Source organism: Jaculus jaculus, chromosome 4 (assembly GCF_020740685.1).
Source record: "Jaculus jaculus isolate mJacJac1 chromosome 4, mJacJac1.mat.Y.cur, whole genome shotgun sequence".
Classification (NCBI taxonomy): domain Eukaryota; kingdom Metazoa; phylum Chordata; class Mammalia; order Rodentia; family Dipodidae; genus Jaculus; species Jaculus jaculus.
In genome coordinates, this window is record NC_059105.1 from 72,841,577 (window position 1) to 72,963,472 (window position 121,896).

At 35.7% G+C, this 121,896-nt stretch overlaps 1 protein-coding gene and 1 pseudogene across 1 annotated transcript; both read left to right on the forward strand.

The window, feature by feature from the left end:
• Positions 1–28,605: 28,605 nt before the first annotated feature.
• Positions 28,606–112,554, forward strand: Scn7a (sodium voltage-gated channel alpha subunit 7). The gene is made up of 25 exons (XM_004651922.2): positions 28,606–28,898; positions 50,371–50,618; positions 54,395–54,513; positions 55,331–55,420; positions 56,784–56,912; positions 58,352–58,443; positions 64,327–64,533; positions 65,932–66,001; positions 69,611–69,752; positions 75,458–75,664; positions 81,453–81,549; positions 82,452–82,690; positions 83,778–83,951; positions 85,494–85,850; positions 92,392–92,817; positions 95,140–95,245; positions 96,619–96,773; positions 100,359–100,532; positions 101,898–102,005; positions 105,696–105,974; positions 106,703–106,756; positions 107,169–107,306; positions 108,697–108,801; positions 109,296–109,566; positions 110,416–112,554. The coding sequence occupies exons 2-25, from the start codon at positions 50,385–50,387 to the stop codon at positions 111,480–111,482; spliced, it is 5,040 nt and encodes a 1,679-aa protein (XP_004651979.2). The 5' UTR covers positions 28,606–28,898; positions 50,371–50,384; the 3' UTR covers positions 111,483–112,554.
• Positions 91,059–91,180, forward strand: LOC123460330 (annotated as a pseudogene).
• Positions 112,555–121,896: the final 9,342 nt, after the last annotated feature.

Below are 121,896 nucleotides of genomic sequence, written 5' to 3' on the forward strand. Positions count from 1 at the left end.
GTAAGTGAATGTGATGAGGAGAAAAGTCTAATATTATGGAATATCTTCTCCCTCCTTTAGATCCTAGGTTCTAGATATTTTTCTTAAACCAGAATTTCATGACCCTCCAGAAGCCTATGGTTTACACAATCAAAATACAGAATCAATTTGTTTGCCACCATCAGATGAGATTGCAGCCTGTCCATTTTCACTCTGCAGCTGCTGGGAAAGCCAAAGCCAGGCCATGAGAATACTCCACTGCAAGTGTCACAGCTGTAAGAGGGACGTCTGAAGTTGACAGTTCCTTCTTACAGTATTTTGAGGAATAAAATTTGTTAATCCCACAACATTATAAGTATAGTGAGAATATGCTTTTGAATTTTTACCAGTTTGTGGACATGGTATCATCAGTAAAAATCATGGATAAAAAATATAGCTTTTGCAACTGGTTCTACTTAGGTATAGGATTATGCCAAAGTTATATCATGTTTATTTAAATACATCTTAAATCATATTTGGAAAGAGCATGGCCAGTGGATAAGTAGATTATATGTGTAATGTATAACAAATTAGCATAGAGGCAGCAAATAAACAATTTGTAGTAGAAATGTTAGTTTAGGACAAAGATTAAAGGGAATAGTGAACATAGAGGAAAATGTAAATCTTGCTTTTTATTAAATCGCGTGTGTGTGTGTGTGTGTGTGTGTGTGTGTGTGTGTGTAAGCATATATATGTGTATGTCTGTAGTTATGCAGGTGCAATACACATTTGGTCAGAGGACAACTTCAAGATGTCCATCCTGTTATCCTACCTTCTTGTGAGATGAGTTTGGGGCAGACAAGCCGGCCCACAATCTTCTCGATTCTCTGAGTTTATCCTCCCAATGCTGTAGGAATCTTAGATGCACAGAACACATTATTTCAGTCCTATGGAGGATTGAACCAGGCTTGCAAACAGACGCTTTTAATGACTGAACTATATTTCCAAGCTTTATTTTGTTATTTTTAGGACAGGGCTTAACTCTTTAGCTCAAGATTGCCTGAAACTGTTGGTTTTCTTGCTATAGCCTCCCACATGCTAGAATTACCATGTCCAGCTAACCTTGCTCCTAATTTTCTAGACAATCAGCTTGAATGATATGACTCTAGAATATCTTTTGTGCAGTAAGGTTTACATACCAACACTACATAGGTATACATGTTTTGTTTATTTTCTGCACCTATCCTCTTTCTTTGGACAGTCTTACACAATAGAATGAATAAGTGGGTAATTTATAAAGTGACACTTCACACATAAAGTGAATATCTAAATCAACAAGTCTAGATATAATTACATCTATTTTCCCCCTTCTCCCACTTCTAGTCAGAGAAAAAAGCAAAGCAAAACTGGATTTCTTTCACTTTACCATCTTCCAAAAGTGCTTTAATTATTTCTTGCTTCAGCAACTGCAAAATAATTGACTTTTTTAAAGAGCAGTCAATACTACTTCTTTGTTTCTTTGCAATTTCCAAGATTAAAAAAAAAAAAAAAAAAACATTTATGGCCCTGCAATAGAGGCATGAGTCTCCTATTGTTACTAGGGCTTTATGCCAGAACTGTCCACACCACAGCATCTGTTCTAAGTCTCTAGGGAAGAACCAGTTTCATTGATTTTTCCAGCTCATAGTGATCCATTACCTTCCTGGCTCATGTCCCTCCCTTTATTGCCATACAACAGGATAACATGTCCTAGACACACACACACACACACACACACACACACACACACACACACGAGCTCTTTCTCTCTCTGATGGACAGCCTTAATTTTCTATTATGACGCCTCCTTCTTATTATGTTTGGCCCATCTCGAGTCTTTATATAATCACATCTGCAAAGCTCATTCTGTTGGATGAAGTGGAAAAGAAGATTTGAGTACTGTGGGGTTTCGAATGTGAAATGTCCCCCTATAGCCATGTGTTTAGACTACTTGGTCCCCTGCTGGTGGCAACTAGGGAAGTTTTGGAGCCTCTGGAAGGTGGAGACTTTTTGGAGGAACTGTGTTGCTGGGGTTAAGCTTTGGAGAACTGTAACCTAGCTCTAAGTCCAACACTAAGATTATTTTCTTCTTATGACCACGTGATGATGTAAGCCAGCTTCCAGGCCATACTTTCCCTCACAATGATGAAACTTCTTCTTCAAACTATAAGCCAAAATAAATCATTTCCTGCCATTGTCTGTTTCTGATCAAGTGTTTTGTCCAGGCAATGAGAGGGTAACTATTATAAGGGTTTATAAGTAAATATTTAAAGAGTGTTGGGGGCTAGGGAGGACATGATTCTGTCTACATAGTAGTACTTAGAAAGTTGAGTCAAATTCAATATGCTGTAAGGGAGAGAAAGACAGGCAGATTATAAAAGGAGAAAGATCAGTTTAAATTCCTTTCCTATCACCAAAATGTAAATGGAAGAGTTTATTTTAATTACTGAAATGCTAAGTGAGGGAAAAGTTCTGTTAAGACAGAAGCCAGTCCTTTTTCGAGACAGTAATGTCTTAATTTGGACTATGAAATACTTAAACAAGTTACAGATTAAAAATTACATTCCAATTACCACTATCTGCCTTATCTGTCCTCTCACAGATAAGAAAATTAGAACCTGAAGGGGAAAAGACAGTAAAGAAAATCACATTTACTAAGTTCTGTGAAAAGCATCTAATTACTTTTACAATTATGTTCAAGTTACCACCAACCAGCTTCCATGCAAATGTTTGAAGTGCCCTGTTTTTATCAAGACTTTTCCTATAATCTTTCCTACAAATTATTCTTTCTAACCCTTGCCACTTATCAGTTGCCTTTGTTGATGCCATGTATATACCATTTGCCTGGATAATTCATTGACTAATCTGTGTTTTCATTCATCACTTCATTCTGTTGATATTTTATTGACAAAGCTTGAAAGGATTGTACTACTCATTGGTCAAGAAGCAAATTTGATTTGTGTTGAATTAAAATATATTTCCATCAAATAAGACAATAAAGTAGTATACAAAATGAAATTGATGCATTAAATGCTTCAGCTTTGAATTGAATGGAATAGAAAATTGAATACAAACTTTATTTAGTGGCAACTAAATATCATCCACACTACTTTCTTTGCATAAACAATATATTCATACATGTATGTTTATTATTTCTTTAATGTGTTTCATTATAGAACAAAGTGAAAATATGTCTCAATTTTTCTATTATTTTTTCATACTACATGACATAAAAATTATGCCCTTCTCTATAGATGTGCTAAAATCTTGCTTAAAAACTGGGCCTGCATTCATTAACTGTCATAAATTTATTTCTTTTCAGATGGCTTCTCTAATGACTCAGCAGTTTAGGTACTTGCCTACAAAGCCTAACTACCCCAGTTCAATTCCCAAGGGGCTTTGGCATATCCATACTCTCTCTGTCTTTCAATCTCTCTGTCTCTCCATCTCTCTGCTTGAATATTATACACACACACACACACACACACACACACATAATTTAGGGCTGGACAGATAGCTTAGCAGTAAAGGTGTTTGCCTGCAAAGCCAAAGGACCCAGGTTTGGTTCCTCAGGACCCACAGAAGCACAAGGTGGTGCATACAACTGGAGAATGTTTACAGTGGTCAGTGGCTGGAGGCCCTGGTGTGCCCATTCTCTCTCTCTCTCTTTCTCTCTCTCTCTCTCCCTGTCTCCTTCTCTCTCAGATAAATAAATAGAAATAAAATATTATTTAAAAAATTTAAATACCTTCTCTGTTTATATTTTATCCTTCTGTTTAATTTACTTATAGCTATAAATATATCATTCTGGACTTCACAATGTTACTGTTTTTCCAAGCCCCTGTACATGAAGCCCACTGGATTTTACATATTTTGAAACTTAAAGTGTCATTCAACCTTATTTTAACTTCATTCTTCATTTTCTCTTTTACATTTTGGTCTTGTCAATTTTAATTGGTTTTCATTTATTTTTGTTAATTAAGGCAAGATTATCTTTTAATTTTGGCCTCAATTTTACTAGTTTTTACATTTCTTTTTCTTAAAGACATGATTCTTCATATACAATTGTTTTTCGGTCAAATTTGAATATTTTAATTTAAAATTAATAAATCACAATTTTGTATTAAGGTTATTTTGTTTAAAATTTACATATTGCAAAAATTAACCAAACAATTTTTCCATTTCAGATTATTTTATCCAGGTAAGTAAAAAAAAAAAAAAAAAAAAACAGTGCAGCTGCCTTAACCTAGGACTAAGGTTGGAAAGACAGTCTGTTGCCAGGAATGGACAGGCAAGTAGCCATCAAAAAAGTTGTAAATACAAATCCAAAACTGCATGTATCAATGGAAAAATGCTTTGCTGAGCCATAGCACAGAGTAGGGTGGAGTGTGGGCACGTGTCCCGTGGGTGTGCTCTCTAGGACTGAGGATGGAAGTACTTTCCTGAACTGTTGTACTCTATCCAGACACGGCTACAGTGTGCGAATCTCGGACTTCAGAGGCACTGCAGCCCCCTGTCAGAAACAAGCCAGTTCGTTCTGTAATCTATTGATGCTTGTAGAAGGCCAAATATAGTCCAGAGAAAATGAAATCAGACACTGCATTAAAAATGGGGATCATTAAGTGCGCTAGGTGTGTTTCATTATTTTATTCATTTTCTGAAAATATTTCTGTGCTATAAAAAAAAAAACAAAGCAACAACAACAAAAAACAGCCAAGCATAGCCATTTCTTTTAATACGTTTGTCTTAACAGATATAATTGGAACAATTGGAAATCAAACCCCATCAGTTTTCCCAATATATTAAAAACAGCAAACATCCTTATTCATGATTTGTGCTACCATAGAATGGCAAGGATGTACAAAGCTCATTGAAGGGAATAGTGGAAACAAAACCTGAGAACTAAAGAAATATTTTTTTCTCTATCATATGATTGCAGGCATGCCAAATGAACAGTGACTCTTCCACAAGCCAAGCAGCAAAGTAACACGTAGAAGCATAGAAGGCAGGAGGGGAAAAAAGAAGTCACTAATGATGCTACATACAGGTCACAGACCTTTTATTAAATATTGAAAATTAAAAAAGTATCTAACAAGCACATTTCACTTTTCCTTCTTCCTTCAGGTTTTAAATGAATATTCTCTACTCATTTAAAAACAGAAACTCAGCATCTCAAATGATTCATGAATCTATGAACAAATGCTTTGTGATTTAAGCTCTCACAGACAGTAAAACATTGAAAATGGGTTGGGAGCCCTGTAAGTTATAACTGATCTTCAGTTTGATGCTGGTCATAAGCTGCATCTATAATATTGATATTTCTATCTCATCATTATGTTTTAGAAGTCACCAAGGTTCAAGTCTCTCTGTCTTTTCATTAGACCTAAATATTTTTCTTTTTAAATAGAAAAATGAATTGCTTAACATTAAAATTTTGAGAATTCAATGGTTAATACATTTTCTGTTCCAGAGGGTGGAGAGGTATAAGTAAAGTGAGAGAGATTATTAAAACCTACATCTAAAATTGCAACATATGTGAAAATTCACTCCCAATGACAAGGGAAGGGAAGGCAGGAGCGCCACTAAAACCCAAGCTGGAACAAGAGCAATTCATCCTGGTTCCAAGAGCAGACCTGAGGAGAAACAGGTAGGAAGGAAGACAGAGTTCTAAGAAGATATAATTAGTAGTATTGTTTTTTCTGTATTAATGATTTACATATATATGTGTATATATACACATATATATGTACACACATATACACTAATATAAAATATTAGTCCACTTTCTATAAAGGTAACAAATTTCAAACTCACTACCATGAAATTTCTAAAATGGACTCTGTTTTTTTAAAAAAAGAAAAGACAAAATCCACATACTTTTCTTTCTCTTTCTTCAATCCAAGTTCCAAACTGATAAGTCACATGTAACAATAACCTCTTCTAAGTTCTATAAAAAGTCAAACCATGCCAAGTTCCTTTGCCCATGTAAAGACTACCCAATTTCTATTGTATCTGCAGCTAATTCAAATGGAACAGCAAGTCGAGGAAAAGGAAAGCAGTGAAGAAAAGAATAGATAAAAACTCTGAAAATCTCTAATATGACATTTAAGTATTAAAAAATACCCCCCAAAGAGACAAGTCATCAAAACAAAATACAAATATCATCATTGTAAGTGGCCATGGTAGGCTATCTGCTGGAAGATGTAAAACTGCTTGCAATTCTTTTTGGACTCTAAAGCAGGGGTCCATCTGAAACTCTCAATTCTTTTATTGTTCCAGAGGGGGACAAAAAGCCCAGAAATAAAATTGTTTCCATATTCTCAACCTCAGAGAAATGAAGTAAAAACAAAGAAAAAGACCAGCCCGAGATTTCTCTCCCCACCTCGTTTTGAATACAGCTGACAACAAAACTTTGTCTCCAGTGCTAGAAATGGTACTGCTCATTCACATGGGAGGTGCTGAGGCTTGTCTTGTGGTTCTCTGTTATCAAACATGGTTCCGAATTATGAAATGGCCCAAGATGGAAAGATCCACTATCTGGAGAGGCACGCTGGAGCGCCTGGTCAGCACGTGGTGCTATGGAGAGGAGGGGGAAGTTTTTATTCCTCTTCATAGCAGTCTCAACACTATGTAACTGAAGTTGTGTTTGACTTAATATTTTCTGGAGTTGAACTTCTTTGAGCCAGTTAATACCATTAAGTTGGTAATATCCTTCTAGTTCTCATGTTTTTACTGAATAAAATGTTTTGGAATGCGTAACATTGGTACATCTAAATATGTTTTGTAAATGTGTTAGTAAATCTTAAATGCTGATTATCAAAACAATAACAATATTTTGTGAAACTCAAATAGATGATAAATGTTCAAAAGAGAATATATTAAACAGAAATAAATTGTTATATGATATATGTACTATCCAAAAAGATTAAAGCACTGATTTAAGAGATAATCAGTCAAGGATTCATGTTGTAATCTTAGGAAAGTTATTTTTCTACCCTGATCATCACATAATATATAGCACTGTGGTAGTTTGAATGTAAATGGTCCCATAGACTTTTGTTGTTGTTGTTGTTATTGTTGTTGTTGTTGTTTTTCAAGGTAGGGTCTCACTCTGCCTCTGGCTGACCTGGAATTCACTATGTAGTCTCAGGGTGGCCTCGAGCTCTCAGTGATCCTCCTGCCTCTGCCTCCTGAGTGCCAGGATTAAAGGCATGAGCCACCACGCCCAGGTTAGACTGTTATTTTTGATTAAACTTCCTACTTAGTCTCTATCAGGTGAAGCCCTGCTGGAGGTGTGGCCCTGGGTGCTAGTCTTGATTCTAGTTCTACTAGATATATCCCCAGTCAGCTCATGCTGGATGGTGCTGGCTATTCCCTGCTCTCTCTCACTCTCTGCCTTGGATGTATGAAGTGAGCCTGGTTCTTCCACCATAATGAAGCTTCTCTTGGAATCTGTAAGCTGAAATAAATCCTTTCCTCTTATAAGCTTCTGGCTGGGTGTTTGTCCCAGCAATGAGAAGGTAACTCCAACAAGTACCCAAGGTAATTGAACAGAAATGGAAATTATTAAACTTGTCTTTGGTTAATTCATAAATCAAGAAGTATAGTATAAAGAATATAGGAACTAAAGGGGAAGATAGAAAAGTAAGCAAGCTAATCTAGGCCAAAATACACTAGTGATAATTTTTAGTCTGGATGAAAATAAATCTACTTTCTCATTACATCAAACATACCCTGCATATTATAAAAATGAGAGTAAAGAAATACAGAACAATTTCCCCTGTATCATCAACAAATAAAGGAATCTATAATTATATCAAAAGATTAAAGCAAGATGCATCGCTGATGTAGTAGTAAATTTAAACATAATAAGATGTAGCAGTATATTTCCTTTCATATATCTACAGTATATTTCAACATGCAGAATACAAATATTGACAAAAATTTAAATTAGAAATCCACAATCACCTAGGATGTATTTCAACATATCTTCCACTAATTCACTCTCATAAGGTGACCAGAAATCAGGAATCATATAGGATATTTGAGTGATGCCATTATGCAAAGTGACCTACTTGAGATAAAGGACAAAATACCCAACATCAATAGAATACATTTTCCTCTGAGGTTAAAAGGAGCATTTAATAAAATGGACATCCTTGAGCCATAAAACCAAAGGCTTGAAGATCATTCAGAATATTTTAATGAATACAATGGAATTAAGTTGCTAGTAAATAACAATAGAAAAGAAAAAAATATATAAATATTAGGCATTGAACAACAGACTACTAACTAGCCCACTGGATAAACAAATTATCAGAGAAGCAAGATGCTATTTTGAGCTAAATGAAAATGGAAACAGAACAGACAGGAATGGGTAGAGCACAGCCAGAGTACTAAGTGAGATTTATGAGCTACAATGCACACTGTGTTATGGAAGAAAGGCTGAACATTCATAATTAAAGAGCCTATCTTGAGAAGACAGGAAAATATCAGCAACCCAAAAACAAATAAAAAGGAACCAAGTAAGTAATAAGGGCAAGATGCAAAAACAATGGAATGGAAATACATGAACAGCAGAGGACTCAGCAAAGCAAATTTCGTTCTTAAAAGAAATTGAAAACAGAAAACTATCAACTGATCAAGAAAAGTGAGAGATTTTGCTAAATTAAGAATTTTAATGGTGAATCACTTGTACTATGCAAGAGTAAGATGATAGAATAACATTGTTTTAACAAATCAGACATTTAGATAAAAATTACCAAGTTTTTGAAAATACAGTTTTCTATATTTGTCATGGGAACAAATCTCCATTTGCATATCCACATGAGTATTTCTGCACCTATTTTAATAATCTAAGGACTATTGAGTAACTACTTCTAGAGAAAATATCAAGTACAGATGTTTTCATACATGAAGTTTTCAGATTGTATTTTAGATAGGTAGATATAAAATATATATGTTTTATATACAAAGCACATTATTTCCTGAAATAGAATAGTGGGGATGAGTGCGGGGGGAGTGCATGTTTGTAATTCAAGCATCTCAGTGGCAGAAGGACTGCCACCAGTTTGATGCCAGATTGGTCTAATTCGTGAATTCCAGGCCAGTCTAAGCTACAGTGAGACCCTACCTTGATTTTTTAGTTAAAGCCAAAAAAATAAAAATAAAACACATTTTTATAAGATTATCATAGCCATGAATCTAATTAATATCTGAAAGGACACATTTTTATTTATTAATTTATTTTTTGGTTTCTCGAGGCAGGGTCTCACTCTAACTCAGGCTGACTTGGAATTCACCTTGTATTCTCAGGATGGTCTTGAACTCACAGGGATCCTCCTACCTCTGCCTCTCAGTGCTAGGATTAAAGGTGTGTGCCACCACACCTGACATTGAAAGGATACTTTTATAAAAATATAAATTCCATACTAAGTGCCTCATGATTACAGATGCAAAAGCTTTCAGCAAATGTTAGGAAATCAAATCCAGTGTGCAAAAGGGAAAGCACACCATTATTCAATGGGTATACTTAACAATCCCAAAATGGTGTATCTTCAGTATTGCATTTTGTGTTACACTCTATTCTGTTTACACACACCAATCACTTGAATTATGAAACATAGACAAATTTTTATTCCTTATTTTTCTAACTTTATTTTGTGTATTATCATAATTTTCTTTCCCTTGACCTACAAGACATCCTAACCACACCCTAGGTGATTTTGTTAAGCACAAGTCCAGATTTCCCTGTAGGAGCACCTAGGTGCCTCGAGGGGCTGTGATGGACACGCCATCCTCCCTAATGTATCAGCTTCTGACTTCTCCAGACTCTTTATGAAGTTCACTTTCATATTACTTTAATGGTATTTTCTAATAGAACCGAGTAAGCTCCTACACCCATTGAAATTTACATTAGGACTGAAATATGACATTAAATATTAAACATGACCAAGCTAGACGCATTGACTTAAGCAAGAATACATAGAAAATAGAACCTGAAATTCAAGCTTAATGTGCCTTATTTTTTACTGGTGATTGCAAGCTCACAGAAGCAAGTCTGGGGGATTAAAATCACCAGGAAAACACAAGAAATCAGCCTTTAGGTTCTGATGCATGTAAAAGATAAGGGAATAAGCCAGGCGTGGTGGCACATGCCTTTAAATCCAGCACTCGGGAGGCAGAGGTACGAGGATAGCCATGAGTTTGAGGCGAGCCTTAGACATAGTGAATTTCAGGTCAGCCTGGGCCAGAGCGAGACCCTACCTCAAAAAAAAAAAAAAAAAAAAAAAAAAGAGTGAAAGAAAATAAAACGATAAGGGAACAAACACACCAGATGACAAAACTAAGGTGGCCACAGCTGTGTTGGAAGAGTGATTTGTTTTGTGTCTGAGTGTTCTCACAGAAGCTCTACGGCGTTACTGCTTTACAAATAGTCCAAACTGGGAGGACACAGGGTGAATTTTCCTCAGCTACCTGTGGATGCCGCAGGAGTCACTTCCTGTTTTCTCACAGAATCGACAGTCCTGCATCAGCGGGCGATTAGTCTGCTTCAGCTCTAACCCGTGAAGCCGCATGCTGCCAACTGCTGATGGAACTTTCTCTGGGGCTCAATGGTGGACATAACACACACAGACTGGGCTGCAGGCAGAGGAGGAAAAGGCTCGAGAGAGTTAGTGGATGGACTGAAGCTGGGGCCAAATAATTGGTCTAGAAAATACAAGTGAGATAGAGAATACCCAAGGTGATAGTCACTGGAGCTAAGTAGAGCTTGGTGCCACACATCTGTAATCCCAGTACTCAGGAGGTTGCGGCAGAAGGCTCTCAAGTTCAAGGCCGGCCTGAACTACATAGTGAGTTCCTGCCTAGTAAAACTCTAAAAATAAATAAATAAAATCAGGGACTGGAGAGATGGCTTAGCCTTTAAGCGCTTGCCTGTGAAGCCTAAGGACCCCGGTTTGAGGCTTAATTTCCCCAGGACCCATGAAAGCCAGATGCACAAGGGATGCACGTGTCTGGAGTTCGTTCCCAGTGGCTGGAAGCCCTGGTGCTCCCATTCTTTCTCTCTCTCTTTCTCTGCCCCTTTCTCTCTCTGTCACTCTCAAATAAATAAATAAAAATAAACAATTTTTTTTTAAAATCATAAATTAAAGTGCAAGATATATTAATATAGCCAGTCTGCCTCTAAAATTCTGGAAATATATTTGGTATTTCTAGTCTCGTTATCAATGAAGAAAACATGAAGTTATTTTCAGATTTTGAATTCAATAGGTAAGAACAGTTAGAATGGCACATTGCCTTTTAAATACATATCCCACAGTACTACCCTTTTAACGTTTGGTGTACACCTTCACCATCCTGGGATGGCACACCCAATCAACATAGTAATTATTTTTTAAAGAAGATAGAAATTCTGAATTTGTTAGCTAGGATCATGTTTATGCCAGCCTTTATCAAAACCAGCAGTTTTATAATACGTGTATACATTCATTGATTTTTGAGTGTACTTTGCACTTTTCAAACATTATAAAATTTCATTCAGGTATTGATACTGGCTTCCTTTTACATGCTTACAAAAGTATTCTCTGAAAAATCAATTCAGAAATCAAACAAGTAAACAGTGAGTGGGTAAGCAACAAAATGATCAACACACCAGTTGGTTTTATAAGTTGTTTCAACACTTGTCTTTTATATCTAAGTTTTATATCTATGTTATTGGCATAAGGGATGTCTTTTTCCTTTTGGTGCCTCATTTAATCATATTTAGAAAATGGACTCAATTTGAGTTGCTACTGGTGGCTCTCAAGAAGCCAGGGAAGGAGTTCTTTTCAGTGCTCTCCACTCTGCAGCCCCAGGGGCATGTGAAGAGTGATGTCTTCTGATTCTTGGCAGAAGATTCCAAGATATCAATGCTTGGACAAAGCAGCTACATTAGGAAAAGTGATTATTTGGAAGAGTCCCTCAGAGGTTCTTGGTTTGGCTGGTGCTGGACAGTGGTGCCGGATGCAGGATTTGGCTTGTAGGGGGATGGAGAATAAAGAACTAAAAAGCTACTTCCTCCAACTGCTAGCAAATAGCTCAAGCTCACATGCATGAAATAACTCTGTTAGTTTACTCATTCTGTGTTGATCATCATTGCACTGCCTTAGTGTGTTTAAGATTCTGACTTCTATTGTAATAATGCATAAATCACTGGTCCCTTACTGCATAAGTACCATAGAGTTTTGATTAGTTCTTCGGGCTGTTGAAATGAAAACTGAAGCCAAATGATGGCCTTTAGCTTACAATGTAAAGGTCGGTGAGCTACCTTGTTAGCTCATGTTAGAAGCATGGGTCTCTAGTCTGTTTGACGCATGTTACCACCTATGATGGGATAAGAGTGCCTTTTCCTCAGGAGATTTTACTTTAGCAGGTAACATGTGCTTCCCAGTGGTCACTAACAACTATCAAGTGAAATTCCAGACCTTCAATATTTTTATTTCTTATGAGAGGCCTTTGAACATATGCATTTTTTGTTCTAACAAGGCTCCCCTGAGTGACTATGCTAACTGGATTTCAAAATTGTGGAATCGGAAAGGCATTGTTGGAAAAAAATTAAGTAATTATTCATCTTCCTGAGGCCAGAGGCCTAGATTTTATGGCCTAAGATGCTTTCCAGCAAATGGGAAAGGTTGAATTCCTTCTAGTTCAGCAGTGCTAAATGTCTGCCAAGCCCAAGCTGAATTGTTCATCAGTAAATAAGTCTCGTATCATTGTCAGAGTCTGTGAAAGTTAAACCAAGCGAAGACTATTTAGATCTAAGATGAAAAAGTAATGAAGGAACTAGTGAGGACTGAGGAGAGATAACAAGAATCTAGGCTAGCAAATATAAGCCAACAGTCTTTGAGAGAACGACTCACTATATTATTCCCATACTCCGTTATACCTTTGGCTTAATAACTCTCCAAAGCATGAACATCTACCATAGATTTTAGCTTAAGTTTGAATATGCATTGCATGTAATGTTAATGATGAAACATCTAAACTCTAAGTGAGATTTTTAAACCCTTCATTTTAGACAAAATGGTGCCATTGTGACCCAGATACAACAGACAGTAACACTCTTCTGTTTCAAGGTCCCCAAGACTTAGAAACTCCTAGAGCAGTAATATATTTTTTACATTGTCTTCATCCTCTAAATGCATTTTTCAGTTTTTATTCCTTGCTTGGGGATTATTGGAAATCATTATCATTGCAGCAAGACTAATTTTTGTACCATTACAAACACTGACATTCATTGTTAATGACTCAGTGTGGAAGCCAAAATGCAATTATCATCGATTATATGTAGAAAGTTTTTTTGGTTACAATTAGAGCGTTTGTAGAAGTTTTAAAATTTGCAATTGTAGTGGTCTAAAAGATAAATTCTCAGTTATTAGTGAAATACAAAATATGATTTTTCTAATGTGAGCTTTAAAAAAAAAAAAGATTTGGAACTGTGTCTAATTCTGTCTCACAATATGTTGTGCTCTCTACTCCGCCCTGTCTAAACTTCATATCAAAGCATTTTTGCATAGTCTTTCCCAGAGTTTAGCAAAGATTTTCTTGCATTTTGAATTCTCAAAAAATTATCTTATTGAAACAAAGTTTGAGCATTGATTTAATATAATTTAATTTTAGTCTGCCTGGAATTTCAAAATGTGTTTCTTTCCCTGAAGCACTTTAGTGCTATTATATCTTATTGAAGTGAGTTTTAAACAGTCTAATATCCATGCTGTTATTTTTTTTACTGAAGTGGCTTTAAACAATCTAATGTCCTCCCTATCAACTTACATCTCTTTCCTTACCTTTCCCCATGACTACATTAGGCAAAGTTTAAGTATTTGATTAGGAAGATAATCAGTCTTTTTTTTTTTTAATTTTTTTTGTTCATTTTTTATTTATTTATTTGAGAGCAACAGACATAGAGAGAAAGACAGATAGAGGGAGAGAGAGAGAATGGGCGCGCCAGGGCTTCCAGCCTCTGCAAACGAACTCCAGACGCGTGCGCCCCCTTGTGCATCTGGCTAACGTGGGACCTGGCGAACCGAGCCTCGAACCGGGGTCCTTAGGCTTCACAGGCAAGCGCTTAACCGCTAAGCCATCTCTCCAGCCCGATAATCAGTCTTAATAGTCTTTCCTTGTGTGTTTGGTTTTTTTCATTTTCTTTACAAATATGGCCTCTAGAAATGTCACTCCCTTCTTCTGTGTCTGATAAAGTTTCTTGAGGGTTTTTTTTAAATTTTTTTTTTTGGTTTATTTTTACTTGTTTATTTGAAAGCAACAGACAGAGAAAGAGGTAGAGAGAGAAAGAATGGGCGCGCCAGGGCTTCCAGCCACTGCAGACGAATTCCAGATGCATGTGCTGACGTGGGTCCTGGGGAATCGAGCATCTGGCTAACATGGGTCCTGGGGAATCGAGCCTCGAACCGGGGTCCTTAGGCTTCACAGGCAAGTGCTTAACCGCTAAGCCATATCTCCAGCCCTCTTGAGGGTTTTTGGCTGAGTTCTGAGTCATAACTTTTGGAGTCAGTCTGAATCCTCCATCATGTCTCATGTCTGTTATAGTAATGCAAGATCCCACATCACTGCAAAGTCATCTTTACCTGCATCTCCTCTTAGACTAGCACAGGTGTTTGCCTTGTGCCTAGAACAATAGAAGATAAAAAGTAGGTACGTAACTAATACGTGCATGTAGAAGTAACAGTGAAAACTAGGCCCTGTTTGTCATTGGGGAATTAAAGTAGAAAAGGAATTAAAAGTTAAACCTGGGCTGGAGTGATGGCTAAGTGGTTAAGGTACTTGCCTGCAAAGTCCAACAATCTCAGTTTGACTCCCCAATACCCAAGTAAAGCCAGAGGCAAAAAGTGGTGCATGTGTCTGGAGTTTATGCAGCAGCAAGAGGCCTTGGTATGCACATTCTTTCTGTCTGTCTCTCTTCTCTTAAGCTCTCTTTACTTGAAAATAAATAATATTTTTAAAAGATAAAGCTAAGAATTTTTGTTACATGTAACAGATTTATCATTGGATCTCTGCTAACTAAAATGCCACTTATGAAATACTTCTTCAATTGTGCAATAAGACAAAGTAGATACAGTTCAGAATATCTAATAAAATCTTCGTTTTTGATGCTCCTTCTGCTATAATTTGGAAAAAGAGAAAAGGCAAATCAAATAGATATACAAATTTTCTTAGATACATTTATAAACTGAATATGGCTTTTTATTCTTATATGCCAAGTGGATAGGACTTATGGGGTGCCCAGATATTTGGTTAAGACATTATTCTAGATGTGTCTGTAAGAGTGATTCTGGATGAGATTAACATCTGGATGTGAAGGCTGACAAAGTTGATGGCCCTCCCAGATGAGGGACCCTCCAAATATAGAGAACTGAGCAAGATTTCTTCCTTAGAATAGAACAAAGAGCTGAACACCTTCTGGGACATCGCTTTTCTCCTTTCTTTGGATTGGATTCAGATGGGGAGTACATCATCTACTTGCCCTGGTCTCTGTTTCACCGAGTGATGATAGACTTAGCAGCATCCTTCCTGAGAGAGGAGAAAAGTTGGAAGACGAAGAGAGGAGGGGAGGGAAGGGGGATAAAGTAACAGAAATAAAAGGAAAGGAGAAAAAAAGCCAATACAGACTTTTTCATCTGCTTGCTTGCTTGTTTTTTCCTCTCCTTTTCCTCCTCCTTCTCCTCTTCTTTTATTGAGATAGCAACTTGCTATGTACTTCAGGTTGGCCTTGACCTCAACTTCTTCTGCTTCAACTGCTTCCCTAGGTCTAGAGTTATAAACATGTGATGCCATGCTGTTCTTTATTATTAACTGTTCTTTTTGTTCAGTGTTGGGCATTAAACCCAGAGCCTTGTTCATGCTAGAGAAATGTTCTACCACTGAGCTGTATCTATTGCCCCAGAGTATTAATTTTTTGACGGGGATAATTTCAAATATACTAATTGAATAAGCACAAAAATACTAAATACAGTGATTAACTCTCAAAAATTTACAGCTAGAATTAAAATTTTGGTTCTTATTTCTCAGCCAAAATTCTGCACAACACACTTCTAGCTGTAGGAAAAAAAGCTTGACTAAACTTAGTGTGAGTGTAGAAATGGATGACTGGGTAGCATTCAAAGCTACATTTGAACACCAGGGGGCAGCAGGGTATTTTCTTGTCTAAAATGCAGCATAAATGAATTTTTGCTCAGGAAAAAGAAAACTTAATTTGAAACTTTTAACCAGTTACAATTGTGAATGTATACTATATGCAAATATGTGAAATCTGCATTGAAGATATTCATTCATAAAATCATTTCCCTAGGTTTTAGGCATTTAAACTGTAGTGAGTTCAGTTTCATGTGCTATAAATGCTCAGTATCTACATTTGTTTGTTAATTACTGCATTAATCAGATACGTTTGGAGCATTTCCATAATTACAAAATGTTCTTTTGAAAGCCACAGAATAGATGCTAAAATAAAAACCAATCATCTTCAAAGATGTTCTAGTGAAAGTGTGTTAGCAATCACAAAGAAAAGGATTCAAGGAAGAAAGAATAAATACAACAGAGGCATAGCCTAGCATTGAGGGGAGTTTCTTTTATGCTTTATACAAGTTCTCCTTACTTTTTGAAATTCAACCAGAATATCATGTTTTTTTCAAGGGCAAGGGCAAAGATATTTTTAGAAAATGAAGTATTGGATATTAAAATGTGATAGTGCATACCAATGTATTAGCATAGAGCCATTTCTCAATTTTTAGCCTAAACTGTATAACATTTTTGAGAATAAGAACTAAAGAAAGTCTAACTAATATGGCACTTTTGTGACAGTAACTCTTGCCTGTGTTCCCTGTGAGGAATTCGAGTAGGATGTTCCTATTGATGGCCCTGGTAAGAACATGTCGGGGGAGAGAAAGTCAAAAACCAATACTGTAAGATGAAAGACTCAGTAGGATGAAGTAGACGTCTCACAGAAGACAGTCCCTTTAGAAGGTGGTAGACAAAAGAAAGGGTGAGAGACCATCAGAAGACCAAAAGTTTGTTTCACTACACTGTCTAAGAATAAAACATTAGGCTGGTTAACAAGTTTCTAAGTTTGGGCATTTGTGTCTTTCTATATGTATAGCAATCTTATTCAGCAAAGGGACAGAATGTAGATAGGGGAGAAATTTTAAATGATCACTAAGAAAAACTACAATAATGTTGACTGAGCTCCGTAGTTCATCTGATTTCTCCCAGTTTTTCTACATATTATTGATAAGTGCAATATTTATGTATAAAATTATATCTGTAAACAATATACTGCAATAATAGTATTTTGCCAAATTTAGATCATAGACTACTTTGTTGGCATGTATTAAACAGTACTTTTTTTTTTCATATTCTTACATATGCTTACTCATACAAAGGCCAGAGCTCTTTAGAAATGCATTGTAACTCTAGTGATTGTAAAATATTTAGTACATTTGGGAATCTTACTTTTCTTTGCTACTCATGATGCATAATTTATTTCCCACCTTCCTTCAGGGTATACAAAGTCTTCATTATACTTTATAGTAAGCAATCACAGCCCCTAGGAGCCAGTTTAGCTATAATAATGGCACAATTTCTTTTAACCTGCCCATCTTGATTTTACTTTAAATTAGAGTTTGAAAGTAAATTTGTTATCATGTTATAGTTCTGATTATCTTATAATAAACCCTCATAACAGTAAACTATAACATTTATTAATTACCATATCAAAGACCTGTTACCCCCTTTAGTCTTTCCAGTATCTTTAGAATTAGAGGCATTTTTAGTGGTTTACAAGTACTTAATCTATGCAAAGATTTGTAATTTTCTAAAGTTTCATCATTTTAGCTCTTTTCAGCCCATCAACCAAAGGAAACAAGCACACATGTGCTTCTAAACCACTGAGACATTAAGTCAAGAAAGAGGCATGTCCTGACTCCTTGGGTATTACATTCTAGGAATAATATATACATTAAACAAGTAATCATGCTATTCGGAGTGAGTGTAACTACCATTAGGTTGTATGAAAGCCCCAAACCTAACTGTACAAGTAAGGGGCAGCAAAGAATTTTATGAATTTTTTAAGTGAAAGATAAACAAGTGAAAGAAAAAAATAAAATGAGAGGTAAAACAGCTTGAGATATTACTTAAGAAGTACTTGACTCACAAGTGATTGCTAATTCTTTTATACAATATGCTGAAAAAATCCAATTTACTCTGTGCTCATAAACATGTCAGGATGATGAATCTACATGATTAACAGTTTTTACCCTGGATGAAATTTCCTGTGCAAACTGAGCCACTCGCCTCCTCATGGAACCTTTTAGTCCAAACTCACCATTGATATACTCAAAATTTGTTTCCTTTCTCAGCTGCAAGATAGGAAGTAGAGTCTTTTGTTGAATAATGTTCTATAAAATACATAATTATAAATCCATTCTTATTTGGGTGGACTAAGGAGACAAAGCTACAATAAAGGTAAGAGGTGGAACATTTATATATCTTCATTTTGGTTGATAATCATTGGAAAATTATGCTTTGATTTAAGCATAATTTAAGCCTGCTTTGATAGAAGCATAATTGACCCAGTTGATCTAGTAGGACTTACATCAGAACCTCTCATCTTCTTGAATTCTGTTTATAATAACCAACTTATACTGTTTCATTTGTAATTTTCTACCTGTTTTACAAGTAATATGTTACTACAAATTTCTCAAGACCTATCAATTTTAATTGTTATCTCTGAACATTGTACCTATTTTATTCCTTTTCCATGCAAATATTCTGTCCATATGACTGCAGGAAACTTTAAATTCATAGTTACTATTTCATAATTATGGTTATGCTAAATCAAAGAGATATTCAGAATGATTTCCTTACATATGCCCTTTCAAATATATTTTTATTCATTTTTTTGTAAGCAGAGAGGGATAGAAGAGAGGTCAACAGAGAAAATGGGAGCGTCATGGCCTTTAGCCACTACAAATAAATGTCAGACAAATGTGTCACTTTGTGCATTAGTGAGTCCTGGGGAACTGAACCTGGATTCTTGGGTTTTGTTGGCAAGTGCCTTAACCACTAAGCCATCTCTCCAGCCCCTTACATAAGTATTTGATAAAGTACTTGAAAAGCTTTTAAATGCTTAATGCTTTCAATGTGTGTGTAATATATGATATCAACCTGCTGCCCCAGCTGCACGCTTCCAGGACCTGGTACAGATCTGCCACTTCCATTCCACCCCCAGGAAGCAGTCGTTGTGTCCTAGGTGGGGCCTGCTGATGGAGCGACAGGCCTTTGTTCTTCTGATGCCTGGCATCCAACTCAGCTTTGCACTTCTTTGAAAGGAAGGCACTCTTGCACTGAGCTGAGTCCTCAGTCCCCAGGCATTTCTTTATATCACTTCCTTCTTGGACATATCACATTTCTTAGTAATGTCTTAAGTAAGAATGCACAGGAGATTTTTTAAGTGCATGCCAAATCAATTTTTGAGAACTCCGATGTCTGAAAATGATTTGTTTTCTTATATTGATTGATAGTTTGCATCTGTGCAGAATACTATAGTGAAAACCATTCTTTTCTAGAAATCTGAACATACTTCTCCATTGTCCTGTGGATTCAAATGCTGATATTAGCACATCTGGTCTTATTTATAGCTAAATCTCTTACTGTTGTATTAATCTACAGGTTTTATTAAAATGTTACTGGTTAGCTGGGCATGGTGGAGCATTCCTTTAATGTCAGACTCAGGAGGCAGAGGTAAGAAGGATCACCAAGAGTTCGAGGCCAACTGAGACTACATAGTGAATTCCAGGACAGCCTGAGCCAGAGTGAGACCCTTCCTCAAGCTCCCCCCGCCAAAAAAAACTAATAAAATAAAATAAAATGTCACTGGTTCTCACCAATGTAATTTCTCAAGTACAGGATCCATTATTATTTTTATTTATTTATTTATTTATTTTATTATTTTTTTTGGTTTTTTGAGGTAGGGTCTCACTCTGGCCCAGGCTGACCTGGAATTAACTCTGTCATCTTAGGGTGGCCTTGAACTCATGGCAATCCTCCTACCTCTGCCTCCCGAGTGCTGGGATTAAAGGCATGTGCCACCACACCCGGCTCAGGATCCATTATTTTTAAGCTATTATTTATTTATTTATTTTTGCAAGCAGAAAGAGACAGAGAGGGAGAGGGAGAGAGAGAGAGAGAGAGAGAGATTGAGTGAGAGAGAGAGAATGGGCCTCTAGCCATTACAAACGAAACATATGTGCCGCCTTGTGCATCTATCTGTCTTCATGTGGGTACTTGATGGAACCTGGGTCATTAGGCTTTGAAGGCAAATGCTTGAACTGCTGAGCAAGATCTCCAGCCTCATAGCTCAGGACCTATTCTAAAGCTCCACATTATATCTTGTTTCCTACGTCCCTTCTTCATATGTCATAGTGGTTTCTTGAACTTGGGAACCTCAACACCATGAAGAACACTTATCCATTATTTTGTGTATATTCCTCTATCTGGCCTTGTCTGACATGTTTGATGAGGTTGCATTATACATATTTGGCAAAAGATTCCAGGTGTCCCTTTGATAACCATTAACTGCATCCTGAGGAAGAATGTGGCATACACATGTCTTACTACTGGCTACGTGAGCTTTTATTTAATTATGTTGGAGGGATATATCATTATATGTTGTTATTTTCCCTCTGTAATGAATCCCTATCTTATTGCTAGATTCTTTGAAACCAAACAAATACTGTTTCTCATCATGTTTCCACATACTAGTTTAGCATCCATCTGAGACTTTTCTATACTAACAGCATATTTTTCTTTTAGATAACAGACATTAGTTTTAGATGTTTTATAATTGTAAAGGATTGAGGAGATAACCAAGAGTCACTTTACTTTCCCCTTCTGCTCTAGAACCATATCCTGCTTATCTCATTACATTTCAATGTGATTTCCTAAGGCAGCTTCTTTAGACTTTCTTCTTTTGATCATCATTGATGGAAACATGCTCAGAGGGATTAATGCTTGTTTCCTTAGAAAGCAGCACTCCTATGTATTTAGTCTCTGCTTGCACCTGCTACCAGGTATGTGCAGAGACCAAACACACAGATTGTTGCTTTACAAGTCACTCTCATTAAAAGTAATCCAGTTCTGTGAAATTAAGACTTCTTTACAGAAGCAAGCATTAACCCCTTCTGAGCACGTTTGCATCAATGATGTAGTTACTCACACTAGGCCCCACCTTGATGCTATCCACCACCTCTCAGAACTGCCACACTGGGGACCAAAGTTGCAGCTTATGAATTGTTCAGCCATATTACTTTTAAACTAATATTTTGAAAGCTTTGCTTAACCTTTCCCCAAAGATCATGTTCCTTGTGTGTCAGCTCCTTATAACTACCATCCTTCTCCCTACTTCTCGGAGTCAAAAATTTTAGGCTCCATATAATGATGGAATCATTGGACAAAAGAAACACTCCACATTGTCTCTTTAAAATAGGTATTCTGGGGCTGGAGAGATGGCTTAGTGGTTAAGTGCTTGCCTGTGAAGCCTAAGGACCCCGGTTCGAGGCTCGGTTCCCCAGGTCCCACGTTAGCCAGATGCACAAGGGGGCGCATGCGTCTGAAGTTCGTTTGCAGAGGCTGGAAGCCCTGGCGTGCCCATTCTCTCTCTCTCCCTCTATCTGTCTTTCTCTCTATGTCTGTCGTTCTCAAATAAATAAATAAATAATGAACAAAAAAAATAGGTATTCTGGATTCATTCCATAGATATATTGCCTGCATTCTACATTAATTATAAATTTAAACTTTCTTCTGATTTGTACTGTTTCTACTTTTTCCAACACACTTGCCTCTACTTTGCAAGGCTGATGGCATTCCTCAAACAACCTGTGAGTCTTTGAAAAAATATTTTATTTATATATTTATTTAATTAAGAGAGAGAGAAAAAAAGAGAGAAAGCAAGAGAGAATGGGTATATCAGGGCCTCTGGCCACTGCCAATGAACTCCAGACACATGTGCCGCCTTGTGTATATGGTATACATGGATACTGAGGAATCAAACCTGGGTCCTTAGGCTTTGCAGTCAAGTGTCTTAACTGCTAAGTCATGTCTCCAGCCCACCAACCTATGATTCTTGTTTGATGATCAGTAGGAAACGAATTGAATCTTCTGTGCGTTTAAGCACATGTTAGAGGCTGAGGAAGCAAATCTTGTGAATTAGGAGTCTATGCACTAGGGGATTCTGGTAATCAAACTTTCTTATTTTCAACACCAAAGTGAATATCAGTCTCTACCCTGTGGTATACGTAAGGTACCTTAGAGAAAAACTTTAGGAAAATTCTCCCTTCTGTGCAACAACCAAATTCTCAGGCTGAGTATGAGAAAGAGCTGAGCAAGGGAAGGAGACTTTGCATATATGATAAGTTTTTCTTAATGTTCCAGTTTAGAGTATAACCTTCATCCATCGCTGAGATTAATATTCCAGTTATTAAAGACTTTATAATGTAATTTTCTAAAAATACAGCTTTAATTTTAAGTTGGCTATGAAGAAAGGTGGCAGGGAAGGCTTGAATTGGATTCTGATTTCCTAAAGATTTTCAGAGAAGTTTCTGTTGTCAGCACCCAATCTAATCCAGCTGCTCTGTGGCTAGGTCTTGTCAAAGACCTATTCTCTCTAAAGAGACAGTGAACTCGAATCTTACCAGTGTTCTTTTCTTTCTTTCTTTTGTTTGTTTATTTATTTATTTATTTATTTATTTATTTATTTATTTATTTATTTTGAGAGCAACAGAGAGAGATAGAGGCAGATAGAGAGAGAATGGGTGCACCAGGGCCTTCAGCCACTGCAAAAGAACTCCAGACATGTGGGCCCTCTTGTGCATCTGGTTAAGTGGGTAACCAGATGGTAACGTGGGTCCTGGAGAATGGAGCCTCTAACCGGGTCCTTAGGCTTCCCAGGCAAACGTTTAACCACTCCAGCCCCCAGTATTATTTTCTATAGATAAAAAAATGAACCATTTATTACCTGCCCTACTACTTTTTCACTTCCCACATCATGTTTCTTCTTTCTTTCTTTCTTTCTTTCTTTCTTTCTTTCTTTCTTTCTTTCTTTCTTTCTTTCTTTCTTTCTTTCTTCTTTCTTTCTTTCTTTCTTTCTTTCTTTCTTTCTTTCTTCTTTCTTCTTTTTCTTTCTTTCTTTCTCTCTTTCTTTCTTTCTTTCTTTCTTTCTTTCTTTCTTTCTTTCTTTCTTTCTTTCTTTCTTTCTTTCTTTTTTTTTTTGACAGGGGAGAGTTGAGGTGGAGTCTCACTTCAGCCCAGACTGACCCAGCACTCACTCTGGAATACATCATTCTTTGTTGTTATTGATACTCCATTGTTTCGTTGGAGATGTAGCTGTGTATACTCAAAACTTTGTCCCTGACTCAGCTGCAATGTTAATGGACAGTGTTTTGGAATGATTTTGTCCTGTTTCTGAAAGGGATAAAAGCCTTGAAACTTTTTGTAAAGAAAAATGCTTGAGAAAACTTTTCTTTTCTTATTTTAAAATTTTTTTTGTTTATTTTTATTTATTTATTTGAGAGAGAGAGAGAGAATGGGTGCATCAGGGCCTCCAGCCACTGCAAATGAACTCCAGATGCATAGGACACCTTGTGCCTCTGGTTTACATGGGTCCTGGGGAATGGAGCCTCGAGCCGAGGTCCTTAGGCTTGACAGGCAAGCGCTTAATCACTAAGCCATCTCTCCATCCCCGAGAAAACTTTCTAAGTGTCTATTTTACTATTACACCAAAACCTACGTGGAAGAAATGAAAGAAGGGTAAAAACCTAATGAATTCAAGGTAGATAGTAAAATTTTTTTACTGTTTTCATCTATATGAACATGCTGACAGTTAAAACTTTGGTGAGGAGGAAAGTTTTCTTTTAAATTTGGGTGTTTTTGCTATGTTCATAATCCTTGAAATCACATTTTTTCCCCTTAGCTTGGTTCTTGGCAAGAGAACTCAGTACAAATAGAATACCATCTGAAGATGCAGGAGGCAGGTGGCACCAATCATCTTATAGAATGCATTGTCACCTTTGCCTATACCAAAAAGTACCTCTGTTCTAGGGTCACAAAATAGTCCACAAATAACAAAAAAAGAAAATCCTCATTCTTTAAGATGCTTTGCAGGTAGTTGTTTCTATTATGTTGGATTCCACATGACAAGGTATGAACCTGAGAAAATGTAAAATCTGGATTTGTCTTTGCCCTGTTCCACCATGTAGTATATAAATGTTTTACAATCATCATAAAACATGCACACTAGGATAGATCACTAAAGATAGCAATTCAAGAAGGGCAAAGGAGTCAAATTCCTTGGAATGTTGTTATTGTGGACTCTTAACACCTGAATGATTGAAATAAACTCCTGTTATATTTGGGTCACTGTTGAGGGTTTGATTACAAGAGTCAAATCTGACTTTCATAGATGGCATAAACATTTCATCTATTTTACATAAATGCAAACAAAAATGGGACTTCCACATAGATGACAACAAAATGGAATTTTATAATCATATTTATAGTTATATTTATTTATTTTTGTTTTTTGGTTTTTTGAGGTAGGGTTTCACTCTAGCTCAGTCAGTCCTGGAATTAACTATATAGTCTCAGGGTGGCCTCAAACTCATTGAGATTCTCCTACCTCTGCCTCCTGAGTGCTGGGATTAAAGGTGTGTGCCACCACGCCTGGCTCAGTTTTATTTTTATCACTTGCAAATATTTTGGGATCCAAAGTAATCTCGGGATTACTTGATAGCTTATTTTCTGTTGTGTAAATATTCTTCATTTTCTATATCTATTGGCATGTTCATGGACCTAAGAAATAGCAACCTGTGAATAATGCTAATAAAATATGGGAGTAAATACATCCATTTAATCTACCAGTTTCAATTCCTTTGTATATTTACTCCCAAATGAAAATGTTTATTATTTTAACTTTCAGATCTTCCATACATCTTTCCACAACATTGCCTTAATTTGTATTCACATACATATTGTACAACCTTGCTCCTTTCCCCCCATATGTTTGCCAAGACTTTTATCATGTTTTAATCAAAGAAATATTAAGATGTCATTTTCCACTCATTAGAATGGATTTAGGGGGAAAGTTGCTGTGTGCTTTAATGCTCTGAGCTCCTTTGAAGTCCCTAGAGAAAAGTTTGCCTTTCGTATTTTTGCAATGTATGTCTGGGGAGATTTGTGCTTTGTGTGAAATACTAGCAATGACTGGGAATGTTCGAGCCCATGTATTACATAAGCAATAGAGTGGATAAGTACAGCAGCTGGAGCAGTGTGAAAGCAGATCAGAGGACTATTCTAACACCTTCCATCTCACTTGTGCTCTGTCATCTCTTCCTAGGAATCACCACTTTCCTCCAGCAATCATGCTGGCTGAGTACTTGCTTGGAGTTCATCGTTTACCAAGTTACTAGAGATACTATCATATCACCACCTCTTTGTGAATACTATTCTACAATAGAGAATAATTACATCCATCTGTAATACAGCATGTATAGCTAGTAAACTATGACAGAAAACACACAAATAAGCAATTGATATTTAACTTCACAAATTAAGTGTTAGAAAGAAAACCAAAACAATAGTTATCTACAACAAAATCCTAAGTGTGAGTTTGGGAATTAAAGCTGAGTTGGTGTGGAAACAGGCACAAAATTGACAGCCTATTGGATATTCCTTGCAAATTGCTTTTGGCATCCAAATAGATGACAAGGTTGTCAAGAATGACAGCAAGAGTTTGGATGTAGGGGAAGAATGTCAACCATGATATAAATCCTTCATAAATAAATAACAGCCCATACATTCAGGTGATGATATAAAAAGAGGAATGGATGGCACAACTCCAGGCCATATTTTCAAAGGAAAAGTGGGTTTGTTTGAGTTTGAGATGATCATTTGCTATTTAGTCTAATTTATGTTTTAAGCAGGGTTTTAAAATTCTGGATGTAGTGATATGGATCAAATGTAAAAACATAAATCCGGGCTGGAGAGATGGCTTAGCGGTTAAGCGATTGCCAGTGAAGCCGAAGGATCCCGGTTCGAGGCTCAATTCTCCAGGACCCACATTAGCCAGATGCACAAGGGGGCGCACGCGTCTGGAGTTCGTTTGCAGTGGCTGGAAGCCCTGGCGCGCCCATTCTCTCTCTCTCTCTTTACCTATCTGCCTCTTTCTCTCTGTGTCACTCTCAAATAAATAAATAAAAATGAACAAAAAAAATTTAAAAAAAACCACATAAATCCACCCATATCCCTGATCCTGACCTCTTTGTCATTAGAATAAGCAATGCCTTATTAAGAGGATAGAGAAAAAGTACTACTCCTAGGGACCTTCCTGTTCCAAGGTATTGTGATAGGGCAGATTTCTCTTGTTAAGTAAGAGCTTGTAGGTTCAGAACTTCTATCTTTTGAATATATGCTTAGGTAAAAGCAGTTTAGGAAATTTTAATAACAAGGTTCATATGGAAAAAGAAAATATGCCACCCAACGCACACTTCTTTCTGAGAAAAATTACAAGAAACCCTAGTTCATTCTTAGGAACATAACAATTACACAAAATATTTCAGATATTTACTAAGTGACATTATCTAAACTGTTGGCCAAATATTTGTTCCCGAGCAACAAAAATCACAAAATTTTGAACTTATAATATAGACTCAGTTCCTTTGTTTCCAGTGTATATGACTTTATAATATACACTCAGTTCCCTTTTCCATGCTATATGATGTTATAATATAAAATTAGTTCCCTTTTCCAATCTATGTGACTTTATAAAATACACCAAGTTCCTTTGTTTCCAATCTATATGATGTTATTATATAGAAGTGGTTCATTTGTTTCCATTCTATATAACTTTATAATATAAACTCAGTTCCCTTTTCCATTCTATATGACTTTATAATATTCACCCAGCTTTTTGTTCCAGTGTAGATGACTTTCTAATATAGACTATGTTCCATTCTATATGACTTTATTTTTATTTATTTATTTATTTTTATTTTTATTTATTCAAGAGTGACAGAGAGAGAGAGAGAGAGAGAGAGAGAGAGAGAGAGAGAGAGAGAGAGAGAGAGGTGCCTGGGCCTCCAGCCAGTGCAAACAAACTCCAGACATGTGCATCTGGCTGAGTCCTGGGGAATCGAACCTCGAATGGAGATCCTTAGGCTTCACAGGCAAGCGCTTAACCCCTAAGCCATCTCTCCAGCCCCATTCTATATGGCTTTATACTATAGACTCAGTCCTATGTTCCAGTCTATATGATTTTTCATTGCTTTTGTTATGATCAGGTGCCAATTCAGTACACAGTATAGAAAGCTGCACTTTATTTATTTCAAATATCTTATTTAAGCTCTAAAATACCTGATATTAGCAATTTTGTTCAGATGGACCAGGAGATGCATGGGATTTCACTGTGTTGTCATGCCAGCCTACCCCAAGGACAGGGTGCATATATGAAGAAACGCACTGATTCTACAAGTGTGGTAAGAAACAGCTGAGATTCCAACATTGGCTATCAAAAAGAAATCAAGCCGGTGCAGCCTTTAATCCCAGCACTCGGGAGGCAAAGGTAGGAGGATTGCCTTGAGTCAGAGGCCACCCTGAGACTCCATAGGGAATTCCAGGTCAGCCTGGGCTAGAGTGCAACCCTACCTCGAAAAACAAAAACAAAAACAAAAACAACAACAAAAAGAAATCAAGTGGATGTTGGACTCTTCAAAATTGTTATTTGTTTTATCACTGTGATGTTAATATTGCGTTAAACTCTTTAAAGTTATTACTCAGAGCCATATACTAAAGTATATGGGGGTAAATGCTGTGATATGTGAACCAACTACATCTATAAATGAATATTTTATGTTATAGTGAAATTTTCCAGATGTCATATAGGAACAATTGTGCAACACATCAGCCCTATACACCCACGCTACCCTGCCGACAGCCCAGTTTTCCAGAATATAGACTACCTTTTCCTCTGTACCTCGTGTTCGAATCTCCAGAAAAGAGCAAAACTACAGGGAACTGCACCGATTTCAATCAATCAGTTCTTTCCTAAGCAGCCACCCACCTACACATAACGCCAGTCTGCAGCAAGGACCGCGCTTGGATGCTGCGGGCTGACGATCTGACCTGTGTGTTCTGTGAGACTGCAAAGCCAGGGGACAGGAAAAGTCCTGCACGCGGAAAGCGAGCATCTGAGTTTCCCGCCCTCCTCTCCTCCTCAGACACATGCTCCCCTCCCCTTTCTTTTGGCCTTTTTGCATCCAAACTCCTACTTTTCTCTCGGGCTTTAACCTAGCCCCTGTATTCCTTCATGCTCCAGGGCCTCTCCTCACAAAGCCCCCATCCCTGGTCCTCTGGCTGGCCTCTCTGCCAGGGGAGGGAGGAGGAGAAGCCACAGCTGCCTCTTTTATCGCCTCTGCAGCGGGTTTCTGTCAATATCACCCGCCCACGCCCGATCTGCCTTCTGAAGTCGCCCGCTGGCCTGGGGATGCGCGCGGAGGAGAGAGCCGCGCTGCCAACCCGGGAGGGAGGAGAGCGCGAGGGAGACAAACACAGCCCGCGAGGGCGTGGCTCTGCTGGGCATCTCACAGGAGGGGTCTCTGGGTCAGTGGCTGTGGAGCCGCCCCGCCCCAGCGACTGACCTGAGCGAGGCTAGAGAGGGCAGACACTTCCTAAGCAAGCAGCGGAGCTTGGGAAGGAAATCACAGATCTAAGAAACAGAAGCCTAGGAGAAGCAAAGGACTCCCAGGAGCCTTGCTTTCAGGGCTCCCTCAAGCACTGTTTGAAGACCTGTCACTTGGGAGAAAGTAAGTGCTTTTTTTTTTTCCCCCCTTTCTTCTTCTTCTGCAGTGTCCACTTGCAAGATGGGGACAGCTGGTGGCTGCAGCTAGCTTTTCCCTCCTACCTCCCCTGCCCTACCCCATGCACCCTCTCAGGGTCTCCAGCAGAGAAACATTAAGATTGTGGCAATGACCTAAAAGCATTAAGGTGGGTGTCTGCTTGGCGTGTTGTGTGTGGTTAGCTATCTCATCCCAGGAGGACAGCTTGAACAAGGATGTTCTTTCGTGTAAAATTCCCAGAAACCCTAGGCCTCAGTGTCTTTGATGTAGCATAGTAGTAGAAGAGGTGGGCTGAGGGGTCTGCAAATTGAACTATGCTTCAAAGTGATGGTGCCCATTCAAGACCGGTGCTTTCTCCATATTGTTCTCAGTGCCAAGGTAGAGGAGGAATGCGATCAGAAACGACATAGTTTAGCCAGCAGGGCAGTTGAGGAGTGTTCTGATCAGCAGGGCTTTTTGTGGTATCTGTCTGTGAAGTTGTTTTCTCAAGAAAACACAGCCCTTCTGGAGGATTTCTCTTCTTTCTGAAGTGATTATGCAACTGTGATTACGCCTCTAATATTTAGAAAGTTGTCACGTCAGTATACATGCAGGATCCACGTGGGATTGTTTACTGATGGGTCACTTTCAGAGAGTCCACTCGAGTCCTGGGTAGGAAAACTTCTTTTGCGAGCACTCTCAGGAGAATGGATCCTGGCCCTCGCCTTTAGTATGGTCATCAGCAGCAACATTTGTAAGTAAAGATGATGAGTCCTAAAGGAGTACTTTTCCCATAACATTCTCTTTAGATGCTTATGGTTCCTTTGCTATTATCACACTATAAATAATAATTTGATGAAGATATGTGGCTGGTCCACATATCTTGGGCTGGAAGTCCAATGTTGAACCCACTGACATGTAGAATGACAAAACCTGACTTCCATTTTTGTGTCCCAAATCAAATTAGTTAACATGGTGGAGCTTTGCTTTCCTTCCCTGGAAATGATATATGAAAGGGATTAATTAACAGAGATTATTACCTGCATGATTTTTTTTTAATTTTTATTAACATTTTCCATGATTATAAAATATATCCCATGGTAATTCCCTCCCTCCCCACCCCCACACTTTCCACCTGCATGATTTTTGAAAGTAATTTCTTATATAACTGTTGCATGCACAAAGAATTATTCTGCCTTTTTAAAGAGCTTCACCAAGTTGCTGCCATTCAAAGTCCAATGTTGTATGGAAAGAGTCCTGAGCAGCCTCTCTCGAGTGACCTGAGGAAGTAAAATTCCAGCCCATCTCCTGTCACTGGTCAAGTGAAAGCGTATTCTACCCTGTAAGCCTCCACCCTAGTGAATGCACATGCCACAGATAGCCACTGATAGTTCAACACCACTCAACATTGTTTACATATGCTGTGTATTTTTTTTCTTTTTTTATTTTAATTTATTAGTTTTCTTTTCAGCAGATACAGGCAGTTTGGTACCATTGTTTAGACTCATCTATGATCTACCCCCTCCCATTGGACCCTTCTTGTTGATGTAAATGGGTCGTGCATTGTACTTTCAGACTTAAATTTTATTTTAGGTAGTGATGTCACTTCCTGGGATAGACCAGCAAATCTTGTAGATACTGGCAAATTTATTTTTTCTGCTCATTAATATGGGAGTAATCAAAATTCAGGAATTAGTACCCTTAACTGCAGAGATTTATTACAATTTTTCAGTCTACCAGAAGGTCCTCTTTACCCAACAGCGTGTTCAAAGTGACAGAATAGTTATGTGAAATTGAGCAGAAGGAGCTGGAATAAGGCTCTGATTAATCTCAGATGACATGGCCAGGTTTCAAGATGATTCCTACATGTCAGTGTCACCGTGGGAACTGCAGAATAACCAGAATCTGGTATTGGGCACTCTGTCCCCCAAACCTTATATGCTAAAGGTAACTTACATACTGGAATTGGTTTTGTGTAAGTGTGATGAATATATATCTAAACATATTAGGATTGAAATATACAATTTTGCCCAATACCTTACCAATACCTTAGGTAAGAATTATGCTAGTGCAGCAAGTCCTAGATATTACTGGCTTGAGATCCGCATCGCAAGTGGGGACCCACAGCCCACTGCCTACAGCCTTCAGTCTGAAAGCCTGTCTTCAACATATATGGTATAAATATTCTTGAATTTCTAGAGCCCGTGTCCTCTCTTTCCAATAGTCCCTATCAATACTGGTGAGGTTAACAACACTTGCAGTCCTCACCCACACCTACTGGCTCCCAGCAATGTACTCTCATGTTCTAAGATGGGAAAAAACTTGGAGAAACCGAGCTCATTTTCCCTTTCCTTCATGCCTTCCTCTCTTACTAGTGTGTGTGATACATTACCAGATAAGTGAAATCTCACCTCTGCAACAGCAAAAGATGGAGACTTTGATGTTGAAGAAAATGCTTTCTCTCTTGGGACTCTAGGGACATCTTTACTGATGTATCTATCATGACCCAGCTAAGATTTTGATTTACATATATTGTTCAGTCTGGGCCCAATCATGTTACACTCTTCCCTATTATCCCTAGCATATGGATATACCTGTTGTCTGTGCAGTATTCCTACCTGAACCAACAGCCAAAGCTGGCTAGCAATAAATAGAGGACACTTTACAAGGCTCATCATATCAGCCTCAAAGACCTCGATGGAGAAGTTGAAGCTGGGTTCCCACTGAAAAAAAATGAAATTTTTAAGGTTTATGTGTAGTACATTTGGTTTTAATTTTGAACACCATAAAATGATGACTTGGAAGTTATAGTCACTGAACAAATGCATTGTGTCCAGTGGAACATGCCACCTCTTTTGTTTAAATGCAAGCTGAGGCTTCCAGCTTAGCAGCCGTCTCAGTTAGAAGAGTCCATGTGATCTAAGTACCTGATTATAGGATATAACTTTGGCTCTGGTCCATATATTTTCTCTTCTCTTGGCCCTACAGCCCTATGCTTTTATTTTTGTCCAATTTAAAGCAAGATAAAACCAACTCATGCTCACACCAATATGTTTCAGAGATCCTTTTATAGTTGCTCTTTGCAGACTGAGAAGGGCATGGGCATCTATTACATTTAGTTTCACTTTTGAAATGCTAGAGTAGATTTTGGATGCTCAGGATATCACAGACAAAAAGTTTTTAAAAAGAGAAGTAAACATCCAGTTCTAAGAAACCTTTGGAATTCCAGTAATTGTGCCAATTCTATATTTTAGAGAGAATATTTTGTAGGTCTAGTGGCATCTTAATTATAGAGCACAAAGTCATAGGGTTGCTGGAGAGTACAGAAGTCACATTTGTCAGAAGGTCTCATTGTATTTCTCTAATAGGGGCTAGAATGCATTCCTCCCCTTTGAGCTTGTAAATGGCTTCTGGCCAGATTATTCTGGTCAAGGGTCTGACTGACTAGGCTTGTAAGAATAGTCAGCTCTGAAAGGATTTTGGCTGGTCCTCAGCATACTTGTTTTGGTAGATAAGTGCAGCATGGAAGTTTTCATCATATCCATAAAAACAAAGACCCTTCCAGTGAGCCATGAAGTCATCATAAAGAAACTCAAGTGGACATGCCTAAAAAGAGACAGTTTCCCTAAGGCATTCAAATGTACACTACATTTTCTTGGACTCATTCTTGCAATTGGATTTATTTGAACTTAGCCACTGATTTCACTAAGATCTTTTCCTATATCTACTCTTATAACTAAATTGACTCTGCAATTCTGAATTTGCATGGCATGAACCCTTACTCCCTCAGAACAAGACCCATACCTGCAAAGACCCCAGATCCTGCCAGTTTTAGAAAGTGTATCTTTCATTTGGCATTCAGTTCTCAGAAAAGAATTATTAGGAAGAGAAGGGATTTAAAAAATTTTTATTTATTTATTTGACAGAGAAAGGGGGTGGGAGAGAGGGAGATTGAGAATGAATGGGCACACCAGGGCCTCCAGCCACTGCAAAGGAACTCCAGATACCTGAACACCCTTGTGCATGTGGCTAACATGGGTCCTGGGGAATTGAACCTAGGTCCTTTGTCTTTTCAGGCAAACGCCTTAACTGCTAAGCCATCCCTCTAGCCCAGAGATGGGATTTTTATGTTTGGATTTTTGCTAGCATTCCTTTGTTTATTAGGTCATTTCTCTTCTGAAAAAAATACATAGAGGGATGGAGAGATGGTTTAGAAGTTAGGGTGCTTGCCTGTGAAGCCTAATGACCCATGTTTGACACTCTAGATCTCATGTAAGCCAGACACACAAAATGACACAAAAGTGCAAGGTCACACATGCACACAAGATGGCACATGCATCTAGAGTTTGATTACAGTGGCTAGAGGCCCTGGTGTGCCATTTCTCTCCCTCCCTCTCTCTCACACACACACACATAAAAAAACTTACTGAAAATACACAGAAAATTCTGAAATAAAAATTTTAAGAACTGTAATCAAGACATAATGGCAGCAATACTCCATTGTGTATTTATACTACATTTCCTTTATCCATTCTTCTGTTGATACAATAATGATACTTCTGTATCATTATTGTAATAATGGCACAGTGCACATGAACATACCAATAATGCTTAAGATATTGATTTCAATTTCTTTATGTATATACTATTTTTGATAACATGGATAAATCTGAGTAAATTACATGAAGTAAATTTCTCAAGGAATAGAAATCAAATGTAGTCACCATTAGTATGCATAGAATATTGGTTCTAGGATACCACTGGATACCAATGTCTACAAATATTCAATTCTTTTATATGAAATCATGTAGTATTTGAATGATGTGCATATTCTTATATATATCAAGTCATCTTTAGATTATTTATAACATAGCAGATAATGTCATTGTATTATATACTGCATAATTTATAGACTAATGACAGGAAAATGTTTACATGTTCAGTAAAGGTACAATGTTATGTTATGGACAATTTTGTTCTGTTGTTGGTTAAATCTTGAGGTAGAGAACCCATGAACAAGGAAGACCAACTTGTGTGAAATAATCTATATATAGAATCTCAAAATCATCAAACTCAAAGAAACTGAGAGTAGAATGGTGGTTACTATAAGCTGGAGTGGGGATTTAGACAGGCGAAGGGGTGGTGATGCTGATCCAAGTATATAAAGTTTCAGTTAAACAGCAAGAATTTTCAGAGATTTTTCCAAAGCATAGTAATTATAGTTACAGTATTATAGTACATATTTCAAAAATCACCAAAAACGTACTCACTAACTATTCTTACTACAGGTAAATGGTACATATGAAAGGTGATGAGTGTGGTAATTACCTTGATGCAATCAGTCCACAATATATACCTCAAGGCAAACATCACATTGCATAGGAGTTTACATTCTCCTAGAGAGAGAATCAGTATGCACAGAGTAACATGTCACTCTGTGTGGATAAGCATTCTAACTCAGAAAACACTGTGTATGCAGTACCATGTCATTCTGTAGATAACCTTATTAAATCACTGAAGAGCACAGGGTGATTGGAGGCTGCCATAGTCATGAGTATGGCAACAGGGAGATGTTGGCAAAGACATAATTACAGTTACAAAGGATAAATACTATCTTTACACAGGGTCTCACACTCGAGTACAGATTGACTTCAAACTCACAGTGATCCTCTTGCTTCAGCCTCTCAAGTGCTGTGATTAAATTTGTGAGCCACCACTCCTAGCTAGAGAAATATATTTTAAGAAATATAATGTATAGCAAAGTGAAAATATATGCTTGAAAAACTTAAAATAGAATGCAGTTGCATGATATCACCAGAAAAATAACCACAAGAAGTAATCCATTTGTTAATGAGCTTGATTTTACCATTCTATAATGTCCAATAAACTTTATAATATAATGAACATGATAAAGGTATACATTGTTAACTGTCAAATCAAATGAATATTTTAAAGCTTTATTTAAAAGGTAAATAATGCAAGTTTTTATATTTTTATATATTTCTATATTTCTTATGTTTTACATTTAAGTAATTGATTTGTGAATCTGTGTGTGCACAGATCAGTCCTCTTAATTAATGACTAGTATTCTATGATAGCAATATATGAGAATTCATTGTGTTATCCATTTAGGGGAGATATTTTTCAGTACAAACGTTATTATAAATATATTTGCAAATGTGACATTTTAAACACTATAAGAATTTTTGTAAGTATGCACTTTTATATTATTTACACATTACCCAAAAGAAAAATATTCACAATAATTTAAAGTCTCATCTGAACTGTATGAAAGTACATAGCACATGCCTTCCTATATTCATCTATCAAAGGCCACTTAGTAAGATGAGTTTCCATTATATCTCCAAGAATTTCACTATTAAAAATATTGATTATGCTAATTGTATCCATGCTTTTCAAAATTTTATTAACATCAGTCATCTTTCCTCATAGGCTTCTGCTCCCTAAAGTCAATCATTATACTTTTGTAGACTTCCCTAAAACAAGAAGTAGAAGAATAAGAAGAAAAGAGCAGACATTGAATATTATTTCACTTCTATCACTGGGTGGAGTGTTGTCAGGAGAAAAAAAAACAAAACTCTTAATGATAGAGTTTATCTATGGTCACCATGGAGTAAGGAGATGGAATTGAACCAGGATGTGCATAGTCAGGTCAGGGAGTGAGCTACTACAAAGCTGACTGTCTAACTTGGTCAGCAGGCTGGTTCATATCTGTCAACAATTATGTTCTGCTCAATGATTACATTCCCTCTCTGTCCTTTTACTTAGTAAGTCATACTTTCCAGTCCTAAGCAAACTTATTTTATTGGATTTATTATCATTACTTTTAAACAGCTACTTGGGTGGCATTTGTTCAATAGGTACAATGTGCTGTCCATGTTTGATATTCAATATAATTAATTCAAAATACATTGAAAACTAATAAGTGAGAAATTGTTTCATCCCATTATATTAACATGAAATTGGTATTTGGGATATTTTCTTTACTTGATAAATCTGCTGTCCTAGATTGTTGTTTTCTAATCCTTTATTTTTTCTTCATTTACATTATCTTGATTTATGATCTCCATCCTTACCTGCTCACATTAACTTTTTGGAGATGATTTAGTGGATGTGACCTATCCTGTTGCTCACTTGGGATCTGTGGATTATTTGGCTTTTCAACTTGGCTGCATTACTGGCAGGTTTAGCTGTGGCAACCAAGCTGGATGACTGCGAAGTCAATTGAAGATGGGAGTAAGAAAGACAGCATTGACTTTTGTCACCTTGTTCTTCTTGACTTTCCTTGTCCCAAAGAGGAAGCACTTGTATTTGTTGATAGGGAATGATACATAACATGGTTCAGAGAAGCCTGAAAGGCTCTCTGACTGGTGACTATATTACTCAACACAAGATGACTATAAAAACAAAAGAAAGTGTCTCAACAACACACATACAGGCAATTGCCTCCAGCAACTGAGAACTTTTGGTCATACTGCTTGAAGACTAAATGGAATATCATGGGAGGAAAAGAGAAAAGAATAGGAAAGGATAGAATAGTTATCCTGGAGTTAAGTGGTAGTCATAGGATAAGACAGATATTCTAACATTTCTTTAACTTCAAACTTCATAATCGTGTTGTATCAAGTCTTCCCTTGTTTGAATACCACCATGAAAGTTACTGTCAAAACAGTCACATGGAAAATGAGGAAAAATGGCCAACTCGGGGAAAGTAGGTACCAAAAGTAAGGGATATTGCTAAGCAGCCATTTCTCTTGGCCACTTCAGTGCATGATCTTGCTTCATACTCAGGATGTTTAGTGGGAAAACAATGAAAGAAATGTGATATTTTCTCTGCAGCAGAGATGTGTAAAGATGGTTGAAGTGTGGTCATCAGCCCAAGGGACCTTTCTGTCTGCAGATTGCATCAGATTTATCTCATCAAGCTCCAGCCCAAGATATTACAAAGTTATCTGGATTCTACCACTACTGCATAAGTTTTCACAGATGTCCCCTGAGGAATTCTGATATACAAGGGTTGGTATGATTCTCATCAGTATGCAAAGAGGACTTTGTCTCTCCACAGTTCTCAGTACAAGGTGTATGTCCTCTGAGAGGCACCAGGATTCATGGAGTGACATCTAGTCACCCTTCCAAAGTCTAGAACATTATTGATGGTTTGGTGTCTTTGACAGACTGACAGAACCAGATTAGGGGTTAGAGACTTGGGTTTGGGTATACAGAGCAACTGCTTCAAAACTCTTCTGTCTCATTGATCATTTAAGATAAAGTTTAAGAGCTGGAGCAATGGCTTAGCAGTTAAGGTGTTTGCCTGCAAAGCCAAAGGACCCAGGTTTGATTCCTCAGGACCCATGTAAAGCCAGATGCACAAGGTGGCACATATGTCTGGAGTCCATTTGCAGTGGCTAGAAGCTCTGGCAGACCCATTCTTTCTCTCTCTGTCCATATAAATACATACATACATACACACACACACACACACACACACACACACACACACACACACACGGTCTGCCTCTTTCTTTCACTCTCTTTCACTGCTTCTTTCTTTCTCTCTTTTTCAAATTCTAATAAATAAGAATAAAATATTTTTTAAAAGATAATGTTTCAGAATGTGTAGCTTAATTTTTCTGCCCCACAGCCACAGCTGGGCAACAAGGAGGATCCTAGGGAATCCAATACCACATATATTAAGATGTACAAAGTCGGGCTGGAGGAATGGCTTAGCGGTTAAGGCGTTTGGCTGCAAAGCCAAAGGACCCAGGTTTGATTCCCCAGGACCCACATTAGCTAGTTGCACAAGGGGGTGTACACATATGAAGTTGGTGTGCTGTGGCTGGAGGCCCTGAAGTGCCCATTTTCTCTCTCTCTCCCTCTTTCTCTGTCAAATAAATAAAAATAAAATAAAATAAAATAAGTTAAAATAAAATAAAATAAAATAAAATAAAAGATGCAGAAAGTCAGCCAGTTCTGAGGGAGAGGTTCCCAAGAACTCCAGAGGAATAAGTCAGGTCTTACATCTCAGCATAGTCAGTTGAATCAAAGATTAAAAGAAAAGCAAGTTATATAAATCTAGTGACCTGACAGAGCCTCCTTTGTATTCCAGTGGAAAGTGACAGAGGGTTTTTTTTTTCTATACTTGTTGAACCCTAATGTGACCACTATTCAGGAATTTTTGGCCAAGCATCTAATAGCCTTCCTTGTTGATCCTAGTGTGACCATTGTACAGCGATTTTTGGCCAAGAATCTATTAGACTGGGTCTATCAGACAGGATGCTAGGACAACGCTGGCTCCTTCATTTTAGTGAGGTAACAGGAAATTGCTCAGAAATATCAAGGGATTTTCCAATTTCACAAAAATCTTGAACTTTTAAGATCCTGAGGCACTGAGAACATTAAGTGGTTTAGAATGTACACTTAAACTGCTTTTACAGGGTCACTGGTAAGGAACCAAAGACCTTGTTATCTCAGAAGATTGAAATAGGAACATTTAAGGTAGAACAAGTTTTAAATTGTGTTCTTAGTAAATTCCCATTCTACTGACTATCTTGGCCATTGTGACATTTCTTGGATGAGCATTACAAGGATGTTCTCCTCACAATCATTCCTTCCTGGCATTGATGGCCACTAGATCTTTATACTCCTTGTTCTTATAAGTTTGCAGTCAAATGCAGGCAGGGACATTTAGTTTGGTTACCCAACACTTTTTGTATGCTTTTATACCTATGATGCCCATTGACTATACCATCTTGAAGGTTATCACCTTAGACTGCTTCCTCTCTCAAATAGACAGGCATCAGCATTAGTTATTCTCATAATATTGAATAATTTCATAACTTACAGAGTCCAGATCCATTAGGGTTGGGAATAATTTTAATTTTAGCTTACTGAAGTTTTAATTGTTTTTAGGAAATAGCAAAATAACAGTTGGTTCTAATTTGTTTACAAGTTTGTTTCCTATTTTCCTTAAACTTCCTGACTTAATTTTATTAGTATTTCTTGCACTGTTTTATGATACCATGTGTAGCACCTTGTATATGCCCCGAAAAATCTAACGTACATAAACCAAAACACCACATTCTACCTCATAAATATGTACAAATACTGTGTGTATCAATAATCAAATAAACTTATGTAAAAAGCATAACAGCATGGTTAAAGTTGCACACATGCTTGCCTGCAAAGCCAAAGGACCCAGGTTTTATTCTCCAGGACCCATGTAAAGCCAAATACACAAGATGGCACATGTGTCTGGAGTCCATTTGCAGTGGCTAGAAGCTCTGACACACCCATTCTCTCTCTTTCTCTCTCTCTCTCTCTCATGCACACATTCACACACATATATCAAACAGTATTAAGTCTTTTTAAATGGAATACCACTTTACTGTCCCTGAAAAATTTTTAGAAATCACCATATATAATGATCAAAAACTAGTGGCCAGGCTTGGTGACACACATCTGCATTCCAATACTCTAGTTCCTAAGGCAGATGAACCACAAGTTCAAGGAGAACCTAGGCTATATAGTGAGAACCTACCTCAAAAGAAAACATTTTTTTTTCCTTTAAAGTGAATATATAACTATATTATGGCAAAAGATTATTTTAAGATTTTGGATTTTTTTATTTTGAAATATTTACATATACATAATGTAATAGCTTGATGGTACTCAAGTATGTACTTATAATTCCTTTATGTTTCATAGATGCTTTATACGTGTGACCTGAAGGTAATTTTGTACAGTGATTTTAATGCATGTGATTTTACTCAAATACAAGATGGGATATCCCAATAATGTGTTCCAAAAGGTCAGAAGAAAGAGTCACACACACAAAATAAAAGGAAGGAAGGAAAGATTTGCGCAATCTTCTGGCAGCAAAGCTTGGATCCAGAGCAGGCTCACCCTAGATCTGGCAGTTATAGTGGAAAGGCTTAGACAGTATTTCTTGTACTATAAGGAAAATACAATTTCAAAGAATCCAAAGACAAGAGTCATAAATATAAAATCATTTATATTGGAAAGAAATAATTTTGGGAGCAAGAAAAATGGTTAGAATAGAGAAAGGTATAGCCACACTAAGGAGGTGAAAATACAAGAAGAATCCAAGAATAACAACTATTAACCAGTGAGGTGAGACAATTTCGGGGACTAGAGCTTGTGTCCTCACAGACACACATGAACACTTCCTGTTATATGTTAGATCTGACCAGCTGTCTCTTTTCACTCCACCCACATAGAAATAGTTCTGCTTTTGAGACTTGAAGTTATTAGATAATAATTTTAACAAATTTGGATCACACATAATAAAAGAAATATCATATGCTTCTCCTAATTCTGACTAAGATCTGGTAACCTAGATAGATGCATGCTGTGCCTTATTTACTCAGGAGTCAACCATCATCCATCAATTTTAAACCTTGAAGCTATCCCAGGACATGATGAGAGTAGCACCTTGAGCGCAGGTAGAGGCAGGAGGAAAGATTCTGAACAGCAGACCTTTGATAAGATGACTGATTGTTTTGTTATTGGATTTTAAGGCTGCCTTACACAGCCCATTACCATGTTCAAGTGTAGTAAGCTAGAAACAATTATTAAAAGAGAAAGCAGAAGCAAACAATTTGAAAAGAGTGCAAATAAATTAAGAAAACCTGATTATAAAAGAAATACAAACAAGCTAGAAGAAAATGTAGAAAGAAGAGCTCTTGGAGTTTTGAAAATTGTTCAAGAGCATCACTGCATTGCAGTTGGTAATAATAAATTATTGTCATCATCATCATCAATTGTTTTGGGTTATCAGTTAGAAATAAAAACTGCATTGTGTACATGTTGCTTATAAATAACAGGAAGTAAGACAATTGTCTCAGTTGCAAAATTTACAAGGCATCTGGGGAGATGCCTCAGTGGTTAAGAGTGTTTGGAGCTTAAGTATGAGCACCTGAGAGGGCCAGAGTTAGACCCAGGATCCAGGTAAACAGCTGGGTGTGGCCATGCAGGATAGTAACCCCAGACCAGGGACTAGGCATTGCTGGGACAGAGATTTGAAATCACTGGGGCTCCATGACTGGGGAAAACAAACAAACAAACAAAAACAACCCAAAAGCTTGCAGCTCCAGAGTGAGGGAGAAGGCCTGTCTCAGGTAGTACAGATGAGCAATGAAGAAAAAGAACCAAAAGAGAGAGTTCTCTGGCCTCTGCACGCATGTGGCACACACATGTATCTGTACATACACACATGCAAACACCACACACAATACACCACAAATATACATGCAAAGAAAAAATTTAAAAACTATTAGGTGTAAAAATATTGAGCTTTTGGACTGGAGGGATTGCTTAGTGGTTAAGGCATTTGCCTACAAAGCTTAAGGACCCAGGTTCAGTTTCCCAGGACCTATGTAAGCCAGATGCACAAGGGGGCACATGTATCTGGAGTTTGTTTCAGTGGCTGGAGGTCCTGTTCTCTCTCTCTCTTTCCCTCTTTCTCTGTCAAATAAATAAAAATAAAATATTTAAAATAACACTGAGCTTTAGACTGGGAGAGATGGCTCAGTGGTTAAAGGCACTTTCTTGCGAAACCCTATGGCCTAGGTTCTATTCCCTAGTACCCATGTTAAGCCAGTTACACAAAGTGACACAAGGTCCTGGAGTTTGAATCACAGTGGCTGGAGGCCCTGGTGTGCATGCTTACTCTTGCTCTCTGTGCTGCTTTCGCTCTCCCTCAAATAAGTAATATATTTAACAAACACTATGCTTAATGCATTTAAAATACTAACAAGTAATATTTACTGATACTACTTGGCAGGCATTGTTCCTTATCCTTGTATTTCTAACCTCATTCTATGCTAACATTACTCTAGGATGTAGGTATTCTTAGAATTCCTCCTTTGTCATTGAAGAAAACCAAGCCACCAAGATGTTAACATCCAGAGGTTAAGGTGAACTCTGCCTTACCTAAGGGCATATTTAATTACAATAAACTTCACAAAAAGCATTATAATGTACAATGACTATATGCTAATTAGAAATATTAGTAAAGTTGAGATTTGAAGTAGTACCAAGGCTAAACCTTACCACCAAATATTTGTAATAAATGTACAATCAACACCTGTGTACCTAGTATCTGGACATTTAAATGATTGCTTTGTGTCAAATGTATCCTTCACTACTCCATCTATATATTTTCAGGCAAGCACCTTAATCACTGAACTCTCTGTCCAGTACCCATCCCCCCTTTGTGTGTGTTTTGTCCAAGTAGGGTCTCACTCCAGCCCAGGCTGACCTGGAATTCACTACGTAGTCTCAGTCTGACCTTGAACTCTTGATGATCTTCCTACCTCTGCTTCCCAAATGCTCACTTTTTTCAAATAATGCATCAATTATTATTTTTAGACCTTCCCAAATAATTTTCAGGGATTGTGAGATGGGTCAGTAGTTAAGGTGCTTGCCTACTAAGCCCAACGACCTGGGTTCCATTCCCCAGTGTTCCTATAGAGGCCAGAAGCACAGGGTGACACCTGCATCTGGAGTTTGTTTGCAGTGGCTAGAGGCCCTCACATGCCCATACTTCTGTCTGTCTGTCTGTCTGTCTGTCTCTCTCTCTCTCTCTCTCTCTCTCTCTCTGTGGATTTGTCTCTCTCTTTCTCTCTCTCTGTCTCTGTATTTCTACTTTTAAATAAATAAATAAATTAATTAATTAATTTAAAAAATTGAAAATAGCAGTATATTTGACTCATAAACACTTTCACCTTCATGTAATAATAAAGCAGAATTTGGTGTTTGTTTTAGAATTTCCAAAGCTAGAACAATGTAAAATGGACAAATGTTAGGCAGATTAATCTATTAAGCTTGATCACTCTATATACCTGTGTGTTCCCAATTTCTAATGGATGGTTGGACATTGCCATCAGTGTTGTCTCTCCATGATTAAGGGTCTTTCTCTTAGAGATTTGTGTTCTGTGTTCAATTAAATAGTATGAAATTTTTGAAGTAGAATATTGTTTACTAATGGTGAGTTTCTTTATTTATTTGAGAGAGAGAGAAAGAGAGAGAGAGAGAGAGAGGAAAAAAGGAGAGAGAGAGAAAGAGATGGGTGTACCAGGACCTCCAGTCACCATGTGCATCTGGTTTACGTGGGTATTGGGATATAAACCTGGGTCCTTAGGTTTCACAGGCAATCGCCTTAGTTGCTAAGCCATCTCTCCAGCCCTTATTCATTGTTTTTATTTATTTACTGACAAACTCATTCTGTAGCTTACCTTGGCTTCGAACTCATGGTCATCCCACCTCAGCCTTTGGATTGCTGGAATTTTAAGTATGAGCTACTGTATCAGGCTGTAGTTCATTCGTTTCATTGATAAATTATATACTCTATTGTATATATTTTTAAAGGACGATAGTTATTTATTTTTTCAGTCTATCTCTTGAGGGACTCTTTTCAGTTTTTGGTAAGCAAGTCTCCTCCAATTTTTTACATTTTATCATATATTTACTATCTCTTGTCTTCATCCTATCTTAATTATCTAAATATCTTAAGCATATCAAAGTATCTTCATTTGGCCTGCATTATTGAAGAACTCCTTGGAATTATACAGAATTATAGTTTTATATTTTTTCTCAACCTTAATGATATTGTTATAAAATTTTATAATACTGAATTTGCTATTGATAAACCTCCAATAGTTCTTACTGTTTTCTAGCACATATGGTAGAATTTCATGATTCCATTCAATCTTTTCACTATATTACACATTGCTAATATTTTACTATATGACTTAAAATATGCATTAAGAATAATGCATTAAAACTTTTACTTTTTAGAGTAGTCTTTATGTCTCAATTAGTAAATGATAGATAGACATTTTATAGTGGATTACATTTGAAATAATTTTGTTAAGAATTTCATTTCATTCATTCTGCACATACACATAATCCTCTATTATTACTTGGTTTCAGTGATTGTTCTATATAACGGTAGGTATGTATATACACTTAAATACATAGACAAGGGTATACATAAAACAAGTGTGCACTCATTCATTTTAATTGTTTTCTGCTCAGTATTTACAATTCACTTCTGAATTTCTAACTTAGAATGCTTTAGATGAATCTCAAACTCAAACTATTTTAAAAACATTGTATTCCCTTTTCTAATCTTTGAGCTAGTATTTCTTTCTAATTCCATACATCTTATACACCTCAGAATCCCTGACTGTATATATAGGTAGAAATCAACTAAACATTTAAGATAATATTAGGAAGCATATCACTTCCTATTTCTATTTTCAATAATTCTGTATGCATGTAGTTTTAAAAATAGATATATGTGTGGTTTTACAGGCAAACAAATTTGCAGGATCCCTTTCTAAAGATAAACTAGATTTTGGTGGTTGCAGCTGAGGTGCATAGAGAGTGCTGTTCTCCTTCTCTACTATAATGACTGCTGGGAAAACCCTGTGAGCACACGCTGTGTGACATGTATACTAAAGGGTTATGTGCCTATTTTAATTTCTAGAACTGTTAAATTGGAAGAGTTCATCAGAATGTCTTTCTGTATGTTTGCCAGTGCTAGTGCTTTGCTTTGTTAACTTGTGGCTTCCAATATATATGTTAATAAATAAATACATGTGTTTTATTTGACATTTTAGTAATTAAGCCACTCAAAATGCATTTGGATGCAAAAAGAGAACGAAGCCCAAGTTAATAGGAACTCTTCAGTTCTTTATATGGCCATATATGATCCCCAAACAATAAAATTTTAAAAAGAGAGAGAAAGCAGATAAAACTATGAAGAGTCATCTCTACCAGTATAATAGGCCGAGAATACTCAAATTTCAAAATGTTGTCCAATAAAGTAAAATCATATCTGGTAAGTAAAATGTTTAATGGAAATTGTGACAAAGAAAAGAGGAAAAAATGGCTGGTAGGTTATGCAAACTGGTTAAAATGACTGACAGAAAGACAGTGTTCTTTCTTAACTCTAAAAGTACTGCATGAAAACAATTTTCCATGAGCTTCCTTGTATCACTTATTAAATAGCCTATACATAAGCTGAAACAAGTTGCTCATTTCTTTATGTTGCTTCTCTATCAAACTAATGCTTCTAATTGGGCTTCAAGGCAATAACAAAAGCAACATTGGGAAATATATGTGGTAGATTAAAAATAAGTCTTACCCATGGCCATAGCCAATTATCAAGTGGCAAAATCACCTCCGCCTCAGGCTGCCAAACATGCAGCTTGGACGCTTTCCCTGGCTCCATCCCTGCTGTTGCCACTAAAGTCACTGAGAGACATTGCCTGGAATTCTTCGTATCTTTTAATCCAAATTTGTAATCTTGAACTGCTTCAGTTGATTGGCCAAAGTTATGTAGTCATTGTTAGACCAATGCTGGGTCAGAAAAGTCATTTTCTGAATTGTCTGGCTTTTTCTTTCAATTCTAGTACAGGAAGTCTCCTAGCACAGTTGACAAAGTAACAAATTTCCTAAGTCCAGACAGTGGCTTGCCATGTTACAGTAGTTTGTGTGATTCAAATTAATGACTACTATGCTTTCTTTAATTTTAAAGAGAAATTGAAAGTCTTTCAATTTGGCAGTAATTGAACAAAAAAAATTATAGACATATTCAATGTACACTTACCTGATAATGAGTCAAATGTGTTTCTGAGTTTTGGTCATTTTAAAAGTAGTCATGGGGCTGGGAGATGGATCAGTAGTTAAGGCGCTTGCTTGCAAAGCCTAAGGAACATGTTTGACCCTACAGATCCCATGTTAGCCAAGATGCATAAAGGTGAGGCAAGTGCAAGGTCACACATGCCCGTTGGTGATGCAAGTGTCTTGAATTTGATTTAAGTGGCTAAGGATCTGGCACATTTTCTCTCTATTTCTCTCTAAAAAAAAAAAAAAAAAAAAAAAAAACTAATAAAAGTAGTCATATTGAAGTGTTAATAGTTTACATTAGCCTAAAACATTTCATTTGTAGGCATTAGTTTGTGGTTTCAGTTAAGGACATTCAAATTTAGAATTTTAATAATATTTATTTTTATTTGTGTGTGTGTGTGTGTGTGTGTGCATACACTATACGCAAAGGTCTCTTGACATGGCAAATGAATGCCTGTCTAATTCTTTGTAGATTGCTGGGGATGGGAACCCAGCCTGGCAAGCTTTGTAAGCAGCACTTTAACTGTGGAACCACCTTTTAAAAAAAATTATTCAATTTTTATTTATTCATTTGAGATAGATAGAGAGAGAGAGAAAGAGGCACAAAGAGAGAGAGAGAGAATGGGTGTGCCAGGGCCTCCAGCCACTGCAAACAAACTCCAGAAGCATATGCCCCCTTGTGCATCTGGCTAACGTGGGTCCTGGGGAATTGAGCCTCGAGCCTGGGTCTTTAAGCTTCACAGGCAAGCGCTTAACTGATAAGCCATGTCTCCAGCCCACCACCTTTTTAGCCCCCAAATTTATGTTGAAGCACAGCTGGGTGAGCTTGTTCTCCACTGAACACCCAGCTCTCAACAATGGAGTAGTCAGGGATTACATCAGCAACATCTCCTCATCTGCATATAGGTCATCACAAGGACAATGTGGGAGAAAACACAATTTGAAACAGAAATAGCAGTCCTTCCTTAAGACTGGCCAAGATTACAAATGTCACAACATTCTTATAAATTTTGGTACTTTATTAAATTTTAAATTTAGGGAGAATTTTTTTTTTGTATAATTCACCCCATACTTCTGATGGTTTCAACATTCTGTGAATATCTAAAAGAAAATGATTTTCAATTTAGTCATAGATACAAGATATTGTTATAACTGGCACTTGTTAAGAGTGCAAGTCTGAATTGAATGTCACATAATTACTGCCAAAAGTTTACTTTAGCTTTTCAGTTTTTTTGAAAGGCAGGCTAATGGATGGATTAACTATTAATCTTTGTTTGCCAGGCCTGGTGGCTATATTAAGGTAGCTCATTTGAAAGTATAGTACTTGAACCATATTTTAAAATTTCCCCACAGAAATGCTTTTACTGAATTATGCCTCAGTGATTAATAATTCAGCCTGCACTCACCCATCTAGACATCAGGTACATGCCAGTTCCATTTGATAAATGCTTGAATTGCTGTGTAATGCCAAAGATGGGAAATGCATGCCATCCATTCATTCTTCTAGTCAACAAAACAGTACAGTTTCACTTGCCATCAAAGAAATCACTCCAAGACTTGTCTGGGATAAGTGTCTGGGAGCAAAGAGAAAATGATGTCTGATGCAGTCAATACAGTGGCCCATGGTTTCGACATTGTCTCATTTACCTTCTCACAGCATCACAAAGATATGAAGGATTCCAAACTTTGCAAATGTGGAAACACCTAGAAAGATTTTACTGCGGTCTCATAGCTAGTGGGTAATGAGATGAGTCATGCACTATTTTACTAAGTATTTCTACAGAGAATAGATTATTTTGGGACTGTACAATAAGAAAACAGACTGGGAAACTTAATTTCAGGATTAAATTAAGCATATGTGAGAACAATGTTCTTTTTTTCACATATGCTTGTTTGTTTATTTATTTATTTGAGCATGACAGGCAGACAGAAAAAGAAGGAGAGGGAGAGGGAGAGGGAGAGGGAGAGGGAGAGGGAGAGAGAGAGAGAGAGAGAGAGAGAGAGAGAGGGAGAGAGAATGGGCACGCCAGGGCCTCCAGCCACTGCAAACAAACTCCAGATGTGTATGCCCCTTGTGCATTTGGATTATGTGGGTCCTGGGGAATTAAGTCTTGAACCATGGTCCTTAGGCTTCACAGGCAAGCACTTAACAGCTAAACTATCTCTCCAGCCCCCAGAGAACAATGTTCTTAACATACATAATAATAGTAATGTTGATTATCCTTCATACATTGTTCCAAATATGATGGGTATGGGCTGGAGAGAAGGCTTAGTGGTTAAGCACTTGCCTGTGGAGCCCAAGAAGCCTGGTTCAAGGCTCAATTACCCAGGGCCCATGTAAGGCAGATGCACATGGGGGTGCATGCATCTGGTGTTCGTTTGTAGTAGCTGGAGGCCCTGACACACCCATTCTCTCTCTCTCTCTCTCTCTCTCTCTCTCTCTCTCTCTCTCTCTCTCTCTCTGCCTCTTTCTCTCTGTGTCACTATCAAATAAATAAATAAAAATAAACAAATATAATGGGTATCAGAATTATTTTTATTTGGGGGTTATGGTACACACCTATAACCATTTATTCTCTAAAAATAGGCTGTAGGATTGTGAGTTCAAGCTGGTCTGGGGACAAAATGAGATCATATCTCAGTAAGATATTATTTTCTTTTAAATCCTTTTGTGTGTGCATAGTATGTGTGTTATGAAGTGTGTGTATATGCACATCTGTGTGCAGATGTGGCACCTTGTGCATGCCTGCAGAGGCCAAAGGAAAATGTGCCTGTTTGTCACTCACCCATGTGTGTTTCCTTGAGATGGGGTATCTAAATGATTCTGGAGCATCCTATTTTTCTGGAGTCTTGTGATTCTCAGGTCTCTACAACCCTTAGAACTGGGATTACAAATGAGTAAGTCAGCTGTTTATGTGGGTATTAGGATATTATGGCCTCCTTAGACACGATGCTTGTGCATGAAGCATACTTACTCACTGAGCCATCTGTGCAGACGCTGCAGATACAATTGTGTTGGTTCAAAACTGCACAGGTCTAGCTGATATTGTGGTCCAAACCATTAGATCACATGATACTGTGCAAGAAATTCAATCACAAGATATAAACATTAGATTGTTCCAAAATTTAAAAAGCACTGATAATACTTATCAATATTTGGATCCATTGCAATCATCTCAGCCAATATCAATACTTCCACACTTCCTATAGCAACTTAAAATGAAGGTTTATTGTCCAAATCAATTCATACACTTTTTTGACTAGACAATTATGATCTTGATCCAAGTCTATTTTGATATCAGCTCATTGATTTTAGTTCTTCCTATTTGAACAAGAGGGAAGCTCAGTTTCTCTTCTATGACACAACAATTCAGACATTGAAAACAATGCCCCATGGTGGCTCTCTTCTGTGTCACTATGACACATCCTGTATTCCACGAACTGTTCTCTGTATGGTTTCACTTGTATTCCATTTCACTTGTATTGATTTCATTTTATTTATATTTGGGTCTCATTTGGTGTTCCATGCACATGCTGATATATTAGCTCCAAGTAGAGAAAGACTTCCCCTCCACCTTTGTCAATAAAAACAAAGTTATATTAGTGCTCTGGGCAAACACAAAACAGCGTTTACTTGTATTCTAATTACTTAGTAGATAAAATTCCTTGACAGTTTTCTCTTTTAAAAAGTATATATCTTTCCTATTATACCTGTGAAGATGGGCTACTTTAATTTTCCAAGGCTTATATGCAGTGCTTCCATACATTCTATTAGATTTATTTTTACTATTCTAACAGATCAAACCATATCACAAATAGCATTTATATTTATTTTACACCTGTTATGCGCAAATTACTGTACTGAGCACCCTGCCCACATATATCAACTGATCCTTATCAAGTCCAGGGAAAAATTCAATCTTCTTACTGAAAAAGCAGGTTAAAGAATACTATGGAAAATTATTTCTAGGAAACTATGTCACATAGAGAAAGACTGATGACACAGAGAAAAATGTCACAATTGATTATCAAAGGGATGAATGTGCTTTGTTTTTAAGATGGCTAAGAAGCTAAGGCATGACTGTAGTCATGGAGAAAGTTAATGGGTCTTCATTTTGCTGCCATTAGTAAATTGTCTAGGACAAGAAACTGTTTCCAGAAATAACTTGGTGAATATCCATACTCAGAGGGTAATAAAACTCCTGTGCATTCATAAAATAGAGTAGAAAGGTAGAACTTTAAGGTATTAGAATTAAAATCTGACATACTGCTGGGATTATAGTAGAGTAATTATCAACCATGGTTAAGGCTGTTGGTTTTTTCCCAGTGCCAACAAATGAAAATAATGATAAGACTTCTACTCAGATATTATTACAGAAAGTAATTGGAAATATAAAGAAAGAAGAATTAGGCCCAGGAGCAATGGGAATTATTGATATGGAAAAGACTAGACAATAGTTATATATAGAGCATGTAAAATAATTGCATTTGACCAGAAGGAAGCAAAGATCTCTATCAACCTTAGAGATCCTTTACTGGTGAAATAAAGTTGAAAGGTAAAGTTCAGCAAAATTAAAAGCATTCAAGGGAACACTATATGAAATTACAAAGGAGGTATGATGTTAAGTACAATAAAAATCAAAACATCTTAGATGTCTACAAAATTCATTCATTCAGTTTTCTGAAATCTCTCTTTTTATTAAGTCCTAACATTTTGTCTACTAATTTATTATTATCATATCGAATTTTTTAAATAAAGTTAACAGAACTTAATTTCTTCTAGATACAAATTTGGAAATGTTGGCTTCCCCAGAAACAAAGGGTCTTGTCCCTTTCACAAGAGAGTCTCTTGAGTTAATAAAACAGCACAAGGCTAAAAAGCACAGTGAAGAACACGAAGAGGAAGACTTAAAACCAAGCCCAGATTTGGAAGTTGGAAAAGAACTTCCATTTACTTATGGAAAACTTCCCCGTGGAATGGTGTCTGAACCCTTGGAAGATGTTGACCCATACTACTATGTGAAGAGAAATGTAAGGATTGATTGTAATCATTGCAACTGTGTTATAATTACAGTACTTACAGAATCAACAATAGAGAAGGAGCTAGGGCACAGTTATTTTGTTTGGGAACTGTTTTCAGTAACTGTTAACTTTTCGGCAAACAATCACCTTTAACCAGTGCGCAACATCCCTACCCAACAAATTTTATTTGGGGGCAGACATTTTTAAGATTGTAATCAAGGTAGATATAATATATGATTGTATATTTTGGTTCCTTGTAAAGATATGTATAATATAAATTATGTAAATGATTCATTTTATGCAAGTATGCTGATTGGATTTCTGTGATTATCAATTTTCATGTAACCATCAAATGTCTATGATATGAACAGTAATTTAAAAAGCTTAGTTATCAACTTACTTTGAAGTTAGAAAAGTAAAGCCAACCTGGATTTTACCCTTTACTCATTCAAGCAGTCATATATGCACACTTGTCTCACCTGCCCAAAGACTTGATTGTGTGCACAATCTTATTTCATTAGGAAAGGCAGGTCTCTGTGTGGACTGATGAAGGTAGAGGAGCCTTCATTTAAAAATACATATTTGAATTATAGATTTTAGAAAACGGAAGAACACATAAGGCAGAGAATAGCTAAGGCTGATTTTAGAATGGGGAGAAGAAAGTCTCACCAGTGCTATTACTGGAAACTTAGCTGTGCTGTCATTTGTGGGAAAGAAGATGCAATAATGGAGATGTCAACATGAATTCAATGTGGTGGTCAGAAGATTAATGAGGTGAATAGGGCACTTAAATAAAGCTAATATAGAAGCTTTCTAATTTGAAAATTTTGGATTAGAATGCAGAAGAACAGAAGAGGAAGGAGCAGACAGAGAGAGAGAGAGAGAGAGAGAGAGAGAGAGAGAGAGAGAGAGAGAGAGACTTGGAGTCAAGAAGCCAGGCCGTAGTAGTAACTGTCTCAGGAGAAACAAAGCACAAACCAGAAATATAAAAATAGAAAGCAAGACTTGTGTAATGAGTAGCATAAAGGATTATAGCTTGGTATCATTGACAAAAATGAAATAAAGTAAAGCATATTAAGTTTGTGAAAATGAGGATTAACCTAATGGTAGACAAATATAATTTGTTATTGCCTAGCTACTACTCTGTAATATTTAAAAAATGTATTTCCAATTAGAGAGAGAAGGATGGGGGATGGGAAGGAGAAAGAGAGAGAGAGAAAAGAGAGAAAATGGGTACACCAGGGCCTCTAGGTTTTGTAAACAAACTCCAGATGCATGTACCACTTTGTGTATCTGGCTTTATGTGGGTACTGGATAATTGAACCTTTGTCATACAGCTTTGCAAGCAAGCTCCTTAATCATTGAGCAATCTTTCTAGTCATGTAATGTCTTTTATGATAAAAGAATATGAACTGCACAGTTTTGCAAATATTTCCATTGTAATTTTCTAATTAAGCCTTCATCTGAATTATTCCAACACTCAATTTAAGTAATGAGTTAATTGGGATAGTAACCTTACATCTGTAACACAACAGTAATGTGAGCACTGTATTCTATGACACACATGTTAGACATGGGAGCTTTGCTACTGAAGACAAAGCCACAAGTTCTTTCATAGTTCTTTTATTATTATTACTTCTATTTATTATTATTATCATTACTTTTTCATTCTTGATTGCTTATTTAGGAGAAAAATAACATATATTTCTAGGTATTCATTTTTTCATTACAGTGTCAGGTAAAACTGAAGATTTAAAAAAAACAAAATGAAGCCCAGAGTCACTCATGGTCTGTATGAGTATGAAATACCTGGTGTGAAATGACAGACAGCTTCATGTAAAAAGCATTCTTTTCCATGAAATGCTTTTTAAATAGTTGAGTTGTGTTCAGCTTCTTCTCTTCGAGATAGAATGGAAAGAATTGTAAAATTACTAAAACAATTTTAGCACTTAAAATTGGAAAATCATTGCATTTGAAATTGTTCATTCTTTCACAATGGCACATCTTCCTTGAAGTCTGAAAGTGTTCTGAAAAATACCATGGAAAGCACACCTTAAATAATCATATTTATTTTCCTTGGATCTACTTATTTTATTTTTCTCTTTGCACTTAAAACAGAAAGAAGTAAAATAACTACAATAGCAGACAAAGAATTTTCATATGATGAACATGTTCAACACATTTTGAATGTGGTGTGGTGTGATTTCTAATTATAACATACATACATAACGCATCTAAAAATATACACTTGCATGAAGTAATTTATTCTTCTACATGTATCTACATATATAAAAAACAATAAATAGTTACCTAAGAATCATTATTTATTTATAGCATAATAGACTACTTTAGTATATGTTATTTTGTTAGCCCAGGCCTGTAGCTATTCAGGAGGTGGAGGCAGGAGGATCACAAATACAAGGCCTTCCTGGGAAACTTAATGAGACCCTATGTCAGAAGAGAATATTTGAAACAAATAAGGGTTAGGAATATAGTTTAGTAGAGGTCTTGCTTGCATGTGCAAAGCCCTACATTCAATCCACAATAGAAAGAAAATAGTATACATAAAACATAATTATGGTTTATTATAATGCACTTGTCTCATAATATTATGTACTTTACATTATGTTTTAATACCACTTTATCCCATCATGTGTTTAACACTTACTATTTGTAATAATTTTGACAGTGCTGGGGGGTCAAAGCCAGTGCCAAATGCAGGCTGAGTTGTCTACCACTGAAATGCATTCCCAAACAGTTTACAATATTCTTATTTCCCCTTAGTGAAAACTTTTTCTTAACATAAATAAATAGTAAGTATATATATATAATGAATATATATAGTAAATATATATTATAGTTCATATATATACTTTCAATAAATTATATACACATAAAAATAAAAATATGGGGCTGGAGAGATGGCTTAGTGGTTAAGCGCTTGCCTGTGAAGCCTAAGGACCCCGGTTTGAGGCTCGGTTCCCCAGGTCCCACGTTAGCCAGATGCACAAGGGGGCGCACACATCTGGAGTTCGTTTGCAGAGGCTGGAAGCCCTGGCGCACCCATTCTCTCTCTCTCCCTCTATCTGTCCTTCTCTCTGTGTCTGTCACTCTCAAATAAAGAAATAAATAAAATTTTTTAAAAAAATATGCAAACATATTAATTGCATATACATATACGTAAACACACATACACAGAATTATATATGTAAATATACCCACATAGAAAAATTACTCAATTTTAATTTCAGATACTTCATTATATTTATTAAAATTTAAATCTCTATTATACCAATACATTAATTTTCTCCAAATAGGCTCTTGAGTATACCAAAAGAATAATAATATTCTATGGATAATTGTGAATGATCAATGGGATATTTCAGTATATCTGGTCTTCTTCCTTATTATAATCCCACCTGTGACTTGCTCTGACATAGAACTAATTTGTTACATTCATGAAATTCTGAGATGTAGTTGCTCTGGTTCTGTTAAAGGCAGCACCTTGCATCATCTGAATGTGGTGTTCTTCTTTCTAACTTAGTTCTGTGGGAGACCTGGTGATGACATGCATGGTAAAAGGATTTGTTAGGAATAAGACTGATGAAACACATTCACCTTAAAAACCAGATAAGCCTAAATATGAGTGGAAAATAGTAAAACCAATTTATGTTGACTTAATCTGTAAGTATGTATAAAAAACAAGAAATATAGCAGAATGTAAACTAATGGTCTTTGGTCACATGTTGCATAGTTCTTCAGACTTTGTATTTTCTATCTTGCAGACTTTCATGATATTAAATAAGAACAGAATAATATTCAGATTCAATGCCATCTCCATCCTGTGTACACTGTCTCCTTTCAACCCCATCAGAGGAACAACCATAAAGGTTTTGGTGCATCCATATCCTTTTCTAATGACTACTGTGTTATTTTACATATTTTATTCATTCATTCATTTGAGAGAGAGAGAGAGAGAGAGAGAGAGAGAGAATGGGCATGCTAGGGCCTCTAGCCACTGCAAATGAAATCCAGGCCCATGCGTCACCTTGTGCATCGGGCTTACACTATGTACTAAGGAATGAAATATAGATCCTTAAGCTTTGCAGGAAAGCATCTTAATGGCTAAACTATCCCCTGACTATGTGTGTGTTTTTTGAACTTTTAATTTAATTTAATTTAATTGCTTGAGAGAGAGATAGAGGGCAAGAGAATGGGTATGCCAAGGCCTCTAGCCACTGCAGCCAAGCTCCAGACACATGCACCATCTTGTGTTGTTGGCTTTATGTGAGTACCAGGGAATCAAACTTAAGTCCATGGGAAGCACCTTAACCACTGAGCCATTCTCTAGCATCCCTCTTTTTTTTTTTTTTAAGTGATTCATTTATTTAGTTGAGAGAGAGAGAGAAAGGAAAAGGCAAAAAGAGAGAATATACTGACTATGTTTTAAACTGTGCTAATACAAAAATCTAAGTGTTTTATTATTCAGCTGTTGCTGCAGGACTTTTGTTTGCTCATTGATATGTTATGCCAGGCTATATTTAAACCTGCATTACACTTTATTAATTACTCTGTTTATAAAACAGTTGTGAATATTTTTACAATTATATAGTTTCAACATTTACAAACATAGTTTTCCCCTAGTATCTATAAATGCAATTCCTAGAAATGGATCTCTTTTAATATTATTTATTAACCGTTATTCCTTGACTGGAATCTACCTTTTTCCGGCTGCTAATTTTAACTAGTGTCCTCATTGACTGCATACTTATGTCCATGTTTAATCCACCACAATGGGTACTAGCAATAGAGTAAGTTATGTGATCTTATTAAAATAATATACTCTATGTTATTTTTAATAGTCTGTAATTAATTACATTATTTTCAATTACATAATATTTGATAGATTAAAATTTGTACATTTTAATATTTATATGTGCACCTAATGGTATATTTGTGGTATATGTTTTAGTATTCATATATGTACTATGAGTGAATCTTCCAAAGAAAAACAGATACATGGATCAGGGAAATTTGTGGAAGAGGGTGGCAGAAAGATTGCTATAGCCACATGTTGTAACATTATGCACAGAGACATTGCCTCCTCTCCATAACTGATGACTAACCCCACAATGCATGACCCACATTCCCCAAAGAGGAGGGTCCCTTCAGAGGGGGGAGGACAGGGAGGAGGCTAATGTTGGTACCAATATGGCTGTATACACACTGTGTACATAACTAATAAAAAAAAGGCCAAAAAAGATATGCCATTTCATCAACATTCAAATTTCTTACCCTTCCATTATTTTTAGTTTTCTTTTTTTTTTTAAATTTGAGTTATAGTCTTGCTGTGTTGCATATTTTCCTTGGTCTGAGGATCCTCCTGACTCATCCTCCTGAGAGATTGAACAATTGCTATGCACCACTCCTCATCCTTAATTTAATTGTAAATACCTGTTTCTTAGTAGATAAGTTAACATCATATGAATATTTAGAGTCTTTTGTTATATTTACATTGCACTGTATCATATAAGTCGGATTTTCATTATTAATGGCTAACATAACATTCTAGTGTTCCTGACCTATACTATTACAACCCCACACCAGTCTTATTGTTTTCCATTCATTAAAAAAAAATGTTCCTTTCACATTCTTTCTTTCTGTCTCCTGAGTGATCTATGTAGTATGATTTGTAGTAGATAATATTGATTTAAAGGCTCATTAAATGTTGTAAGGAGTAACATTTTCTTGAAATTATCTTCTGAGCTTTAACTCAATTCTTAAAACTAGTTGACTTTAGATGTTAACTATGATATTGATTTACCGAAATGAAAATCATTATGAATGTGTATGTATGTGTAAGATCAATATATAAATTATTATATTAAATTGGTGTGTGCATTCTTCCTTAATTATCGTGCAGTATTTGATATTTACTTAATTTATCCAAGTAATATAAAAACGCTATAATGTATGAAACAAGCTCGTCCTCAAATTTCTTGGCTAGGGCTAGCAGAGAGGCTTCACGCGCTTCCTCTGGAAAGAACTGGGCTCAGGTGTCACGTGCTGGTCTTACTCTGTTCAACAGATATGTTTTCTAGGCTATGACAAATATATCACCGTAGAAAATTTACTCCCTTTTAATAGCTGTATGATCATTTTGTTTTTCTGCAGAAATACTTTGCTTGGAGTTTATACATTTGAAATTCTTGTAAAAGTCACTGCAAGAGGCATATGGGCAGGATCTTTTTCATTCCTCGGTGATCTATGGAATTGGCTCGATTTCAGTATAACCTTGTTTGAGTGAGTAGATTTTTTTTTTTTAAATTTCAAGTTACAACATCTTAATCTTTGACTAAGATGCATCCATATAAAGTATATACCTAATTTAAAAAAAAATTAAAGTTACCTACAAAGATTTCCACTCACAAACTATTTGTTTAAATAATAACTCATCAGTCATAACCATGGTGAGACCCTGAGGTAGTATTCTCCAGGATAGTCTTCAAAATATGAATTATTAGTGAAAGGAATATGTTGTTTTCTATCTTCAGGAAAGTTAGTCTGGTTTGGAATTGTGCACTGTAAGTCATTTTGTGGTTATTCTAGAGTATAGAACACCTGTGGGACTCAGGTGAAAATTCCAGCATTTTTTTATACTCAGTCCTCAATCAACACTGATTCAGCTACATGGTAAGATCAGTAAATATGCTAAATATGTGAACAAAGTACTTAAACACTGGCACTTTCTGAAGTGCTAAATACAATACTAATTATTTTGTGTCTATCTTCTCAATCCTATTTATTGTATTTTAGTTTATTCATATGGGAGCTATTAATACCACAAATTTTATGTTAAAGTATTTTTAAATATTCTATTTAATGTTTGCCATTTTTCTAAATACTAATTTTGACAAAGAATATAATCAGTATCTGCCATATGATAAGGATAAAAATAATAGCTAATATCACTGTAAATAGTATCACTAATATTATCAGAATGACTGCTATTATTGCTATTGCCCTTGTTGCAACCTGCTAGCCTTTTGCTAAGCCTAGCAAACACTCATGGAGATTTTACACAATGTGTCATATCTACTTCAATGAACTTTGAATATATTATTCCATTTAATTTCCCCCAAGGTTCTCTGAAAAAAGAAATAGCATCCTCACTTTGTAACTGAGCTATTTATGGCAATAAATTTTAAATATGTTCCCCCCTGTGAGGCAGATAGTGATGATGGATATCCCACTTATCAGTGCTCTTCAGCCCCAGAGTAAACCATTTTACCCAGCATGCATCCTGTCTTCTACAGCTATCACTGCTCACCACCATCATCCTCACTAACACCCCCACCTATCATCCTCATCACCTCTGCTACAGAGTATAAACGCTTAAGATGAATTTCCTTTCTGCAAAAAGCTCCAAGCTACTAGCTTATTTTATGTTGTTCCTTTTCACATATCAAAATTTGTATGAACCTAATGTAGAAAATTCCACATGAAATATAGAGTATTGAAAATCACTGTTATAAATTCCTGACTAGAGCATATAGATTAATGTGTACCTGGCTATTTGTCTTGGGAGCAATTTCTCTCTTCCAATCTATAATAAAACTATTTTCACAAGGAGTGATGTGGGAAAGGGACATGCATGGTCATATGAGAACAAAGAAACAAAACAAAGATAAGCAGCTTAGATTCAATATGACTTCTAAATAACTCCAAATTTACTTCTACAGGATTATAACAAGGTATTCACCTCTAAGCTCCATAGTACTGCTTAAAAATGTAAGAACGTTCAGAATTTTGAAAATTATTCCTTTAAACCAAGGTAAGAGACGGCATCGAGTTATGTTCCCCCTGTGCTGTGTGTGCTCATTTGAACTATACTGTTGTGCTCAGAGGTGTTGAACTGAAAGATGTTTCCTCTTTGAAAGCAAGGAGTCATCAAATCAATTTATCAGTCCAATAAAGGCAAAACAATTATACATTTTAACTATTATTTGCATAGTATGGGCTCAATACTTATGGTACAAAATGCAGTTTAAAGTTATGTTTTATTTTTAATGATCATTACATAATATATAAGTAACATAATTTTGTTTAGAGTCCGGAGAGGGGAAAGTAGAGACTGATGTATAGTGTATATTCTTATCTTCATTTGTGTCAGGAAACAAGTTCAGGTTTGGAGAGATGGTTCAATGGATCTGAGTTTAGACCTGCAGCATCTATGTAAAAGCCAGATGTGATGGTGCACTCCTGTAATCCCTGTGCTGGGAGGTGGAGACAGGAGGATCCTTAGGGTTTGCCAACTAGCTATGTACTTAAATCAGTTTCTTTAGGTTCAGGGTAAGATTCTTTCTCAAAAAATAAGGTGGAGAGCAACTGAGAAAGACACCCAACCCTAACCTTTGGTTTCTGCCTGCATGCATACACATGCATACCCAGACATACACTCACAAACACCCTGCCCCACCACATACATACACATGAGAAGAACCCAGTTGTACAAACAAATGTGCAGAAAGTTCAAAGTCCCCCTTGCTCTAAGTTCCTTTATATAATGCAATATGCATGTGCTATAAAGTTCAGAGCATTCTCACAAACTTAATGGATGACCAGATCATGGACTCCTTTCTAGAACATATGAAGGCAAATGCTAACCTAGACTTTGAAATGTGTTGTTCAGGTAGGAATGGCTTCCTTTAGAATTTTTTTTAAGACATTGGAAGTCAGAAGCTATGAAGATATTATATGAAGGACTCAGGGGTAAATGTACTGTTACCAAAAATGAGGTCTATAGGTAAGATTCCTGGCTGGCACACTGAAGATCAGACATAAGCACATTATGAACATGGACTCAAGGCTGAGAAAAGCAGATACAAGGCTGGATACTGAAGTGACAGATTCATGACCAGTGAGATTTGAAAACATTGACTTGCACACATCGAGTTGATGAATTCTAAATGTTATGAATTATAGCTTAATGAACGTGTTTATCAACAATGGCCTTGTCATGACAATTTTATTAAATCCAATGGGGAAAAAGTACAAATAGACCCACTCTGGTAGATATAACCACTGCATATCACTCTTTCTACCCCTTGACAATTATAAGAACATAAAATTACATTACATACATTATAATCAGAGGTAAGGGGGGGGTGAGAGAATTTTGTGAATTATAGTTAATAAAGATGAGCACACAGGCTACTAAAATGTGTGTTTTTCTCCAAGAAGACTCATACATACCATCAATATGGACTCAGGAAATGAGTTCATGATACAGAAAGAGAAGCCTACATGTAAGAGAAAGAAAGTACCACTCTCTTCTAAAAACATGCATGAGGAGGCAACAAGCAAAAGAAACAATTGCTTTTATAGTCTTAATAGAAGTGAGCCTAGATTCTCTCAAATAGAAGATGGAAACAAGAAAAAAGAAGTTGTATACATATAGCTTTAAGATGAAAACCTGATATAAATTATAATATCCTGAGTGAATTTTAAGTGGCAACAGGAACAACAGAATGTATTGTTACCAGTGCATAAAACACTATCAGTGTTTTGCATAAAGGAAAACTAGAAAAGTTCTGTATTCACTGAAAATGAGGTAGATTAATAAGAGACAGAAAATTTAAATTTCATTTTATGGATAACTGGTGATTCTGAAAAAGAAGTCAATACAAATGTAAAAGAAAAATTGTCCAAAACTGTGTTAAAATTTGTTTTTAAACTTCTTATCTTGAGGAAGCCTTCAAAACTGAAAAAGAAAATGGATTAGGGAAAAAGTTAAGCACTTATAGGCACTTGCTTGCAAAGTCTGCTGGCCCATGTTCAATTCCCGACTACCCTGATAAAGCCAGATATAAAAAGTGGCACATGTGTCTGGAGTTCATTTGCACGTAGCCAGATGTCCTGGTGTGCCATATTCATTCATTCTTATTCTCTCCTTCTGTCAAGTAACAAATATATTTTAAAAAATGGAAAAGCCTTTTCTTGTAGTAGAAAAAATAATGGATACACTTTGGAAATTATAAACTTTTATAAAGTATTAAAGAAAGCAAATACTATCAAAATTTTACAATTAATGGGGCAGAGGAATGTATCTTATAAAAATGACCCTGAGACTTCCCTGTTATAAGCAGAAAAGTTTCAGAACTTTGGAAAGTGTGAACAGGCTGTGACACTAAGATTGTACATCTATCTATCATTATATGTGATATTAACTGAAAATATCCACAGCTATATGAGTATTGAAACTTACATGTGCATTATTTCCAGATAATACCAAAAATATCTGAAAATTTAAATGATCAACATGATATTGAAGCCAAAGTTAGACACAATTTGAACAGAAAATAAATTATAAGTTACTGTTGTTAGTTGTGGAGCTGACTGAGAATGATATAAATTGGAGGCCATTCTTGAACTAGAAATGCATGTATCTGTGCTTTAGAAAACTGAAATATCTAGCATAATAAAATACTGGTAATTTTCATTTAAATCTAAATGAACTCATATGGCTTAGCACTGCTCCACTCTTTTTCTTGAAATACAGATGCATTTTTTTGAGTTTAAGAAAACTAAAATAGGTGCCACTTTTATAAGAACCTTTTATATTTCATTAAAATCTAAATGAACTCAGATGAGTTAGCAGTGGATCAGCCACTGTATATACCCCTTGGACAGTAATACTCTGTTGTCTTATCTTAGGCATCTTTTATCAGGAATATTCAACCAAGTTTAGTCCATCTCTTCTTTGAATAGAGGCCCCCACACCTCAGCACTGAAGCAGACCAAAAATTAATTTACCTTTTTGAGAGGACTTTCTGAGAATTTGAATGTTACTGTCCTATACATAAGAACAGATTATGTCTTGACCACATGCAAAATAATTTTAAGTTATGATTTATTAAAATTCCTAATAAAAATGAGAGATAGGATAGGGAGATGTGAGGGAGCTAGTTAATTACTCTCCTATTGTATATGGTAGAAGTAGAGTTCATACTGGGTTAGGGGTTTTTTTGTTTTGTTTTCTTTTTTTTCAGTCTTGAGTACTGAATCTAGGACCTGGATATTCTGAACATGTGCTTTACCTTTGAATTATACCCATAATGATCAATCATATTTTTCTGTAGAGATTTATATGTTGGTTTAAAATAACTGCTAAAATTTGACAAGCTCCCAAGGCAGTTTATTTTACTGAAAATACTAAAGAAATATATTTAGTTTATTTAGAAAGGATTAAATAAGAAACCAAATATGGATATCAAAAAAACAAAACTAAATCAGCCTGCCAATAGATTTGCCATGGCTCAAGGAACATTGCCCAACAGGGGGAAGACAGATTGTAAGAGTCGTGGAGTGGACAGGAATACCTAGACCATGGTCTGGGGCGCTAACACAGGAACTGACTGAAGCCTTCATGACCCCACAGTGATTACCATAACCCCACTGAAGATAGCCCCCAGGCAAATTAAAAAATGAAAACAAGCCATAAATATTCAAAGAAATGAAAATAGAAAAAACTAGTCCATAATATTTCCATTAATCAAAACCAGTATGTTGCAAACTTGAAAACTTATTCTCATGTTTCAAACTCAGCCTTCATTAATGTCTAAAGGACCTTATCTTTAAAACTATTACAGGGCTGGAGAAATGGCATAGCGGTTAAGGTGCTTGCCTGCGAAGTCTAGGAACACTTGTTTGAACCTCCAGGTCCCACCTATAGCCAAACACAAGTGACACAAGCATGCAATGTCTCACATGTGCACAAGGGGCGCATGCATCTGGAGTTCGTTCACAGTGCCTGAAAGGCCCTGTAGTGCCCATTTCTCTCTCTCTCTGCTTCTCTCTCTCTCTCTCTCTCCCCCCACAATAAAATAAAATAAAATAAATTTTTTAAATCGTATTATAGCAACTAAATATCTGAACTGGCTTTGATTTGAAATTAAATCTTTCAGAGCCAAATGTTGGGTCATGATATGCAGAGACATTTATCGTACCAATAACTGTGGGATAATTCTACAATGCACGACCCATATACCTCAACAAGGGGGGGGGGACAGCTGGGAGGGGGTAGGTCACGGATGAGCCTACTAATGGTACCAAACTGACTGTATTTGCTGAATACAAAACTAATTAATAAAAAAAATTAAAACAATAAAATAAAATGCTATATACTTTTGTTAACATTAACATAGTATAATATATATTATCAACATTAAACATTACATATTAACATTATATATTAAATATGTCATATATAATTTATTTATTTTTATTTAAAATTTCTATAATACATAATAAGATATAATAAATATAATATATAATAAATGTAATAATATATAATAAAATTATATATATATGTATATGTATGTATACATACATATATATATATATGTATATATATATGCACATATATATATAGTTTATTTTAGTCAAACAATTAAAAACTTTTAAAGGAGAAAAAATAAAATGCTTACCAAAACCAAAGGCATTAGAGGGCCATGTCTTCTCAGACACTTTGGGTGCTGATGATGGAATCAAATTCTGGAGTTTAAGGCTAACCTAAACAATATGACAAGAAACTTTCTCAAAATGAAGTATAAATTAGAGAATAGATTTTAATTATCAAAGTAACAAATCAAGTGGGTTTAGCTCCATGATAAGAATAATTAAACAGTCATAGAAATGTTGAGAATCTGATCAACATAAGAGAGTTATTACACTTACTAGCAAACTGCTACATTCAGCATTTAACAACTTAACATACACAGAGACCAACAAAGAAGGAAAGAGAACAAGAAATTGAAGGGGGCAGCTTGTATAACAAATAATAGTTCCATGTAAGAGGTACATTTTTATTATTATTTTTCTTCACTTTATCTTAGAATTTAGCATGTGTCAATTAAGAGAAAAAGGTCCACCTTTAAAGCTCAAGTTTTCAATGAAGAATTTTGATATGAATACAATTTACAGCATCATAACTCTATTAACACTACTGATCATTAATTTTTGTTCCAACTTTTATTGTAAGAGCTCCAGCATCATTTTTTATATTTTCAAGAATAAAGTAGAATTAGGAAATTTCACACCATCAATGACAAGTTTTAATCTATTTTGAGTTATAACTGTGTGTGCTTATCTAATCAGTCCTGTTGGTTGGTAAACAGGGAAGAAATCTGTTAAAATAGTAAGGACAAACCTTAATTTAAAATTGTGTCTGAACCATTTCATCCAGTGTTGTAAAGTAGCAGTAATAGAGAACCTTGAAGTCTGACTCTGTTGGACCCAGGTAATGGGAATTAGATTGACAGATGCTTTTCAATGGAACCAGCATTTGTCCTGGGAGACCTTGGCCTCAACTGCAGCTTTAGTAAGATTTAGTTTTTAATTAAAATCACACCCTTGGACTGGAGAGATGGCTTAGCAATTAAGGCGCTTGCCTGCAAAGCCTAAGCACCCAAGTTTGATTCCTCAGGACCAACATAAGCCAGATGCACAAGGGGCCACATGCCTCTAGTTTTTGTTTTTTTTTTTTTTTTGCAGTGACTACAGGCTCTGGCATACAAATTTTCTCTGTCCCTCCTCTTTCGCTCCCTCTCCCTCTCTCTTTTTCTCTCTCTCTGTGCCTCTTTCTCTCACACTCTAATAAATAAATAAGTAAGTAAGTAAATAAAATATTTTTAATAAACACATCTTTCTCTGCCAGGTCTGACGTCTGTGGTAAGGACTCTCACCCAGTGCTTGAAGAGACTCATGGGTGCCATATTCCTAGCTTTGTTTTTTCTGGGCACATTTTCTCTACTCGGGATGGGGCTCTTCATGGGCAACCTGAAGCACAAGTGTTTGCGATGGCCCCAGGAAAATGGAAATGAAACCTTCCACAACAGAACCATGCACCTGTATTACATTTCAGGTAAGAGTCACTGTAGCCGACAGCCTCACGTTGCTAGGATGAACTTTCAGACCAGACAGTTTATGGGAGGAAGAAGGTATTTATTTAAAGTTTACAGATCCAGAGGAAATTCCACAATGGCAGAAGAAGCTGGCTCTCTTTCCTGCAAAGCCTAATGATCTGGATTGGATTCCTCAGTAACCACATACAGTCAAATGCAAAAGGTGGTGCATATATTTGGAGTTTGTTTGCAGTGACTAGAGGCCCTGGTGTGTCCATTTTCTCTCTCTCTCTCTCTCTCTCTCTCTCTCTCTCTCTCTTTCTCTCTTTCTTTCCATGCAGATAAATAAAATATTTAAAAAATTATTACTGAAACAATATAAAACTGTTTTTAAATGAACTTGCTATATTCAGAATAAGAACACTTGGGACTAATATAAAATTTCATTTGGATTTTAAAATTTTATTTATGTATTTTCAAGGAGAGAGAGAGAATAAATGGGTGTACAAGGGCCTCTAGACACTGCAAACAAACTCCAGATGCATGCACAACCTTGTACATCTGGCTTTATATAGGTATAGGAGTGCCTTAACCACTAAGCAATCTTCCTAGCCCCTCATTTGGATTTTGATTGCCACTCAAAATACTTGATCAGTGGTAGTTAATCATTATGACTATACAATTATTCTAAAATTATTTGGGGTAATTAAATAAAGTGATTTTAGTTGAGATTCGATTAAAATGATATTAGTTGAGAGAACATGAAGTGATTTATAGATATACACACACATACATCATTGTTTTTAGTCTCTATGAGTTGAATGTAGACTCTAAAAAGCTATGTTCCTAGTTAAGCATGCTCTCAGCCATAGTACCTGATATCTGTATATATATAATTTATATCCTGCTTACATTTATTGGCATCAGACGTCTGGTAGGTTGTGGGCCATGATTTTTATTTTTTAACAGTTGTTGTAGCTAAAATCAACAAATAGCTGTCATTGGCTGCTCAGTACAAAAGAATCATCTACTACCAGGACAACCATAAGTTAAACCAATGGTCTCTTGTCCATGCAAATTATTAGGAATAAACCTTGGAAATCAAAGAAGTATTGGAAGTTGGTTTTTTTTTTTTTTTTTTCCTGCAAAGACACTATCATGTCTAGCTGTTTCATCCATCTTCCTGGATTCCTATTTTGAAGTGTATTTATCTGCCTTGCTGAGCGTTTCAGTCCCACAGTACTGAGGAATCCTCATTCCCAAAAGCCTGTGGCATATGTACAGGTTGTGGACAGGTAAACGTGCTGTTTGCCACTTTTTTTTTCTACTATGGAGATCATGTTCTGTGGAGATATAATTAGACTTCATGACTCACCATCAACTACCAACCATCATTTTTTTTTCCCCCTATTTTACAGAAAGAGAAAATTTTTACTACTTGGATGGAGAAAGATACGCTCTTCTTTGTGGCAACAGAACAGATGCTGGGTAAGTAGTGTACTTTCTTCTACGAAGTTAGACTGGTGCCAATTGAATGATTATTCCTTTCACTGTTAGTCTTGGTGGATTATATGATCTCATTTGTATTCAGGTCCATGCTGAGAAGTTGTTTTAGTCTTTAGAGATTTAAAACAAGAACTGCTACACTGTGAGGCTTAATAACAAGAGAAATTTACTTCTCAGTCAGGCAGGTTTGAAAGGTTGGGTCCAGGAGCTAGCTAATTTGTTGTCTGGTGATATTTGGTCTTTTGGTTCATAGATGGTGCTCTGTTTCTGTGTCCTCATAGAGAAAATTGGGATTCTTCGATAAGGACAATCACCACCAACATGAGGCCTCACTCTGATCAAATCCTTAACCAAAAGTTCTACTGTCTATGGGAGTTAGAATGCAAATGTTTGAATTTGGATCATAGCAGAAAGAACTGTGCAGTCTGGAATAGTATAACTCAGTGTTACAGAAAAGGAATAGAAAACCACTAAAAGGATTGCTTTGAGGCTAGGAAGCACAAAAATTTCAGAGCTGAAACTTCAGCAAGGATCTGAGCTTTTGTTTCCCATGAGTCCTAGCACTAAGGAGGATTACCAAAAAGAGAGAAGAATCTGTTAGTTGGTTGGAAGATTTTAAAGAAGAGAAATGTTTCAGCAATATGTTATATTTCCTTTATTCTATGCCTTGTTTCTTATATAATTTTAGTTTATATTGATGCAATCATGTCCTCTTAAAAACAATAAGGGGCTGGAGTGATGGCTTAGTAGTGAAGGAGCTTGCCTGAAGAGCTTAATGACCTGTGTTAGAATCCCCAGTACCCACATAAAGCCAGATGCACAAAGTGGCACATGCATCTAGAGTTGGTTTGCAGAGGCTGGAGGCCCTGGCATATCCATTCTATCTCTTTGTCTCTCTTTCTCTGCTTGCAAATAAGTAAATAAATGAAACTATTAATAAATCCATTATACAGTGAGATAAAAACTATCAGTATTGCTGCCTTGCAATTTCCAATAGAATAATTAAAAAATGAAAATAAGGCTCTGATCAACTATAAAGGACTTAGTGATTGCTATTTGTTGCTTTGTTTAATTGAGATAATGCGACATCCATGAAAAGGGTGGTTTTTTGGTTTTTTTTTTTGTTTGTTTGTTTTTGTTTTTCCCTAGGGTTCTGGCACCATTGATTAAATTCACCTGGGAGGATTCACTGTACTTGCTTATCTTATTTAAATAGGTATATCTTTACTTACTCAGCACATTGCTAGAACAAAGCATCCTATCAAAAACAGCTTGTTGTGGGCAAGAGTTTCTTTTGGCTTACAGACTCCAGTGAAAGCTCCATGGAGATAAGGGAAAATGTGGCATTGGCAGAGGGCGGACATCACCTCCTGGCCAACGTCAGGTGAAAAACAGCATCAGGAGAGTGTGCCAAATACTGTCAAGGGGAAGATTATAAACACCCATAAATTCACCCCCAACAAAACGACATTCCTCCTCCAGTAAGGATCCAATTTCCAAATTGCTCTCAGCTGGGGATCATGTATTCAAAACACATGAGTTTATGAGGGACACCTAATTCATACCAACACAATAATAACCATTGATGTACTTTAAATATATGCGGCTATGATTATTCAGAACACATTGTCATATTTTATACTGGATTTTAAAAAATTATTTATTTATTTATTTGAGAGCAACAGACACAGAGAGAAAGACAGATAGAGGGAGAGAGAGAGAATGGGCATGCCAGGGCTTCCAGCCTCTGCAAACGAACTCCAGACGCGTGCACCCCCTTGTGCATCTGGCTAATGTGGGACCTGGGGAACCGAGCCTCGAACCGGGGTCCTTAGGCTTCACAGGCAAGTGCTTAGCTGCTAAGCCATCTCTCCAGCCCACATTGTTATATTTTAAGGCAAGAAGAAAAAGTCATGCCAGGTTTCACCTGTTACATCATAGTTTGCAGCAGAGGAAACTATTTCCTAAACTTAATAGATTAATAAAAAAGCAGTAATTTGCTGAGAATCAGTAGTTTAAGAGTTAAGCAAACCTCAATTCACAAGTGTCTTTTAAAAATTGCTCCTTGTTTCCTTATATGTCTAAGATATATGACATGATCAATCCTGGAATAATGTGGGAGTGAACTTTATGGAGATATAGATAGAAGGAAATGTGTTCTGTTGGAATACTACTATAAGCCCATGACTCATGTCCCTCTATAGATAAAAGTTTCAGAACTCCCTAGAAGGAAAGGAAATAAACATGTAATTTGTTCTTTCCCCCTAAGCGCAGGAACTGCTTTTAAGTTATTGCTGTAAAACACATTTGCTCACACTTAAGTAATGGGAACTGAGGTAGCTGAAATGAAATCATTTGAAAATTAAAAGCTATTAAAATAATGTATTTTTTAAATCAATGCTATTTTTGACAGTTATAGTTTTACTGTGTCATTTATATTATATTATATTATATTATATTATATTATATTATATTTCATTTATTTACATTTTATTTTTGCTGTTCTGAGGGTCACTCCTAGAGACTTAGCCATGTTAGATAAGTATTCTACCATGAGACATATCTTTAGTCCTTGTGATTCAATTTTGAGGAGTAAAATTAAAATTAGTAACAATACACTATATTCTTGAAATTGGCAAAATAACATATCTTGTGTTCTCACCACAAAATCATAAATATCTAGATATGTGAGATATACTCCTATTTAGCCATTCAACGAGGTATACATTTTGTTGCTTTTAAATATATACCATTTTGTTGAACAAATGGATTAATCAGTGCTTACAAAAACACTTTGTGGGGACTAGAGAGAGAGCTCAACAGGTAAGGGCACTTATTGTGCAAACATGAAAGCCTGAGGAGACCTCAGAGATCACTCAGGTTAATCTCCAAGACCTACATAGACAGTTGGGAATAGCTACCCACACCTTTAACCTCAGTTTAATAAGGCAGTGAGTTCTTGCCTCACTCAGATCTAAATACACAAATTCCTGAAGCAAAGACCAGAATATCTCCAGGGCTCTAAAAAAAAAAAAAAAAAAAAAAAAAAAAAAAACATAAAAACAGGAAGCCCAGGTTTAATAAGAGACTCTGGCTCAAATGAGAACAAGTGGAGACCAAGAGAGGACATCCAAAGATCCCCTGTGGCCCTGCCCACCATGTGCATAGCTCACACAACACATCACATTACATACATGCAAAAAAGCCTTGCAAAAACCACTTTTATGGGCCCATTATAACACTGTTCATGTAGTAACTTGAACTCTAGATCATAGGTCATGCTTAGTGTTTTGGCTATAGTTTTGGAGAAAAGATTAATTACCTCATACATAGGAGAGATGTACCTGTTCAAGGAAAGATTAGAGATAGATCGGTGGTATAGATAGATAGATAGAGATATATGATAGATGACACAGATGATATGGATATATAGATGTATATTCTTTTCTCTTTTTTCTCTTAAGAAATTAAGTTTACAGGTTAATTCATTTAATTAGGCATTTGTGTATAATCAACCCACATCATCTTCAATTTGACCTAGAGTGTGTTTAATTATCATTACTAAGACCTTCCCTTTCCTGTCTCCTTCAGCCAGTGTCCTGAAGGATATGTCTGTGTAAAAGATGGCACAAATCCAGACCATGGCTTCACAAATTTTGACAATTTTGGCTGGGCCTTACTTGCCCTATTTCGATTAATGACCCAGGATTACCCAGAAGCACTTTATCATCAGGTAAGAATATAGAGAATTTGCACTACAATTTAAAAATACTATCTTGCCCTCCTTTCCAAAACACAAACCAAGTGTAATCAACTCACTAACTTTCTGGGGAGAAGAATTCAAGAACAGAAGAAAAATAAGTCACAATCACTAAATGCCCAAATATGCACTGCAGGTGTGTTTTTCTGTGATTATGTGATCTCTTATTTAGAGTCAATACAATGGTTTTACTTATGAATTTTCAGTTATTCAATATTGCTAAAGTGATTCAGTTTCAATAGAAATCACACTCCAGGTTTGAATGATGGTATTTCCCTTCATAGTATAATATGTGTTAATTCTAGGCAGAAACAGCCTCAGTGCTGACCAAATACACATTCCTAAGGAAAAAAACCTACCTTCTCTCTTGGCTAGGGTATACTGTGTTGCTAAGCTTATGATGTTTGGTAGGTAAGGTTACTAAATGAATTTTGAAATGGCAATACATTTAGTAAAGAATGAACATATTGAGATAGATATAACACCATACTTATTTGAAAAGACTGTCTGTATACCTGCTTTTTAATATGAGATTCTTAAATTTACTAGGATTGGGTAACTTTACCAAATTTATAACATACATGCATAATACATAGGAGAGATGTACTTTTTCAAGGGAATATTAAAGATAGATTAATGATACAGATAGATGATCGATAGATATAGATATATGATAGATGACACAGATGATACATATCAATAAATGTATATTATTCTTTGTCTCTTTTTCGCTTAAGAAATGAAGTTTACAGGTTAATTCTTTTAATCAGGAATTTGTGTATTTAGACCTGAGTGAGGCAAGAACTCACTGCCTTATTGAAGCCTGTCATGGTAACTCATTTGTTATGTATAAAGAACATTTCTAGGTAATAAATACTTAGTCAAAATGTTCTGAGATAATGATTACCATTTGTGAAGTAGTAATTTCTTAAATACAAATAAAGTTCTAGTTATATTTTTTCTGATTTTTATATTAAATAATGCCCCAGTTATAAAAATATCACTGTTACCAAAAGTGAATTCCAGTTTCTGAGAATTTAATAGCTAATTATGTGTACCTCTGTTTCTAAAACTGATATAATTATCATTACTATGAAGATCTGGGTTTTTCTTCAATGTGAAGCTTCATTACCATAAAACATGAATTATTATCAAAATAGGATAGTCAACATTAAAAGACATTAGATAAAAATAACACTCTATATTCTGAAAGATTCTGTAGTTGAGATAATATTCTTTTCCCCCCTTCCTCCCTCTCTTTTGCCCTCTCCCTCCCTCCATTTCTTTCTCCTTTCCTTCCTTTCTTTTCTCCTTCCTTTCCTTCCTTTCAATTGCTTGAATTATTACAGGTGAAATATTAGTTTTGTGGCAGAGCTGCCATCCAATCACAATCATGTATTGTGCATGAGAGAATATTATTTTTTAACACACACACACACACACACACACACACACACACACACACACATTCTGCTTATTTTGATTGTAACTAGATAAATTGTGGTATGTTTGTGTGTGTGTGTACGTATCATTAAAATGATAGAACAATGTAGTATATTTTATGCACAATGTTTAAAAATCTCTAAGTAAATCAAGTAGTGCAGTTGTGTTTTTAAAAATATTTTATTTATTTGAGAGAGAGAGAGAGAGAGAGAGCGAGCAAGAATGCCAGGGCTTCCAACCACTGCAAATGAAGTCCAGATGCATACATTACCTTTTGCATCTAGCTTAGGTAGATATTGGGGAATAGAAACTGGGTTCTTAGGCTTCAAAGGCAAGCACCTTAACCACTATGCAATCTCTCCAGCCCACAGTTGTGGTTTTTAAAAACTTTATTCATTTAATAATTTGAGAGGGAGAGAGAAAGTGAAAGAGAAGAGAGAGGAGAGAGGAAGAGAGAGAAAGAGGAGAGGATGGGTGTGTCAGAGCCTCTAGCCACTGCAAATGATATCCAGATTCATATGCCACCTTGTGCATATGGCTTTATATGGATATTGGGAGTTAAATCTGGGTCCTTTTGCCCTGCAGGCAAGCACCTTAATAAATAAGCCATTTCTCAAGCCTCCACAATTATGTTTTTGAAAAGAGATAAAATTACTACAAGAGATGTATTTTTATTTATGCAAATTGCTTTTCTAACTTTCTCATGTTAGTATTTACATGGTTATTTTCTAATATTTGTGACATGTATCAGTGTTTCATCCATAGCATGAAGAACTGTTTATTTGTAATACTATTTTGCAAACTTACCTTCTTGAAAATTCTTTTTACTTTTGTATGGTGGAATTTAGCTAAAATTCCATATGTATGAAACAATGCCTATTAAGATTTAGGCTCTGTATACTTCTCCAGATTCATTTTCTAGATGACCCAATGTGAAAAGATTATTTCCTAATTGAATGTTCCTCATAGTTTCTTATTTCTGTCTTTTGACCTACACCCAAATTCAAGTTTTCTTTCTTGTTTCGGGTCTTAGTTAACCTCTTGAACTTTCCCTTCAGCTCCTTTCAGAATATAATACACTCTGCCCTTAAGTCCCATAGTATGCTCTAATATCCTCAGATGTGATATTTTAAATACATGTTCAGATAGTTTTCTCATTCGCAGCAAATAAACAGCCTAGAACATTTTGTGCCTATTTTAATTTAGTAAACACAAGTAAAGCCAATACTTTAGGATACATCAATTTGTATACTAATGAAAGTCTTACTTTTCGCATGGACTCAAAAGTGCATTATACACTGGTATAGTTATTAACGTTATTTTAAAGGTGAACGCTTTATTTTGACAGTAAAAGTGGAACCAAGTTAGACAGTATTTGGACTTGGAGTCTACCAAGACATTCATTTCTGTGTCTAGATTTTTATTATGTAGGATTTGGTTTGATTTTATTAAAGTTTTTGCTCTAAGCATTTGCCTAAACTAAATTTATCATAGCTGAAGAAAATTTTCAGCTATTTCTGAGCAGTGTAGCTCATGTTTTAGAAAAGATTATGATCAAATATTTCATTAGTCTTCATTTGGTCCCAGTATTTCTTGATATATAATAGGTACTGTTGCAGTCCGGTTCGCATTGCTGGTAGAAATCACCCAACAAAGAGCAGCTTCTGGGAAAAAGAGATTTATTTTGACTTAAAGGCTCGAGGGGAAGCTCTATGATGACAGGGGAAAACAATGGCATGAGCAGAGGGTGGACATCAACCCCTGGCCAACATAAGGTGGACCACAGCAACAGGAGGGTGTGCCAAACACTGGCAAGGGGAAACTGGCTATAAAGCCCATAAGCCCGCCCCCAACAATACACTCCCTCCAGGAGGCATTAATTCCCAAATATCCATCAGCTAGGAACCTAGAATTCAGAACACTTAAGTTTATGGGGGATACCTGTATCAAACCACCACATTCCGCCCCTGGCCCCCATAAACTGATACCCATACATGATATAAAATATAATACATTCAGTCTGATTTTAAAAGTCCCCATAGTTTTTATCAATCCCAATGATGTTCATACATCCCCATAGTCCAAGATCTTTTAACTGAGCCATAATACCAAAAAATAACCTCAAAAAACCCATAATGGCACAGAATAAATATTCACACTGCAAAAGATGGCATTGGGCATAGCAAAGAAACATTCAACCAATACAAGATTTAAAACAACCAGGGCAAATATCAAACTCTGTAGCTTCAAGTCCAGCAACTCTAACCAGTGACAAATGTTCAAGTCTGATAATTCTAACCAGCAACAAGTCTCTGACATTCCAATTCCACCCCTCCAGCTAGGCTACTCACAGTCCTGGGAACTTCATCAGGGCTGGCAGCTCCTTGGCAGCCATCTTGTGGTCCTGGCATCTCCACTGGGTCTCCACTGCAATCCATGGTTCATCCTCATGGCCCCATGGGGTCTCTATGCAGGCAACCAGCAAACCCGCTTCACACTGCCCATGGCCATTTCCAAAACACAAGACCGTGTTGCAAACTCAATGACCCTCTTTCCAGCATTTCTTATACTCCACAATACCAGGTAGGGTGCCAATTTGTTAATCCAGGGGGGATTAAAGCAGACTTTGAAGAACAGGATACTCCTTGAGCACCCAGGCCCCTTCAAAAGAGTATACATTCTTCCTATTGCCCCAGCACAGGTCAGCTAGCCCAGTCTCAAAGATAGTAATCTTTCAGACAGGCAACAGTTCACCCAAAGATTTTTCTTTCTGTGCCATAGCCCTCTGTACACACCAGTTCATTTCTACGCAAAGCAACCCTGCACAACCCTGCACAACTTCTCAGGACATGGGCATAAGAGCAAGCTTCTCACACAAACTGCTAGCCTAGTCCAAGCACAGCTCTTTCTCACCCTCATGAGCCAAACATCACAGTCCATAGTTCTGACTAGAATAGTCCATCCAGCTATACTTACAGCACTGCAAGGCATTTTTTGGGCCAAGGTTTCAACTCCTTCCTCTTTCCTCTTGAAAAATCAGCTCCAAAAAGGCTGAAGCCACCCAGTCAGGTGTTTAGCAGCAACCCTACTCCTCGGTACCACTTTACTGTTGCAGTCCGGTTCGCATTGCTGTTAGAAATCGCCCAACCAAGAGCAGCTTCTGGGAAAAAGAGATTTATTTTGGCTTACAGGCTCGAGGGGAAGCTCCACGATGGCAGGGGGAAATGATGGCATGAGCAGAGGGTGGACATCACCCCCTGGCCAACATAGGGTGGACCACAGCAACAGGAGGGTGTGCCAAACACTGGCAAGGGGAAACTGGCTATAAAGCCCATAAGCCCGCCCCCAACAATACACTCCCTCCAGGAGGCATTAATTCCCAAATATCCATCAGCTGGGAACCTAGCATTCAGAACACTTAAGTTTATGGGGGACACCTGTATCAAACCACCACAGGTACAGATATGAGTAAAGTATGCCAACCCTTGTGGAACAGCTTATCTCCATAGTTATCATCTACTGTGTATATGCTTTGTGATGAGATCTTCACATGCACTATTTCATTTCATCTTCATCCAAACCTGTAAAATAAGGTACCAGCTCAGACTGAAGAAGATTTTTTCCCATGATAGCAAGAATATATACTTTCAGGTTGGTCATGGTGGTACAAACCATTATTCCCGTCATTTGAAAGACTGAGAGGGTTGGGGGTGGACGTATTTGAAACTAACAGCTTCAGCTACATAGTGACAATCTGTCTCAAGAAAAGGCTGCACTATGATCACAGAATGGAGAAAACAATCCCCTTCTAGATCTAAGATCAAGATAGTTATTTCCTCTGCCCATTTTTAACAATATGAAATATTATACAATAGTAGAACAAATACAAGGTGTTTATGTTCATGGTCTGCAATTCACCCTATAAACCCATTTCTGGTAGCTGAATGTATCACTGAAAATTATAGCTAATTCAGTGGTAAAAATAATGAAATCCTAAATAGTTGTCTCAATGGGTTAATAGAGGTTATTAAAATATTTTTAAGTCTAACATTCTAAGTTCATAAAAATTGTTTTGATTGACTTTTGGAATTTCCTACTAAACTGTCTTGACAGTAAATTCCATTCATGATGAAATTATTTTCAACAGAAAAATTAATTTTCATCTTAAAATGGGAGAATATATAAAATACATATAAAATATTTCTGTCTTTCTTCTGTGTCCCACCTCTCTGTAGATCCTTTATGCTTCTGGAAAAGTCTACATGGTATTTTTTGTTGCTGTAAGTTTCTGTTTTGCCTTTTACATGGCAAGTTTATTCTTGGGCATAATTGCTATGGTCTATGAAGAAGAAAGGCAGAGAGCTACAGAAAAACCCAAGAAGACTGGATCCCCGTTTCAACAGACTGCAAAAGAACATGAGGCAGGAAATGAAGCAGCTGAGGTATAAGACTTTTATGCATTTTTGATTCACGGTGTTACAAATAATTTTTCAAGAGATTAGAGTGCTTTCCTTTCTAATAAATGTTTATGCCTGTGTGGGGGACATGATCTTCACCTTTTTATATCTATTGTGATAAGTGACAAATAGGACTAAATATTAGATATGTATAATTTTTATTCAAATTTGTATTGTTAATGAACTGTGAATGCATTGCATTTTTAGAACTTGGTTTCTTCTAGTGAAAGTATAATTTATTTATTCAATCTTGCTTCAGGATGAACAACAGAATTAATTTTGTAAAATATGTTCAACTCTAACATGATGCTCTGTCCTACAGTTATAATGAACTGAGATAATAGGCAAAAGTACAGTTCTAAAGTTGTAAAAATAATAAAAATGAGTTCTCTCATCTATTCAAGAGGAAATTTGTGGTATATCATGATGTATGTATTTTACCCATAGAATGATTAAATTTATGACTAATAGAAACTGGTAATATTTTACTATAATTTTAAATTTCCCAGTTACATATAAATTTTCTTTTTCAGATTGCTAATGTCATATAAACATTTCATTTCACAAATCTGAAGGTGTAATGTTAACTTCATTGTAGATAATAGTTTTTAAAACCATGAAGCATGCCATAAGTGTGCTATAAAGGATAGCAGTGTAGAGAAATATGACCAGAAGTAACTTTCTTATCTTCCAGGCTATCACACTTCTTGAACTGTTTTTTCTAGATGATGATAAAGGATCTAAATTGAGACAGAGGGCTAAAGATAGAGAGGAGACCCAGCTGGTACTCCTTCCATATAAAGAAGATAAAACAGGTGTGGAAAAGTTGAGGGCTGGCAGACAGTCTCATGCTAAAGAGAAATTATAGGAAAGCTGGCTAAGAGACTCATTAATACCAAGTGTCTCTTCTGAGCTAAAAATCAGGAAAAGGCTAACTCAGACATACACACAGGCATTTCATAAAGTCATCATCAGAAAAGAAACTCTGAAAATAATCATTATACCATAGTGGGGCTTGAGTAACAGGATGGAGGAGTGTACTCAATGCCTTGGTAAATCCTGTGTCCATAACATGTATACTGTTGAACAAGAAGCAATTATGGACTGTATGAAGTAAACATGCACAAAAAGAGGTTATTATCACTGATGAGTGAGTCACAAAAAATAAAACTACAAAAACTCTATCTCCACAAATAAGCCCTTCAGATTGAATGATCAGAGCCTGAATGGCATGTTGAATGTGTAATTTGTTTTGAAGTGGCATTTGGAATCTCAAGGGCTAGTCACTACATATGAATGTTCCCAACACCATAACAATACCTCTCTTATCCCCAAATAAAATGTTCTATTAGCTCTGATTATGAAGAAATTGGATACTTCCCAATATTTTATCTCATTTTGCTAATTTGGATCTAAAAAAAGCCTTCTTGGTTTTAATTAAAAATTTTCAATTGTAAGGACTTTTTTTTTTTTCTTGAAAGAATCCTAGAACATTTTGTCTTGCAGTTTATTCTGGGAAATGAGGATAAAAACTCTTTTACAGTACTTTTATTGATTTTCTTTGTATTTCACATAAGAAAACACTGTGAGAGAAAATTCAAAATGGAGCCTGCTGAGGATTTTTTCGTGATAGATCTGGTTAAAGACGTCATACACGCACCAAATTCTCACTTTGTAGGAAAGCTAAGGGTCATGTTGGCTAACAGCAATGGTGCACTTAGATAAATATCGATTTCATTCTACTCTAACCATGTAATAGACATATATTTGCCAACTTTATTAGTCTTATTACACTGTAGACTGAAAGTAAAATATATGTGATGTAAATTCTTTGTCTTATAGTTGACTGACATGTTCAAATGAAACACCTGCATGCAAAATACTGTGCAGTACTAAGTTCCATATCAAATGTGATTCACATCTAATAAAGATTATACCAATTAAATGGTTATTTATAGGGAACAAAAACATGCAAACACAAAAATACACAATAACTTTAATGGAGAAAAGTTTGTCAGTATAAAATTTTCACATCTTTGACAAGTTTGCATAATTTAAATGATAATAATTATAGCAGCACATAAGGTGTGTAGCAATTATGTGTCATCATGTGATATGTCCTTATTAATTTTCAAGTTTAATTCTTGTCTAGATGTTTCTGTTTTGTTTTATTTATGCACACTGGACTCTAATTTCTCACCACTGAGGAAGAGAACTTATCATTAGAAATTCACCTTTTGCTTCTGGCCCAGTGCTAGAACAATATTCCAGCAATGACACATTTGTCAGGAAAAACTCTTCTATACATTATGATCTATTAGTGAAAGTCCAGGAAGAGAATTGAATGCTTAAGCCTAGTAGCACAAATGACTTAGTAGTATCAGCAGGCTAATATCTTTGTAACATTTATGAATTAATTAAAATATGATTGATAATTACCTAAACACTACAGATAAATTTAATAAAAGTAAATGCAAAATCTATTTTATGAAGTTCTTTGTCTAATAGGGAGATAAGCTATGAAACTATTATAAATACAGAACTGTAACTCTAGGATAACAGGAAATTAAGTGTTCTGGTGTTATAAGTAGGAATGATAGTACTATGTACATTATTTTATTTAATTTTTATATTAATTAGTTTTGTACTCAGTGAATACAGTCAAGTTGGTACCATTGTTAGGCTCGTCTATGTCCTACCCCATCCCACTGGCCCCCTCTTGTTTAGGTATATGGGTCATGCATTGTGGAGTTAGCCCACAGTTATGGGTAGGAGAAATGTCTCTGCGTATCATGACCCAATGTGTAGCTCTGTATGTACATTATCTTATTGCTGAAATCCAAGCTAAGTCTAATAGATTATTGATCCAACTGCCTTTTACACAGAGACTATATGAAAGAGATACATATATTAAATTTCTGTCAAAGAACATAATCTGCTTGATCAAGCATGCAGAAAATTCTATAGCATAAATAACTTTGTAATTTTAACAAATTATTTAAAGAAAATTAATTAAAATTATAAAACAACTAATATGCCTACCAAACAAATACAATGTATAAACAATATTTGTATTTTGTTTGGAACAAATCAAACATAAATGAAATATTTGTCAGCAATGAGATAAAATTGATTATCAATATGGAATAATATGAAATTGATAATTTTGCTGTTGTGAAATTATATTGTGCTACATTCTTAAAAACTTATCTGAAAACTATGATATATAAATTTTATTTAAACTATTCAAGTAATTATGGTGAAAATTAAAAAAAAGAAAAAACAAGAACATAATACAATTAATCCTCGAGACTAGATGTTGGATACCCTACCAACTCCTCACACTCCTAACCAGATAATTATTTTTACTGAATTGTTCTTTGGTTTGATTCAAGCAAATAGTTACTATAAAAAGCAGAATAATAAGTAATTCATATACATGAAGACATTACTGGAGATATTTTGCACTTTACCCAAATGTATAATCTTTGTGAAGGTAAACATCTGGGAAATTCGTATCTGACCTTAATAATAAATTTTACTTGTGTTGGATTTTGTCTCAATAAAATTTGCAATCACATTTAAGTTACTTATTAAGCCAAAATATTTTCTTAAATACTCATACTTTAAATAAACAACTAACATCTCATCTTATATCTTACTTTATAATTTCAACTTAATAAAAAAAAATCAGAGAATGTAATCCCACATAATCTCATTTTCCTGGTGAAACTCACTGTGCAATGTGGTTGGTCCTAATTTTGTCTGGTTCTAGCGTTTATGAAATTTGAAAAAATCTGACTAGTACTGAGATAAGTATGATAATTCTTTTGATATTTACTTTGCCACTTCACATTACTATCGCAGAATTTGCCAATCACATGCAATGATTGGGTTTTTGAAGATACAACTGCTTCTTATATAGGTGCTTGGGCACTAGGATCTCCCATGATGGTTTGGAGATTATTAAAGGAAAATTTTACCTAGATATACAAGTTAACCACATGAAAATATCATTCTTTCTATGTTCAAGAGAAATACAATTCAGAATCACCATCCTATAGTATCATCCACCCTTGTCATGTTGTTATATGTCAAATATGAATACAATATTACACATGATAACTAGGAACAACTTTGATTCTTGTGATTGTTATAATTGTGTGGATTTGAAATATCTTAATAAAGCCTGGTATTCTTAAGTATCTTTCCAATACAAGAATACTTTTTAAAAAGTATTTATTTGCAAGCAGAGAGAGAGAGAGAGAAGAGAGACAGACAAAGAGAGAATGGGCACACCAGGGCTTGTAGCCACTGCAAACAAACTCCAGACACATGTGGCCCTTGTGCATCTAGCTTACGTGGGTCCTAGAAAACTGAACCTGGGCCCTTTGGCTTCACAGGCAAGTACCTTAACCACTAAGCCATTTCTACAGCCCAAGGATACTTTTTAATCCTGCTAAAACTATGAACAAAGCAGAATATTTGTTAAAAGCATTATGTAAGGGCTAGAGAGATGGCATAGCAGTTAGCAAACTTAAAGACCCGCAAAACACAAGGACCTGAGTTTGATTCCCCAGCACCCAAGTAAAGCCAGATGCACAAAGTGCCACATGCATCTGGAGTTCATATGTAGTGGGAGAGGCCCTAGCACACCTGTTTGCTCGCTCTCTCTCTCTCTCTCTCATCTGCCTATCTCTCTCTCAAATAAATGTATAAAATATTTAAAAATATTACTTAAGAGCTGGAGAGAGGGCTTAGCAGTTAAGGTACTTGCCTATGAAGCCTAAAGACCCATGTTTGACTACCCAGACCCCACATAAGCCAGATGCACAAAGTGACACATGCACATGGTCATACATGCACACAAAGTGGCACACACAGCTGGAGTTCAATTAAAGTGGCTGGATGCCCTGGCTGCACCAATTCTCTCTCTCTCTCTACCTCTATTTCTCTCTTGTGTATGTGCTCACAATGCTCTCATTAAAAAAAAGGCTAGTCTGCAGGCTAGAGAGATGACTTAATGGCTAAGGTGCTTGCCTGCAAAGCCTTAGCACTTATGTTCGAATCTCTAGGTCCCACATAGCCAGATGTGCAGTGATGCAAGTGTGCAATACCACACATGTGCACAAGGGGGTGCAAGAATCTGGAGTTTGTGCCAGCAAGCTGAAGTTCCTAACATGCCCATTCTCTCTTGCTCTCTTTCTCTGTCAAAAAAGCCAGTCTATTGGGTTTGCCTGAGATAAAACACATTACTTAAGAGACATAAAAGTATAAAGATATGATTCCTTTACAAAGCCACTCAGCTGTATTCAATTGGTCTCATGCATATTCTGTCATAGCAGCCATTCTAATTTCCTTCCATTACCCAACATTCTTCAAGATGTATTTCATCATCCTTTATCTAAATCATTTGTATTTTAAGCAACACTTGTCATGAGACATGTCATAATAATTCTAAACTACTTATTGAATGATGTCTCAAATATAAATAATAACACTAGTATTCCCTGGTTCTTACTCATTTTATTATTCAGCTCATAGTATGAAATTTGACTGGATGCAGATTTTTAACATTCATTTTCAAAATAATTTTAAATCAGCTTAATGTTGCCCATAATATAGAGAGTAGCATGGTAGGATGAAGAAAGAACTCTGGACGTAAGTAATTAGCATGTTATAAAGATTATATCCCTTCATAGAGTTATGGTCTTAGCATTGTAAGGGAGGGTGATAACTAGACAGTATTTAGCTTATTAATCTTCTTTTGCAGACAAAAACCACACAAATAGAAATGAAGCAAAGGTCACCAACTTCCCTGGAAGCATCATTGCATGTGATGGAAGAAGCTACTCTCAAACATGAAGAAGGTAAAAACTGTCCAGATACTCACTATGGAAGTCTGATTTGCGAAGCTTTAGTCATAAAGAAATTATGCAGTGTTTTCCGAATCTTAGTTGGGAGTAATATAAAGGATGAGAATATTAAGATTAACAATATATAAAAATTTCAGAAGAGAAATGTCTTCAACATAGGAAAATTATGTTATAAGGTACTAAGGAATCTTCTATAACATTAAAACCAATAAATTATTGTGATTGAAAACAGAAATTTAAATATACCACTGACTCTTCTATAACAATGTCTGAACTTTTTAACTCACATGCCAAATTCTTAGGAAATTTCTGACAAATTTGAAAAAATATTACAAGGGCACTTTGAGAGCTCAAATTATTGAAAACAAGCAAGAAATTTTTACTTATATTTGGAAGTAAATCAATTGTTACATCTGGATTTTTGAGTACATATAGGTCTTTGTCCTAAATCCGGTGTTATTCAAACATCACCTATATAATCCTCATATCTCAAAATCCTCTCTAGAATGATCTCTGTTGTTGGTTATACATATACCAGTGCTTTACTTAGAACATTATCAAAAGACATAACATTGTAAGTCATATTAATCTAGAAACTAAAAGTCATAATGTTGTTATATATATTCCATATTTGTCCCTTGAGTGATTCTTTTACATTTTGATCTGACTCCTTTATTTTTATCTGCCTCCTTTTCATTTCATTTGTCTAACTAGGCAAACATAAACAAAATTTAGGTCACTTAATTATGTTTTTATTAGCATATAATATTTCTGTTTGTTTTTTAAAATCAGAAGTTCATTTCAGTCCTCCCTATGCATGAAAAAGTTAACATTTTCTATTCTGTGACTTTAAATAAGTTTCTAATGCTTAACTTTTTAAAATGTTTGTATTATAGAGCTTAAAACATCCAGAAAGAAATGCCCATTGTGCTGTTATAAATTTGCTAAAACCTTGTTGGTTTGGAATTGCTGTCCTTGTTGGATAAAACTGAAGGAATTTGTCCATAAAATTATTACAAACCCTTTTAGTGATCTTTTCCTTCTCACATGCATACTGTTAAATATATGCTTCTTGGCTCTGGAACATTTTCCAATGAGCCAAGAAACTATGTGTCTCCTCAGCATCGGAAATCTGGTAAGACTCTCATTAAACATTACTTTCATTTATAGCTTATTTATCCATTATTATCCCAATTATTTGATAGTTCCACTATGTTGCAATATACATGAGTTATATTATTGTTTGATAATGAGTTCATGTCATGTTTACCCAACCCCTTGAATGTCTGTCGTGTAAATATTGTTTCATTGGCAGTTATACAGCTAGAGTTAAAAATTCTATTATTTATATTTGGGGCTTTTGTTTGACAATGAAATTAGGTTTTATTGCTTCATCCTCTCCAGTTCCACACTCTCTTGGTAGAACTACAAGATACATTAGAGTCGAACAGAAGTAGAGTGACAGTATCACAAGCTGATTCTGAAATCTGAATCCTGACTACGTCAGCACCTGGCCCAGTTTGTTCTAAACATTTGTCTTGAGTTTAGATTGGAGCTCATCACCTTGACAATGTCTTTTGGAGTTTTTCCTCTTGCTTTCACTTAACAATGCAAAAGACAAAACAGACTCTTTATGACTTTAAGAACAAGTCAGCATTCAAACAAATATATGACAAATGAATATTGCTTAAATTTCTTGGCTTAATTTGTTGTTTATTTGCAAGGAAGTGATACAAACAACCAAACTGTTATCCATTTCAAATTATACATTTACTAGATCCTGAAACTGCACATAGTTATCTCTGTCAGGACAGTTTTGGAATGAATATTTTCATGGACTTATTCTAGAAATTTTCTGGCCCATACATTCATTTTAAAATTCTTTTCTGGGTTGAAAGGGTAATCAATTTTTTAAATTAAATGTGTAGTCCATATTTCAAAAGTAGCTATTTTAAATTCATTGCTTTCCATTTAAATGTTCTTTTGATTTTTTATGAATGGCTCTTAATTAAATAGCCACATTCCATACACAAGGACTGTCAGTAGAAAGTTAAGTAAAGTATATGACTATTATCATATAGACTCCATGACTAACCTGATATTAGAGGCAGAACAATAAAGAATGTGAGCATGAAAAGTTCACACTATACGTACCTGTCTCTGACAGAAGTTTAATATGCCCAGTGGAATCATCCTCACCCATGTGGTTTGTTTGTTTCCAGGTTTTCATAGGAATTTTTACAGCAGAAATGATTTTGAAAATAGTTGCCATGCACCCATATGAGTATTTTCAAATAAAATGGAACATGTTTGATAGTGTAATTGTGTTCCTTGGATTAGCAGAAATTTTTCTGGCAAATCTTGAAGGAATGGCTCTTTTTCGGTTATTCAGGATGGTAAGTAAAACTCCAGGACTAGTTTTTATTTATCAATCTTTTCTAGCTATAAAACGAGTCAATTAGAACATAAGGTATATTCACTAGAACATTCATGAATACCAGTGGATTAATTCATAAAGATCTTAGTGAAAGAGTAGACAGTTTTCAGCACAGCTATTTGAAGAAAGCATTGATATAAATAGGATCAATTATGCAAGAAAGTTGATATATAGTTATAAGAACAAGCACTGAGCCAATGAGAATGGATGTCTTAAAAGCAAGATATAGAAAGGACCCAGAAGTTGAATGCAGATATTTGATGGAATAACTCATATCAGAACTAAATATAGGGTAGAAAAAATATATCTTTAAAGAACAATGCAATCAGTAGAATGTTACTATGAAAAGATTATGGAAGTAGTAACAGTGGAAAATTAAGCAAAGACATAATATATTGCAATTGTAGTAATGGAAAAAGCAAGTATTTGATTGATGATGAGTTTTGCTATTGTGGCGATGGACTGCAGAAGAATCAAGAACTAGTGAGTAATTTTGACCTGACCTGAACAATTATGTTCTGGAAGGTAACCTCTTTAGAATCCTGGCTTAAGTCCTCAACCATCATCTTTTCTAATGTGTATGTAAAGGTTTCCAACATCAAATTTGTGGGTTAAGAACAACTGGGGAATGTAGAATGTATTTTATAAGATGCTAGAGTAGGATTTGTATGACTATAAGAAAATTACACTAAGATATAATGGACAAAAATATTAAAGTAATTTCATGTTACATAAATAAATACAAATAAAATATTTCATGTAAAGAAGGGATATTTTTCAGGCTTTAGTCAGCATACAAAATAATTGTTGACTTGTGCCGGGCATAGTGGCACACGCCTTTAATCCCAGCACTCGGGAGGCAGAGGTAGGAGGATCGCTGTGAGTTCGAGGCCACCCTGAGACTCCAGAGTGAATTCCCGGTCAGCCTGGGCAAGAGCGAGACCCTACCTCAAAAAAACAAACAAACAAACAAACAAAAAAAGCATTAAAAATTGTTGACTTTATGACATTTCTACATGTCTATATATTTTTTTTATCATATTTGCCCACAAGGAGCATAATTAGACTAAACTTGGAATATTGATAAGTCATTTTGAATTGGATTAAATTTCTAAGATCTTAACCTGAAAATGTTTGCCAATGTGTTCTTTGTATAAAAAATGTGGAAAGATACCCAATATATTTGTACAAAAAAAGAAAAGCAAAAATGGATATTTTTCCTACCAGATACTAAAATATAACAGTGTAGTAATGATAAGAGTGTGGTACTGAGTAGGAGTTAACAAGTAGGTCAGACAATATGTGTATGTTTAGTGTATAAATTTTTAGCATTTGTAAGATGACCTCAGAATGTATAAAATAAGTATTCAGTGGATTGTTAACTGTTCAAAAATACTTTATTAAAAGCCATATATGTATATATGTTTAATTCTGATAAAAGTATATATTGCAAAATACTGACCTTCTTGTTATCTTTTTTGAATTTTTGTATCTTATTAAGATGCGAATTTTCAAGTTAGGGAAATATTGGCCAGCATTTGAGACTCTGGTGCGGACTCTAGCTAACTCACTCATCACCCTGAAGGACTTGATCCTGCTGTTATTCATATTTGTCTACTTCTCTGCTGTGTTTGGCATGAAACTGTTTGGTGAGAGTTACAGAGCTTGTGCCTGCCGTATTGACAAAGACTGTCAACTCCCACGCTGGCACATGAGTGACTTTTTCCACTCCTATCTGAATATGTTTCGAATTCTCTGTGGAGAGTGGATAGAGACCTTATGGGACTGCATGGAAGTGGCAGGCCAACCCTGGTGCATATCTTTTTACATGGTGGTCATTTGTATTGGGAATTTATTGGTGAGTAATCCATGTGTTCATATTTTTCCTGAAAAAAAAAAACACCCTTTGTTTAATGTAGTATTTGTGGAACTTTGTGGCATTTGTAGATACTGGATTGGTGGGCAGTGTTCTATAATTGTGTTTGGTTGTTCAATATGGTGGGCACTTCACTTTTGTGGCTGATATCAATTGAATTATGGCTGTGCCAATTTGAGATATGCAGTAAATGGAAAATATACACTAGATTTGAAGTTTTACTACAAATAACTTTATATTATGTCATTAACAGTTTTATATGAAACAATATTTTAAGTATATTGATAATAATAAGAATCCTGGCATAATGGAACATTCCTTTAATCCAAGCACTCAGGAGGCAGATATAGAAGAATTTCCAGAAGTTCAAGGCCAGAAACTATGTAGTGAATTCTAGGTCAGCCCGGACTAACTAAAGTGAGTCCCCACCTTGAAAAACATATGGAAGCATTGCATATCTAGTAACAATATCTCCAGAGGATTTGTATGCACATTAAATTGAAGAAGCACTTAAGTACGACATTAGCTGCCAAAGCTACCTGAATACTTGCATTATCTGAGGATTATTTGCAGCATGCTGATGTCCTGATGTGCTCTCAGAGATTTGGAATTATTAAAACATGAACATGTCAAGAACATTAATTTTTTTCAAATTTTTAGTTGAATAAATACAGTGGCAAAGATCATAAAACAGTGAACTATATAATTGTTTGCATTATCTGAAAGAGAAAGCTTTCCTGGAACTGCTGTTACATGAATTAAATAATGAGCCTTGACTACTTATAAGAAAAAAGGAACTAGCTTACAAAAAGAAAAAAAAAAAAAAACATTTCTTACCAAAAATAAAAATTCAATGTGTTTTTTCAAGATAAACTCCACTTCCCAAAACACAAGAAGCAATGAAATAAAGAAAAGACAGGCCACACTAATTTTTATATATGCCCTTTCTCGTTGCTTCTATTTTGTTTTGGAAATGATACTGTTAAACATTTGCTGCATTGGCATTGGGCTTATTTGTTGATGGAACTGTTCATTTTTCCTATTTTACTGTTAGCCCAATGAAGAAATGGACCATGCCATGAGACATATTTATATGGATATTTTTGTTAATTAATGTTATTAACGTAATTTTATTTCTTACAAACACAGTACCTTCCAGGTGTATTTATGATTTAGGTACTTGCTAAATTAAATTTGTTGTGTGCTTATGGTTGTATACACCCAAAAGGGACAGAAACATGCAAATAAAATGAATAGGAAGTTAGGGGGAGAGCGGCCGGTTCTCCTACTTCCAGGTCAGGCCGTCCTCCCGCCTCTCTGGCCTCTGTCATGACTAGCGGTAGCGGCGAACCTGAAGGCGGTGAAGGAGACCATGGACGTTCTACTTGAGATTTCAAGGACTTTGAATACTGGTTTAGTTATGGAAAACCTGTCTATTTTTGTACTGTCTTGTGAACAAGGGATTAACCCAGAAGCTCTATCATCAGTCATTGAGGAGCTTTGCAAGGCTACTGAAGCCCTGAAGGCTGCTGAAAACATGACAAGCTAACTTCCTGGAGAAGTTCTGATGAGGTGCCAAGCTTTGCAAGAGACAGTGAACATTGCATTGTCAGGAATGTGCAGCGTAGGGCTGGAGAGATGGCTTAGTGGTTAAGCGCTTGCCTGTGAAGCCTAAGAACCTCGGTTCAAGGCTCAATTCCCCAGAACCCATGTTAGCCAGATGCACATGGGGGCACATGTGTCTGGAGTTCATTTGCAGTGGCTGGAGACCCTGGTGTGCCCATTTTCTCCCCCTCCCCACCTCTTTATCACTTTCAAATAAATAAATAAATATAAAAAAAAGAATGTGCAGTGAAATGACTGCATACAATAGTGTAGAATATGGTTCCTTCTCAGAAGAGCTACAAAACCATAGCTTCAGAAATCGGTAGAGAGTGGTTTACAGAGGAAATTAGGAGATGAGATGTATTTACATCACATCTGACTATTTTTTTTATGGTCTCAGTGCTCTGGCATTGCTATCTTATTTACGTATTCCTTATTTATAGTGCCGATAGCTTTACTTTTCTAAGCATTCTGGCTGTCAGATGTGCATGTTGATGTACTGGTTGAAGTGAGTGGAACCCATCGGCAGCGATGTTTAGTACTTATGACTAGTCGACATTTCCATTAGAAACTTTAATTTTGAGTTGTTTATGCATAGTAACTGCATTTATGTTGCATTGGTCTTAGAGCTGACAGCATTTCAGCTACCACTCACAAATTTTTGATTTAGTGTCTTTCACAGTCTTGGTTTTTAAAATAGGAGCATTAGAAAACATTTCTTCTAATCTGTTCCTAATCTGTTTAGTTTTTTAAATTTTTGAGCCAGACCATTTTTTGATTCAAAAATGGACTCCCTAGAAACTTTGATTATAGAGCTGGGAGATGGCTTACTGAATAAAGCACTTGCCTTTCTTTTTTTTATTCAGTGTTTTTTGGAATCCACAGATTATGTGTAAGGCTGACTACATCCAATCAAAATATGAGTTGAGAATATATTTTATCAGTATATAAAATGAAAAGTCCAAAATGCAAATTATTTTTTGCTTTTATTATATAAAAGTAAACCTAATAGATCTTGAATGGTCACTTAATCTCTGCATTGTTAATGTGTTTAAACAGATTCATAATGTTTTCTGAAGAATTGACAACTTTTATAAAAATGAGCACTATACTATGATCATAATCCCTTCCCACCACCCTTCATTTTCCCCCTCTACTGAACATCTTCTTCATTTTTATTAATTATGAATGTTGTTGTAGGACCCTATAGGATGCTGTCATGTTTCCATCAAGTAATACTCTTACATCTTCTCTCCCTTGGCCCCAGTACAGTGAGAGCCCTCTTCATTGGGGTTATTGATGTTCCCTGTGGAGACATGATGCACCAATCAGTCTCTGTGGGAGGATAATGCTACAGGTTGCTCCTTCAAACCTTGTGGTTATTATAATCTTTTTGACCCCTCTTCTACAATGTTCCCTGAGACTTGGCAGGTATAAGATTAGACTACTTTAGTGATAAGTTCTCTGAAACCTTGGAATTTCTACTTTGAGGCATTTTGAGTATCCTCAATGTCTATTGTCATCTTCTTGGAGCTAGTTCTCAAACTACCAGTGAGAGTAGCACTCATAATTTAATCATCACTACCCCAGGATTGTCTCGTGGGCCATGGGAGATATGATACAGATAACTAATCTCATGCTAGCCAGTGCCTACATTTTGTTTTCCTATTGATGGATCTTGGTTCTACCTGGTTTTCACTGCTCTCTGTTAAAAAAAGAAAGGCAGATTTTCCAACCAAGTGTAAGACCAGCATGCAATAAAGGGGTAAATATAGTTATTTAAGAAACTTTTTGGTGTATATGGCTAAAGGCCAGCGGGAGCTTCTCTCTGGAGTCTATGGCCTTCTATTCATGGGATTATAACTTGGTTTTCAGTATGAGGTATGAGTTCTCTACTGTTGAGTGGGCCTCATATCTAATCAAAGAGATGTCAATATGTGCATAGACTGTGTTCCACTATTTCATAGGTATGTACATCTTATCTGGCTGGTTGATTTGGTAGATTGCAGTGTTTACACTTTCAGCTCCTACTACCTCCCAGCAGCTTGCATAGCACTTTCCAGCACTATAATGGCAAGCCAGCAGGGAGGTGTCTTGCTTCCAGGTTGCAGATGCTCTGTCAATATCCTTTGTGCTTGGTCTGTGCTCCCTGTGCAATAGGATCATACCATTTAGCTCTGGCATGTAACCAAATGCTTTGGCAATGGCCTTCAGTGGTTTGAAGGCCTTATGGGTTTTCCTAACCAACAGCTCACTTTCACAAGATTTATTTATTTATTTATTTATTTTGGATTCAGGTTGTTACTCTAGCCCAGGATGACCTGGAACTCTAGAGTCCAGGTTGATCTTAAACTCACAGTGATCCTCCTACCTCAGCCACACAAGTGCTTGGATTAAAGGTGTGCACCACGATTGTTGGCTCAACATCATAGTCTTAATGTATGTTTGTAACTTTATTCATATTCAGAAAATATATTTTGAATTATATTTTTATTTTTTTTATTTTATTTTATTTTTTATTTGAGAGCGACAGACACAGAGAGAAAGACAGATAGTGGGAGGGAGAGATAGACAATGGGCGCGCCAGGGCTTCCAGCCTCTGCAAACGAACTCCAGACGCGTGCGCCCCCTTGTGCATCTGGCTAACGTGGGACCTGGGGAACCGAGCCTCGAACCAGGGTCCTTAGGCTTCACAGGCAAGCGCTTAACCTCTAAGCCATCTCTCCAGCCCTATATTTTTATTTTTTAGATTATTTGTTATGGGCATGACTGCTCATTTCTCCTTAATAATGAATATGGATATTTTTGGCTTTTTAAATTTTTGGTCATGGTAGGGTCTTTCTCTAGCCCAGGACGGTCTGGAATTCGCTATGTAGTCTAGGCTGGCCTTGAACTCATGGCAATCTTCCTACCTTGGCCTCAAAAATTCTGGAATTAAAGGTATGTGCCACTATGCCTGGCTATATGTGTATTTTTTAAAGAGAGTAACATTAAACTTCAGGGAATACATGTATGTATATTTTGTCTTTCGAGCACAAACAATGAATAATTCATTTAAACCTATCTATAACACCACAAATACACAAAAAAAACCCTTTCTTTAGGTATATACAGTAAACTCTTTGAGTTTCCTCCTTTGAGTTAAATTAATGTTAAAATTGGAAGTAAGCCATCCTCTATAATGTTGATAATTTATACGCCACTAATGCTATATTTTTATTTTTACTTCCATAAAAGATAAGGATATTTAAAATTTTTAAACTTCTGAACAAAGCAGTTGACTGGAGTGTTATAAATTCCTTCCTTGTACCACTGTCCTCCAGCATTATGGACCTTTAGATTAAATTAATTTTCTGCTTTTTAGAACTCTACGAGAACTCCAGTGGACATATGGTTGTATTTAGGTGAATTATATATGAGAAACCTTACATTATACATTACAGAACAAAATATATTATTTTAATTTGTGAATTAATTTTCAAAAAATTTATTGTATATTATCTACTTTTCCCTATAAGTGTACTCCTTATTTAATTAAGAAATAGCGTGTTTGCTCTCACATGACAAAAACAGTCAAGAAACTCAAGCTTTGTGCAGTGGAAGTATCATAGCCGACGAGGTTTATCTTAGGAATGATTATTGCTAATTGAAAAGGTTCTCCAATATAGTCAGCTGGCATTGGCAATATTTGACAGTCTCTACATAGAGTGAATTAAAAGAAAAGAAACTCTGACATGACCTCCTGTTCTTAGCTTACACTGTAACCTTGTTATTTAGCCCAAGGAAAAAAACTAAACATATAAATATAGGTAGTTAGTAAATTTATTTTTAAAAATGAATCATTTATACAAGAATAAATCATTGGTATATGTAGTAAAATATTATTTAAATTTAAATGCAATGTATAGTTAAGCAAAATGCATAGAGTTAGGAATTTTATGTTTGAAATAGTATACATGGCTGGTTAGATGGCTTAGCCATTAAGGTGCTGGCCTGAAAAGCCTAGGGACCCATGTTAGACTCTCCAGATCCCATGTAAGCCACATACACAAAGATGGAGCAAGCACAAGGTCACACATGCCCACTGGGTGAAACAAGTGTCTGCAGTTCAATTGCAGTGGTTGAGTCCCTGGTGTGCCAGTTCTCCATCTCTCTCACTGTAGCTCTCACTGTCTCTAAAATAAATAAATAGATACAAAATAAAATAGTGTGAAAAAATTATCAAAAGCTCAAATATTTAAAGGAAATAAATATCTCTTTGAGTTTCATGGAGTGATAAATGTAAATTTTTTAGTCAATGCTTGAAAATTATTATCCATGCACAATGGTTACCAAAGAAAACTAAAATCTGATTTCCTATAAACTGAACAGATCTTGGCCATATATTTCAAGGATAATAAGGCCAAAACATGAAACATTTACTTTAAAATAACTTATTTAGAGTGACTATTCTATAAACTTCTTATCTGTCCTAATGTATTACAAGAGAGAGTAAATTAATCTACCAAGTGCTTGCATTCTCATTCCCATGTGGGCTTCAGAACCATGGACAGATCCCTGCATTCCTTCCTCAAGAATTATTGTTTTCCTAGAATAGGTTTGAAGTGGAAACCGTTTCAAGGGTAATGACATGGCTGAGTTAGAAGTCTGCTTGCTTGGAATGTATAAAGCCAGATGTCTTACAGTTAGAAGTTCATGTTCTCACTTTGAGAAAAAGAGTCATGCTCTATGGTAAACATAGGTATCTGTAAGCCTTGCCTTTTTGCATTTGAAAGTTAAGCAAATAATACTGTAAGCATGTTGTGAGTTTAAAATTAGTCATGGTGACTCTATAAATGTGTTTGAATGGTATTTATTTCATTAAAGAAAACAAAGTGAGACACATTTAGCATCATTTTATTTTACTTTATTTTTAAAGATGTTTTATCTGTTTGTGGCATTGGTGAGCTCATTTAGTTCATCCAAAGAAACAACAATAGAAGAGAATAATGAAGTAAAAAATATCCAGTTTGCAATGGCCAGGATAAAGAAAGGGCTTCGTGAAATACTATGCAGAGAGAAAAATGCTCCAAAGAAAACTCCGGACCATGCAAATGATACATATGCAACTGAGAATGCGTCTGGCCATACACTTTCTGACCTGAGCAACACCCAAGTTTTTCTCAAGGAGAATGAAAAGAGCAGTGCTACAGAGAAAACTCCAGTGACGGAAACTGAGAGCCAGTCACTAATCCCGAGCCCCAGCATATCAGAAACTGTTCCTATTGCTTCAGGAGAATCTGATATAGAAAATCTGGATAAGAAAGAGATTCGGAGCATGTCAGGCAATGGAGACAGCAGAGAGGTAAGGTGTTTGCTCATTATGATTATTTGGACTTGATTTATAGTTTCATTCATTGAAAAGTCAATCAGCACTGGAAATATGAGTTTGATCCTCATTCAGCCCAGCTCCACAAATGCTAACTAGTGATGTCATGCTCTGGATCAAATTTCATAAAATTCTTAGCTTCAGTTTCCTCATTTGTAAATAAGAATACAAGTACATTTCTTAGGAAAGAGAGGAGAAAGAAAAGATATATCAAGAGATTTATCTGATGTACAGTTAGTATTCTGGGGATCTTAAATAGTATAATTGTGAAATTCTGCAAATAAATAAGAGAAATCAAGGTTATGAAAAATGTACTAAAGATAATAAAGTAAAATTTGTATAAATCATTGTGAATTATTGGCATGATTATTCAAATTTCCTAGGCTTTATCATATTGAAAGTGTGGGGCTGGGTAAGAAAAACTAAACTAAAGTTCTATCTAGTTGATTTCTCATGGGAATTAATGACAAAGAACAAATTATGGGGATAAAATATGGGAATGAAGAATGGGAAAGAACTATAGGACCATTTATTACTAAAACACAAACTATACAATTAGGTGAGACAGGAATAATTTTAGAAAACAGTAGTTCCAATGGTGAACATTGACAGCTTTGCTTAATATTGGCTTAAAAAGATGTTGGGATCACATTTTTAAAAGGTCATATATTGTTTTTCATGTATCGTTTAAAATATATGCATATATACAAGCAACCTAATAACTTAGCAAAAGGAATGACTTCATAGAAAGCCATTTCTCTAGAGAGCATTCTGCACTATGGGCTTCTTGCTTGGAGCCTCAATCAGTAATCTTTTCAGATATCTCAAAGGCCCTGGGGAAGGATAGGATATGTCTCTTTCCTGGTCTCCAGTTTGGCTGGGGCCAAAGTTCCCTCCCTCAGAGCACTTCTGGTTTGGTAAGTGTGGTCTTCAATATGTCAGATTTGTCTTCTTACACAAGTTCAGTTTCAATTTTCCAGAGTCTTGTCAGTACCTGCTTGAGGTCATTTTTGCTAGAGATAACCAATTTTTGTTTCTTAGCACATATAATGAACCCAGATTTATTTTTTTTTAATCAACATATCCACAAGAAAATGGGAATCCTCTCCCCTCATATTTCTCTATCTTCTCTGAGGACTTTGCCTCCCACATACCTCTGGATAAAATTGATCTTTACTATAGCACACTACACTAGGAATTGATGAAAACTTGCTAACAATATCACTAAAAGTTGGGAGGATAAAAATACGCTGGGCGTGGTGGCTCACGCCTTTAATCCCAGCCCTCGCGAGGCAGAGGTAGGAGGATTGCTGAGAGTTCAAGGTCACCTTGAGACTACATAGTTAATTCCAGGTCAGCCTGGACCAGAGTGAGACCCTACCTCAAACAACCAAAAAAAAAAAAAAAAAATCATTAAAATGTAATGTAAATTCACTGCAAATGTTGAAATTTTAGAAGTTGTCATTAGAGCTGCACAGTTATTTGCCACTGTTAGTTGGCTACTACTCACAGAAGACGTATTCATTTATTTATATGTATGCAAATACATTTAAAATTATATATTTTATCAATTGAATCACCCATGAATAATATATGTTGATCTAAATATACCAAAGAATGATACCTGAAAACCACATATAATCTGATCATCAGTATTGCATTTTTATGCACTTCTAACCCTGTATTGCAAATTATGTACATATGTATGGATGTATAATTAAAATAGAAAATTCTATATTAGATTTTGAAAATAGCTGCAATGTATCAGTATATCAATGTCACATATTCTGGTCTCTTAATAATCTTCAACCAAAACAAAAATGATTTGTAACTTGGACATTCATGTATGTGTAGTATTCAGTTGGCTCACATCCATTCTCTCCAATGATCATGAGCTGTCTGGACCAAATTTTACAATAAAATTGAACTGAATTATTGTCTATTCATCTTTAACATCAAAAATCATTGTTGATGATATCTAATTAAAATAGTACTTTTGACTTGAGAATGGCCTTAAGAAATCTTGGAAATTCACATATTTTCATAAGTTAGAGGCAGTGTACACATCTTTTATGAATAAAGATTTTTAAATATATGTTAATTGTAATCTAAAGTCACATTAACATAAGCATTCCAAAATAACTTTAGAAAACAACTTAATACATTCTACATCAATTGTGAATTTATGGAAAGTTTTTTTAAAACCTACTAATATTCTTCTTTATACCTTATTTCTTACTTAACTACAAGAAAATTAAAACCTTCATTACAAAATTTTTGGTGTGACTTTTTTTCTAGAAGATAAAGCAATCTAGCTCATCTGAGTGTAGCACTGTTGACATTGCTATTTCTGAAGAAGAAGATATGGTCTATGAACGTGAAAGGCCAAAGCATCTTAAGAATGGTAGGTGAATGTTACTTACTATTTATTTAAACAACACTAAATTTCTCCATACCAAAATGATTGTACTGCATTTAGCTTTAGTTTTAAAGAGATATATAATTTTGCAAAGACTGTACACATATTGAAATGTATGAACATCTACCGACTGATATCCCAATGCAGATAAAGGTCAACTTTAGAAAGAGGGAAAGAAGAGGGCATGGTGGTGCACGCCTTTAATCCCAGCACTTGGGAGGCAGAGGTAGGAGGATTGCCATGAGTTTGAAGCCACCCTGAGACTACATAGTGAATTCCCAGTCAGCCTGAGCTAGAGTGAGTCCCTATCTCAAAAACACAAAAGAAACAAAGAAAGAGAGGAAAGGAAGAGGGGAAAACCTTTGTTCCTACAGTCTAATGTGATAGTTACAAACCTTTCTCTAGAAACAACTTAAGTTCTCCATCTATTTTTTTTATTCACTATGCTATCTGAAAATTAAAATCAAATAAATGTAATTGACAAAAAGGTATTTGTTATTTTAGCCAGGGATGCTTGTTATTCTAAGTGAATCTTCAGAATATGAATTTTTAAGCAACATATAAAACTATAACATTATTGAGGCCAGAGGGATTACTAATAACTGGGGGCTAACTCCACAATGCACGACCCATTTTCATTAACAAGGAGGGTCTAATGGGAGGGGGTAGATCACAGATGAGCCTAAATAATGGTACCAAACTGCCTGTATTCACTGAAATGAAAACTAATAAATTAAATTTTAAAAAAAAAAAGAGCTTGTTTGTAAAGGCTGATGTTCCTGGTTATATTCTTCAGTACCCACATAAAGCCAGATGTGCAAAGTGGTATGTGTGTCTAGAGTATGCAATGATAGGAGACCCTGGCACACTTAAACTTTCTCTCTCTGTGTGTCTGTCTCTATGAAATAAGTGACAATATTTAAAAAAGAAAGTAGAACTAGCAATTAAAATATTGACTGTTCTACAGACAGGAAAAATGTATCAATAATTGTAAGTACCTGGTATATTAAAGTGTCCCAAAAATAAAAGTAATATTCTCAAATGATTGTATGTGTGTGTGATTTTTGCTGGCAGAAGTGAGGGATTAGTTCTATTGTCTGACTATTCTGCAGAATGAAGGATATTTTTATGTCATGATCATATTCTTCTCCTCCTCCAAACCCACAAATTAAGTTTTTCTTTAGTTCCTCACTGTCAGCAGTCACTTTGAGAAAGGTAAAACTTAAAATATTTTTACATCAAAGACAACCCGTGTCACTAAATAACTCATTGTTTTGAAAAAAAATTATACAATGTTTAAAATGTTTATTTTTCTTGTCTTCTTGGTCTTAGCTTCTAACAATTTTTATTCTCAACAGGTCATGGACGAAGATCTTCATCTGGTCAAGTCAGTAGAGGATCTAGGAAAGGAAAAATTTGGCAGAATATAAGGAAAACCTGCTGCAAGATAGTAGAAAACACTTGGTTTAAGTGTTTCATTGGACTTGTTACTCTGCTCAGCACAGGCACACTGGTGAGTGCACACTCAGTGTGAGTCACATCTTCACTCAAACAATTGGTTCTAGGTCTGTTGACACAGAAAGCCACCCTGCCAGAATCCTTCGCTGAGAACTTGCACTACAACACCAGGTTTCCTATTCTATGATGTCATGCTACAAAAACTCTATGCTGTTTTCTAGGAAACTTTGTGTAGACATCACTCAATATTAAATTGAATGTTGATATTATTATTTGTATTATATTAATTTTGTATTTTTACTGGATCAATGGGAAAATACATAATATTTAATTGTAGTATTAAATTCATATGTCAGAATTAAATAAAAAACACAACTCCATACTGCAGGAATTTGATGAAGAAAGGGAATGAAAAGTAGATACCTGATTCTTAGAGTTGAATGAAGTTGTATTTATGAATCAATTTAATAGTTTGAACATAGAAATTGCTTTGGTATACTGATAATCTGGTTATTGTTCAATAGGAAAAGAGAAACATTATTTTATATTTAAATGCCTTAATCTTCAGTGTGAAAAATTATCCTAAAATCTGTGTACATGTCCTAACTGCATGTATAAGGTTAATCAGTGAAATACTGTTAGGAATAACAAAGTTTTAGTGGAGGAAGTATCCATACTGAGTAAATATCTGGATATATTATGGTATAATAATCCAACAGAATTCTGTGCTACTTTTGAAAATAATCATATATATATATATATATATATATATATATATATATATATATATATATTCAATAAAATAGGTGAAACTGATACAAATTCTTGTGTTACTGGAGAATGATTGCAGAGCAATGCATATTCCCCCTTTAACATAGCTTTACATTCCATTTCATTGATCTAGCTTATAATAGGCTGAATAATGGCACAAAATATGTGTATATTATTTCCCCTATAATGTATCTATACTAACTTAAATGGTAAAAGGGTCTCCAAAGGTGACTAAGTTAGAGATCTTGGCCTGGGGAGATGAGGCTGGATGTCCAGATAGATCTGAAGTAATTACAGTGATCCTTACAGAAGAGATGCAGGAATTGGAGTCAGCAGGTAGGTCATATGATAGCAGAATCAGAGATTGGAAAGAGAAAGGGAAATGCTACAAGATCAAGAAATGTCTTTCTTTAAAGGCTAAGAAAGAAAGGGAATGAATTCTACTTTCAGAGCCTCACAAGGGAAGTAAGTCTTCAGACACTGATTTCTGTCCCGTGAAACTGACTTCAGATTTAAAGAATTCTAAGACTATGTTTTTATTTTTATTTTTAATCAGACACTGATCTTATAGAGATCTAGAAAAGCAATTAAATAGCTCTTCAAGATTCACTCCCAACTATATTTTTCCTCCTTCCTTCTAGTACATGTTACAATATGAGGCATAGGTATCACATCCTCTGGTATATTATTCATTTATTTCCCTAACAATATCCATTAGTAATTCTCTAGCCACTTGAACACTGATAATCATGACTCCCCTCTTTCCCAGCGACCATTCATTACCATTAGCCACTCTGGGAGGCACAGGGCCTCATGTAACTATCATGCATTGATGGTGAAGTATTGACATGTTCAATCTTGTGCTGGGAACCACAGCTTCTGTGAGTTCATGAGTGCAATGACTATGTCATATCCAGAAGACAGCATAGCCCTCTTCCCCATCTTCTTGCTCTTGCATTCTTTACATCCCTCTCCCATGAGTTTCACAGAGCCTTGGAAGAGTCTCTTAGATGTACTATTTGAGTTTTTGCACACAGTTATGGCTTATTCTCAGCACTCTGCCAAGAATTCATTCCACTGTCGCACCAGTGGGCATAGCTTGTCTGACAGGTTATTGATGGGATATATAGAGTCCACAGCAGGGTAGGACTATTGATGGATTTTCTCTCAGCAGCTTGTATAACACCTGACACAAAGAGAGCTAGGCAACAGGGAGGTAGATTCTAGCTGTTGTAACTTAGCTCCCCTGTGCTCTGCAATCAAAATGTGTGGTGTCTTCAGCTATAGGGACCTAGCATGTAGCTTTGATGGGCAACAAAGAACAATGATCATAGCCTGTGCTGTTTTAGGGGCCTCTTAAGCATCCTTACGAACAGCTCATTGAGCTGCCTTCCTCAATGAAGAAATCTTTATGTTCCTCAAGCAAGACCTGGTTTATTTGGAAATTACTGGAGGCTCTGGAGTTCAAGGTGCCCCAGGCTTTAGCCCTGAGTGAAAAGGTTGTTGACTTTTGAATCTGCATGTTATTCACCCAGTGACTGACATGTGTCACTGTAGGGGTAAATGCATTACCTTCTGGTTGAAGTGCTTCCTGTTTAACAGAGACACTCTCCAGAGACAGTTTCAATGGTGAATTATTTAGCAACACTCAGTTGCTGTGGAATAGGTAGACTGGGGGAATAAAGAGGCTTTTTGAAACACAACTTCGGTACCAATAGCAATATACAGCTTGCAGTATGTGCCCTGTGTAGCAGGAAACTTTCTCCTGGGGAGACATGAACACTCATCTTTACCCAGGCTCAGATGATAGAACAAAGTGCATTTACACCAATAGTCATTTGGTGAACCAAAGGAGTTTATTGGGGTTCACTTACAGAGCATGGAGAGGAGTGATTTATAAAAATGGGGAGACTCCAAAGCAGCCAGTTTGATGGCTTATTTCAGGATTATTCCTTGGATGCCCTCGCTCAGTCTCAGTTTGAGGGCATACTACAGAGCATGGGACTTCACAGTAGTCACACCACCAGGAAGTCTCATATTACCCTGAATGCCAGCTTCTTTGTGGCCACTTTCAGGAGGTCCTTGTCTCTGACCAGGAATATGAGACCACAGAGAAGCCCTTCAGTGGGCCTTACTATATCAGGATTACCCTTGCCGATGCTCCTCCCTCGGCCTCAGAGTGAGGGCTTACTTACAGAGCATAGAAATTCTAGGGACACCAAAGCAGATCATTGTCCTTGATCCACTGCCCTCTGTATACTCTTTTCCCTTGAGGTCATGAGACTTTATGCACTTGTTGGATACAGCTGGAGCAAAGATGTACCTGATGACAGGTGGGTGTCTCATGGCCCTCCCCATTCCTTCTCTCATGACTTGACCCAGCTACTTTTGATTAAAGTTGCCAATAGGTGTTTACACCTTTCAGTGCAGAGGAAATTTGCTATATAACACATGTGACATGTTGTATGCAATAGTTTCATTTCTCCCCAACTGGTATATGCTTGTTTACATAGTAAAGATGGCCTTCTGGGATATGGCCATCTCACCGAACACAGAAGCTAAGCAGGTCATTACTGGTTAATACTTTGATGGAGGACTGTTCTCTGTTGTGGTATGATCTATTAAAAAGTTTGTGTAAAATGATCTCAACATAACTTGTTTTATTTTATCTCATTTTTTGTAAAAATGTATATGTTCACAACACAATTTTGTGCATACATATGTATACTTCTGACATTGACTTCTATCATTATGAAGTATTTTCATTTTTAGTTTTATATTTTGTCTAACTTGAGTACTGATTTATTTTCCTATATGTTGTATTTCTAGAAATATTGAATTTCTTAATCTTTCAATGTTTTATGAACAGGCTTTTGAAGATATATATATTGATCAGCGAAAAACTATTAAAATCTTATTAGAATATGCTGATATGATCTTCACTTACATCTTCATTCTGGAAATGCTTCTAAAGTGGATGGCATATGGCTTTAAAGCCTATTTCACAAATGGCTGGTATAAGCTGGACTTCATAATTGTTATTGTATGTATTTTAAAGGAATAATTTAAAGTTATTTCATTTACTTTCCATATCCTTGCCTTTCACTTTCTATTGTCCTTTTTTTCCCTTTAATACAATTTTGGTACCATCAGAGCATCATTTTTTTTTTCTTTATCTGTAATGTCTATCTTGCCATGTCCTATCATTTTAAAACTTGAAATGCTCAACACTACAATTGAATTACGATTATGACTCCCTTGTGAGTTTACTGACCGTGAGATAATCGGTTGCATAAGACAATGAAAAATTTTCCATCCTAAAACATTTGAATTTATTGGTTTATTTTTAACTTATATATTCACACTTTGACTAATTACTTCAAGTCTTTCACAATCATCCAGTCTATCAGGACTTCTCACTGGTATCATTCCAGTGAATTCTAAACTGCTACTGTGATTCTGACTCCTGCACATACTTATTATTTTCCACATAGCAACCATAGTAATCATTGCACAGCAGACATCAGCTCATTTCATGTTTCCTATAATAAGACCCTCTCTTTCTCAGGGCAGAAACTATGGACTTTATGACTAAAGGTCTGAAAGTCAACCTATCTACCATATACCAAGTGCTAATAAGAATTTATGCTGAATGAACAAATGGCCCTCTATTCTATGAAGAATTATAAATGCTTTTTGTCTATGAATAATAACTTGCAGTAGCTAAACTTTGTCTTTTAAATTACTTATTGCAAATTAAAATACTCTAGTCATTATTCTTGTGTGTATATCTCTATATGTTAAGCAAATGAGCCCCATATTCTAAAGCCTACTTTAATATTATCTCCTTAGTACAAAATTTTTTAAAAGTTGTTATATATGTTAACTTGATAGTATAGAAAATATGAAGACATAATATAAGGTTAATCATGGCTTTATTAACCTGGGTTAATTTTAGTTAATATTTATTGAACCTTATTCATTTTATGAACATAAATTTAGAGTAAAAGCCACTTTAATCATAGACTTTTATAGTTAACACTCTTATTTTAACTCTATTCATATTCTTCTTCATACCTGACCTCTGATCACCTATTTTATATATTGTCTTAACTGTAATTGTATGGAGATGAATATGAGCATATTCTAAACTTTGTGGGAATGAATACATTGTATATGATTGCTAAATTGCAAATAATCATGAAAGTAATTCTTAATCTTATTTCAAAGTAAAAAAGACATAAATATTAACTATGATCACAGAATAAAAATATTGAAATATTTATATTAAAAATCATTATCAGTAGAAAATGTGTATCTTCTGTAATGTGTGTCTTGTATATAGTAAATATTTTACATATTTTAACCTATATGGTTATATTAACATTTTTTTAAAAAATATGTATAGGTGTTCTGTCTTAGCCTAATAGGCAAAACTCGGGAAGAATTAAAGCCACTGACTTCCATTAAGTTCCTTCGAGCACTCAGAGTTCTCTCTCAATTTGAAAGAATGAAGGTAAGGCAAACCTTTTAAAACTTAACTATAGGTTGTTTTTTGAGATTACTAAATTTCCATGAAGTGCCCATATTTGTTGTCTTCTATAACAGTCTTTCCATGACAAATACGTTATTTCCCAGTGCATGAAAATAGAGAGGAATGGCTATGTTATGCTTTTTTAATATTTTAGGTCCTTATTATCAAGTATTAGAGATAAACAAACAAAAGCTAATAATTGAGAGGTAAAATATAATTTTAAAAAACGTCTTTCTAATCCAAATATATGTATATGAATATCTATGACATTGTCTAAATTTAACTAATTCAACTGAAATGAAACTTCAGTAAGTCCCCTTTAAAAATTACAAAGAAAAATGTTATAATCTGTACTTATTGAAAAAAATTGAATTTCAAAATAAGTCAATTTATATTAAAATCCCATATCACACACTTTTAGTCCTTACCCATCTTTTCTCTCTCACTCCCATATTAAAGGCTTTTCAGACCAATGTAAGGAAAATCAGTAGATTCCACTTCACAAAATTGGCAGTACAGTCTATGATCACTACAAACAGTACAAGTACATAGTATGCATTATATAAACCTCAATAATATACATAAAAAGAAAAATATAATTGTATATTTCACATCATACATTTCTGGGATTTGACATTTATTATTTATGTAGATGTTTAACATCATCCTGTCTGTACTAGTGTTTCTTAATGTCACATAGGCAGTGTTATAGTTGGATCAATGTATCTCTGCAACTTTTACTTTGTAATGTTTAAATTGCTATAAGATTCTATACACCTAAAATTCTCTCTGCTTAGTGAACAGTTTGCTTTTGTTTTTATACCCAAGTATACTTTATCTCAAACCTTGAGTAATTTTTCGAAATATAGCAGAAATGTAAATAATTTAATATATATACTTTACAAAATATTTCAACAATTTTAACAGTAGTACTTTAATATGTACCATTAGTGTATAAGTAATGGAAAAAGTACATTGACTATAATTTGACATATGGACTAAGCATGTGATTGGTATTATAATGCATATGAATGTGTAGTTTACTGGTATGTATGAAATCTGTATGTATGGTGCATTCGTGTGTGTGTGTGTGTGTGTGTGTGTGTGTGTGTGTGTGTGTGTATAGATGTGAACACCCTGTATTCATGCCTGTGGAGGCTGGAGAGTGTTTTCTCCATTGCTCATTCACCTTGTTTCCTGGAAACAGTGTCTCACTGATCCTGGAGTTGCCACTTTTCAGCCAGACTGGCTGACTAGGGATCCACAGCAATCCTCTGATCTCCATTCCCCAACACTGGGCTTGTGCCCAGTTTCCTACATGGGCACTGAGGATTGAACTCATGTCCTCATGCATGTACAGCAAGTGCTCTTACCTGATGAGCCATCTCCCCAGACCCTGTGGTTGACTTTTTTGTTGTTGTTGATTTGAGGTAAGTTTCACTCTAGTTCAGGCTGACTTGGAATTCATTATGTAGTCTCAGGGTGACCTCTAATTCATGGCAATCCTCCTACCTCTGCCTCCTAGGTGCTGGGATTAAAGGCGTGCACAACCATGCCTGGCTCTGTGGTTGACTTTTTATAAACAGGTCTTATACCTGAAGAACCTCTATTATAAATGCATTTAATCTGTTGGATTTGTAGAAAATACAGTTATTATATGACAAATGTAGTAATTTCATTACCATACATCTATACAATATGCTAAAATACTAATTTTAATTTGCATTATAACCTCCTGACCACATCATGAGGCTCATGACATGGTGACATTAGCCATTTAAACCAAAGAAAGTAAAAAGAAGCTGAGGCAAAGAAAAACACTGAAAATATCTCTAATCCTTGAAGGTGAAAAATGAAAACAGATAAATTTCCAAGGAAACTTCATAGTGTATTCAATTATAAACTACAGAGTAGGGGCTTGAGTGATAGCACAGCCATTAAGGTACTTGCCTGCAAAGCCTAAGGACCCAGGTTTGATTCCCTAGTACCCACATAAGACAAATGCACAAAATGGCACAAACACATCTGGAGTTTGTTTGTAGTGTCTGGAGGTCCTGACATAACCATTCTTTCTTTCTCCCGCTCTCTTTCTCTTTAAAATAAATAAATGAATAAGCTATTTTTTAGCAAAAGCAAATAAACTAAAACTACAGAGTAAAAACTACAGACAGCCTATTGGTTGAAAACATACGCAAACTTCAAGTGCATGCAACTAAAATAAATTGCTGCATTGCAACCAATAGTAGGTGATGGTAAGGTTGGGAAGACAGATAAGTTGGTAAAGTGTTATTTTTGGAAGCATGAGAACCTGAACTTGATTCCTGGAAGCCACGTTAAAGAAAAAAAATCAGACTTGGTGGCATGTGCTACTAATCCTAGCACTGGGAAGGTGGAGGTCTGGAGCCAGTCTAGCCTACTTGGCAACTTCTGGCTCAGTAAAATACCTTACCTTAAAAAAAATGAATGGGGTTGGACAGATGGCTTAGCAGTTAAGACACTTGCTTGCAAAGCCTAACAACATAAGTTCGATTTCCCTGTGCTTAAGTAAAACCAGATCCACAATGTGATGCATTCATCTGGAGTTTGTTTACAATGGTTGGAGGCCTGGTGTGCCCATTGTGTCTCTGTCTCTTCTCGCTGTCTCTCTCTGTTTGCAAATAATAAAATTAAAATAAAATAAAACAAAACATGAAAGGAGCCTGAGAAATATTACTGGAGTTTGTCCTCTGGCTTCCATATGATGTATGCACATCTACAAAAAGTATAAATGCCAAAACAGGGAGAAAAATGATAAGAGATTGAAAGGACTCTTAGAAACTAGCTATATGACATTTTCCACACAACTCAGGGCAGTGATAAGAATAAGTTCTAATTTTAATGTTAGAAGAAGTTGAGGAAATCAAACAGTAATGCTTAGCATTTCCTATATTTAGCTGTAGTATGTACATTCATCTTCTAATAACCTATCTGTCACTTATTGTGGCTCAATGAGGAGGGTTCAGACTTTGGGAGATATACTTTCCCATTCAGTGTTTCCTAAGCAGTTATTAAACTGCCTTTGTTGACTTATACTATAGGCTCTAGACCTTATATCCCATACCACTTCATCAGTCTCCTTTTCAGATCTACTCTTCTTAAAGTCAGAATCCTTATATCTCAGCCCACTCCCATTTTATGTACTTTATGGATAATCTTGTGCATACCCCCAGCTTTAATTACCTTGACCATTTTTGACACAGTATAAGAACTCTATGTTAAATCAGTGATATAAGGATTTATCATCATATTTGTAATAATCAGTTCTGTTGCCTGTCAATTATGTTTAAATGCAAACTTTTGCAATTATAAGGATGTTTAGTATATTTTTATTAAAACTGAATTGCAGTGGTTAGAGGCCCTGGCACTCCCATTCTCTCTCTCTCTCTCTTTCTCTCTCTCTCTCTCTCACACACACACACACACATACACAGACATACAAATAAATATAAATAAATCTGAATTGCTATTTATATTCCTCTGATATTTATATAGGCATGAATAAAATTTAGATATTGCTATTTGTGTTTACTTGAAAATGGCATTATATGTATTGGTATGTTTAATGCATTCAGAAACTAAAATAGCTTTACATTTTTTATCTGAAGCTTGCATACTTGTTTTATTATAATGCAGGTTGTTGTGAGAGCATTGATCAAAACAACTTTACCCTCTTTGGGTGTGTTTCTGTTCTGCCTGTTGATCTGGCTGCTTTTCAGCATCATGGGAGTCCATTTATTTGCTGGCACCTTCTATGAGTGCATTGATCCAACTAGTGGAGAAATCTTTCATGTTTTTGAGGTTATGAATAAGAGTCAATGTGAAAGCATTGTTTTTAATGAATCTATGCCATGGGAGAATGCAAAACTGAATTTTGATAATGTTGGAAATGGTTTCCTTGCTCTGCTTCAAGTTGTAAGTACTCTTTTTTATCTTTAAAAAGTCAGTTATATGTTCCTGCACACTATAGTTTGAATGGGAAGGTCAAATATGGATGCTGACTATACTTGGCTATAAAATAATTTAGTGATAATCAATAGATAACTGCTGTGGGGTGCATAGTGTCTTAAACTCCTTTAGAAATGCAAAGTAAACTACATACCCTTTCCTTATGGGAGAAGCAAGGTTTAGTTGGACTGACAAGGGAAATGTCAGGTCCTAGAGAACCCTGTTGTCTCCATCACTTGTCATGTCATAGGATAATGGTCCTTTAGTCCATCTGGAATTACTATTGTCTTTGTGTGACTTGATACATTAAGTAACAAATATCTAGTGGGCCAATATATAGCATATATGAAAATGGACCAATACGTTCTTATTTACCTAACAGAAAATCATATGTAAAAGAGTAACAAGTAAAACTGTGATACTTAGAAGTTCATATTGATTTATCAGTTTACTGTTTTCTTTTAACTTTCCTTTTATGTATGAACTATGCTAAGTATTTTGTTACTTTTAAGTAAATTAAGTAGAATAGTTAACATAAGTTAAAATGAAAATGTTAAGTATAATTATATTGTATATTGAAGTATGACAAGTCTTGTTCTTGAGGGTTTTAAAGTAATAATAGTAAATTGGCTTTCAGTTCTTATTTACTGTGAAATAATTTTCCATACAAAATAGATATATCTTATTTTTAACAGGCAACATTTAATGGGTGGCTCACAATTATGAACTCAGCAATAGATGCTGTTGGTGTAAGTACATGTCCCTCTCAATAGTATAGTTAAGATCTAAGAAAATCACTTTTATACTTCATGTACATCCTATTGTCTAGTCCATGAGGTGCTTGCTGGGTATGTAAGGTATCTTGGGTAGTGTACAGAACAAATAACTTAAACATATTTCAGATTTGATATTGCACAGCCAATGTAATCTTTCTTGTAATATATGTTATGATTGAGATCCCAGTATTCATCTCAAGGAAATATCATCTTTTGTAGCATTTATTAGACCAAATATATAAAATTATGAATCAAATTAAAAATATTCTTTCACAAAGAAACATTTATTTTAACTAACATTACTTGATTTTTCTGGTCATGACTTTTATCATAAATTTTATGTTTAATAAAATCAATATTTACTTACTTTTAAATTCAATTTTAGGTAAATATGCAACCTATTTTTGAATATAACCTCTACATGTATATTTACTTCATCAATTTCATCATCTTTGGATTATTTCTCCCTCTGAGTATGCTAATTGGTAATATTATTGCTAATTTCAACAAGCAGAAAATAAAGATAAGTATAAATATCTTTTTACCTACAAGCTTGAGAAAATAACAGTTATCTTTAAAACCTGCCTTGCTTCAAGAAATTGTCTTTGGATTTAGCTAAATGTCATTTTTACTTGGTACAAATAAGAATGATAATTGATGGTCTTGTACAGTGTCAAATGTTCATCCTTGTATTTGAAATATTCAAAATCTATTTATACAAAAGTGGGTGTTAAAAGTCACTTATGGGATGCTGGGATAGCTTAGTGGTTAAAGCCTTTGCCTGCAAAGCCAAAGGACCTAGGTTCAATTCCTCAGGACCCATGTTAGCCAGATGCACAAGGGGGCGCTTACATCTAGAGTTCATTTGCAGTGGCTGGAGGCCCTGCTGTTCTCTCTCTCTCTCTCTCTCTCTCTCCCTCCCTCTTTTTCTGTCAAATGAACAAATAAGTCATTTACATTTCTGGATGTGTTCTGTAAGTAATGGCATATTGAACATCAGATGAACATTACTACTTGCAATCAGGAAGAAGTAGAGAATTCAGTGCAAACATCACTTGATTTGGATACTTCCAAATTTGATTTGATTGGATGTTTCTGCTCTCTGGAGTTATCATCCTTATGGAATGACGTTTTAGGATTTGCTTCTGGGATTTATATTGGTGATTCTTGTTCTTTTTAGTAACCATGATCTGATTTGAGATATTACAGTTATTATTTCCTATATTAAAAGAAAATTATTTCACTTTATATATTTTGTATGAGATACAGGAGTGAGTGTCAGAACACAAAAGTAACTGAAGGTCTGTGAATATGTAAACACCAGATACTTTTAGGTCTTTTTTTTTTTTTTTTTTTTTTGGTTTTCTGAGGTAGGGTCTCACCCTGGTCCAGACTGACCTGGAATTCACTATGTAGTCTCAGGGTGGCCTTGAACTCATGGCGATCCTCCTACCTCTGCCTCCTGAGTGCTGGGATTAAAGGCATGTGCCACCATGCCCAGCTCCAGATACTTTTAGAATAATGAAAGAATCTGTTGATAGTTTTAAAGTATGGCAATATCTGAACACAAAAGATGCATATTTGACCAATATATTTATTCCAGATAGTAAAATTTCTCAAATGTTACCTGTATCTATTGAGTTTAGTTCTTCCTATTAAAGCTTTTATAGTATCCCCTTTGCTTCTTGTTCAGGTCTAGTAGAAGGAAGGCTTCAGCAGACAGGAAATAGAAAAGTTCAGAAAGATTGTTGAATTGTTGTATTTTGTGTGAATTTTGTATAGAAAGTCCTGCATGCCCTAACATGAGGTTGTAAAGAATTAAGTCAGTGATTGCCATGTTCTCTAAAATGCATAGCGAAGAAAATTTTGGATGAAATGAGATGTTAATAACTTTTCTTTAATTTTTTTTTTACCAGGGAGGTTCAAATATCTTTATAACAGTAAAACAGAAAAAACAATACCGTGCCTTGAAGCGACTGATGTATGAAGACTCTCCAAGACCAGTACCTCGGCCTGGAGTAAGAACATATTGAAATTATTCTGAATCTTTAAAAAAATATTTCTTTTATTTATGCTCCTTTATAAATAAAAATATGCTTTGTAATTCTTGGAAAATATGCAATGCATGGTAGAGCACGCCTATAATCCCAGCACTAGGAGGGTGGAGGTGGGAGGATCAGGAGTATTAGGCCAGTCTCAGGGGCATATTGAATTTGAGGAGAGGCTGGGCTAGTTGAATCCCTTTCTCTGAAAGCAAACAAACAGAAAATCTGAACAAGTAATTTTGACAATAATTATAGCATATAAGCCTTTGTACACAATTAAGTGGTTTATTTTCTTTTTTTTATTAGTTATGTTTTATTGTTTGTATAATGCAATGGTAGTTGGGTGAAAGTCTAGATCTAACCTTATTCTCCTAATTATTTTAAGAGGGAATGTGCAGGCTCTGAAGATTGCACTTATGAGAAAGTATTCTATTAATAAGTATTGCAACTATTTTTTTCACCCACAGAACAAATTCCAAGGACTCATTTTTGACCTGGTAACAAGTCATATTTTTAATGTCATTGTAGTAGTCCTTATCTGTTTCCAAGCAATGACCGTTATGATGCAAAATGACGAACAGAGCCCACAAATGAAAAGTGCTCTGTATTGGATGAATTCCTTTTTTGTCACGCTGTATACCTTGGAATGTATATTGAAGCTCATCGCCTTCCATTGCTACTATTTCACCATTGTCTGGAATGTTTATGATTTTATGGTGGTCATTTTCTCCATTACAGGTAAGGTTTGCTTTAGTCATGCAAACTGTTACAAGGTTTGTTAAGAAGCAAAATGAATGGGGAAGCTTGTTTTACTCTCAAAAGGAATACCTCACTATTTTGCATCTATCTATCTATCTATCTATCTATCTATCTATCTATCTATCTATCTATATATATATATATACATATTTGACAGACATAAAAAATGATTACTAAAGTTGAGATATTTAGAGATTGGAAGGCTAGCCTTAAGATGCTGAGGCAAAATAGGAGAAATAGCAGACAGTGAGCCAATTACTAAAGATTTAGTGGATTATAAATGAGGTTAAATGTGTAGATCAAAGTCAAGGGAGGTAGGAAACAAAGTAATTGAATAGCACAATCCACAGAGAGTCAGGAATGCATCTTATTTCTTAATGAAGATAATGGGACAATAACATCTCTAAAGATCTAATTGGGAAGAAAGACAGATGCATACACTACTCCCAGCCCCAAAACAGGAGTAAGGGAGAATAGGCTGTATGAAATGTGCAACTTGAAATGTTACAAAGGAAACAATATCATCAGGATAGTCAAATAAATAGTAATTTCAAGCTTTAGTGGTGAGGGAACAGATCAATTTGTGTACAGTTAGGTTAGGATGGCTCCTGAATAAATTTTGGTAGACATCCTGGTTGTTGATACAATTAATATTGAGCTAAAGCAAACCTCCAATATGCTGTTAAAGGAAGATGGGAGATAAATAAAATAAGATGGATTAGTAAAGAATTGATAAAATAACAAAAATAAGTGGGAAATAATGTAATCCTCTAGCTATAGTTGAATTTGGTTAATTTTATTGCCTCTTTTATCCTTTCCCACACCAAGGACTTCTGCTGCCTATGACAATAGGATACTACTTTGTGCCTCCTTCTCTTGTGCCACTGATTCTTCTCTCACGGATCATCCATATCCTGCGACTTGGGAAGGGACCAAAGGTGTTCCATGATCTGATGCTGCCTTTGATGCTGTCCCTGCCAGCACTGCTGAACATCGGTCTCCTCATCTTCCTAGTCATGTTTACTTATGCCATCTTTGGAATGTACAACTTTGCCTATGTCAGGAAAGAAGCGGGAATTAATGATGTGTCCAACTTTGAAACCTTTGGAAACAGCATGCTCTGTCTTTTTCAAGTGATGATATTTGCTGGTTGGGATGGGATGCTGGATGCAATTTTTAGTACTCAATGGTCTGACTGTGATCCTGATAAAATTAACCCTGGGACTCAAGTTAGAGGAGACTGCGGTAACCCTTCAGTGGGGATTTTCTATTTTGTGAGTTATATCTTCATATCATGGCTAATCATTGTCAATATGTACATCGCTGTGATCATGGAGTTTCTAAGTATTTCTTCTAAGAAAAAAGCTAGGACCTTGAGTGAAGATGATTTTAGGAAGTTCTTTCAGGTTTGGAAGAGATTTGATCCTGATAGGACCCAGTACATAGACTCTAGCAAGCTGTCAGATTTTGCAGCTGCTCTTGATCCTCCACTTTTCATGGCCAAGCCAAACAGGGGCCAGCTCGTGGCTATGGATCTACCAATGGCAGTTGGGGACAGAATTCATTGCCTTGACATCTTACTTGCCTTTACAAAAAGAGTTATGGGGAAAGATGAGAGGGTAGAGAAACTTCTGTCAGAGATAGAATCAGGGTATATGTCAGCTAACCCTTTCAAAATCACATATGAACCAATTACAAGTACTCTGAAACGCAAGCAAGAGGCAGTTTCTGCCACCATCATTCAACGTGCTTATAAAAGTTACCGCTTGAGGCAAAATGACAAAAATGCATCAGATGTTCATGTAATAGAAGATGACAGAGTTGCTCATCCTTCTAAACAGGGAATCCAACTTTACAAAACTAAGGAAAAGTCAGCTATTCAAAGCCAGATCTGACCCTGATTCCTACCCCTACATTCTTCATATATCCCCACAATGTTAAAAGCTTAAGTACAATTCTAGGGCATTGATTAGAAAGTAGAAATAATGATCAATTTTAAGTTATAGAAGTTAATTGTATGTTCACAAGTCTCTATGTCAAATTCACTTATTTCCTCCACATTTTTATGTTCAGTCTAACCAATCAGGAAACACACTCTTTTAATACTGCTGAAGTTAGGTGAAGCAATGTGCCATTTGAAAACCTGATATGGTTTTCTCTATGTGGCTTGTCTACCATCCCCATGATTGAGAATGGCAGGGGGAGATTGTAAAGATTAGCCACAAAAGAGATTTCATTGAGAACTTCATGTGCAATTTAATGGGCTAGGTCAACACTATTTTAGGTATGTGAGTAAATTTTTGATATTAGGTAATGTTTCATATATAGGAAAACATTACATGAAGTCATAAACTTGAAAAAACAAATGCTAAATTGGTGGAAGGAAAAATACAGTTATGTAGAAGGTGCTTTTGAATAGAAAGTTTTTTGCCACTTTAAACCACATTTGAAAAGATGGATTGAAGCCCTATACATATTTTTTGTCTTTCTTTACTTCTTGACTTTGGTGTTGTTACTGTCTGCGTTTCTGACAGTGAGAGTGTTTCTTCATGACTCTCACCCTCCAGGTGTATCATCTCTCTGGCCAGCTTGGTTTAAGCTCCAGATAGCAAAAATGTTGGATTCATAAAACAAGAAGCATATGACCTCATTTTTTCAATTTTCTTCATATTCATACTTTTTTGAAAAGTATACATTTACTAAAATTACAATAGGTTATATGTTTATAGACATAAGCTTTATCCTATTAAAAACAGCTCTATTTTTACCGTGTATCTATATAGCAGATTTTTATCATTTATCTATATAACAGATGCATGCTACAGTATGAATTAGAAGAGTTGATGACTACCAGTATGTCTAGAGAATTTTCGTGTTGATCTTTAATTGGTAAATGAGTCACTTCAACATACTTTTCACTGTACTTTATGTCACTAATTAATTCAATAAAATTATCATCCATACTATAAAGACTATGAACTAAGAGATTAAAAAATGTAAGTAGCTATTTTACAAGATTGGCATATGCTGATTAGTTTCTCTTGATGATATCTTTTTGAACTATTTTGCTTTTTAAATATCACCATATATAAGTACTTTTATAAATATTTTGTATTTGGGAATCTTTAAAATCTTAAATATTAATTTTCAATATTGTAATTACTTTTAAAATTGTCACAAGTAGTTGTTTTTTGATTTATTGATAAAATATAATCAATTTCCTTCATGTTGTTTGAGAATACTGATATTTACTCCATTTTTATGAAAACTGATTTCACTGTGCCTATAAAAGTCCTAAAGGATTAAAAAGAAAAAAGTGTGTACTGTTGACTTACATGTCAAGCTTTAAATATGTTATATGACACTTAACATCATTTATACATCAAAAATTGTATTTTATTATGAATGCATGTACTTGAGCCTTAAGTATTATATTATGTATTTCTGCTCCTTGGAAATTTAATAACTTTACCAAGAGGCCTTTGGGGGATCTCCTAAGTAAATGTGACTCGTGGCTCTGGTGTATCTATAATGTCCCTTACCTTTCACCTCTCTTGCTCTATCATGTCTTGGGAACTGGAGAGCAAATGGTTAATTGCAACATAGTGACAGCTGGTACTTTAACCCGCCTTCTAGGTATTCTCTGTCTTGGAGAGGGCTTTGCATGGAAATTGATATAGATGCCTAAACTGAATCACAATTTGCTTCTAATATACTATGAAGACAAAAACTGATTTTACCTTAAAAATGTTGCTTTTACTTATAAACATTTGTGGCCAATAAGTATTCTAAACTGCAGAAAGATTTATTTTTAACAGACTGTTACTATATATTCTACTTTTGACATACTATAGAAAATAATAAATACAATCTGTTAAACATACTCAACTTTGTTTATTCTTTTGTAATTTTAGAAGTTAGGTTGCCAACTTTGTATAGGACCATTTAAAAAATAACATTTATTTAATTATTTATTCATTCAGACTCACAACTTAAGACTGAAATGCTTAGGCTCCCATTTGATCACTTCACTATTGAAAAGAGAATATTAGTAAGTTTACCATGATGCCTATGAAAGAATACTTCTTATTCAAGTTATAATTATAGTTATAAAATAATTATGCACATAAAATATAATTTTATATATTATATAATTACATATACAATACATACCTTAATATTATTAGAATGTACTTTTCGGAAGATGATTCTGAATTTTTTTTTTTTTTTTTTTTTTTTTGGTGTTTCGAAGTAGAGTCTTGTTCTAGCAAAACTTTTGGAATTCACTATGAAGTTCACAAGCTGGCCTCAAAATCATGGTGATCCTCTTACCTTTGGCTCCCAAGTGCTGAGATTAAAGGCATGGCCTGAATTAAATTTATTAGCAAGGTAATAATTAAAAATGTCTCCTTTAACTTTTTAATTTCTTCTTTGTTGATAAATAGTCAATTAAATGGTTAAAAAGATAACATTAATAGCTACTATTCATTTACCTGACTGTTTGACCTAGTTTTATGGTATTTTTCATGTTTAAAGCAGTTATCGTTCTTTATTTATAGAACTAAAAATAGTTAGTGTCGAGAGTTATAAGAGCCTTCGCATGGTATAGAATATGTAATGACAAGGACAGGACCCTGAATCATCAGGTAGTTCCACAGGCATTGATGGCTTTCCCTCTCATCCCTTATCCTACTTTTTCTTTCTTTATTTGCTTTTCCTCTCTTTTCTTCCCCCCACCCACTTAGTGGAGGGAATTTATTAGCAGATATAATAATTTTAAAATGTGGAGTTAGAAAGAATATCCCCTCTCTGTTTTTACAAGATATTTTTCTTTCCATTTTCGAATTTACTTAAGTGTTTTAAGTTTAAAAAAATAGATTATTTGAAAACAAATACCACAGTCCTTAGAGGCTATCTTACGTATTTTGCTTGACATGTACATGAGTTTAGAGCGAGAGCCTACCTCAAACAAACAAAACAAAACAAGAATGAAGCCAGTCTTTTACCTAAATTGTTGAAAAGTGGGGGAAGGGTATAGAAAATGGGCAAGATAAAATATATTGTCTCATATTAAGGAATAGAACAAAATAAGTTATGTTAAAATTTTTGTTTTATTTTATTTTTTGGTTTTTAGAGGCAAGGTCTCACTGTAGCCCGGGCTGACTTGGAATTCACTATATAGTCTAAGGACGGCCTCAAATTCACAGTGATCCTTCTACCACTGCCATCCAAGTGTTGGGATTAAAGGCATGTGCCATCATGCCTAGCTTTTCTTGGGAGGGATTGATTTTTTTTATTTAAATTGATAAATAATTGTATATATTTAAGAGTACAATATGATGTTTTGATATACGATATAAATCAGACTAATAAATAAATTTGTCTCTCATTTTTATTTTTATAATGAGAACATTTGAAGTTTAATCCAATAAAGAAATTTAGAAATGTACATTATCATTTATTATGGTCAAAGTTTTATATGGTGTCTCTAGTTTATCCTTTCTTCTGACTGAAATTCTGCATTAGATCAATATTCCCATTTACCCTACCTAGTCTTTATCCCAGCCTCTTCTTACTACCATTCTGCTTTCTAATTCTAACAAGTCACCCTTGTCAGAACTCACAGTAAGATAAAGCCTTTATATTTGTCTTTCTGTGCCTGGTATACTTCATTTAATATAATGTCCTCCTGGTTTATCCATATTGGGACAAAAAAAAAAAAGAACTTCTCTTTTAAGGCTCAATAGAGTCCATTGTGAGTGTGTAAGGTAGCAGATATGATACATTTTCTGTATCCCATCATCTGATCCTAGATATTTGAGTCCATCCATATCTGAGTTATTGTGAATAATTTTGCAGTGGGCCTGAGAGGGCAGAGATTTTCTTGCAGTACTTTCTTCAACACCCTTTTTAGATATGTACCTAACATTTGGTCTTGTTGTGGAACAAATGATAGTTCTACTTGTAGTTTTTGAGGAATCTCCACATATTGTTTTCTATGATGGCAACTTTGTCAAAAGCCTATTGACTATGAACACATGGATTTATTTTGGGGTGCTCTACTCTGTTTCATTGGATAATTTTTTTTCAATTTCTATGTTTTTCTTCTATTATTTTTTCCACTAATGCTTTGAAGTTATCATGATGCCTCCAGGTTTAGTCTTTATTGAAGATTGCTTTGATGAATATTTCTTAAGATTTTTGGATAGCATGGGAATTTTGAGAACATTTTCATATTAATATGATTAAAATTGTTTAGAAATTTAATTGTGAACCTACAAACAGGTTATCTTTCAGCTTACTTGTGTCATTTATAATTTCTGCATAGCTATCTCAACCCCTATAATTAATTTACTCTCAAATATTTCACGCCATTGTAGAAGAATATGAGAAAGAGAGAGGGAGAGAAAGAAAGGAAGGAAGGAAGAAGGAAAGAAAGAAAGAAAGAAAGAAAGAAAGAAAGAAAGAAAGAAAGAAAGAAAGAAAGAAAGAAAGAAAGAGAAAGGAAGGAAGGAAGGAAGGAAGCAAGGAAGGAAGGAAGGAAGAAGGAAGGGAAAGACAGGAATGAGAATGGCCATGCCAAATCCTCAAGTTGCTACAAATGAACTCCAGATGCATGTGCCAGTTTGCATATGGCTTTATGCTGATACTGGGGAACTGAACGCAGGCCAGAAGGCTTTGCAAGAAAACAGCTTTAAGTGCTGAGCCATTTCCTCAGCTCCAGATATTAAGTCTTTTGGGGGAGCATGCATATATGTGTATGGTGGGCTTGCTCATGTGTGTGGATGCCAGAGGAAATCCTTGGAAATGGCTTCCAACTGTCTTTGAGATGGGAATATTTTTTTTTATTTTGTTTTCTTGAGGTAGGGTCTCACTTTAGGCTAGGCTGACCTGGAATTTACTATGTAAAGTCAGAGTGGCCTCAGATTCTCTGTGCTCCTCTTCTGCCTCCCAAGTGCTAGAATCAAAGGTGTGCATCATCCCACCCAGATTTGGAAACTCAGGTCTCTCATTGGCTTAGAGCTCACCAATACTCTAAACTGGTATTGAATTTGTATATGTTATGCACACACATGTGTGTGGAAGCTAGAGGATATCCTTGAGTTTGCCTTCTGATTCTCTTGGAGATAGGAACTCAGCTATTTCCTTAGTCTTGAGCTCACCAATTACTCTCAACTCACATTATGTTTGTATATGGTATGCATGCATGTGTATGTAGATGATTGTTTGCACTTATGTGTGAGGAGACCAGAAGACCATCTTCAGTATGCCTTCCACCTCTCTTTGAAATAAGAATTCTGGTCTCTCATTGGCCTGGAGTTCAGTAATTATACCAAAGGGGTGTCCAGTATGCTCCAAGGATCCATCTTCTTCACTTCCTCAGTTTTGAGATTACAGATTTGCATCATTCCTGGCATTTACATGGGTTCTGGAGATGGAACTCAGGTCCTCTTGCTTATAAGACAAGCACTTTACCCACTGAGGTGTCTCTCCAGCTCCAGGCGATTGGGTCTTAATGCTCACAGTGGACTAATATAGAGGTATCCTGTTTCTTAAGTGCTATTAGTGGAGTACCAAAACATAAAATGAATTATGATTAAAATACATATTATTAATTAATTAAGATATTATATATATATGTATATACGTGTATGTGTATATATGCACATACTCCTTCCTTATTTTCTATGTTGTCAGACAAGGGATACAACCCAGGACATTGCACAAGCCAAACAAGTATCCTACCACTAGCTAAATCTCCAGTCAAGTTTTTGTTTTCTCTTTTTTTTTTTTTGGAAACAAAGCCTTACCATGTATTCCAGGTTGGTCTCTAACTCATAATCCTACCCCTACCTCTGGTGAATGGAGGATATAGTCATGTACTATCATGCCTGACTTAAAGGTCTCTTTTCTAGCTACTATCATCATTAAGACATGTCTAATTTATGACAAAAATAAATAAATTGTGACAAAAAAAAAGTGGAGCCTGCATGGATCTCTGTGGCAGCAACATTTGCTGCATACAGAAATTGTCTTTTTAATAATGCACAGCCATAAACAGGTGGCCATTCCAAGCTCTCTTCACTTAATGCTAGTCCCAAATAAACTCCAAGGGAAGAAACTGGATGCCTTCATTAGTGATTGCTCTATACAGGAAGAAAGTGTGATTTAAAGCCTTTTAAGGCATCGATTGCATGTGCATTAGCTGACATTGGCCTGCATAATTTTCTGCAAATAATGATATATGCCAGAGAAATATCCAGGAGAGCAATACTAAACAAAGGTCTAAAACATTTTAAAGTCTCAAGAATAAGAATTCAGAGTAATTCTTCTACTTCAGAGTATGTAAGAGGAAAAAAAAAAATCTATCATACACCCACTTCATAACTGGGTAGTAACTGTAGAGTGCTCAGGTGGATGTAGCAGCTTGGAGGCCATGCATGCACTTTCATCCATTTTCTTAACACCAAGGACAAGAACTGTCAAGTGGCTCCAACCACCTTCCTGAAATAGCTGTTATGAGGCCAATGTTATGAGGTACAATCACATTACCTTTTATTATCTAAGATAAAAAGAAATGAGGCTCTTTTCCAATCAAAGAGTGGGGCTGACTTTAAATATCACAGCCTTTGTGCATTCACCTCAATTAGCCCCAATAGCAAAATTTCTAAACTTAATTGCAATTATTGGTCAGGTACATTCCATGGTTAGGTCACATACTACAGATACAAGCCTCTTAAGCTTTACACAAATCTTCAACACAAAAAAATGGAAATGTGGCATGCTATCCTAACTATGCTATGAATTATTAAACAGAAAGCACTTAAGGCACTTGTTTGTCTGCACTGCAGTGTTGGTGTCTATGCTTAGCTTTGCTTTATACCAGTTTAGCTCAGTAATATTGACTGTCAATATTTCTTCTGTAATGTTAACCTTGTGTGCTTATTTTCTCTTTGAGAGGAATAATAGAGCCTTTTTCCTAGGTACTACATTCCATGTTGCTGAATCCATGTGAACGGTTTTGTTCTTAGCACTACTCTCTTATGGTTGTATTCTCCAATTCTTATTATTGCTTTCTCACTCTTTGTTGTTTAATACATAAAAATTAAATATGCTAATGTAAAAGAGCCAAAAAATAAATGCTAAGTTGTCATTTGTGTGTGTGTTATAATCATTGGGGGAATAGGATTTATTTAAGTTTCTTTAAAGATAACTCCGGGATCTTCTGTTATATTTGTGAAAGATAAACTATAATTAAATTTACTTTATCACTACATCAACCAGAAATGGAATAGATGTATGGAAGAAATACTTTCAAACATTGGATAGTAGACCCAGAAGACTATAAATGATGAGAGAAAAAACTGGAGACAACTAAATTTTGTGTTAAAGACTTCTCTGGACATGACTTGAGCACTGTTCAGTATAATGTCAGTCTGAAAAGTACATGAACACATACCATACTGAAAAATGAAATAAAATGCAGTGTCCAAAATATAATGCATTAACCAGCATTCAACTAAAAACATTCAAAGTAGAGAAGAAACAGGAAATAGAGCTTTTACCTAAAGATAGAAACAATTTTAGTCAAAATATAAATGATAGAGTATATAGATTAGGGTGTAAAAATAGATTAGATATTACTGGTAGTATAATTACGGGTATGGATTAGAGGAACACTGGAATACTAGATAAAAAATTAAAAAATATTTTAAATGCCAGTGAAAAATCCAGACGTGAAAAAGTCCTCTGCAATGAAATGTAGACTGTATGGGTTTTGATGCACATTACACACTGCAGAAGAGATCAATAAGTTGGAAGATGTAGCGATCAAAAATGTACAAGTTGAACAGAGAAAGAAAAACTTAAAAGGGGCAATATATCAGTGACCTTTTGGTCAATACCTAGCAATCTAGCACACTTGTAATGTTTCCAAAATGACAGTAGATACTTTTAAATGGTAATTGAATTTATCCCCCGTGGTGGTGTATTGCAGAACAGGAAATCTTTAGGAGGAAAGTACACAGAGCTGCCTGAAAGTGGATAGAAACAACAGAGTGAAGAAATAGAAACTGTAAGCAGCTGGGTAAAAATTAAACAAATGTTCTTGCATATTTACAAATGATCATGTTAAACAAGGTTAACAGCATGCAATGCTGTTTACAATGCTCATATTACACTGTTTAGAAATGGCAGCACAAAGACTCAGAGGAGTGGAACCAGATATACTGAAGCATATTTCATATCTTATACATACCAAAATAGCAAGATATTTATTGTCAGTCTATTAAAAAATAAATAAATATACGTAAATTCTTTTTTGTTTTTTTTTGTTTTTGTTTTGTTTTGTTTTTTGTTTTTCGAGGTAAGGTCTCTCTCACTCTAGCCAAGGCAACCCTGGAATTCACTATGGAGTCTCAGGGTGGCCTCAAACTCACGGCAACCCTCCTACCTCTGCCTCCCAAGTGCTGGGATTAAAGGTATCTGCCACCATGCCCAGTTTAAATATATGTAAATTCTTGTGTAACAAAAATATATAACAATTAGAAACTGGTGTGCCACTAGAAAGGATATAGCAAAATCTTTCAAGCAACAAATTTTAAATATATTCTTATTTATTAATATTCAGAGAGACAGAAAAAAGAAAATAAGCACACCTGGGCCTCTTGACTGCAAATAAGTTCTAGAAACATGTACCACTTTGTGCATCTAGCCTCCCGAGTCCTGGGGAATCAACTGGGCTCCCCGGCTTTGTAAGCAAGTGCCTTTAACCAGTAAGCCATCTTCCCAGCCTGAAACTAAAATTTTAAAGAGAAAAAAATTGAGAAACAAAATTTGAAAGGAATGGGTAGGACAAATGGAAAACCAATAATGAGATGGTAAATTTAAATGACTTATTCTTTACCCATACAATGTAAATGTCACAGATGTAAATGACTTGCCCAATTTAAAAGACAAAGATGTAACTAGGTATGGCACAGGCTTTAATCCCAGCCCTTGGGAGGAGGGGGCAGAAGGATTGTGAGTTCAAGATCACCCCGGGCTATGTACCCACCTCTGCCTCAAGAAAAAAAAAAGAAAAAGATGTCAATTGGGATTAAAAATTACATTATATTAACAACACAAAGGGACAAAATATACTATGCAAACACTACTGAAAAAGGTAAGCTTCCTGCATTGAAAATAAAATTTTACAGAAAGGGACATTATCAGAGATAAGGAAGTAAATTTCATGTAGGAAAGGAATCAAACTTAAGCAGTGCTAATAGAGACAGCTGTAGAAAACCTCAGATCACATAGAGAAAAATGATGAGGCTGACAGGAAAACAGGTGAGCGACCAGCAGGAGGCGCGAGGTTCACACCCCTGCAGTTGTGCACAGGAGAGCAGCAGGGTGAGCAGAAATCACACTGGGCATGGGAACAGCCAGCCACTTTGCTGTCCTGAGGACAGCAGGATACTCCAGGTACACATGAGTTATTCCTGAGGTACAGTAAGCTAGGGCATAAAGCAAGTCTGAACGCATTGCTTGTGAAGTTCATGTTTTCTACCCCCTCAAAAAATATACTCAATATCCTTGAGTAGACGCTCCTTGAGAAATCCTCCATTTGAAGAAAGAGTGTCAGCCACATCAAACAACCCAGAGGCTGAAAAAGAAATCAAAAGGGAAGGTGGAGTAACTCTGATTTCATTTGCAGACAAAAGCATCGCCCTATATAAAATACCTAAAGTATTTAGAAAAAGGCTATAAATACAATAAAATTATCAAGATAGAAAGTACTGAGGGGCTGGAGAGATGGCTTAGTGGTTAAGCGCTTGCCTGGGAAGCCTAAGGACCCTGTTTCTAGGCTCGATTCCTCAGGACCCACGTTAGCCAGATGCACAAGGGGGCAGGTGCATCTGGAGTTCCTTTGCAGTGGCTGGAAGCCCTGGCACGCTCATTCTCTCTCTCTGTCTGCCTCTTTCTTTCTCTGTCTGTCACTCTCAAATAAATAAATAAAAATAAAAAATATTTTAAAAAAGAAAGTTCTGAGGAAGTTAGAAGTTACCCTGGAGTACCTGAACTCCTGTCTTAGTATAAAGGAAAAATAATCCAATTTCATTCATCTTAATATGGCTACCCAGTTTTCCCAGCACTGTTTTTTGAAGAGACTGTTATCTCTTCATTGTGTGTTCAGTTACCAAAAATTAGATGAGTATAAATGTGTGAAATTATTTGTCTTGTCCTCTGACCTTTATGTGAGCCATTTTCATATTGTTGCTCAATGTTTGTTTATCAGGTAGAGTGTGCCTCCAGCTTTAGTTTTGC

What these genes read in the sequence shown, in the direction of transcription:
- Scn7a (XM_004651922.2), top strand. Translation starts at nt 50,385, where the DNA reads ATGTTGGCTTCCCCAGAAACAAAGGGTCTTGTCCCTTTCACAAGAGAG. An exon ending in ATAAAGGTTTTGGTGCATCC is followed by an intron (nt 54,514 to 55,330) that starts ATATCCTTTTCT and finishes ACTGGAATCTAC; the next exon opens with CTTTTTCCGGCTGCTAATTT. An exon ending in CAGCAATAGATGCTGTTGGT is followed by an intron (nt 106,757 to 107,168) that starts GTAAGTACATGT and finishes ATTCAATTTTAG; the next exon opens with GTAAATATGCAACCTATTTT.